Here is a 144179-nt window from a genome sequence, read left to right as displayed (position 1 = left end):
TGAGCGAATTGAGGCAAGTTGAAAGCCCTCAGTGCATCCGGGGGAGGAGGAGATGTAACCCCTGGGCAAGTTGAGGCATCAGGAAAAGTCCTTCTCACCCTGGAGTGAGTTCAGGCAAGATGAAACTGAAAAGTCAGGGGTGTTATCAATCTCAAGTATGGGAAAGGAGGGTTGGAGAAGAACTCTTTCCCCTTGAGTGAGACACCAATATTGACCTAGTAAGACCGGGTAAATCAGAAGTTAAGGGTGGTTGGGGAGGTTCGCAGAGGGCACCCCACCACCCAAATCATTGTTCTAAAGCTCAGGGAGGTAGAGAAAGATCCGAAAGGCGGCTCTACCCCCAGATGAGGGAACAATGATGTGAGTTATCCCAGGGTAAAGACTCGGGGGAGGTAGAGAGAGATCCGAAAGACAGCTCTCCTCCCAGATGAGCAAAGATGAAATCAGGAGATGGTCCCGCAGGGTACGTTCTCAGTTAAGAGGAAGATGACATCGCCAGAAGCCCATTGCATGAGATTGAAATAGAAAGAGAATCGCATGGCGAGGGCCGCGTCAGCAAAGTTCTGGGCGACGACGTAGAAATGCCTTTGGCCCTTGGTAGATCGGGCGAGAGAGGTTTCAGATACTAAGATCGACCTAAGCCCTTTTTGCCGAGTAAGTGATTTCGTATTAAACGTTATTGTTTCGAATTAACCGTTTGTTTAAGCTAAGGTGGTTTGCAGAGAGTTAAGTAACGGTTGGTACAAGGTACGTTGAGTTGAGAAAAAACCATCCAGTTAAACGAGTTGATTGCACGGCGGATAAATTAGAAGATTATATATATATATATATATATATGTGTGTGTGTGTGTGTGTGCACATGAGTATCGAACAGTTCGAACAGAATGAAAATTATTACATATAGACCAGGGCAAAACACAAGAAGTTTCAAGGCGATAAGTCAGTTGGGGGCACGATCTTGCCGTCCACCACCTCATTGTACACTGAGAGCTCCGAAAGGTCAAGATCGGGGAATTTACAGGCAAATTGCTCCAAAGCTGCTCCAAAGCCCGAAGTAAGAACTTGGGCAGCCTCAAGCTGAAGGTCGTTGATCTTCGCCTTGAACCCGTTGTTCTCTTCGCGAACCCGGGTGACTTCAAGTTCCAGTTCGTCGACTTTCTTCTTGAATCCGCTGTTCTCCTCGCAAGCTCGAGCAAGCTCTGTGGCCATTTTGCCCAGCTCTTTGGTTGCCTTATCTCGATCTTGTTCGACCTTACCCAGAAGAGTCTCCCTCTCGATTGACCTCTTCTCCAGGTTGGCCATCCTTTGGGCGTCAGTTTTCCTTGCCTCCTCCAGCGTGGCAATCTTCTCCCTCAGAGGGACGATTCTGTTCTCCAGCTCGACGACGTCCTGGAGTTTGTCATGAAGTTTCTTGCGCAGTTCTTTATTGTCCTTGCGCACGCTTTGAAGCTCGTCCTTGAGGGCATTTTTGACCCGCGAAAACTCCAAGCCTTCCATCATCATATCGCACTTGGTCTTCTCGGCTTCGGCTTTCGCGGTGCTCGCCACCTCCTGATTGATCCGATTATCGAGTTCGAACTTCTCTAAGGAGTCCCTTAGCCCTTCGCCAACGATTTGGGGAAGACAATCGTCAACCATGGCACTTAGGCGCACAGTGAAGGACTTCAAGGCTTCCTGAAGAGGGGCTGGGAGGCTTGAGGTTGCTGGAAGAGGCGGAGGTTGGTGCTCACCACCACCCTCACAAGGTTGGATGGAGGGGGGAGCTTTGAGGCGTGGTGGTGAGTCAGGAAGTTCTTCGGCGGCTTGGGAAGAGGCTTGCGTATCGGCAAGTTGCTCAGGAATGGCTTCAGCAACTGAGGCGTTTGAAGCGAGAACATCCCCAGCGGACTCGAATGGCGTGGAGGCGCTAGGGGGGTTCTCGACGTAGTTTGGGGCGGCGCTCTCAATTGCTGGGGGCTCGATCACAGCCCTCCTCTTCCTCTTGCAGATTAGCCCGTCCTTGGTGCTTTCGTCTTCATCTTCGTCTGACACTACCCTGGGGGCTTTCCTTTTAGCCTTCTTCAGGGGTAGTTTCTTGCGCTGGGGGGCTGGAAAAGCAGCAGCTGCGGGTGGACCGGCTGGCGGAGATTGGCCTTGGGCAGCGGCGATCTCCGCGACAAAGTTTGGGACCGTCTGGGAGCCCGCCGCAAGCTTGTGGGACTTGGCTATGGCGCGTAGCTCAGCCATCCTATCCTTCCCCAGCATCATATCTGCATCAGCGGCCCATAGTTACCAATCAGCACAAAATATCGGCAGTTAACAATGCACAGAAAGATAAGCAATATAAGACAATGCATGGGGAAAGTTAAAACCGCACACAAGTCAGAACAGCAACATCAAAGCAAAGACAGGGCGATGCAAGTATAAGCTAAGGGAACTCAAGGACTTAAGGACAAACCTATGTGAACGTCCAGTTGGCCTTCGAGAAACTCGTAGGCGATGATGGAGGAAGTGGGCAGAACCACGTTGGAGGAGGCAACTCTTTTCTAGAAACCGGACAAGTCCTTGTCGAGCTCTCCCATTTTTTCTGGCCCCCTGGCCTTCCTGAAGCTCGACTCCTTCTTTCCCTTGTTCACCCAAAACAAGGGGAACCCGTCGAGAAGGGAAGGGTCTTGGTCGCTGCAGCATACACACACGAATTTCCCCTTCCAATCCTTATAAGATTGCTGGAAGATGGAGAGAATGGACCTCCCAGCGACCCCATTGAGGCTAACCCATAGACGGTTGCCCGGGTTCTTCGCCTCGAACAAGTAGAGGAACACATCCACCGAGGCCGGATGTCCCAAGTGCGCGCAAATAATTTGGTAAGCCCGGACGAACGCCCAACTGTTGGGATGGAGCTGGGCGGGGGCTATGTCGAGCTCGGTCAGGAGCTTCCTCTCAAAGCGTGTGAAGGGAAACCGAAGCTTGACCTTCTTGAACATAGTGGTGTAAACGAAGCAGAAAGGGGCGTCGTCGCTCCCCTGATTGTCGGTGCAGATGGGCTCACTGGGAGGACAAGGGCGCACAGATACTATGTCATCGTGCTCTTTGCTGAAAGAGAGGTGATCCTGATCACCTTTCTTGAGACGAAGGATATTGCGATCAGAGTTGACAGATGAAGTCTCACCCAGCAGGGTTGTGGAGGCCCACGGATATAGTCGTTTGTAGTCTGGAAGAGGCTTCACCATCGCGTTGGTTTGGTTGTGGTTGGCTAGGTCGAGAGGACGCGGGTCTCGCGACTCGGTCGGAAGGGACGTTAGGATCCCTTGGAGGGTCGCGAGAAGAGGAGGGGTTCGCCCTACGGGTTTTCGTCGGAGGGTTGCGAGGAGATGGAGGAGGGTTTGGTGTGATTTTTGAACGAGCCATCGAGGAAGCTGCAAGAAGACTAAAAGGGAAGATTTGAGAGTTCGTAAATAGAGAGACTCGACAGAAGAGAAGGGGATGGAAGAACAAGGGGGGCTCGCAGAGAAAAGGTTCAGAAACCCTAAGCGTAGAAAAGAGAAAACAAAGCAGAGAAAACATCCCACAATGTATGCTCCAGACAGTTAATGGATGATGCAAACCGATTAAAATGCAGAAAATATCAGTAGAAGTGATAAAAAAGTTACCTTTAGATGATCAGAAGAGTATTCAGAAAGATGGTGGTTGGGGGAATCGGAGCGTTCGCTGGAGCGTTTCGAGAGTTCGAAGAGAGGTAGAAGATAATCAAACAGTGAAATAGCGCGAAGTGTTTAAGAGTTTCGATCGTTGCGAGAAGTGCAAACGACAATGAATAATGGCCGTTGATGAGTGCACGTGTCGAATGATCGAAGAAGTTGGTGAAGCGTCAAGTCAGTGAACAGTACGAGCGCCAACGCGCAAAGCCACGTAGGCCGCCGGATTTAAACCTTTTTAGTCTTCTCGCTGAACAAGTCGCAGATACTCGCCTTCTCGCTGAACATTTTGTTGCACCCGATACTCGCCTTGTCAAGTGGTGTTCTAGGGCATATTGCGTGCTAGCTTGCTCCTTGAGTAGAGGACTTAGCCGCGCAGCTGGCTACTACGCAGAAATAACGCTCAAGTTGCCACAAACCCAGATGGCGACACGTGTAGGGTTGGATGCGGTATGAGAATGACGCTCGAGTTACCCTATCTCAGATAATGACACGTGTAGGGTTGGGTGCTACCTGCTATCCCAGCCCAGATGGCGACACGTGCAGGGCTAGATGCGAGCCACGCGTCCAAAAGCATAACGGCCTGGAGAGAGAAGAAACCTAGCTATAAAGGTAAACTTAACAGAATTTGCAGAGGTACGTTTTTCATTACGGCTCATTTGCTAGGGTTGTGTGCCTTGAGTACGGTTCTACAGAGCATATTTTCTCTCAGTTTTTGGGTGTTCTTGTTACTGACTTGAGCGTCGAAGCGCCACCGGCCGCAGAGGTGCCACCTTGTGTTTTCATGTTCTCAGAGAGGCTTTCTGTGGCGTGGACTTGAAGGGCACGTGGAGTCAAGCTGGTGAGGTGTTCATGACGAGGCAACGCTCTAGCGCTAAGTCAACCGACAGGATCAGTAAGTGTCCAACAGTAAGGAATTAAACTTTTATAAATTTCATAGCTTAAGCACCTCTTTTTTTTTTTTTTTCAGCTACATGTTTAAGGAAAAGCATGGACACCTAAGAATCCTCACTTAAACATATATTCTAGGTCATTTTGAGTGACCTACTTAATAGAAAAATTATCATCTTGCTTAAGCAAACTTTATCTTGAACTTAATAATTGTTAGTATTTAAAAGAATTATCATCTTGCTTAAGATAAAGTTTGTTTAAGCAAGATGATAAAGAAAAAATAAATTGAAAACCATTTTTCCTTGAGCAATTTCTTTTTAGCTCACTCATCAGTGTCGTTTGGAGCAAAAATTATTTCACTTAACTTATACCACTTAAGTGACAACACTGTCGCTTTAAGCAAGCTCACAAACACAAATTTAACCATATAACAGTTTTTCCTTGCTCACTTGAAGCAAAAGTTTAACGACTTAAGTGATATATTTTTTCTATAGGAGACTTTTTCTATAGTAGCTACAATCACAAAATTGTCACGGATTGTTTTTCATACAATTTGTGATGCATTTTATGACGAATCTTGTTAAAGATAGATCTATCCGTCACAAGGTTTTTCCTTTAAAACACTTCAAATTCTTTTTGCGATGAATTTTGAGTGTAGTTAGCAAAGACATACTATCACCACAAAATTTGCCACAATTATGTATTAATCAACGTTTGTCACATACATTACAATTACATAATTTTTTTTGTCATGTTTGTAATTGATTGATTGTTTTTCCAAAAATTGTTGTTAAAATAAAAGGTTTTTCTAGTATTGTTATAACAAAGTAATATAACCATAGATACTATTACAACAAAAATTTTCACAATTAGGTATTCATCGATCCTTGTCACAAACACTATAATTACATAACAAAAATTTTCATGGTTTGTGATTGATTGTTCTCTAAAATTGTTGATACAATTTTTTTTTCTAATAATCTTGTAACAAAGTGATATAACCATAAAAACATTAAAAAAAAATCTCATGACATATATAATAATTGCAAATTCTATGAGATAGTGCATATAAAACCTGTCTATGAAAAAAATATACTACTATAAATTTATATTTGGGAAATGATCATAAAAGAAAAACTCATGGAAATAGATGCGTTATGTCATTGTTGAAATGGGGAAGCCCACAAAACTGACGAGGCTCCATGTTGTTTGTTGAAGGTGTTGTCTGCATTGCAAGATTATCAAAACCAGGGTTAAAGAAGCTCCTGTTCATCAAACTATTGGTAGAAGGAGTCAAATTGTTGGACTGTGTAGGTTGCATAACTACATTGATGTTTGGTTGTTGTTGGTATTGATATGTTCTCTGAAGAAGACTTTCATATAAATTTTTTGTGTTAATCAATTGATTTTGAACCACAACAAGTTCTCCTTGCAACATCGCCACCTGAATCATTAACTCAAAATGAATACCTTTTTATTCATGAATTATATTATTAACATGATATTTTCAAGAAAGTGAATATTTATATAAGAGTATTGATTAATTTTACTAGTGTTAATAGTCATAGAGAATTTATTTTTGGAAAAAGAACTACTTTACCCTTAGAGAAATTGTTTTAAGATTATTCAATAAGTATGTCTTTAACTATACAAATAGACATCATAAAAAAAAAAAAAATAGTTCACAATATTATAGTAAAAATTATTGAGAAACACACATATTTACTCATAATAACATGTTTCCTTAGTTTTCTCAGGAATAAGATTGAGATTATCACATTTTGTATTCAAAATTAGTTATATATAAAATCTTATTGATGTAAAAGAAAAACAATCAAAATTAAACATAAGAACATACAATATAGTTGAAGTATTACTTAACCTTGAATCTGGTGTTGTTTAATTTTTTATGCAATCATGAAATCTACCAATCATAATTGATGGATGAAGATAATGTGACTCAAGTAATACTTGTATGCTTTAAATGCTATTTATTAACATCAAATATGAGTCATGTAGTCATGAAACAATTTCAAATTACAAGTTGATATATAGAAAAAGCTTTACAAAAACTTTGAATCAAGGGTTACTCAATGTAACACAACTTCCTTTCAAAGATGATTTTGTGTGTTTACAATCTTGGATCCTATTTTAAATGTGAAAAATGGAAGTTATTCATGTATTTTAGCTTCAATGTGGATTATGGATCCATGTTTGACTTAATTTGAAGTAACATTAAAATGTCTTCTATGTGGCACAATTTTTTTATAAATTAATAAATGATTAGAATTTAAAAATGAATGAATGAATTAATCCCATTTTATTTAATATTTTTAACAAAATAAAAACAAATATAGTGTCTTAATGTTTTCATGTGATTTTTAACACAAACCTTTATTATGCTAGTTCTTGTAATACGACAAACATTTTATAAAATGGGAAAAGATAAATATTAACTATTTTGGAGTGTGTGAATTGATGGAAGAAATATGGATAAAAATTAAAAGGAAGAGAGAGAGTTGACTGTGTTTACAAATAATGTGATGATAAAAATGAAGATAGATAGGAAAAAAAATTTCAAGGGCAAGGGAACCAAAATAAACAACTTAATTTTTAATGTCTACTCTAAATAACTTCACTACAAGAAAATCATTAAATATAAACAAATTTAAGAGACTTACATTGACTAAATTAGATACTATTTTAGACACTAAAAAATTATTTGTATTTAAATTAGTTTTTATTATTGTTAAATAGTTTCTAAATTGGTATCTAATTAACTACAAATGTTTTAGCTACCAATTATACTTTCTAAATTAATCAAAATAACAACTAATTATTTTTTGTCTCTAAAATTAGTTTCTATTTAATAAGTTTCTAGTGTTTTGGTATTCCTATTTAATTGAGACCACACATATTTATTAAATTTTATTCATTCAATGTTAAAACGTTACGAATAAACACATTGTAAGGTTTTATGTCTCATGTGAGAGTCACGTTACTTGTTACTTAAATAAATCAATCAATAAATTAATTAATAATGAAGAATAAAACATTAATTGGGACAACGAAGAGTAGTTTCTTGATAATGACAGATATGAGATGGGCATAGGAGAATAATATCACTAAAACAGAGAGACAAGGTTCTCTTCTTGAAAAGTGCGTATGTTTCTTCATACTATATCAATAAAGAGATATAGCAGAGTTGAGAGTCAAAAGGAGTAAAACCTTGGATCGTCATTGATCTAGTTAGATCTCCACAATACTGAAGAATTGACTCTCGTAGAAAAAAGGACCAGAGAGTCATCTATCTGATCGAATCTCTAAAACACTAAAGGATAATCTCTCATGAAAAAAGATACACATTCTCTCTGTTTAATAGATGTGACAATCAAATAATTTTAAGAACCTATTATGATTTTCTATATTACGTAATTATTTGAAAACCGATAAATTTTTTTAATCATGTCTTTATACATGTGCAACAAACAAAAACCTCAAAATCACTTTTTCTAAAAGTGGAAAATGAATTGAGAACAAAAAATTGGGGTCATTCTCGGTGAACTCATGCTCCATCTCACAATCAATCATGTTTGCCAACCTTCTTACACAAGACCATGAGGGAGAGAAGGAGTTGAGATGTTTTAAAGCTTTAGTTAGGGAAGAAAGGGTTTTGTTTGGGGATTTTTAAAAATTGGGGATCTCAAAAAGTATTAGATAAACAAAATAAAATAGAATACAATAAAGGAAAAAACATGAGCTAGGTAGTAGAATGCACTATTATAAAATAAAACCATAATTTACTAAGTAGAATGTTTATGATGAGTTATAAACATGTGTAGTCCTAATTAGAGAGGGAAAAACAAAACAGGTTATCTAGAGAGGAAAGAGAAGGAATTACCAGAAAAATAACAATAAAGAAAAACACTAAAACATAAACAAAAAGGCAATAGCAAGAGTTTAAACATTGAGTAATCAAACAAACCTGTTGTTGTAAAGCAGAAATGGTGGAGACACAACCATGAACAGGATTGGCTAGCCTTGCTTGAGCCTCGTAGCACATGGAATTTATGACCTCATTACGATGAGCCACTTCAACTTCTAGCAATAGTTTTGACAAGTTGTTTGCACCAAACACCTTGTGCACTGCTTCAAACCTTGCTGAGCCCTGGCTAGAACCAAAATAAGGTGCAAAGATGCAGTCACTGCTGCACTTTTTCCTCATTTTCTTGCATGCTGCGCATGGAGGAGATGATGCTCGTGACCTGACACGCTTTGAGACCTTGCCTTTCTGCTTATTTGCTCTGCTGGAAGTGCCTTCATTAACATTCTCTTGTGCCGGATTAGTCATTCTAAGTTTCTGAATGCAAGAGTGAAAGTGATGGAAGTGATGGTGTTATTGTGAATATTTATTAATGGTTCTGAGAGTTGGAAAGGGAATGTAATAAGTTCTTTTTTTCTTCTTCAACAAAGTGAGAGACGTTACAATGTATATCGGTTTTTATCAGTTTTTTTAAGCTTTTATTATATATTAGAATTTATTAAATTAAAGTAATACTTATTTTAGGGATGTATTTAATGCAACATCTTCAAATAATCAGACTACTAGTTGTGTAAAACTATGGGCAAGATAACAAGCATTTTGCTTATTTTTTGGGGGAAGGAACCAAAGTATTTCAGCTAGAAATTAAGGATTAATTCTTTAAGGTACTAAAATCTATTTATGGGTTAACCTGTCATGGTAAATATTTTTCTATATGGATAGACTAAGAACCTAGTCACATGCTTAAGAAATAAGGTTATTTATCCATCATATCACATCAACTTGGTGTCTATATTGCTCTTTGTAGGATGATATAATGTTGATTGGTTCCATGCCTAAGTATTACTTTAATTTAATAAATTCTAATAAGTATTGCTAGAAGTTTAAAAATATATAAGCATTTTTTTTATTTTTAATAAAACTCATTCTAGGCCACATGTACAATCACATGAAAAATAACATAACATTAAATCAAAAAAAAGAAAACAAAAGCATGGTGGACTAGACCAAATCCATGTAGAAAAAACAAAAAACAAATAAACTCCTAGTTTAAGCAATTACATTCGAAATGAGAGTTATTGCATGTTGCTTGTATGGTTATAAAAGGGGTCTGAGACCCCAGATGAAGGTACACTGTTTTTGCAAATTAAACTGAGTTTTCTTGTTGCTTTGTGAGCCTTTATTGATTTGAGCGTCAGAGTGCCATCAACAGGTAGGGCGTCCTCTGTCACAACGGAGCCATACCCGAAGCAGCTAAGAGTCACATGACTCCAAACATAGAAGGAGGTGCGTTCATCCTAAGTCAACCGGTGAAGAAGTCAAGCGGTGAGAACATTTGGCGCCCACCGTGCGGCCTGCTAAACTTGATCCCATCCACATCCGTAGTTAAGTTCAAGTTTCCAGATGAAGATGAGAAATACGAGACAAGTACGAATGAGACATAATGGAGGTGAGGCTACCACACTGCAACAACTCATGGAGACCCTAAGGTCTCTCTAGGAGGCCAACGAGCAGTCGAGACAAGAGCAGGAGAGGCTACGAGAAGCCAATGAGCGGTCTGCGTTGGAGCAAGAAAGGTTGCGGGAAGAACTGCGCAAAACTCACGAGGAGTTGCGCAGGGATCTCCAGTAAAGTGACTGACGACCCCCAAGAGAACGGGAGGCGAGTTTATATGAAAGGGACAATGCTGAACCATTCTCTCGAGCTATCATGGACGAACCAGTGTCCGTGCACTACGTGGCCCACAAGATCACGTTCACAGGGATAGAGGATCCAGAGACCCATCTTACAACGTTTAATGCTCAAATGATCATCTCGGGATGATCAAACGCAATACGGTGTAAGATGTTCATGAGTACTTTTGCAGGTATGGAAATACAGTGGCTTAGTGGACTCCCAGATGGCCACATTACTTCGTTTGTGCAATTCGCCAAGCTGTTTAGAGAGCAATTTTATACCAATCTGGTGAAGCCCCCAGTGCTATACGATCTTTTTAGTGTGCGATAAAGAAAAGGGGAGTCATTGAAGGACTATCTGAATTGATTATGGGCTTTTACTGTGAATCTCCGAACTCACGACGAGAATGTCATGGTGTCTGCCTTTGAGCAAGGGGTTGGTTCTAGACTGTTCTGCGATTCTCTGATCAGGAACCCAGTAGACACCTTTTCCGAGATTAGGTGGAGAGAAGTCTCCCACATTAACGTCGAGGAAGCAGTGGCGGCCAGGAATAATGGCCCGCAACCTCGGGTGGCTAAGCCGAAAGAAACCAACAAGGCTTCTCGGCCCCTGAGGGTTCATGAGACCTCAACGGGGAAGAAAACAGACACTAGGCACGCGCCGTACAAGAAGGGCAAGGCCAAATCTAGGAGAAAGGAGGACGAGTTTCGTCCCAAGTTTCGGATATCGTACAAGGATCAGCATACTAGCCGTATCAGAAAAGTTGAGGTTCCCCTAGAAAACAGACAGGAATCTGGGGGGTCGAAAGGATGTGTGGTGCGAGTTCCATAAAGGAATCAGAAACGACATTAAGCGATGCATGGTGTTAGGTTATCAATTGGTCGAGCTCCTGAGGGACAACTTTCTGAGGGAGTACCTCGAGTCTGACCAAGGAGGACCTCAAGAGAAAAACGCCCCGAGAGACCAGACGCATGAAGTCCCCATCCATGCCGAGTTAAACACCATATCATGAGGTTTCTCTGGAGGAGGTAGCATGACCACCAAACGCAAGCGGTACGCGAGGGTTGTGATGTCGTTGGAAACAGGGGATCAGGATGACTCTCCTGAACCCGATCTCTACTTCAGAAAGGCTTATTTGGCAGACGTAGTTCCCCACGACAATGACTCAGTAGTGATATTGGTCATCATAGTAGGAAGGAGAGTACACCGAGTTCTCATCGATCAAGGGAGCTTGACCGTTGTAATGTTTTGGTCAACGTTCGTCAACCCGCGGTTGTCCCCCGACCAGTTGAGGCCCCATGATGGATGCCTAGTGGGCTTTGCAGGTGACCACGTGGAGGTGCGAGGGTATGTAGACCCGAGGACAACGTTCTCGGACAAGGAGGCTGCCAGGACCATTGTAATGAGGTATGTTGTGGTTAATACTCCTTCTGCCTATAACTTGCTTTTGAGGAGACCCTCTATAAGCAAGTTGGGTGTGGTAGCTTCAACAAAGCACATGAAGATGAGGATAGCCCAGAACATGAGCACATTCGCGTGGTCCTCAACAGATATGTCGGGGATAGATCCTGATTTTCTTTGTCACAGGTTGACCATGGACACGAGGGTCAGGCCTGTGCTTCAAAGGAGGAGGAAGTTTAATGAAGAAAGACGCCTGATCATAAGGGCAGAAACTCAAAATTTGATGAATGCTAACCACATTAGGGAAATCCAGTATCCTGAGTGGCTAGCAAATGTGGTGCTGGTACAGAAGTCCAATGGAAAGTGGAGTATGTGTGTCGATTTTACCGACCTAAACAAAGCCTGCCCAAAGGACTCCCACCCGTTGCCAAGTATCGACTCTTTGGTCGACAGTGCCTCGGGTTGTCACCTGCTGAGCTTTCTTGACACGTTCTCGGGTTACAACCAGATTCGAATGCATCCCAACGATGAAAGTAAGACCGCGTTCATGGCGGAATTTGCTAGTTACTGCTACAAGGCCATGCCTTTTGGCCTTAAGAATGTTGGTGCCACCTACCAACACTTGATGGATAGGATTCTCTCCCCCTACTCGACAAACAGTGCAAGCCTATGTAGATGGCATGGTCCTCACCCTTGTGGAGAAGGAATAGCACGTGATCGATCTGAAGAGTTGTTTGCAACCATTGCTAAGTATAACTTGAAGTTGAACCTCGAGAAGTGTGTGTTTGGGGGTAGAGGCTGGGAAGTTCCTCGGATTTTTGTTGACTAAGAGGGGCATAGAGGCCAACCCAGACAAATGTGCAACCATTATAGAGATGAGAAGCCCCGCCACAATAAAGGAGGTCCAATAGTTAACAGGACGTATGGCGGCCCTTCCACGTTTTCTATTTGCAAGCGGAGATAAGGGTTACCCGTATTTCAAGTGCCAGAAGAAAAATAATCGTTTCGTATGGACCTCCTAGTGCTAGGAGGCTTTTGTAAAGTAGAAGGAGTATCTGGTCAGCCCTCTTGTCCTCGGGAAGCCAGTAGCTGGTGTTCCCCTGCGCTTGTACTTCGCCATCATAGATCGAGCAATTAGCTCGGTAATAGTACAAGACCAGGAACAGGTCCAGACACAAATCTATTTTGTTAGCAAGGTGCTGCAGGGACCATAGGAGCGCTACCAAGAAATTGAGAAGGTCCCGTTGGCGGTAGTGTTCACAGCTCAGAGGTTGCGGCATTATTTTCAAAGTTTTATTGTTATAGTGATGACCGACCTCCCTATCCGTAAATTCTTGCAAAAACCTGACATTGCGGGTCGAATGGTGCGATGGTTAGTGGAACTGTCCGAGTTCAATATCTACTATGAGTCAAGAGGGCCGATAAAAGGGCAGATCTACGCAGATTTTGTGGTGGAATTGGTATCGGAGGATACTCATTCCGATCTAGGAGACTTCCAATGGAACTTGTCAGTAGACAAGTCCTCCAACCAACAGGGTAGCGGTGTTGGCGTCATTCTGGAGGGTCCCAGTGGATTATTGATTGAACAATCCTTGAAGTTTGCATTTAAGGCTAGCACTAACCAAGGCGAGTATGAGGTCCTGATAGCAGGAATGTTGTTAGCTTAGGAGTTGGGAGCTACAAGCTTACTGGTAAAGAACGATTCGTTACTTGTTACAAAACAGGTGACCAACAGGTACCAAGCCAAAGACCCGCAGTTGGCTGCATACCACCAGTATGTCATGATTCTGATGAAAGCTTTAACCCAATTTGAACTCGTCCATGTGCCAAGGGAGCAAAATTCTTGGGCTGATCTGTTGACCAAGTTCGCAAGCTCGGGAAAGTGAAATCGGAATAGGTCGGAGATACATGAGACTCTAAAGTCTCCGAGAACAGCAGGAGACAATCTCCCAAAGGCAGGCCAAGTGGAGATCTTGGAGATAGGGCCTAAGGACGGAAGAAGTCATCGGTCATTGACCTAGGAGACATTGAAGGTCCCCAGGGTAGCGACGTGCCAGGTACAGGAAGGTGAAGGAATGGCTACCTCACAGGGTGGCACAGCAGAGACTTGGATCACCCCGTACCAGCTGTATTTAGGAGATGGTTTACTGCTAGCCGAGCCCGCGAAAGCAAATATGGTTAAGAAGAATGCAGGGAAGTATACTTTGATTGACGGCATGCTTTTCCATCACGGATACGCTCATCCCGCCCTTGCTTGTATAAGTGGAGATCAATGTGTTCGTGTAATGGCAGAATTACATGAAGGTATCTGTGATAGTCACATAGGCGGTCGAGCACTCGCGTTAAAAGTCATTCGAGTTGGGTACTACTGGCCAACAGTTAAGGAAAACTGCAAGGTATGCCCAGCGATGTGAGCAATGCCAGAGGCATGCAGATTGGCACCATGCACCCGCAGAAGAGTTGCGATCGATTTACAGCCCGTGGCCGTTCCACACCTAGGGAATAGACATTTTGGGTCATTTCCCTTTGGCAACACGCCAAATGAAGTATCTCGTGGTAGCCATCAAATACTTAACAAAGTGGATCGAAGCCGAACATGTCGCATAGATCACCGCACACAAGGTACAACACTTTGTATGGAAGAACGTAGTGTGCCGCTTTGGAATCCCTAGACACTTGGTGTCCGACAATGGGACACAGCTCGCCAGTCAACAGTTAGGCAAGTTGTGTTTCGAGCTTGGGATAAAGCATATATTTGCCTCCGTGGAACATCCCCAAACAAATGACCAGGTGGAATTGGCCAATAGAGTTCTACTCAGGGAGTTAAAGAGAAGATCAGAGAAGGAAAAGGAAACGTGGATAGAAGAAGTTCCTCGAATTCTATGGGCCTACTATACTACACCGTAGTCGACTAATAAGGAGACCCCTTTTAGTCTGGTGTACGGATCGGATGCCATGATTTCGGTAGAAATCCAAGAGAACTCTCCCCGGTTCCAGAATTTCATTGCGGAAGAGTCGAATGAAGGAAGGAAAGTGAACTTATACTTGTTAGACGAAGTCCGAGAACAAGCCCGTGTTAAATCAGAAGCGCTGAAAAGGAGGGTCGAGCTGAAACAAAGGATAAAGATCAGGCTCAGGCAATTCCAGGTAGCTGACGTGGTAATGCAGAAAGCCCATCCTTACCAGCTGGAGAATAAGTTGTCTCCTAATTGGATAGGGTTGTTTCGCGTAGTTGAGGTGCTCAGGAATGGTGCGTGCAAGTTAGAAACCCTAGATGGGGGACCCATCCCAAGGACATGGAACGCTGCTAACCTCAAGTTTTACTTCAGTTGATGTATCTGATGTTTGTTGATGAACAATGTGATGATAAGGGGTGGCGCTCTTTTTCCCTAAAGAGGGTTCTTTTAATGAGGCCCCCCGATATAAATAGATGTTTATAATGCATTGTTGCTTATCTTATGTGTTGAATACGTTGTTAAGCAACCTTTCTTGGAGATTTTTCCAGGCAGAGGCCGTAGGTGTGGATAAATACCACTAGCAATTAAGTCGACCGAAGTCGCCCTGTAGGTAGAATGGGTGCCCCATCCTGACCAACACAGTCGGGTTAAGTCGGTGTGAGAGCGTTCACCCGAGCTTAAACGCTCTGTGGGATGAGTAATGGCGTGTAGATGTTTAAACATAGTTGGGTTAACTCGGTGTGATAGCGTTCACCCGAGCTTAAACGCTATGTGGGATGAGTAATGGCGCGTAGATGTTTAAACACAGTTGGTTTAACTCGGTGTGAGAGCATTCACCGAGCTTAAACACTTTGTGAGATGAATAGTAGCGCGTAGGTAATTCATCCGAATCAACATGGTTAGGTTAACTCGGCGCGAGAGTGTTCGCCCGAGCTTAAATGCACTATGGGATGAATACTAGTTACACAGATTGATCATCCAATGCAGTACAAAATAAGAAGGACTAATTTGATGTGAGAGTGTTCACCCAAGTCTAGACATTTTGTGCGGTCAAAGTTGTATGAGCAATTCACCCCGATCTAACCAATAATAAGTAAACTAAGTCGGCGTGAGAGTGTTCACCCGAGCTCAAATACTGGGTGGAGTAAGTGTGCAAGAAAGAGCGAGCTCACTCAAGATGGTGGGGTAGACTCGAATTAGACTTCTTGTAGAACGAAGTTATCCTGCCTAAATTTTTTCACTTGCATGAAGGGCGACAAAAGATTGTGACGACAAGGTCGTGTCCTTGATGATCGAAGAGGGCCAAGCACCAACCCAAAGGAGAGCCAAACATCAAGACATATTGGGCCAACTACAAGGGCCATGGCTAAGAGGCTTGATGAGGATTGGAACACTGCTACTGATGGCAGAGAAACTTACCTCTACATGTTCCAAGAAGTCCAAAATCAAGCGTAGCATAGTCTTTAATTTCTTGTCAAAGTAGCATAGGATTTTCCTTTGTAAAATTGTTTAAATTGTAATTAGGTTGAATGTTGGCTTCTAAAAACCAACCTAAGTTAGATTAGGGTTTCTAGAAACACCTAATCCAACTTTCATTTCATTAGGATTTGAATTTCCTACCAATTTGTCTTTTCATTTCCGGTCCTCCTTGGCTATAAAAGGAGGAGCCTACCTCATGTTTTTACAAGATTAATTCATTAGTGAAATGCTGGCAAATTTGTGCCATTCTCACTCTTTGCCTAAGACTTCTTAGGATTAGGCTTTTAATCTTCCGAAACTTTCACCTCCAAGAAGAGTAGGCCTCACCTCTCTCAAATCATACTTCTCATGCACCTCCAAGGCTATCACAACTCCTAGGAGAGCCTTGTTCCACCATCAAACCATGGACCTTCCGCAAATCCACTCAAAAACCGTAAAGAAGAAGACACAAATTCATCACTTGTTAGGAAGGGTCGTACTCGGTAAGTCGAGGTAGGTGATTTTCGCCTAGTACAATTGGGCATGCCAAGGTGAAGTGTTGTTCCGTGATGTTTAAACCTAGTTTGAGGTTAGTCCTTTGTTTAAGTTAAAGCTCTTTTACGTATATATGGTAGTCATTACGCTTGTGCATACCGATGCTAGCCAAAACTAGTATAGTTGCAATAAATAAGTTGTGCTATGGCAAGTATGCAAGGGGTAGGAAGACATAAATATATGAAGAGCAACAAAACAATAAAATTAAAAGCAAAATTCATAAAAATGAACAGTTGATAATTACTACTTATTGCCTAAACCAAGCTGGAAGAGGTCCACATCTGGGTAAAGGCTGGAGGTTGGCTCATTGGCTACCTCAAACCCCGTTAGTAAGGCTTTTGGGTCCAATACAGGGGAAACCTGTCAAGGGGGTCGGGGTGTTTTGCGCTCAGTAGTCTCTTCGCCTGATCAAGCTCAGCTCGAGCCTGGGGGACTTGTGTATTGTACAAAGCTCGACACTCTAGTATACGTGAATAGTAGCTTGGTGCTCGGAAAAGGTAAGAGGTCAGCTTGACTGTTGGGCCGAGCTAAGATTTATGTGACTGGCCCAATTTCGATGGAGGGCCCAAAGCGCATGGTAAGGTTGTCGTACCAGATACCCCTTATTTCCCCGCTAGTAGATATATATAATAGTAGTTATTATAATGTTGGTTATCATATTGGTTTATATATTGTTGTTGCATGTTTTCTACATGTAAATACCTGTTGATAGTTGTTGTTAACCCTAAAGAAGATAGGGACATGCATTTATAACAGAATGTTAGCCTGCGATTAGCACCTGAAGATGATTGGTGCACGTGGTAGGCCGTTTTTTCTGTTAGAGATAAAAGACAAATGTGCTTATTTTCACTTAAGATTTGCTTCTCTCATATGAGAGTTGTTGCATGTTGTTTGTACGGTTATAAAAGGGGCCTGAGACCCCAGATAAAGGTACGATGTTTTTGCACACTAAACTGAGTTTTATTGTTGCTTTGTGAGCCCTTACTGACTTGAGCGTCAGAGTGTCATCAACAGGTAGGGTGCCCTCTGTCACAATGGAACCATACTGGAAGCAGCTAAGAGAGACATAACTCCAAACCCAGAAGGAGGTGCGTTCATCCTAGGTCAACCGGCGAGAACAGGTAGGTTCAACTATATTTGTTGTCAAGATGGTCGGACATGATTCTTGAGTCTCTTGTTCATCACTTGAAAGAAATTCAAAACAATTTTGCAAGACTAAATCTTGAAAAACAAATTTAGAAGTAATCCATTTGATAACAACTAATTTAAGACTTGTTGTCTTAGTTGAAAAATTGAGATAAGATAATCCTTCTAAAAGAACATAACTTTCAAGAGGCAATGAGTCATTTTTTTCCTGAGATCCCATATCAATAAAAATATCACCCTGAGATCCTGAACCAACTCCTATATCTTCAACAAATTTCTTAAACTTTTGACCAACAAGAGATCCACCGTCCACCTGGTCAACAACATCTTCAACAAGGTTATCAAGATCAATAATAAATATCTAAAATTCCACAACCCCTGTCTTTCTAATAGGTACAATATATATTTGTACCTCTACCACAAAATTATGTTTCTCTATGACACCAAAAACTTTCTTGTGAGAGGCATCATTATTTTATTTTTTTGGTCTGGATAGTCACAAGTTTATATTGTACAACAAGTTTGGAAAAAGTAGTAGGCGATTTAGTTGTGTTACTGAGGTTATCAGGAAGTTACTGCATTTAGAAATATCATGCCCTATCATTTGCATGAAGAGCAAAATAGAGGCAACTTCTCAAATTCAATATTTGTAATAAAATTAAAACTAGGTCTTTCTACCAAAATTTGATTAGGCAAAATAGATAGCATATCAATATTAACTAGCACTCTAGCAAAAAAGCCTATAGATTTATTCATGGTGAAGTCATCAGAAGAAAGAGGGGTATCATTCCCTCTCGCTATAGAGAAATTTTCTTTTGGTTGACAATATTCCATAGGAAGACCGTGAATCCTAACCTAACATTGATTTTTGGTGAGCTTTATGGAAGATGACACAAAGTCTTTAGTCCAAGCAAATACTCTCAAGATACACAGATTGAGATTTCAAGACCCCACTGCTATGACTCTTCTCATGTATTCAAGGGAAGAAAAACCAATTTCATAAAATGCTTTTCCTAGAGGAATAACTTTTCAAGATCCCAAAGATTTCCCGGCAAGATCTAACTTTTTGCACACGTCCATATGAGTAAGAGGTTTGACACCTTTGGATAGCATTATTCTTTCATGAAGGTGATTTTTATAGTCTTCAAGACCTGCGAGATACACGTCTTCATCAATTTGAACAGATAGCAAATCTCCCTTTATTCAACGAGAAAGCAACAGTGAAAGAGAGATATCACAAACATTATTCAAGGCTTGTGTAAAAGTCTTCTTTTGTGCTTGAGCCACATAAGATGACTTGGCTTGTGAAGAGAAACATTGGTCCTACCACCAAGGAATTTGAAAACCAAAAGAATTTGTCCTCATCCCATCAAAGGGAACCAACATTCAAACGTGTGAAAAACTGAGCTTCTAGGAACAAAACACTAACCATCAACCAACAAGAAAGGTGGCAAACAAGACACTGGCCATTGACCAACAAAAAAGGCAGCAAACAAGATGTTGATTAGAGGACCAATGTTGCAAACCATACTACAACAAGAAACCGAGGAGAAAAATTAGCGCAACCGCGCCTCCAAAGAACTGCACCATCGAAGGAGGAGAATACCCTAATCATCAACCACCAATTACCCATCTCCAGAGAACAACGTAGGAGGAAAGAACCCTATCATTATGATTATAATAATAATAATTATATTATTATTATAAATTCTTTTTATAAAAGATTTCATGTTAGGCATCACTATGCAACTTGACATCTCAGCTAGGCTGACATCGACATCTCAAGTATCAAAAATTATCTGCCATCACATGAAAAAAATATTATTAAAAAAAGAAAGAAATTAAAAAAAATATGGGGGACTAGACCAAAACTCATATGTTAACAAAAATGATAAATAAATATATTATACCTATTCATAAAGAATTCTAAGAACAAACTAGATGGAATCCTATTATTATAATGCAATGATTCTCTATGAATAAATCATAAATTAACCAACTTATCAGCACATACATTCTCTTCACGAAAATCATGAGTAACCTTAAACTTGATTTTCCCACAGTAATTAAGACAAGTATTTCATCGATTATGAAGCATCCACGAAACATTAGTCCTAACAATAAATACAGCACAAACCAAGGCAAAATCACATTCAAGCCATACATTAGTAAGCCCCATCTTTTGAGCTTCCTTCAAAGCATGTATAACTCCATAAAACTATAATATTATTATTTATAATTAATATCAATATTATTAATAATATTCAATAATAATAATATTAAATATTAATAATAATATTTATAATAATAATAATATTGCAATTAATAATAATAATAATAATAATAAATTATTAATAATAATAATATTAATGTTGAGATTAATAATAATGATAATAATAATTTTAATAATATTAACATTAATAATATTATTAATGCTAATAAATAATAATACTATTATTATTAATGTCACATTTATTATTAATAATAATATTAATAATTAATAGTACTTTAATAATAATATTAATAATTAATAATATTTTAATATTAATATTAATAATATTATTATTAATACTATTATTAATATTTACGGATATAGATTCAGAGGAAAATTACCTTTAAATTTATATGTATGTATTTGTAGATAAATTATATCTATAAGTAAATTACCTATATAATTTAGTTATGGATATGTATGTCTTGGTAAACTAGTTACGGATTTATATTTGTAGATAAATTATCTACCAGTATCCAAGTATCCATCCGTAATAGTTCATATATAATTTTAAATTTATCTACGAATATGAATCTATATGTAATAATGTATAAGCAAATTTCTTATAATAAGTTAAATTGATGTATTAGCAGTTGAACATATATAAGATTTTGTATGTTTGAAAATACTTTCAAACAAAGTGATTTTTTTTTCATATTACGGTACGAACCCGTCCTTGGGCGTTGACCAAAGTCAACACTTGGTAGGACCCTTCAGAGGCGTGTCTAGGGAAGAAGGGAAACGGTCAGGCCTCGGGTGTTGACTGGACTCGGGCGTTGACTAGGGTCCGAGCCAAGGAGTACTTGCATCCGATGGGCGCCACCTCCCGATACCCACGGGTAGGAACGACCGTGGAGGAGGCGACACCATAGGGTACGCCCACAGATAGAAGGGGCCACCCCCCGATACTCACGGGTAGGGAAGACCGTGGAGGGGGCGGCATGGTAAGAGGCCACGGTAAGGGCGTGGAGGCCTCGGGCCTCGGTACCTCAGAAGAGTAATAAAGAGAAGAGAAAGGTGGCTTCAAGGCCATATTTCCAGTACCAGCAGGGAGTGACTTGACTCGAGAAGTACCCATGCGTGAGGTATAGAGACGCGACAGTGCACACCACCTTTGGAGAACCACTAGGATAGATACGACCCGGGAGAGGGCCACATCCCAGGGGGTAATCTACATGCATGGTGCGAGAGAAAGGTAGAGATACTCCCAGGACGAGTGACTAGAGGTTGGGGGCGCATGAGTTGGCACCCAGGTAGTCACCCCCTGCGCCGGATGCACTTCGAAGAAGGGAGACTTACGCGCTGGGATTTCCCTAATTTGGGTTACAGTGCTGTAAGGCCTTTCACGTGGAGGTGCGCTTAAGTCATAAGTGACACGTGGCTGTAGCACCGAAACCCAAGGTATATAAGCTTTTTTGAAAGCTTAGTGAGGTACGTTTTAATCATTTTGGGACATTTTTACACATTTGAATCAGTTGCAAGCTTACACACTGTATGCACGAGTGATTTGAGCACAAGAGAGAAGTTAGTTAGAAAACAGTTACGCACCTTCAGAACACTACAGTTACGGTGTTCCGATACGGAGGTGCACGGTGTTTACTGCCATACTGATTGAGCGTTGGAGTGCAAACGGCCGCGAGGGCGCCCTTTGTTCTCTCTGTTTCAGGTACTCACGACGGCGAAGGCTGGAGATTTGGAACAAAGACGAAGGAGTCCTTGATGCGCGAGTCTTAGCTACGCACGAAGCACGATCTGGTCAACCGGTAGAAACAATTACCATATTTTATTAATAAATTAAAAAATTACAATTTTAATATTTACTGTGTGTTTGGAATGGGAAGTGAATGTGTGTGGATTTGAGAAAGTGAATGTGTGAGGATTTAAGAGGAAAGTGATGTTATTTGGATTGTGGTATGTTAGAGTATATTTGTAAGAAAAGTTTATTAAAGTTTGTGAGTGATTTGATGATAGTGAGAGATTTTTATTTTTTTTAAAGATATAAAATGTAAGTTTATAAATTTGATAGATATAATAATTTAAAAATTATGAAATAATTTAATGTAAAAGAATTTAGAAATATAGATTAGAATTAAATTAAATTGAAATTAAAAAATTAATATTAAATATTAATAAAATGCATATTGATAATTAAAATTTAAACTAATCTTTTATTTATTTTTTTTCATTATTTATCTTATTATAATATAAAAATAAATATCAATAATTAATAAATAAATTATAAATCTTAAATCTTAAATATATATATATATATATATATATATATTAAAATATAATTTGTATATATAATGAAAATAATTTTTATATATTAAAATATATTTTTTTCTATATAATCAGTATGTAATTTATTAATTTTTATAAAAAAAATTGTATAATTAAACTTTTTTAATAAATCACTTCATAAATGCGAAGAAAGCTTTAAGTGATAAAACTATATTATTTGTTTGTGCTTTTTAATATTTAATTTATTGTTTTTTCAACTTTCATTGTCATATTTTCATTCTTACATATCCTTGTTTTCATAGAAATAGACTGAGGATGTTAAAGTAATTATTATTTAAATTATTATTACTAATATTTTCCTTTTTTATAAAAGATTTTATGTTAAATATCGCTAACTTGACATGATATATAAGTAACAACAATCGAAAATTATTATCAATTATATTGAATACTTACTTATTTATTATATATGTAAAGAGTAAAAATAATTTATTGAATACTTCCTTTCGAATTTTCTTTTAATTGTTTAATATATCATTACAATTCTTATTAATAATTGGGAAGTTTTTTAAAAAATTATAAAAATTACATTTTTAATATTTTAAATCATTATTGTTTACAATTATATATACACACGGAGAGAGTAATTACTGTTTGATTATGTATTCGAAGCAAAAATAGCCTGTTTTAAAATTTGGAAAAAATAAATATGTATCATATTTACATATTTATCTATGTTATATAAATAATAACCGCTTTAAATTCACTGTAAAAATATATAAATTAATGTTATTAAATTAAATATTTACTAAGTTTGATATTGTATAATCTCCACTTACCTTACTTAATCATTATATTATATAATTTAATATATATATATATATATATATAATTTATATATTCATAATATTATATTAATTGAATATGTAACTAGTATTTACTTTACTTTTTGATAAATGTTAAATTTACTTTTTAAAACACCAAGTTGCATAAATGGGATAAAATATTGGTCTTTAGAAAGTTGTAATCACTTTAAATTTACAAAATGATAAATTTTCATAAGAATTAATTCAATTTCATGGCTTATAAAAAAGAAACAAAAAGGTAGATGAGAAAAATGAAAAATGTTGTGCAAACGAATCGAGCCCAAGAAGATGGGGCTTGAGCTTAAGGAGATGCGCTAAGCGCAGTGTTAGTCCTGAGCGCAGGGTGTTAGTGTTGAGTACATGGTACTGGTGATGCAAATTGCGTTGAGTGAATTTGAGGTTAAGAGCACCCTAAAAACTATAACTTAAATTTTCTTAAGAGTAGGGAAATTGCATTGAGCGGATTTGAGGCAAAAAGCACCCAAAACTGTTTTCTCCTTTAAAATCCCAATTTGACATGTAAAAACCAAGACTTAACTTCAAAATACAAATCACAATCAATTAAAAATCATCAACCACTTATCCAATTGTTTAAAATTCCAACCTTTTTCATCAAATACTTGTTAAAATTGAAGACCTTAAACAAGAGGGGGTGAATTGTTTTCAAACGTTTTTCAGAAGTTTTGAAGATATGAAGAAAGTAAAAGAAGAATCACAGCCAAAGGAATCAAAGAACACAAGATAGAAAATAGTTTTAGTTGAATTCTAAAAACTCAACCCGTTGTTTCTGCGATTCAACCGGTTGTTTTTATCAGCAAAGTATAAAAATAATTAAACACAAATATAAAAGAGTTAAGAGAGAGAAAGAATCACACAAGCAATTTTATATTGGTTCACTCTTATACCAAGAGCTACATCTAGTTCCCAGAAATCACTGGGTATCCACTATGCAATCAAAAACCAGATTACAAACACAACCACCAAAGAAGTGATCTTGATCCCCTCAAGAACATACACTTCCTTTGGCACACAACAATCACACCATAGATCAAAACACCCTCTGACTCTGACTCTGTGAACACCAGTACTTACAAAATTACAAATGAAGAAGGAAATAGGATTGATCACACCTGGTACATATCAAATCAAAGTACACAACAAGTCCTACATCACTCTTAGAGAAATATCCAAAGCCTTAAGCAATCTTGGAGAAAAACTTGATTTCAAAAATTAATCTTGTAACCTTAATGCTAGGAGCGTATAACAAAACATTTATAATCCATTTCGCAGTTGAAAACATTTATTGTAACAGCCAAATCAGTTTAAAATCTACTTGTTTTATCAAAATAACCGATTGAATTGGTTTGATAGCAAAGTCAACCAAATTCAATTCTGCCAAAATCAGTTTCAAAAACCTTAAGTATGAAACAACCAATTGAAACGATAAAACAATTGGTTGTTTTTCTGCTTCTTCATAAAACACTCTTTTCAAAAAGATTTGAATTAAACCAACTTTGGATTCAAACTAAGAGTGAATTAACAAATTCAAACTACCTCAGAACACACCCAACTAAGCTACAATCAGCCTTCAAGCAATCCATGGAGATTTGGAGTCATCAAAGCTCTTCTTCAACAATCTCCCCCTATTTGATGAAGACAAATCCCTGGTTTGCTTTGTTGAGATCTGTTTGAATTTGAAGGTACCTTCAAAACAATCAAAACAGCAGTACCAGAGAGTAATACCTTCCAGAATCTCTTACTCTACTGAACCAATTTTCACTATGTGATTTCCACATAGAAAATCAACAAAATCTGTGTGAAAAACCAGTGTAAGTAAGAGAGAAAATCAGAGTTTCCTGCACAGCTATATATCAACACAAAAAACTAGTTTCAAGTAGCAATAAACAACAACTATATATTAGTACATGGGGATGCCAGAGACCCTGTGATGGTAATTATATCTACATGGCAGAGCCTAGCAAGATGATATCAATACAAACGTGTGACAAATCTAGTCTTTTGCTGAGTTTGTTACAGGGCACAGGGGGTTGCTTGGAGTAGTAGATGCCTAAACCATAGCAGATGAGTTATGCAGGGCGAAAGATGAGAGGGAGGAAGAATTGAAGTCACGAGTGAAGCTATTTGTATAAGGGATGGATGGTGCCTACACGGAGGGGAAGTTGAGATACTGATGTTATTGACAATTGAATGTAAGGGGGTAGGTTGTAAGGGGGAAGGGGTATGTCAGGTTCAGAGGATAAGTATAGAAAGGTAGACTTGGAATAAAAAACAAGGTATGAAAGTGGACAATGAGATGCCACGCTGATATGTTAGATGGAGTCGGTGAAAGGGGGAAGTGAGTAGATAACATTCAATGAGGTAGGGGAAGTTTTGTTTTCGGTGGCTTCTGCAACATAGGTTTGTATTAAAAAACTGCAGATTGGGTTTATTGTGACAACACATGCTGTAGTTTTATCTAGGTGTAGGTGCCTCTGTTTATCTAGGATACAAGCGATGCTCTTAAGCTGATGGTTTGTTAGCTAAACTTTGTATTGCTTTTTCTGTTGTTTTATTTTATGCTTTGTATCTTAGATGACTATCTTTGTATAAGGGTTGGGACTCCCCTGAAGTATCCCTTTTATTTCATTAATTCGTTGCTGATAAAAAAAAACTATATATCAGTACAAAAAACCAGTTTCAAACAGCAATAAACCAGCATATTCTCCCCCTATTTGTCTTCACAATAAAGTAATTGAATATAAAACAGTTTGACAATATAAAAATTGTTCACCAAAATAAGCCTAGCAAATATAAGATTGTTCATCATAAATCCAGCAAATACAAAAGACTTAAGACAAGAACAATTCTTCAATCATCTTTCCCATATTGGAGTTTAAAGAGCTGATTCTGGACAACTTCAATTTGCTCATCAAGATCCTGAAAGTGAGATACACATAATTCATGATGGCTCATCTGTTCATCCGCAAAGTTGTTCATTTTGCTCAACATTAACCTCTTAAAAGGTGACATGGATGTGATGCACCCATGTTTCCAACACTTTGTCCAACTTCATAACCACCAACATCATCTCCTCCGGCTTCCATATCAGCATCTCCTTCAGTAGAAGCGACAGCTGGTTGATCTTCATCTTCACCTTCAACATGTGCACCACTCGATGAGTCAGCATGATCACCACCTTTGCTTCTCCATCTTCCATTAACCTTGGTGAATCCCATCCTACTAAGGGATCCATTATTGAATTCACTTGTAGTCTTCACAAGTTCAGATTTTTCATCCTCCAAATCAACTTCAAAATAATGTAGAAATTTAGTAATCAAAATAGCATAAGGATAGTGATAATCACATAACCTCATAGATTTCAACATGTGTTCCTAAATGACATGAATCCAGTTGATTTTGATCTTGTTCATGATGCAATATATGAAGACAAGATCTTCTTCAGTCAATGTAGAATGGTTGCTTCCTCTAGGAGTCAGCATCCGTGTGACAATGAAGCCAATAAGCCTTTCATTCAGCTTTAGTCCCCCGACAGAAAAAATTTTCACTCTAGAATGAGGATCCTTCAAGCAGCTCTTGTAGAATTGCATTTTGTTAAATTCATTAACAGCACAAATGTTGCCCTTGTTGATCCTCAGTCCAGCATACTTCAATCCAGTTATTGCAGTTCATACCTCTTGGGTAATCTCCATATTTACTCCTTTCACATGAGAGCAAATATTGTTATCAACAACTTGGAGATTGGTGTAGGAAACTCTTACCAAATATGGGTATATGTTCCCAGTCATCTCAAGAAACCTCTTCAGCACTTGGTTTTTAAGAAGACTCCTCAATTCCAGAAGCTTTTGATCCTTAATCCAGTTGAAGGATATGATCTTTGGGGTGTTGATCAATTTTCTACTAGTTTCATGAAGATATTTGTCTATCTTCTCACTTTCACCTGAAAACCAACTCTCCAAACGTCCTCCTCTCTTTACACCCCTGGATTTCATCCTATTGGAAGAAGGAGGTGTAGAATCCATGGAAAAGATTAAAGGACAGATCACACAATAAAGATAACACACAAAAGAATAGAGGAAAACAATGGGTTCTTCTTGTGAGAAAGAACAAAATAAGTTGTTTATATAGAGATAAAAATAGTGCACAATTTTGCATTCAATGAGTTGTTTTGTTCTTTACAGAGAATATGTGCAGAGGATGATAACTTTATGACAGTCAAGGCACAAAAATCACATGGAGAGCACATGTAGACTTTGACTAGTCATAAAACCACTTAATTTTCCAAGAAGATATGGAATATATTCCATTGATGACCAATGTAACTTCCTTACAAAGCGAAAACAGACCCATGATAAATGCAATTTGACTTGTAACAACTTGAAGAAGGAATTTGCAATAGAAACAATGCATAGAGAAAAGAATCCCATTTAGTGCAATGCTGTCAAAGGGGAAACAATCAGTTGTTTTGTGAAAACAATCGGTTGTTTTTCTGTGACAACAATTATGAAATTTCATATTTAAAAAAAATGGCACAAGAGAAAAACATATGAGATTATTTAGAAAACAAGTGAAAGAGAATATTAAAAAGATCTTTCAATTTATGCAATGTTCAAAGTTAAAAGAATATGATTAAGAAAATCCCCTTTACTTTCACGTCACCAATGATTGTCATACATTAAAAGCTTTGAATCAAGGAAACCAAAGAAAGATACATCCCTTTATTGACTGATTTTAGATATGCAATAATGCATATTTGACCCATAATGAATTTTCCAAGAAAAGAAACAACTATAACCAAGCATAAGAGTTTATAACAGCTTTACCCAAATGTGCCAGAAGTAAAACAATTTGTTCTTTCGTGAAAACAATCAGTTGTTTTTCTGAGACAACAAGAAAATGTTTTTGTAGATGAATAATCTTTCAAGAGATAGAAAAAGCACAATACAATGCATCCATACGTTTTCCCAGAGACGCCCTCAACAAGTTTAATCAAGAGAAATAAGTTTGAATATTTATTTGATCATATGAGGTACATGCATAGGATGAGAATATACAATTTACATTATATGGATCAAGAATTTTTTATTTTGACAAGAATTTGAGTAAGATTCACACTTCTACCCATAAGAGCATATATCACCTTGATTGATCTTCACTACAACACATTTCTTTTAACCAAGCTTTTTCTTGATTCCCAAGAATGCCTTTGTTGTTGACCCCATAGGTTGCATGCACTTCAAGCTTCTTGGTTTTCTCCCTTGTTATATGCTTGTAGCAACCACATTCAAGAAATCACATGTGCTGTTTTTCCACCAAAGAATCCTGCATAAGACAAAAATCAAGCGGCAAGATTTGATCCCCTTACAAACTTGGGTCCATGAGCATTAATTGTATCAGTTGAAGCCTTAGGATTCTTAGGAATCCATTTCATAACACCTTTAGGAACATAAAATTTCCTAATTTTGCAGTACCTAACAGAATGGTCTCTTTTCATACAATAAAAACAAGTAACAACCGGTTGTTTCGATTTTTCAACCGGTTAAAATTTCCTAATAGTTGAATAAGGCTTTGAAACACCAATTCTTGCTTTGTGGATTAAATCCCCGTCCAGATTTCCCAAAAACACAATTTTGAGATGCTAGGACAGTTTCAAAATTTGATTTTCCTTTAGAAAGCTTTTCCACAGTTTTCACAAGATAGTGAATCTTCTTTTCAAGAGATTCACAATTTTCACAAACATTTGAGTCATTCTTGCAAGAAGATCTTTTGTAAGACTGTTTCAGATTTTCAAAATCATTTTTTAAGTTTTCCAGTTCTTCTTCCAAGACTTTGACTCTCTTTTCCAGCCAATTATTCAACCCTCTTAACCTATTAATTGAAAGAGCCATTTTGTTAGCTTCTTAATGTGTTTCTTTAAAAGCATTGAGAAGTTGACTATAATTTTCACTATCAATAGAAGAATTGGAACTTACATTACTTGTGTGACTTTCTTGCTTGGTCATAAAGCACAATTTTGCTTCTTCTTCTTCACTTGCAGATGAGCTTGAGGAAGAGACATCATTGTCATCCCAAGCAATGTAGGCTCTCTTTGATTTGCTCTTTTTGTCAATCTTCTTGTTAGATTTGTTTTCTTGACTTTCTTTATTAGGACACTCAGCTTTTATATGCCTTTATTCACCACACCCAAAGCATGTATATTCGTTAGAGTTAAACTTAGTAGATTTCTTATTGTCATACCTGTTGGATGAGTTATTTTTGTTGTTTCTCCTCTTGAGGAACTTGCTGAATTTCTTGGACAACAAGTTGAATGTTTCCTCTTCACTTTCATCATTTGAGTCTTGACATTTTTTGTTCCCAACAGCCTTCAATCCTCATTTTCTTGAAGATTCAGCCTATCCATCTCCAATTCGTGCTCCCTTAGCTTTCCATATAATGGAGGTGAGATCCTTTGATTCAGATATGGCAGTGACTTTGGGCTGTCATGACCAATCAAGACACTTGAGAACTTTGATGTTGAGTTCCTCTTTATCAAAAGTTTTTCCAAGACTCGTAAGATGATTTGCTATATGAGTAAACCATTTTTGTACTTCAACAATGCTTTCACCCTTCTGCATTCTAAACATCTCATACTCTTGTATGAGAGTATGCTTTCTTGCCCTTTTCACATCATTTTTCCCTTCATGAGTCACCTCAAGAGTGTCTCACATTTCCTTTGCAGATTCACATTGAGATATCCTGAAAAACTCATCAGAACTTAAGTAGATGTGATAATGTTCTTAGCAATGCAATAATATTGAGCTTTCTTACTTTCTTGCTCAGTCGATTGGGACTAAGGTTTTTTAGAAATAACTTTTTCATTTTCAACCATGGGAATAAAAGGTCCATTTTTAATTGCATTCCAAATACCTTTGTTAATAGATTCAACAAAGATTTTCATTCGTACCTTTCAAAACTGGTAGTTCACACAAAAAAACAGTGGTGGTCTATTTATAGAAGCACCTTCCCCAAAAGGTAGTTTATCATCCATCAATTTAGAATTTTTGATGAACTTGAATATCTTTCAAGAACCTACCTCTTGATACCAATTGTTAAAATTGAAGGCCTTAAACAAGAAGGGGGGGGGGTGAATTGTTTTCAAACTTTTTTTGGAAGTTTTGAAGGTATGAAGAGAGTCAAAGAAGAATCACAACCAAAGGAATTACAGAACACAAGATAGAAAACAGTTTTAGTTGAATTCCAGAAATTCAACCGGTTGTTTTTATCAGCAGAGTATAAAAACAACTAAAAATAGATATAAAAGAGTTAAGGGAGAGAAAGAATCACACAAGCAATTTTATACTGGTTCACTCTTATACCAAGAGCTACATCCAATTCCCAGAAACCACTGAGTATCCACTATGCAATCAAAAACCATATTAAAAACACACAACCACCAAAGAAGTGATCTTAATCCCCTCAAGAACACACTTCCTTTGGCACACTACAATCACACAACAGATCAAAACACCCTCTAACTCTGTGAACACCAGTACTTACAAAATTACAAATGAAGAAAGAAATAATAGGATTGATCACACCTGGTACAAATCAAATCAAAGTACACAACAAGTCATATTTCACTCTTAGAGAAATATCCAAAGCCTTAAGCAATCTTGGAGAAAAACTTGATTTCAAAAATTGATCTTGTAACCTTAATGTTAGGAGTGTATAACAGAACATTTATACTCCAATTAAAAGTTGAAAACATTTATTGTAAAAGCCAAATCAGTTTCAAATCATTTAAAGAAGATTTAACAAACTTAACAAAATTTTATTAAGACAGTTAAAAAAACAGTCAGTTGTTTTGTCAAAATAACCGATTGAATTGGTTTGACAGCAAAGTCAACCAAATTCAAATCTGCCAAAACTAGTTTCAAAATCCTTAAGTTTGAAACAACCGATTGAAACGATAAAACAACTGGTTGTTTTTTTGCTTCTTCATAAAACACTCTTTTCAAAAAGATTTGAATTAAACAAACTTTGGATTCAAACTAAGAGTGAATTAACAAATTCAAACTACCCCATAACACACCCAACTAAGCTAGAATCAACCTTCAAGCAATTCATGTAGATTTGGAGTCATCAAAGCTCTTCTTCAATAATAACATCTATTTCAATCAACAAAAGAAGTTATGCAATAAAATTTTGGAGTTTGTGACTATGTCACTTTCACAACCAGATCCTCTGGCCTAAAGTTCTATTGAAAGATAACATCCACTTTCCTTACCTGATTAGAAGAATGATCACTCAAAAAGAACTCAAACTTCTAAAGAAATTAGGCATAACATAACCTACACCATAGAGTCCTTCTCAATGATATGAACATATAATTAGGATCCTTAACTAACAGTGACTAATTCTGACGTCACAGATACTACATGCAAAGCATGTCTACCCAAGTGAACAAAGAAACAAAACTAACTCAAAGGAAGAAGGATAAGAAACAATTTACTCTAAATAGAAATCTAATTGACTAGCTTTGCTTTATTCACAACTAGGAGTCCAAAGATAGACTATGATCATCCATCTGATGAAAAATGAAGTTAAAAATCTAGTGAGAAAAAAAAGAAAAAAAAGAAAAGCTTTTATAAATAGACAATGATTATAAAAAAAAAGTAAACATAAATAACTATTTTTTTAATAAATGAGCTTCTAACTTTAATAATAAATTAATTATATCAATTTTACTCAAATTATTTCTTAGGTCCTTACAAATATAATATTACATATTTTTATTAATATTGAATAGATTTAAAAGAAATAATTTACAAAAAATATTTAAAGTAATTAGTATTAATAATCTTATTTATAATTTTATTTATAGAATAATTACTTATTTATTATATTATTATATATATACATATAAAGTAAAAATAATATTTCTAATTAATTTTTTTAAAATATATATATACTTAATCCGATTATTATGGAAACTTTTGGTGGTATAGGTGTGTGGTTTACACCTTTTTCAATGAGCTATCTTGTCTGAATAATGATACTTAACACCAATTATATTTACTTGACATCTAAAAGTTATTATTTTATTATAATATAATATTTTATTTTAAAAAATAGATGTAAAGTAGTTGTTTTTTACTATTTGCAATGTCAAACAAATTTTATTCTATTTCTCTCTCAAGTTGTTTAAAGTAAAGTGATTTAAATTTTTTGATACAAAATAATTTAATTTTGTAGAATCCCAATTTAAATATCATAAGTTTTATACCAAATTTAAATATCAACAGATTTTTATAGTTATTTAATAATAGTAGTATGACTTTCTTTCTAAACTTGAATATAAAAAATTAATATATTTACGCACAAACTAATTTTATTAATTTTATTTAATTATATTAATTTTAAGCAATTTTTCATTTAGAGATAAATTTATTTTAACGAACCCTTCTTTTTCACAATGTCAGGTTCTAAAGAAAATATTTTAAGTTTTTTCAAATCAAGAATAATGTAATTAAATACTTTAAACTAAATTTTTCATTAATAAAATTATTATTATTATTTACAAAATGAGTTAAGAGGAAATAAACATTTATGTTGTATTTGCATTGAGGAGTGAAAGTGTGAGAATTGAGGGAGTAGATGTGCGAGAATTTGAGAGAAAAGTGTGAAAAAAGCGGGTGAGTTTGGATTGAGATATGTAACTCTGAATTTGTAAGAAAAATTTATTGAAAGTTGTGAGTGTTCTGAGGGTATTTTTAATTTTTTTAAAGTGTAAACTACAAGATTACAAATTTACCCTTATCTTTAAAAAAATAGAATAATCAAATATTAGGTATTTTTGTCAAAATTTGAATGAATTGAAATTATTAGTAGTATAATCCGATATAGTTTAATAATTAATTTTGAAAAAAATACGAGTTACTTGACGAAAAATAATTTACATGTAAAATTTTGAATATATATAGAAATTGTAAATTGTTATATAGAAAAATAATTTAAATATTCATAAATTTAAAAATTCTAATTTAAAAATCTTTTTTTGTTAAATGTAAATATTATTATATTTATAATAATAATTATTATCATTATATAATTTTTTTATTATAAATAACTATATATTTTTGCATTAAAATTTTATTTTATTATTAATTATTATTATTTCACTTTATTAAAAATTTGTGTTAGTTAAATTTATTTAATAATTAATATTTATAATGAAGTCTATTTTTTATTAATGAAAAGTTAAGAAAAATGTGAAATTCCTAAAATAAAAAAAGGTAAATTTGGAAAGAAAAAAAAATCATTGTTGAGTTGACGTTCTCTCTGGTTCTCTTGATTTTAAGAGGAAAGATATTTACACTTCCTGGTTATATCATTTTCTTCTCTTCTAAATCCTGGATCAAAATAAAGGATATACCCTCACATCTTTGCCGTGAATCCAAATAAGGGATATACTTTCACATCTTTACTTGTGAAGAGTGCATCATACAAACAAGCATACTCTTAAATATGATATTTAAGGATCGACAGGGTTTAATATAATTCATGGTTAAATGTACAATATTTAAACATGAATATATGTTTAATAAGAATATAATATATTTAATTAGATGTCAATAAATGCTAAAATATAAATAATAATAATATAATATTTTTTAATAGAGGTCATAAATGATATATATATATATATATATAAATACGTAACTTTTAAATAACAATAAATACTAGTATAAATTTTTATATTAAATAATACAAAAATTTAGTTTAACAATGAGAAGGTCGCACTTGATCTAATTGCCTTTCTACGAGAGAGTAAGACACTATGAAATTTTCATTTCGGACAGGTTTTCTAGGGGAGGCAGTACGGCCACCAAGCGCAAGAGGTACGCAAGGCAGTGATGTTGTTGGAAGAGATCATGATGATATGCCAGAGCTAGATCTCTACTTCATGAAGGCAGACTCGATAGATGTAGTCCCTCACAACAACGACCCGGTAGTGATATCCGTTGTTATGGTGGGAAGAAAGGTGCATCGAATTCTCATTAACCAGGAAAGCTCAACAGATGTGTTGTTTTGGTCCACGTTTGTCAATTTGTGGCTATCCTCTTATCAGCTGAGGTTGAATGACGAGTGCTTAGTTGGTTTCGCTGGGGACCAAGTGGAGGTTCGGGGCTATATTGATTTGAGGATGACCTTTTGAGATGAGGAAGCGGCCATAACTATCATCATCAGGTATGTTGTGGTTAACACTCCCTCTCCTTATAACCTACTGTTAGGAAGACCCTCGTTGAACAGGTTAAAATCGGTGGCTTCTACGAAGCACATGAAAATGAAGCTACCATCCCTCAAGGAAATGTGATTACGATAAAGTATAACCAGAAGGCGGCTCCGAAGTGTTATGAGAGTAGCCTGAAGAATAAAAGGAGTTTCAACTCTGCCACCATTTCTCATGAGGGAAAGGTGGCTGAGGTCCTAGAAGTCGAAATAGACCATAAACAACGACCGGGACCAGTTGGTGATGTTCAGGAATGAGAAATTGAAGGAAAGTTGTTCAAGCTCGATGCCTCGTTAAGTCGAGAGTTGCAGAACCAGATATGTCTGAGATAGATCCTGACTTCCTATGATGATAGCTAGGCACCTGGATGTGTTCGCATGGTCCTCCGCTGACATGCATGGGATAGATCCTGACTTCCTATGCCACAGGCTCACCATGGATAGCAAGGTTCGACCAGTAGTGCATATGAGGAGGAAATTTAATGAAGAAAGACGTCTAATCATCAAGACAGAGACCCAGAAGTTGTTGAATGCCGACCATATCAGGGAAATCCAGTACCCTAAATGATTGGCAAACGTGGTGCTAGTTCAGAAGGCCAACGGAAAATGGAGGATGTGCGTCGAATTCACGAACCTGAACAAAGCATGTCTGAAAGATTCTTACCCACTCCCGAGCATCAATTTTTTTTGTGGACAGCGCCCCAGGTTACCGACTATTGAGTTTCTTGGATGCCTTATCGGGGTACAATCAGATCCGGATGCACCCCAATGATGAGAACAAGACTGCTTTCATGACAAAGCTCACTAGTTATTGCTACAAGGTCATCTTTGGCATAAAAAATGTTGATGCTACTTACCAACGATTAATGGACAGGATTCGCCCTCTTGTTCGGGACAAATGTGTAAGCGTACGTAGACGACATGATTGTTACCTCCAAGGAGAAAGAGCAGCATGTGACAGATCTTGAGGAGCTATTCGCGACCATAGCCAAGTATAACCAGAAGTTAAACCCCGAAAAATTTGTGTTTGGGGTGGAAGCAGCGAAGTTCCTCGGATTTCTGTTAACCGAGAGAGGCATAGAAGCTAACCCTGACAAGTGTGCCACCATCATCCAAATGAGGAGCCTTTTCACCATAAAAGAAGTCCAATAGCTGACTGGATGGATGGCAGCTCTTTCTCGTTTCCTGTCAGCCAGTGGAGACAAGGGTTATCCGTATTTCCAGTACCTAAAGAAGACCAAGTGGAGATTACGACACTATTTTCACAGTTTTACTTTGACAGTGATGACTGGCCTGTAGAACATGGGAGCTTTTGATGTTTCAAATCCATGATGAAGGTTGAAGTTGTGCTGCTTTTAGTTTGGGTTTAGTCTAGAATGTTTAGAATCTTTGTAAGATCTTTCCTAGTCCCTTGCACAAAGCTTTCCCAATCTGTTTTAAAAAGAGAAAAGTTTTTTTCTAAGCAAAGAGAAAAACAACCGGTTGAATTATCAAAATAATCGGTTGTTTGTCACTTAGCTTGTTTAAGGGATTCAAAACTGTTTTTGACTTTGTTAAGTAACTGCCTAACCAATTCAACCGGTTAAAACGACTTTTCAATGGGTTGATTGTGACATTTCATAATAGCTTTTTGAAAACATGTTAATCTGTTTTGGATGTGAATAAAAACTGTTTTGGCTAATAAATGCTGCCTAGAACGACTAGTTTTGTGTGCTATAAATATAGCCTTTTTTTCAAAACAGAATACAGAAGTTTTATATCAAACACAGTGAGATTGAGATTGATTTGAAAGAAGTTTTTCAAAAGGTTTGCAAGATTGTTGTATAGTTGTGCACTGGTTCAAGGTTTGAACATAAGAGCTTTCTGATTTCTGTAAACTCAGGTGTATTTTGTTGCTTTCATAATTCTTGTATTTGATCTTTCATAAACTTGTAAGTGTGTGTGAAATCCTGTAAATTCAGAGGTTGTTATGGCTAGAGGTGTGCGTTTGCAAAGAGGGTGAGTGGTTCTTGTGGTTTCAAGATCACCTCTTTGTGGTTGTGTAAGTTGTAATCTGTGAGTGATTACTAGTGGAACCTAGTGGTTGTTCTGGGAACTGGATGTAGCTCAAGGTTGAGTGAACCAATATAAAATTAGCTTTGTAAATCTCTCTCTCTCTCTCACTCCTTATAATTGTTTGTGTTTAATTTTTCTTTTGTTGTTGTTATAAACAACCGGTTAAAACGAAGTTTCAACCGATTGATATTCTGCAAACAGTTTCTTAATCATTGTTTGATTGCTTTCCTTGATTGCTCTATCTGTGAATTGTTTTAAAGCTTCATTCCTATTCAATATTTGCAAAAATCTTTGATAAACAATTCACCCCCCCCCCCTCTTGTTTAAGCCATTAATTCTTACAATTGGCATCAAGAGCTAGGTTCTTGAAAAATATTCAAGTTGTATTTTTTTAAAAATTGTTTTACATGCCTGACAAGTTGCCTTTTGGGGAATTTGCTTCCATAAACAAACCACCATTGTTTTGTGGTGTAAATTACAAGTTTTGGAAGGTAAGGATGAAGATCTTTATGCATTCCACTGACAAAGGTAATTGGGAAACAATTGAAAATGGCCCCTTTATACCTCAAGTTAAAAGAGATGAGGTTTTAATTGATAAACCTTTATCTGAATGGACTGAGGCTGAAAGCAAGAAAGCAAAGTTTGACTGGATTGCTAAAAATATAATAACCTCTGCTTTGAGTTGTGATGAATTTTTCAGGGTATCACAATGTAGTTCAGCAAAGGAGATGTGAGACATTCTTGAAGTCACACATGAAGGGACAAAATGATGTCAAGAGGGCCAGAAAGCATGCTCTTACCCAACTCTTACCCAAGAGTATGAGCTATTTAAAATGCAGAAAGGGGGGACCATATGTGATGTGCAGAAACGATTCTCCCATATAGTAAATTACTTGATGAGCCTTGGGAAGTCTTTTGATAAAGAGGAGCTAAACATCAAGATCTTGAAGTGTCTTGATAGAACATGGCAGCCAAAGGTCACTACCATTTCAGAATCAAAGGACTTGACATCAATGACAGTTGCTTCCTTGTTTGGTAAGTTAAGGGAGCATGAGCTTGAGATGAATAGGTTGGTTGTCCAAGAGAGTGAAGACAAACACAACAAAGGCATTGCACTCAAAGCTTGCAATCATAAAAAGCAACAAGACTCAAGTGAGAGTGATGAAGATACCATGAGTTTGTTGTCAATAAAGTTTAGCAAGTTCTTGAAGAAGAATAAAAGTCAAGCTTAAAAACGGTACAACTCTAAAAAGACTAATGATTTTAACCTTAACAAGTATACTTGCTTTGGCTATGGTGAACAGGGTCATATCAAAGCATAATGCCCCAACAATGAAAGCAAGGATAAAGCATATTTCATAAGCGAGAAAAGGGGAAAAGCCAAGAAGGCATATGTTGCATGGGATAATAATGAGGTATCCTCCTCTATGTCTTCTAATGATGAAGAAGCAAACCTGTGCCTGAAAGCATCTGTATCCAACAACATGAGTTATTCCTCTTCAATCAACGGTAACAATTAATACCAATTACTTGAACTTTCAATGAAACTCATGAATAAGCTAACCGATTAGCTCTTTCTCACAACCGGTTGAAAGGTTTAAACAACTGTCTTGAAAATAGAGTCAAGTCACTGGAAGAAGAGTTGGAAAAAACAAAGGATGATTTTGAAAACCTTGATTTGATTTACAAGAACTCTACTTGCAGTTGTGACTCAAAGTTTTGTGAAAATTGTGAAAATCTTGAAAGAAAGATTCATTATCTTTGGAAAACCATGGATAAACTTACAATTGGAAAATCCAACTTTGAAGATGTTCTTGCATCTCAAAATTGTGTTTTTGGAAAAGTTGGTGTAGGTTTTTATCCATAAAGGAAATGGAATTTCAAAACCTTTTTCTTCAGTGCCAGAAAAACATCGATTAAAAGATCGATTCAACCGGTTGTTACATGTTTCTACTACATGAAGAGAGGTCATTCTGTCAGATTATGCAAGCTTCGAAAGTCTCTTGTTCCTAAATGAATCTTTAAATGGATTCCAAGATGTTTTGATGGTTCCAAGGATAAGTCTAACACAAAAGGTCTCAAGTTCTTTAAGGGATCAAATCTTGTGATTTAACAAGCTTTGTTTTGCATATTTTTTATTCCACTTGAAGGATCAGTAAAGATTAAGATCTCAAGAAGATTTATTATGCAAGAAACTGCCTTGTCCTGATGTAATGTATTGCTTACATATGTGTACTTTAAATTTGAAGAATAACTCTTTGTTTTTCTCATTGTTGAACATTTGTTTCTAAATCCAATTCTGAATTTTCACTATGCCTGTACTTGGATTATGTTTAGCTTGTATTCCATCTGTTTTTATACAAATCTATGTGCCTTATAAACCTGAATGTTTGCTTATACCATGGTTGTTAAAAGAATCTGTTTTTCTCAAACTTTTTCATTAGTGCAGAAATTTGGTATTCAACCGATTGTTTCTTCGAAACAACTGTTTATTTTCACTCTGTCAGCACTAGTCAAATTTGTTTTGATTCAAAGTGCTTCAATCTGTTTTTTTTTTTCAAACCCAGTGATGTTTATGGTCAACAATGTCTTAATTACATCTTTGAATACAAAATATCTCTATAATAACTGCTCTTTATGAATCAGATTCCTCTTAATCTTGGAAATTAAAACTGCTTTTAAAGTTTGGTCAAATTAGCATGTGATTGTCTGTACTTTCTATTTTGACTGACAAAAACAGCTTTATGGTTAAGATTTGATTCTCTTTTCTGTTTTGAAAACAACCCATTAATGCCATCTTAACCAAAGGTTATGGTTATATATGTGATGCAATTAAGTTGTTGTTTTCACACAAAACAATTTGTTGTTCTTCATTTTTTTTCTCTGGTCTAAGTCTTTCTCTGCAGTGTGCTAGTTTTTCTCTTGATCTGAGCTATGACAAATCCTCAATTTGCTAGGAGAATGAAAACAATAGCTGTAAGGAGTGGTGGAAAACTGGAAAGTTGGTTCTCAGGAGAATCAGAACTCATTGACAAGTACCTACATGAAACAAGTAGAAAGATTTCCAACACACCCAAGCTTGTCTCCTTTACATTGATGAAGCAACAAAACTTGACTGCTGTGAGAAGCCTTCTAAAGGAACAAAGGCTGAAAATATTTATTGAGCTCTCTGGAAACATTTATCCAGACTTGGTGAAGGTATTTTATACTAACCTTCAATTCAATGGTGACTCTCTTGTCTCTCATGTGAAGGGTGTAAACATGGTTATCACCAATGATGTATGGGCTGTTGTAACTGGGATGAAGTTCTCTGGAGTAAGAATTAACAGAGGCAAGATGCAATTTTACAAGAATTGTCTCAATAATCCCCTCTCCAAAGTAAGAAATTTTTTAGTTGGAGGGTTAAAACTTGATGAAAGGCTCATAGCCTTCATTGTGTCATGGATCATCACACCAAGGGGGAGCAATCACTCCACTCTCTCTGAGGAAGACCTATTGTTGATCTACTGCATTATGAATAAAGTAAAGATCAACTGGATCCACACCATCAAGGATCATATCCAGAAAGCTATAAGGTTAAGTGACTTCCACTATCCCTATGCAATTTCAGTCTCTAAATTTCTACACTATTTTGAAGTCGATATTGAAGAGGAGCTGGCTGAAATTATCAAGCCTTCAAGTGAGATTAATAGTGGATCCCTAAGCAAAATGGGATTTAGTAAGATTGGTGGGAGATGGGTTAGCAAAGATGGTGACCAAGCTGGGCCTAGTGGAACCAATGATGGTGATGCACCTGAAGATGCAGCAACTCAAGAGGAACCTGCTGTTGAGACTCATGAGGTTGGTCCTAGTGATGGTTACATGGGAGAAAGAATGACTTCAATGTCTCCTTTTTAAAGGTTAATGATAAACCGCATGGACACATTTGCTGAAAATTAGAGGAATCTCCATGATTTGTGTGAGTCAAGGTTCAACCATATGAATTCACGTTTCTCAAACCTGGATGAACAGATAGAAGAGGTTCAAAATCAACTTTTGGAGCTACAATTTGATAGGGATAACAGTCCTTCATTTTAAATTGTTGGTTTAAGTTTCTGAACAATTTCTCTTTTCTTTTTTATGCTGTTTTTTATCCTTCCTTTTGTCTATTTGTGAAGACAAATAGGGGGAGAAGTGTTTGGGATATGTAATGTTCTTATTATCTACACTTATTTTTTCTTTTGAACATTGCTATAATTTCTATAACTAGTTTAAATTTGAAATTTGAAACTCTGATAGAACTCTGATACAAAATTTCAACTGGTTATTCTTGCGAAATAACTGATTTTTTATCTGTATTGCACCTTTGTATGTTTGACTGGTTTCTCACACTGATTTGGTTGATGTTTCTCTCTGGAAATCACATAGTGGGAACTGGTTTGTGGTGCTTGTTTGATTGGAATAGATTATCTTGTATGTCAATGTTTGCTTATGAATGCAGGTTATACAGATTCTAAACAAGAACATTCCAAAAAGCATCCCAAGGATTTGTCCCCATCAAATAGGGGGAGATTGAAGAACATGGGAGCTTTTGATGTTTCAAATCCATGATGAAAGTTGAAGTTGTGCTGCTTTTGGTTTGGGTTTAGTCTAGAATGTTTAGAATCTTCGTAAGATCTTTCCTAGTCCCTTGCATAAAGCTTGCCCAATCTGTTTTGAAAAGAGAAAAGTGTTTTTCTAAGCAAAGAGAAAAACAACTGGTTAAGTTATCGAAATAATCAGGTGTTTGTCACTTGGCTTGTTTAAAGGTTTTAAAATTGTTTTTGACTTGGTTAAGTAACTACCTAGCCAATTCAACCGGTTAAAACGACTTTTCAACAGGTTGATTATGACATTTCATATCAATTTTTTGAAAACATGTTAATTTGTTTTGGATGTGAATCAAAATTGTTTTGGCTAATAAATGTTGCCTAGAACGGCTAGTTTTGTGTGCTATAAATATAACCTTTCTTTCAAAACAAAATACAGAAGTTTTATATCAAACAGAGTGAGATTGAGATTGATTTGAAAGAAGTTTTTCAAAAGTTTTACAAGATTTTTATTTAATTGTGCACTGGTTCAAGGTCTGATCATAGGAGCTTTTTGATTCTTGTAAACTCATGTGTATTTTGTTCCTTTCATGATTCTTGTATTTGATCTTTCATAAACTTATAAGTGTGTGTGAAATCCTGTAAATTCAGAGGTTGTTCTGGCTAGAGGTGTGTGTTTGCAAAGAGGGTGAGTGGTTCTTGTGGTTTCAAGATCACCTCTTTGTGGTTGTGTAAGTTGTAATTTGTGAATGATTACTAGTGGAACCCAGTGGTTGTTATGGGAACTGGATGTAACTCAAGGTTGAGTGAACCAGTATAAAATTGGCTGAGTAAATCTCTCTCTCTCTCACTCCTTATAACTATTTATTTTAATTCTGCTTTTGTTGTTGCTATAAACAACCAGTTAAAACGAAGTTTCAACCGATTGAAATTCTGCAAACAGTTTCTTAATCATTGTTTGATTGCTTTCCTTGATTGCTCTCTCTATGAATTATGTTAAAGCTTCATTCCTATTCAATCTTTGTGAAAATATTTTATAAACAATTCACCCCCCATCTTGTTTAAGCCATTAATTCTTACATGACCTACCCATCCATAAGGTTTTACAGAAGCCTGACATAGCAGGGCGCATGGTGCAGTGGTCGGTAGAGCTGTCCGAGTTTGACATCCACTATGAACCCAGAGGGCCGATTAAAGGACATTTATATGCTGATTTCGTTGTCAAATTGATGTCTGGGGGCCCTCACCCATATCCCAGGGATTTTCAGTGGATATTGTCGATAGATGGTTCTTCCAATCAGCAGGGCAGCGGAGCCGAGGTTATCTTAGAAGGGCCCAGTGGCTTGTTGATCGAGTAGTCTTTGAAGTTCGCATTTAAGGCTGGCAACAATCAAGCCGAGTATGAAGCATTGATAGTTGGGATACTGTTATCCCAGGAGCTGGGAGCTCAGAATCTACTGGTGAAGAGCGATGCATTACTTGTTACCAAACAGGTAACAGGCAGATATTTGGACAAGGACCCGCAATTGGTTGCATATCTCAAATTTCACTGAGTTTGAACTTGTTCATGTGCCAAGGGAACAAAATTCCCGGGCCGACCTCTTGGCCAAACTGGCTAGCTTGGGAAAGGGAAACCGACAAAGGTCGGTGATGTGAGTTGATTTTATGATTGATCATTTTTATGGTGACAAGTTAGATTTGAATTTTAGACAAGTATAGGTGATAGCCTAAGGAAAATTCCCACTGGACATTAACTTAACCAAGCGGTTAAGTAGATGTGAAGTCTCATTTCCATAAGGCAAAGAGAAAAACACAATTGAAAGGTGATTATGATGACAAATATGGGCGGGAAATGAACAAGAAATACAAGAACAAAAGGATGGACCGAATTGGAAAACAAAGAAACAAAACTAAGAACAAGAATAGGAAAACTGAATTGACACAAACATAATAAGAATGGAATAATGGAAGAGATGATGAAAGAAAAACTTAGGAATGGTGAATCTAGGAGGAATCACGCCACTTGATGGGGTGGAATCACCAAGATTAGTGAAAGGAGGTCGCCACTTGAGAGCTTCATATCTCACAAGATAAGACCAATTTAGGAAGAGAACACTCACTCACAACTCACACAAAAATTGTGCATATTTCTTTACTATAATTTCAACTTGTGTTTACAAAGGGGGAGGCCTCCTATTTATAGATTTAGGAGCCTTGGAAAAGAAGAAAAGAGGGTAGAAGGGGAATAACAAAAGTGGTGCGGGTAGGGTGTTTGACTTTGGTCAAAACCGCACCCTTCCACCTATTCTAGAAGGTAAGGTTTCCTTCCTACCCTAATGGACATCTCATAGGCCCATTCTTATGTCTTCACCTCTTAAATATGCTATATAAACCTACTCTACGGAAATTATAAAGAGAGAGACCAATTAATGCTCAACACCCAGAGTATGTGCTCTGCTCCTAGTAATCCTCTGAGGTATGGGTGTTAAGGTCATGGGTTGGGTTTGATCTTCATCATGGGTAGGCGCCCTCTCCCCTTGGGTCTCATCAGCCGGTGATCCAGGAAACCTTGAAGGCCCCTAGAACTATGGAAGAGAACCCCCCTAAGGAGGTCTTAGCGGTAAGTGTACGGGGAGGAAGGAGTCATTGGTGGTTGACCCAAGAAACACTGAAAGTTCCCCAAGTAGTGGCATGTGAGATGCTGAAGGAGGAAATAATTGTCATCTCCCAAGGTAGCATGGCAGATACCTGGATCACTCCTTACCAGCGTTACCTAGCCGACGGACTGCTTCCCAGTGAGCCCGCAAAGGCGAAAGCGATAAAGAGAAATTCAGGAAAGTATACGATGATTGATGGCAAGATGTTTCATCATGGATATGCTCACCCCGCCCTTATTTGAATAAGTGGGGACCAGTGTGTTCATGTAATGACCGAGTTGCACGAAGGCATCTGCGAAAGTCATATTAGAGGCCAGGCACTAGTGTTGAGGGTCATCCGAGCTGGATACTATTGGCCGACGATGAAAGAAGACTGTGGAAGGTACGCTCAGCGATGTGAGCAGTGCCAGAAACATGCTGATTGGCATCACGCACCTGCAGAGGAGTTGCAGTCGATCTACAGTCCATGGCCATTTCACACCTGGGGAATAGAAATTTTAGGTCATTTCCCTTTGGCGATACGCCAGATGAAGTACCTTGGGGTACCCATCGAATACTTCACCAAGTGGGTTGAAGCTGAGCCAGTTACACAGATCACTGCCCACAAGGTGCAACACTTTGTATGGAAGCACATAGTATGCCGCTTCGGGGTTCCCAGACATCTGGTGTCGGATAACGGAACACAATTCTCCAGTTAGCAATTATGCAACTTATGTTCGGAGCTCGGAATAAAATAGATATTTGCCTCTGTGGAGCACCCTCAAACGAATGGCCAAGTGGAATCGACCAATAGGGTTTTGCTCAGAGGCTTGAAGAGAAGGTTAGAGAAAGCCAAAGGAACATGGGCAGAGGAGGTTCCCCGAATCCTGTGGGCTTACCACACCACGCCCTAGTCCACCACCAAAGAAACGTTGTTCAGTTTAGTGTATGGGACAGACGCATGATTCCCGTAGAAATCCAGGAGAACTCTTCTCGTTTTCAGAATTTCGTTGCTGAAGAGTCCAATGAGGGGAGGAAGGTGAATTTGGACCTATTAGATGAGGTACGTGAGCAAGAACGTGTTAAGTCTGAGGCACTGGAAAGAAGGGTTGAGTTGAAACAAAAAACCAAGGTCAGACCTAGGCAGTTCCAGGTGGCCGACTTGTTGATGCGGAAAGCTCATCCTTACTAGTTGGAGAATAAGTTATCTCCAAAGTGGAAAGGACCGTTTCGCGTTGTTGAGGTGCACAGAAATGGTGCGTACAGGTTAGAAACCTTTGAGGGAGGACCTATTCCTCGGACATGGAACGCTGCTAACCTCAAGTTTTATTTCAGTTAATTTATTTGATATTTGTTGTTGAACAATACGATGCTAAAGGGTGACGCTCTTTGTCCCTAGAAAAGGGTTTTTTAACGAGGTCACCTAATAAATAAGTTGTCTATGACGCACTGGTGCTTTTTTTGTCTTTGTCGTTTGATTGTGATGCATGGTGCGATGACCTTTCTCGGAGAGGTTCTTTGAGAAAGGGTCGTGTGAGCGATTAATAACCATTGGCAGATAAATCGACCTTCCCCGTAAAGTCACACTGTGAATAAAGTTGCATGGATGCCTCATCCAAACCAGCACATAATAAGTTGGGCTAACTCGGTGCGAAAGTAATCACTCGAGTCTAGGCACTTTGTGGGATGAGTAAAGTTGCATAAATGCCTCATGCAGACCAACACTGAATAAGTTGGGCTAACTCAGTGTAAAAGTGATCACTCGAGTTTAGGCGCTTTATGGGATGAGTAAAGTTGTACCAATAAATCACTTAACCCAGTACAGGGTAAGTCGGGCTAGCTCGGTGTGAAAGTAATCACCTGAGTCTAGGCGCTCTGTGGAGTAAGTGAAGTTGCATAGATAGGTCATCCAGTTGGCACATGGTGAGTTGAGCTAGCTCGGTTTGTGAGAAACACCCAAGTATAGACGCTGTGTGGGATGAGCCAGTTGCGCAGATAAATCTTCTGATTGGTGTAGGACAACTCAGGTGTTGCCACTCATGCATAGCTTAGTCGTCCAAGCATGTGCCATGCATGGAGGTAGCTGTTGGATTCGAGGTAAGATACCTCTGAACACACCACTTTGAGCGTTGGCCTGTAGAGGCTATGGTGAATGGTCCAGCAAATGTTAGTTTCGTTAAACTTTGATTATATTTATTATCCCATGGTGGGAAGGGTTAGCACCAAAGACGAGTTGGTTGATTGATATACTTAGACGCGTACGCATTATCATGAGCTACTTGAACTAGTCGAGGTTAATCATGGCATGTGTGTGCAAGGATTTAAGGCATTATTATGCGACAAATGATTCTGGTAAAGTAAGGCAGGTTAATAATAAAATAAAATACGAAAGTGCCAATAGGTACATAGTTACACCATGTTTAATTTTCTACAATTTTTCCGTCTATGACCCTTTTGCATGGTCCCAGTAGAGAGAAGTCCAAGCTCGGATGGAGGTTGGAGGCTTGTTCGACGACAACCTCGAATCCCACCAAGAGGGCTTGGGCAGCTTCACCTTTATAGACCTCGACCTCGTCAGCAAAGAACTTGTCCTTCTGGACAAGCTCTTGTTGCAAGTTGGACAGTCGGTCGTACTGCTCTACCAGATGAGTTGCTTGTTCGGAGGCTTCTTTGGTCTTGGCCGCTAAGAGCTGCTCGGTTTGCTGGTGGAGGGCGCGAAGGCTTTGAAATTCTTGTTGCAAGCTCACCATCTTCTGTTGAGCATCTTGTTTCTCCTGTTCTGTGGCAGTTTCTTGACTCCGTAGTTTCTTTGCGGCCAAGCAGCTTGTGGCCAAGGCTTGCCCAAACTTCTTCATAGCCTCTTGCAACAGATAGTGACCCTCGTGAACCACCATCCTCTCCTCATCCTTAGGGCGCAACAGGGAGTCTTCCAGGTAGGAGGTGATGTCGACGTCAGGATCCCATAAGCCTTTCCTCTTTAAGCTCTCTACACCCCCTTCAAGATAGCACGGTGTTGCTGGAAGGACGTTGGAGGGTTGCGGAGGAGGAGCAGCGTTCGAAGCCGCTGGCCCCGGGAAGGAGAAAGCATCGGGCTGATGGCACGATTTCTCCCTCTTTCCTAGTGAAGATGAAGCTCGAGGCAGTGTCCTCGTCTTCTTCAGAAGAAGTTGGGGCGACCACCGCCTTCAGTGGCATTTGGCTCGCCACCTTCGCCTCTGAGGCCAGTTTCAACAAGTCTTCCTTGTTGAAGCGTGCCAACATTCTATCTGCAAAAAAGACACAAAAAGAATCGCTTACATTTCATAAGTAAAACTCTTACTCTCTAAGGATAGAGGAAAAAAGTGTATCAGTATAACTCTTTAAAGAGTCTGGGTCATTGGCCAGGAGGTAAGCGGTATCAAAGGCAATTGGGAGGCTTGAGAAAAATTTGCAAACCTCCTGGTCAGCAGGAGCTAAGTTGTCTAAGCGTCGAGCAACTTTGAAGTTAGGTTTTGGAGTCCAGTACAGGTGAAACCCATCTAGAAGGTCGGGATGCTTCTTATTGGCTCGGACCTTGAGAAAATGGCCCTTGAAATTTTTATAAGACGATTGGAAAAGGGTAAGAATTCTCCTTCCAGAAACGCTATTTACAGAGACCCATAGTTGACGACCTAGTTTCTTCACAGGTAAAGGAACACGTCAAAAAAGGGTGGGATGTCGAGTTGGTCATAGAGAATGGACAAGGCTCAGACGAATGCCCAGCTATTAGGATGTAGCTGGGCAGGGGCCACGTTGAGCTCAGTTAAAAGCTCTTTTTCAAAAAATGATAAAGGGAGGCAAAGAAGGATTCTTTTAAAAACAGTGGCGTAGAAGTATCAAAAGGGTATGTTAGGGGATATGGATTCATCACAACACACGGGCTCGTCTACCTCACAAGGGTCTAAGAAAATCCAATTGTCTTCCTTACCGAAGTGGCATTTATTCCTTCTAAGGGTTACTATTTTCTCGTGGGGGGTATAGGAAGAGGTTTCAGTTGGGAGGTTTGGCGGTGCCCAAGGGTACAAGGATTTATAATCCATGGCTGGTTGCATCTAAACACAATCACACGCAAAAAGCGAAAAACAACTCAGACCCAGCACAACAAAGAAACAAGCAAGGCGAGCATAAATTTAGGAATTCATACAATAGAAGAACAAAAGAACAAAAACTAACATGCATTTCGGAATTCATACGACAACCTATGAACGATCAACATCAAGCATGTATATGAAAAGACAAAAGCATAAAACGATCCCAGGCAGAGCATGCAATCGTAAAGATGAATAATCGGGGTTGAGGAAAAGGAATACCTTTTGTGATTAGAAGAAAAGAAGTTTCGATAAATGCGTGAAGAACTCTGAGTAATGAGTAAGGAGAGTGTAAGTTTTCGAAGGTTTAGAGAACTGAACGTTCTGGACGAAGTTTAAGAGGAAAAGAGAATTAGAAACGATGGAGTTTCTACTGCCAATAATATCAGGACATTGTACGTGTGGGGTCACATACAATATAATGTCACTTCAAAGACGCTTTGTGCGCCGCGCCTCACCTACCCCTGAGAAACAGTCACGTCATTTGTCAGTCAGGAGACTCTTTGCTTAGCCAAAGCTCAGCTCGAGCCTGGGGGGCTTGTGTGTTGGTCATAGCTCGGTTCTTGGTAGCAATTTTGGGACGACTTGGTTCTTAAGTAGAGCGGGGGGACAACTCGGTTGTTGGGCCTGGGTGAAATTCGCGTAAATGGCATTTTTCAAGGATGGGCCCAAAGCGCGCAGGAGGGCTGTTGCGTAAATAAATCGATATCCACGTGCTTATAGATACATTGGGGGGGGGGGGGGCGATATAATATTATTTATTCCTGTGTATTTGTTATTATTGTGCATATTTATCGTTATTGTATATTTGATATTATTGTGTACTTGTTATTATTACATGTTGCATGTTTGTTGCACGTGGCTAAAGTAACCCTAAGTAGATAGGGAGACGCATTGGTAACAAAAAATGGGCCTACAAATAGTTCCCGAAGATCATTGGTGCCCGTCGCAGGTGGTTTTCTGTTAGAGATAAAAGTTTAATATGATTATTTTTCAGTTAAGATTTGCTTATCTCCAGGAAGAGTTGTTGCATGTTGCATGTCCGGTGATAAAAGGAGAGTAAGTCTCCAAGTAAAAGTACGTTGTTTTTGCACACTAGACTAAAAACTGTTTACTTTTGGTGAACCCTAGCTGACTTGATTGTCGGAGTGTAATCAACAGGTAGGGTGTCTTCTGTCCCAACAGAGCCTTATTCTAGCATCAAGAAGGAAACATGGGTCTGATTCTAGAAGGAGGCGTTCAACCGGCGAGAAAAAGTAATATTTAACTTTATTATGTATTCTTTCTTTTCTTGGGAATCAATTTCTTTATTGTAGGTGAAAATATTTTTATAGTTACACTTATGGACGGTTAGAATATAAGAAGAATATGTAATTGTATTTGTCCTGCTTCATTTCCTCATTTTGGTACTTCCAGATAGCGAGTGTGTAGAGATCACGAAAGCTTCCAAGACTGACTATAGGCCGCAGACTTAATGTAGCAGAGCAGAATTTAAAATATCTGAGGCTACATATGATAGTATGCTACATCTATTCTACCACCACGACAATTCATCATAAACCAAGCACGTGGCATAATAATCTCCAAACTTTTTTTGTTGATTTTTGCTTCTAGACATTGCATGATATGCTGCTTCCATTCAAACTTGTTCACCCAGATTCCACCCACAGCAGATAGAATCTTAGTCATGGCTTACATTGCTCCTGCTTTATGGATTACTTACTTAGTGTCCACTAGATATTTGATGGTAGGACTCACATATAATAAAAATCAAAAGACATCATAAATTGTGTAAGTGTGAACTAAAAGAAAGTTGAATATATTTTTCCAGTGATTTCTAATCCAAACTTTAAATCTTCTATGTATTTGTAGTAAGAAATTATATAATAGATCCTTACAAATTCTTTTTCCTCATCAAATTTTGGGGGCAAAGGAGTTACAATATAAGAACTTATACTATTCTGATGCTGCTGTATCTGCAACCATGAACCTTATAGGCTTATAGTGAAATGTACAAAAAAAAAGTGGAAACCTTTGGATTGAAACTAATGAAAGGGAAGTCCTCCAGATTCTGAGCCTGGTGACCCTTCACTACTTTGTGAATCCCCTCTCCATGCATCCTGCACTTGAGATGCAAACTGCAAGTTCCACAAAACATCTTCTATGGAGGGCCTATCTTCTGCCTCTTTAACCAGACACCTCACACATATCTCCATCATTGTCTTCAATGATTGATCCAAGCATGCCTTACGAATTGCTGTATCAACCACATTCCTCCTACCCTCTTCATCAGCTCCTAAGCTTGCTTGCAACTGCCTCATAATGCAATTAAAAGAAGCAGGGTCAAAGAATTGTAGATGGTTTCTATTGAATGTGGATTATGAAAACTAACACTATCTTGCAAGTTAATAAGTTAGGAGACAGTGTGACATTACATGTCTATGATCCCAGCTAATATCTACTATACCCCTGTTAAAGTTTTTCAATTTATAAGAAAGAATTGTGACACTTAACTGTATGTCAAGTGGAAATTAATAATTGGGACTCCAATGATTTCTCAATCATATAGGCATTTATTCTGATACCCTTTAGCATGACAATATATGGATATATTTTCTTCTAATCCTATCGTATATTTTCCTGCTTGGAGTACGTGGAAAAGTTTTTGACATTTAACAATTGAACTAATCTCTTAAGGTGAGGCAATATGTCCATATATATAATGAATTCAAACCAAATTTTATACAATATGAACGTATGGATTTGATGATCACACAGCTAATAAAGAGGAAAACTACTGGTTTCTGTAGTCTAACACTACTAGTTATTTATACTTACCCGAAAATGAGACTCTAGTTTCTATCACAATTAATCAAATAAAACAGGCCATTGAGTCTTTGATATTTCACTCCTATGAAAGAGTTAGACTCTGATTTAAGCATCAACTGTTCTCTAGTTGGATCACACAAAAACTCTCTATTAATTTAACAAATTATAAAATTGAAAGACAAAGAAAGCAGAAAAAAGAAAATGGCACATTGGAAATGAGTCAGAGTCCCTGTATTTACCAGATCCCTAAAAGCGTCTGCATCATTCGCTGTCCTTATTTGCCTTCCTAGAATGAGTTCGAGTAGTATCACTCCAAGGTCGTATATATCAGACTTATCTCCATGCTTGACACTACGAAACAGCAGAAATCATTAAAAACCAAGCTTTCTTACTTACATATACATACACATCTGTGTAAACAGAATCCAAAGTATTTTTTCTACACTGAGACATGTCAAATTATATCTATGGTATTGAGTTCTATTTTTCTATGTTACACAACCTGATTAACTTTCTATCATCACCTTTTATTGTTGCTAGAATGTTTTAATCCACTTGAAGAATTTCCATGTCGAACCTGGAAGAATAAGTTAAGGTGATTAAGTACCAACTGAGGCATTTTTTTTCATCAAGGGAGATAAAAGATGAAACTTAGTAATGATATTTTTCCTCATTAAAAAACTGTAAAATGTCAAAATTGTTTTCTTCTTACCTTCCCCATGTTAGATAACAAAGGCAGGTGATAACTGCTGATTTTCGCAACAAGATTCTGATCCAATAAAACATCTTCTATCTTGAGATCGTTGGAATATACACCAGGGACAATCCCTGTGTGCAAAAACTGGATTCCCTTTGCCACTCCAATTGCAGCTCCAATGCGTTGGGTCCAATTCAAGCATTTTCTTGCATTCTCATCTGCCAAAGTTATGAGGCATCAATACCATAATTCTGAAGAGGATGGAGGTTAACAAAAATGACATTACTGTCACAATGTTACATTACACCATGACACTGAAATTACTATTCAAAGAGAATATATCATTGATGAGTAAATAGTCTGTGTCATGATCATATAAAATGTTTTTATAGTGTTATACTTATCTAATCACAGATTGTAATGCAAGATAAGTTTGTTGACCTCTAAAATAACTACTTTAAAAATCATACATATCATGATATCTTATTAGTAGACTCACATTTCACTGTAATATTGCTTGTAAATTAAACTCAATTTCGTCTACCTCAAGTGCAAATTTTCAACTTCGAGGAAGTTACCAATAGAGATCACTTAAGGTAAGAGATAAATGAATTTGTAACTACTACTAATGGAATCCCCTCTAGCGAACTTTCCCTATCCTTCTTTGTCATGTCGAATAATACAATTTTTAAAACCTGCAACCTGAGAAAAAAGCTGTTGTTTGAGCAATTACCACAGATCCAATTCCTGAGCGTGCCGTTTGGTACGTATTCAAAGACAAGAAACACTTTGTTGACACTCGAATCATCCAAAGAACATTCAAAGCAGTGTCCAATAGCACTGACTAAGTGACGATGCCTGAGTTTTGATATCAGCTCTATGTGGTTCACAAAGTTTTGAGTGCTGTATTTCTTTTTCATTTCTACACATCGAATAGCAACGACCGAACCATTCTTCAGCTGACCTCTGTACATCTAATACATCAAAACACACTATTTCAAAATGAAACACTCATCACATAAATGTTTAAAGAGTTGCAATTTAATTGTAACTAACAACTTCATGCTACATAGTTAAGTGAATCATGACTGCATGGCCAAATTATTTTGTGATGTTGGCTAGTGTACCACGGTCAATGAAAGGAAATAAAACCACTGATTTTGTATGAATATAGTTCAAAGGAAATGTTTCTATATATGCAAAATAATTTGAGACATTGTAGCATACCTTTCCATAGGAATCTTCACCCATTAAAGAAACTGTGTCAAAGTAGTTTGTAGCTGCCTCAATCTCTTCCAATGAGAAACTTCTATAAGTTGGTAGGCCAACTGCTCCCAACTTCTTTGTTTGAGATATATACCCTTTTAAGTACAGAAAAAATACATGTTTGTCAATCTATCCTTAGTATGGAACACAAAGAACTGTATATTCTTTCATATCAAACTCTCAAGAAACATTTTCTAATTAAGTGGACATCACTGATAAAGAACTAGTGTTATCACTAGTTTAGCTGCAAAAAAAATGTTTTTTATTAAATTTAAACATGTATTAACCAACATATGTTAATACTAGATTTTAATATATAAAACCATTTTTTTGTCAATCAAGGTACAGGACTGCTTTAGCAAGAATTCTGTTTTTTAATCCTATTCAATAAGTTTTTTTTTCTTTCCCGTTCCTATTCTTGATTCCTAACAACTGGTGCCTCCTTTGTAGCACTGTTTGTTCAGATGGGTGGTGAAATATATACAAAGGAACTGATGTTGGAGCCGACCTTGTTGGGAAAGTAGAACAGGGAATACTTGAAGATGACTAAAGATAGAGAGTGCAAACATATAATTCCAAGAAAGAAAGATCCTACTAATTTTCCTCTAAGTAACAGTTTAGGTATTGTATATGGGTACCTCCGATAATTTAACTTCTTGTTTTAGTGACCTTTGTTTTTTTTTTGGATAAGCTTGTTTGAGTGATCATCTAACTTCAGTATTTAATTTTTCTATGACAGCAAAAGAATCTTATTCTTATTTATTAGTGATAAAAATGGCTACACATTAGACTAGCAAATATCTGAGTTTTCTAAATTTTCTGCATGTGGATGAAAAATGTATAAAGAGAGAGAGAGAGAGAGAGAGAGAGAGAGATTTACTTGCATCAGAAAGCAACTTAGAAGTGTAACCAGAAGCAGCATTTTCTGATATTAATCTTGTTGGAGGATTCTTCATTTTGGTTCTAGCATTTCCTCTTCTAACAATAAAGAAAATTAGCAAAACAAGTGCTACTCCTCCAAGAGTCCCACCTACTATGCCTAGGGAAAGAACTACCTTAGATACTTTTCTGTGCTTCTTTCTCTCAGGTAATATTCCCACGGCTAAGGCCTCAGTGTGGCAAAAAGGTTGCGGCTGCTGATTTTGATTCGCAGTGTCCAGACAATTTCTAGCATAATGGAAAGTCCTATCACTGGAATTTGACACTAAACATTTAGGTAAGCTCCCAGTCAAAAGATTTGAGGATAAATCAACCACATCAAGCTCTGAATTGCAGGACAGATTCTCAAAAAGCATCCCAGTTAATTTGTTACCAGAAATATTCAGATAAGTAATAGAAGGAAGTGACAACAATCCTGGCTGAAATGGCCCCACCAATGCATTTGATGATATATCCAAACGTTCAAGCTGATAGTATGAGCTCAATTCAGCAGGAATACCATCTCTGAACCTATTGTGTCTTAGAACTAGTGTAACCAACTTGTTACCAAGTTGAGGAAACTCAGGTCCAAAGGCATTATCATCCAATTCAAGCACTTGAAGATTCGTCAAACGACTAAAGTCAGGTACCACCCCATAAAAGTGATTATGAGAAAGTGAAAGAGCTCTCAAATTCTCCACATTACCAAGAGAATTCGGTAGAGATCCATTGAACAAATTATTCTTCAAACTTAGCACAGTTAAGGCTGGAAGTGAATCAAGCCAAGGAGGAAATGTTTCAGCCAGCATGTTGTTGTCAAATATGAGTGTTTGGAGTTTTGTCAGTGAAGAAAGTTCCTGAGGAATGGGACCATAGAGAAAATTGGAACTCATGTTAACTATTTCCAGGGATGACAAACGAGCTATCTTACCAGGCAAAGGACCCCAAATACCCAGAGAAACCAATGTGAGGACTTTCAAACTGGGAAGCCTTACTAGTGTTGTGACAAAGGAATTTATTGAGAAATTTCTAGGGAGAGGTGAATCTCTTCTTTCACCTATTATGTGAAGCTGTGTTATGGTGTCTTCATAGCACACTACAGAGAGGGAAGAGTTTGAATCTGTGTTGCAAAAATCTGTGTCGTTGCTCCAGCTGCTCAAAGCAGCAGGAAAGTTCAATAGCTGCTGAATTCTGAGAAGAGTCTGAGAGTGAGAAGATTGTAATTGCTCTGAGTAATAGATAGAAAGCAAAAAAGTAACTAACACCAAAAACACTGAGGGATGCTGTCTATTTGCCATTAGACACAACTCATGCAGAATGAGAGAGTTTTGGTTATATTCTCAAAAGGATAGAAATTCTCTCAAAATTGAAGCTTCGGGGGTACATGCCTCAGCCCTGCAATTACAAGAAGGTGTGTTAATTTAAATAGACAAAAAAATGCAAGAATCTACTGAATTAAAATAATCAATTTTACTATCTATTGAATGCATGATCTCTAAGTTTCAAGTATATCCGAAGGTAAATTCTCAAAGAAGATCATTGTTTCACGCAAACTCAAAAAGTATAACCACTTGAGAAAAGTTTAGACATAATTCAACATGCAGAAAAAGAACACAGTACACATCAATGACTCCTTACCAAAAACCAAAATACTTGAAACAGAGAGAGGGAGAGAGAAAAGTTGGGAAGAGGGGGGAGAAATCAAAAACTAGCATGCCTTCAGAAGTTGCAGAGGCCACCCAATTGAACAAAATCCAAAACTTTTTCAACCATGCATTTCAGAAGTGAGTCTAGTAAAGCCTGGAAACCATTTCTCAAGGGGTCAGCTTTTCTCTTCTCAAACCAAGACAAAGCAGTAGTGATAAGAATTGAAACTAGAAAACAAATGAAAAAAAAAACAAAACTCACTGTGCTCTCTCACAAGGTGGCATTTCATGGTTATCAGTCATAATAAATGAACTGACAATTTTATTTCCTCTATTTGTTATGGTTTAGAGAAAATGGTTTTTTTATTTTTTCCTTCTGTTTTCTTTCTGTGTAGCAAAAGAAAGATTCTTGCATATGAGGGAAGCCTTTATTCTTAACTATGATATGATTCTTTAACCTTTTAAGGCTTTAACCTCAGCATGTGGTGTCCAGCAGATTTGCTTGAAGGAGCTAGTTTTGTACTTTTCTCATAATTATGAGTGGGAAATTGGCTGAAGGGTAAGCTTTGGTTTTGGCTCAGAGTTCAGTAACGTAAGCTGTTACTTTCAGAGAGGGGTAAGCCTTTGCTTTCTCTCTCCAACTTTATGACATGGTCCCCCCCTATTTATATCTGTTGTTGCTTTTGCCTTTTGGTTCCTATCTCTTTCTCTCTCTCACCAACCTCTACCTTCATTTATGTGTCAATGGTTGGAACTTGGATCCATGAAACCTTCCTAGTAAGAGTCTCATCTGAAAAGTTGGCAAATCTATGTCACCAAAGGATGCAAGATCTTGAAGGAAAAGGAAGGAACCACACACTATTTTACATGGATGATCTAAACCAATGTCACCTAAATACTGTGTGATTGTTCTTTGTTAACAAACCACTTTAGTCTTTAGAATATCTTGTAAAAAGATACGCTTGCTCTTTTTGGGTACTTAAAAAACATGGCTTGGGTATATAAACTGTGTTTTCTATGCTTTGCATGATGAAAAGAAAAATAATACAGATCTAATAAATGATTAATCAAAATAATAAATTCTAACTTTTTCCTTAAAGTATGTTTGCATTACACCCTCTTTTCTTTATCTATTAAAAGTATATATATATATATATATATATATATATATTTGTGACTTTAAAATATAAAATAAATATCTTAGAAAAAAAGGTTAAAACTAATAACACTGTATTTCAAATACTAAAATAATAATTTATTATATGTTTAAAATTAGTTGGTAACGACAGCATTAGATGTAAATCAAAAAGATATTTGTGTATATTAAAAAGTATTTAAATATAATCCATTTTCATATTTAGGAAAAACTAACGGAATATTTTGAAAAAATAAAATAAATAAGATAATTTAAGTATTATCATGACTCATGATAAAGAAGAATGATTCAATTTAACAAAAAGGTGATGACTCTTCTCGCCAGTTGACTTTAAAGACATTACTCCTCCTATCTCCTGGTGGTTTACACTCTCTCCTTGGGTGGCTGAGAGTGGCTCCATTGAAACTGACGGGGCCCTACCTGTTGATTGCACTCCGACGATCAAGTCAGTATTGGGCTAGAAACAATAGTATGTGAAGCAGTTTCAGTCTTAGAAACGACACCTTTTTTAGGGTTCTTACCACCCTTTATATAGGTTGGATTAGGTCAACTTCCCTATCCCTCAAGGTTCTTTCCTTAAGTGGAATTAGGGTTCACTGGTGAGGCATCCTGTGACACGTCGCACAGGCTTAGCACAGCCGAGGTGCCTCTTCTGGAGTGCAATCTTTCTAACAGCATAGCCGTCAGGGTACCTACTCATGTACCAGCGCTGCGGCATCATCTGTTATGTAGGTGCCCTAAGTATTCACGTGTCATGCATGCAGTCTTTACCTGGAAACCCTATAACCCTAACGGGCCTTAGTGCCTCCAAGGAACACTTGTTTGTGTCATATCCGAATGTACTATACACACCTCATGCATGATCCTCCCGTGACTTAGGTCTTTTTCGTATCTGAGTGTCAACTCATGTTAACTCATATGGTTTGTGGGGCCCACCTTACGTGGCCCATTATTACTGTTGGACCACCGAGGTCTGATGTCGACCTCTTCAGCCGAGGTCTGAGATCTGGCCTGTACACAAACCCCCTAGGCTCGAGTTGTAACTTGTTTCAGCGAAGAGGCTAAGTGATCATCTGTGGCGACCTACGTGGCACTGGGTGATAGGACGTGAACAATGTACCGAAGTGACGTTTCACCATACTTTTTTTTATCAGCGTACACGTGGCAAGATCAACGACTAAGGCTTGTTGCCACTTGCGCTTCTTCATATACGTTTAAACCCTTCAACCCTCCTACACTCTTTCACTGTTTCATTACTTAGCATTTCTCAAACATTTCTTATTCTCGAAACGCTCTCTCTTCTTCTTCAAACACTTCAATCTTTGAACCCTAAATTGCTCAAAGGTATGCTCTTTACTTCATTATTGCCCCTGCTTTATGATTTCGATGCTTATAACATGGTATAACTGTTCTGGGACTGTTTATGTTTTTTGCACTTTACATTTCGCGTTCTTCGTTTTCGCGTCTCTTTGCTTTTCTGGATTCCTGAGTCACACCATCTTCCTCCTCTAAACCTTTGTTTTTTCTTCTTTTTCTCCTTTTCTTCCTTAGCTTTTTCTTTTAAGATGGCTCAAACCAAAACTACACCAAACCCTCCACCTTCCATTGACTACAAGTCACTCTATCGTTGGGCTCCCGATAGCCTTATGGCAGAAACCTATCAAATAACCTCTTTTAAGGACATGGAAGCGTACAAAGCAGGCGAGTCCGAAGAGAAGTACTGCATCTTTGGGAGGGAGCACGATATGTATGTGAAGGTTTGGCCTTGTAGGGAAGGTGAACCCGTTTGCGTTGATGACCACGCAGACCCCGAAGACCCCTTTTTCTTCATGTATGCAACCACCTTTAAGCGGTTCAAGCTTCGCCTTCCATTCACGGGGTTCAAACGTGCACTTCTGAATGAGGTCAATGTGGCCCCTGCCCAGCTGCATCCCAACAGTTGGGCCTTTGCCTTCCTCTGCAACCACTATGGCCATACGCCATCAGTGGACATCTTCCTTTACTTCTTCAAAGCGAAAGAATCCTAGAAAGAAGTTGTGGATGAGCTTCAATGGAGTTGTTGGGAGAGTTCTCCTAACTCTCTTCCAGGAGTCTTACAAGGGCTTCAAGGGGAAGTTCTTCAAGATAGGGTGCAATAAGTTCGATCCCACCCTGCTGGATGGGTTCCCACTCTACTGGGTGGAGAAACCAGGGCTCAAGAAGCCTTGAGGACTTGGCTCCGCCCGATCGTAAAGTGTGCGAGTTCCTTTCCAGTTTGGGAGTGGTGTTCAGCACCGTTGAACTGATCAAGCTTGAGTACAGCCCCAAGGCTCCCAAGTCTTATATTGGTACTTGTCTTCCTTTGCTCTACCTTTACTTGTTTCTACTTGTACACTATGTTGGTTTATATTCTCATGTGTTGTTGTTTTCTTACGTAGACATGGTGCTCACTATTGAAAAGAGGAGGCATCTAGCCGAGGTAGCCCTCCAACGCAAAGTTGCGCCTGGCCCATCTGTCGTTGATGCCTTGGCTTTTGCGAACGCCCCTCCTACGGCCACCTCTGCCCCCAAGCACTTTTGCTCCAGCCCTTGTGGATCATAGGCAGAAAGGGGTAGTAGAGGCCACTGCCTCTGAGGACGAGGACACCTGTTCAGGCCTCGTCTTCAAGAGGAAGAGAACAATTGATGTCGTGACTCCAGCAAACTCAGCTTCGGACGAGCGCGCCCCTTCCTTTATGGAAAACCCTCCAAGTGCCTCTTCTCCTCGTGACATTGTGGTACACGAACGCGGGGGGGAGAGCGCCTCTGGAGGTGATCATGGCGTGCCTCCTGCTACTGACCAGCCTGTCTTCCTCCAACAGGCCCTTCAATCCTTCCAAGAGCGGGAGAGGATGGAGAGCTTAAGCGAAGACCCCTTGCAAGAGCATGTAGCCAAATGCCTTGGGGACTTCCTCATCGATTCCAGTCTTGCCATGACCCAAGTGCATGAACTAAGGACTGAGATGCAGAAACTGAAGGAGGCAGCAAGTCAAGATGCCCTCCAGATCAAGAAGCTCACACAACGTGAAACCACATTGTATCTGGAGGTGTTTAATCTTCGCCAAACTGACAAGGAGACCAAAAAGCTTCTATTTGAGAAGTCCTAGAAAACCTTAAGCGCTCACTCGAAGATGTTGACTCTTCGAACTGAGATTGTTGACTTGTAGGAGAAGGCGGAAGATTCGCGGGCTAAGATGGCCAGGCTCGAGGATAGGGCCACTCAACAGGAGGTACACTTGGTTAGTTAGAGGAAGAGCTTGTCCGCAAGGACGAACTCTTCAAACAGACCAAGGAGGAGTTCACCAACGATGTTGTTGACGTCTATGCCGCTAGGTTTGAGGATGTCATGGCCCAGGTTGCCTACGAGCACCCTGGGTGGATCTTTCCCAAACTGGCTTGTCAAAGAAGGTCGTTGATGGGCAGCTGATCAATGCCAAGGAGTGACTTCTTCTTGTTGTAATTATTCAGCTATCTAATGCACAATTTAATAACTTGTACATATGCCTTTTATTTATAAAATTTGCTTTTTGTTTGATCTCGCTTTTCCTCTTGTTGTTAACTGCTTTGCCTGACTTGCTTAGTCTAACAACACTTTAGGGCCTTTCTGACTTAGGTAGCACGCTTCTTTACCGCTCGCTTGACTTTAATCTTTCTTCGTCGTCTTAGGGTAGAGGTAGTGCATTCAATAATTCTTACTTTGCCCTATCCTTTGCCAAACAAAGGTAAGGGAGATGTTGCTCTCAACCTTGACTCATAGGTCAAGGGAGATGTATAACTGGAAACCATGCTAACCTTGCCTTACGATACAAGGAAGAGGTCTTTCTTTCTAACCTCGCCCTAGCTGCATAGAGGCAGGGGAGGATTTTAACTAGTGATTGTTCTGTTCTCGACCTTGACGTTCCCACGCAAAAGGGAGGCTCACTAAGAATCATGCTATTCCCCGTCTTGGTGTTTCTAACCCAAGGGAGATGTTACTTTGCTTACTGACCTCACCTTTGTCGTATAGAGGCAGAGGAGGATTTTAACTGGGGAACCATACTGTCTCGACCTTGGCATTCCCACGCAAGAGGGAGGCTCACTAAGAACCATGTTATTCCCAGTCTTGGAGTTTCTAACCCAAGGGAGAGGTTTATTAACTGACCTCGTCCTCGCCATCTAGGGCAAGAGAGGATTTCAACTGAAAACCTTTTGTCTCGACCTTAGCACGCAAGAGGGAGGCTCACTTAGGAACCATACTATTCCCGATCTTGGTGTTTCTAACCCAAGGGAGAGGTTCTCTTACTGCATTGTACAAAATACTTACAAGTATATATCTTTCACTAAATAACAGAAATTTTATTGGGTGACCTCGTTAAAAAACCCTTATAAGGGAAAAAGAGTGTCCCCTAAAACTGTGTACAATGCAATAACTTAACTGAAATAAAACATAAGGTTGGTTGCGTTCCACGTACGAGGGATTGCTCCATCTTCTAAAGTCTTGAGCCTGTATGCTCCGTTCCCAAGGGCCTCTGTCACACGGAAGGGACCAGTCCACTTGGGAGACAACTTGTTTTCTAACTAGTATGGGTGGGCTTTTCGCATCACCAGGTCGGCGACCTGGAACTACCAAGGTCTCAGCTTGGAGTTGTACCTGTACTCCATCTTTCTCTTCAAGGCTTCAGCCTTGATCCTTGCTTCTTCACTGACTTCATCCAGTAGATTCAAGTTCACCTTTCTTTCTTCGTTGGATTCTTCAACCACAAAGTTCTGGAAACGTGGTGAGCTCTCCTGGATTTCTACATGAATCATCTCGTCCGAATCATACACCAAGCTAAAGGGTGTTTCTTTGGTAGTGGATTGGAGAGTGGTGTGGTAAGCCCACACAATTCTAAGAACTTCTTCTGCCCAGGTTCCCTTGGCTTTCTCCAGCCTTCTCTTCAGACCTCTGAGCAGAACTCGGTTGGCAGACTCGACCAGCCCGTTTGTCTGGGGGTGTTCGATTGATACAAACACCTGCTTTATTCCTAGCTCTGTACACAACTTGCCCAACTGATGGCTTGCAAACTGGGTGCCATTATCGGACACCAACCGTTTTGGGACCCCGAAGCGGCATACTATGTTCTTCCACACAAAGTGTTGGACCTTGTGGGTTGTGATATGCGCTACTGGATCAACCTCTATCCACTTTGTGAAGTACTCAATGGCAACCACAAGGTACTTCATATGTCACACTGCTATAGGAAATGGCCCCAGAATGTCGATTCCCTAGGTATGAAACGACCATGGGCTATAAATCTATCTCAGCTCTTCTGAGGGAGCCTTGTGCCAGTCAGCATGTTGTTGACACTGCTTGCACCGTTGTGCATACCTCGTGCAGTCTTCCTTCATAGTTGGCCAGTAATATCCTGCGCGAACAGCCTTCGACGAGAGAGCTTAGCCACCGATGTGACTCCCGCATATCCCTTCGTGAAGTTCTGCCATAATGCGCGTGCATTGCTCACCATGTACACATATCAGGGTAGGGTGAATATACCCGTGTCTGAACAAATTTCCATCGATCAGGGTGTATTTGCTTGAATTCTTTTTGACTACTCTGGCCTCTATGGGTTCCAGCGGGAGTATCCCATCATCCAAGTAGCATTGTTAGGGTGTCATCCAGGTTTCGCCTCCTTCAACTAGGCAGACTTGCATTGACTCTTCTCCTGGTAATGCGTATGTGCTTATTTTGGACATTTTCAGGGTTTCCATAGCCAACGACCGGTGACTTCTCTTAACACCTTTTGGGGTGCTTATCTGTTGGACTTTCGCTGTGAAGTTTGTGGTGGTTCGAGGTGTCCTCATGGTCTCTTGTATGATTGTCCTCTGCCTGCCCCCCTTGCCTGAACTGGCGAGCTTTGCCAGCAAGTCAGCTCGGGCATTCTGTTCTCGAGGGACATATACTAACTCGAACACCGCGAAAGTCTCCTTCAAAATCTGAACAGACTGTAGGTATGCGTCCATCTGGGGTCCTTGTCCTGGTACTCTCTTGTAACCTGCCCTGTTACTAGCAAGGAGTCACTCTTCGCCCCCAGCTCTTTAGCTAGCAGCATTCCAACTATCAGGGTCCCGTATTCCGCCTGATTGTTACTGGCCTTGAAAGCAAACTACAAGATCTGCTCAATCAGCAACCCATTTGGTCCTTCCAAGATGACACCAGCTCCGCTGCCCTGTTGGTTAGAGGATCCATCCATGGCCTATGAAATCTTAAAGTAGTTTATACATTTATTTTAAACTAAAGTTTGGAACTAAAAGGATATGACTTGTCTCTACTAAAACCAACTAAGTTTGAGTCTTCTTGTAGTCTTATGACCAAGGCTCTAGTTGATATGAATCCACTAGCAAAGAAGAGATTATTCTTTGACATTCTATGGACTCAACTTGAGTTGGAGATAGCTTAGGCACTTATAATAAAATTGGATCAAGGTTCTATGTTTCAAGAACTCACCAAGACTTGCACCAAACACCAAACTCATATGGAAGAGCCATCTATTGCCAATTGAACCGAACAAATTGTGTAAAAAGGCAAAAGCACTGATTAAAAAGATCAAGAACAGAAATGCACCGAACAATTAAGCTAGAATTGAAGAAGAAACAACTATAAACAGCCAATGAACTAAGGACTGAAGCAAAGCTGGAAAATAGACTGAAATGCCGAACCAAAAAGGAAGCTAAACATGTTTTAGGAATTTCATATGAATATGGAGATGAAAGAAAGAAGAACTTATGGAGATGGATGCTTTGGTTTGATGATCACGCCACTTAGAGGATGAAGACTCCAAGATGAGTGAGCTAGTGCCGCCACTTGAGAGAACCAAATGCACTCAAGATAAGACAAGGAGAAGGAGAAGCAAGCTCTCATAAATTCTCTCTCAAATTGAGTAGAGTTTCTCTATTGCTAATTTCCAGTCTGAATTTTACAAGGCAAGCACCTTTATTTATAGCCTAAGAGGTGCTGAAATTAAAAGCTAATTAAATTCAAAATTCCCCCCAAATGACATAAAAGTGGCGCCAATCCTAGAGCATGAGGAAGGTGTGACTTCCTCTCTTAGTTTGGCACCTCCCTATTACGCCTACACCCCTCTACTAAGCTCACACCCCCTAAGCTTCCTACTATTTTCCTAAACTAAAGACCTAAAGATGCTTTTACAAAAGAGGTTTCTTATGTTTCCCTCTAAGCACCTTCTAACAAAGATATTACAAAAAGAGAAAACAACCTTCCATTATTTCCTAATGCTTTGAATTGACTTCTTGTAAGCCTTTGAGGTGGGCTACCAACTCCTTGAGCGTCTAGCACTTGAGCCTCTTCCTCTTCTTGTCCTTGAGTATTGGCCTCCATTTGGTCTTGAACTTGATCTCCATCACTAGTATTCTTTCATTGTATGGAGATATCTTTAAAATACTTTGTATAAACCTTCATTCTAGAGTTGTTATCTTCATTGGGCCTTCAAAAGATAGACGAAAATTCTATTAGTCTCATATGTGCTAATAAGTCCCTGAACAAAGCTTTAGATTTTCATTCTCCTTATTTTATGGATGTTGTGGCTGGAGGAGTTTCCATCACACCACTACAACAAATATGACAACATTTTTTATCGTAAACTTACGCAACGGTTTTTGAACTATTGGATTTACGTTTAGTCCACATTTATTTAATTGTGGCGATTGTATTTCTTATTATCATCATCATCATCATTATTAACAATTTTCTTATTATTTTAATGTTATTATTATTAACAATTTTTTATTATAGAGAATCGAACTCAAGTCCCATGAGTAAACGTGATTTTTGGTAGTCCTTAAACCTCACTTGTAAAATTGTTGTCTTTTATATGTTTAGGCAACAATTATATAAGTGTGACATAATTCAGTGTTGTCTAAAGTCAAAAATGGTTTAGTGCACCATTTATCAGAATAACTCGATTATATGATCCTAACTAAATAAAGTTGATAATAGACTTACCTATATTCGAATAACTCACATAAGGAACCAATAGTATGATTAGTTAATCATAACTAGCAATTAATGAGTATTGGACTAAAATATATGAAATAATATTAAAGCACTTTGATAACTAAATATATCTTGATTACTTAGTCTTCCTTCTTAAACCCAAAAACCTATAAATACATGGTAATATAATACAAAGTCCTCGTTAATTTTTTTCACTAAATACACTTATACATTTTTCAATTTGTTACAAAAATTCTTACTCACTTTAACCTTAGAAAATCTTTACTAGATTAATCTTTCTCTGACTTTCAACATATCTTGAAAAATTGAAGTCATTTTTTCAAAATGTACAATACTTTAAAGTCAAACTTATAACACTTGTGTTCAGTAAAATATTTTAGATGTTGTAGTAAATCCACTACTAAAAAATCATTAAATAGAAATCAATTTCAGAGACAAAAAATAATTTGTTATTATATTGACTAAATTAGATACTATTTTAGAAACTAAAAGGATTATTAGTATCTAAATTACTTTTTATTATTGATAAATAGTTTCTAAATTGATATCAAATTAGCTACCAATTATTTAGATTATACAGTTGGTAGCTAAAACCATAATTGCTAATTAAATACTAATTTAAAAATTGTTTATTAATAATAGAAATTAATATAGATATCAATAATTGTTTTAATTTCTAAAAATAGTATCTAATTTAGTTAATATAATAATTAATTATTTTTAATCTTTAAAATTAGATTTTATTTAATGAATTTCTTATAGTGATCATTTAATTTTATTAAAACAATTTAAATATAATTAATGAACATGCTCGTAATTCCTTCATATGTTTGCATCTATTGGAATTGATAGATGAAATATATATATTTTCGTCATTTTATCAAATTTATTTGTTCTTTTCATATTATTAAATTATTTTTTCAATGACCAAATGTTGTTGTATAATTTAAAAATTTTACAGGTATAATGTATTTTCAAAACCCAGATTACTCATGCAGACTAAAAACCACCAAAGTGAGTTTATGTGTAACACCCCAGAAAAATAATATCTAACTGTTACAATATAAGTTCTACTAGTTTCTATACAAACTTAGAGTATTTCAAAACATTCCTATTAGAAGATTACGGCTTATAGAAATATAGAAACATATACAATATAAATTTTAAAACATCATAAAGCCTTCCAGGACCTCCTACATTTGCGTGATCATCTGCTCGTGTACATAGTACGGTCATCGCAGTTCAAACACAACAAGAAAAGCAAGGGTAAGCTAGTGAAAATGAAATTTTATATATGCGCAATATTAAATCAAAAAAGAAAACCAAACTACATGAATCAATTTCAAAATTTTCCAATCTTCTTCAAATCCCAACATAAAACAATCACATAGATCTCACAAGGATCTACACATCCAGGATATTCAACAAACATAATAACATTTGACACCTTCCGGAAGACCCATATTAAGTAAGTCCTACCAGAGACTAACACCTGATCCAAAGATTACCAGTGAATCCAATAGAAAGGATCAGGGTAAGTTCAATACAACCCAAGTCGTGCATCTCATATGTCATGATGTGCATGAACTCCCCCATCAGCTTCTCGCCATCTGATATCTTAGTCTATGTTGTTGAAGATGGGAAGCTTTGATGTATCAAATCCTCATGGAACCTGAAGTTGTGCTTCTTTATAGGTTTGGGTTTAGATAAGGGTGTTTAGAATTTTTGTAAGATCAGTTCTTGATTCCTAAACAAAGCTTGATCAATCAGTTTTAAAGAACTAAGTGTTTTTCCATGCAAAGGGAAAACAACCGGTTGAATTGTTGAGACAATCGGTTGTTTGTCACTGAGTTGGCAATGAAGTTTTAAAATTGTTTTTTGAATCAGTTGTGTAACAGCTGGAATCATTCAACCGGTTAAATCGGGGTTTCAATCGGTTAAATGTGTGTTTTCATAACAGTATTTTGAAAACTTGTTTTAACTGATTCAGTTGTTCAAATATGCCTTAAACGGTAGCTATTCAAAGGTTATAAATATAGCTTCAATTTCAAATCATAAAACACGAGAAATACAACAAGTATTGATTCAGATTTGAGAAAGAGATTTGATTTTAAAGGATTTTAAAAAGCAAGATTGTTGTCAAGCTTTGTTGTGTGATAACTAGTGTTGATCATAGGATCTCTGATTCTGTAAATCCAGGTGCTTTCTATCCTGTTTAGTATCTTGTAATTGTTCATATTACATACTGTTTGTATTTGAAAACCTATAAAGAAAGAGGGTGTTCTGTCTAGAGGTGTGGTGTATGCAAAGGGGGTGAGTAGGCTTTGTGGGATTCAAAGTCACCTCTTTGTGGTGTGGTTTTTGTAATCTTTGATTGATTACATAGTGGAATACTCAGTGGTTTGACTGAGGACTGGATGTAGCTCAGGGTTGAGTGAAGCAGTATAAACTTATGTGTGTAAATCTCTCTTTCTCTCAAACTCTCTAACTGTTTGATATTTCGCTGCCATAAAAAACCGATTAAATCGTGACTTTAATCGGTTGAAATTTGATAACAGTTTCTGTTAGATTGTTTGATTGCACTTCTTAAAGTTGTGATGAGTTTTTCAAGGTTTAACAATGCAGCTCTGCTAAAGAAATGTGGGACATATTGAAGGTCACACATGAAGGCACAACTGATGTGAAGAGAGCTAGGAAGCATGCTCTGATTCAAGAGTATGAACTCTTCAGAATGCAAAAGGGAGAATCCATTTGTGATGTGCAGAAGAGGTTTTCTCATATTGTGAATCATCTTATGAGTCTTGGTAAGAAGTTTGATGAAGAGGAGCTTAACATCAAAGTACTGAAGTGTCTTGATAGAACATGGCAGTCAAAGGTCACTGCCATCTCTGAATCAAAGGATCTCACCTCAATAACTGTGGCATCTCTTTTTGGTAAACTCAGAGAGCATGAAATTGAGATTCATAGGCTTGTTGTCCAAGAAAGTGAAGACAAGCATAACAAGATCATAGCACTTAAAGCTAGTAAGCAACAACCAGATTCCATTGAAAGTGAAGAAGAGAACATAAGTTTGTTATCAAGAAAATTCAGCAAATTCTTGAGAAAAAGACAAGCTTCTAAAAGGTATGATTCAAAGAAACCTAGTGAATTCAATTCTAATAAGTATACTTGTTGTGGATGTGGAGAACAGGGTCATATTAAGGTTGAATGTCCAAATAATGAAGTTAAAGAAAAGAAAGACTTCAAAAAGGAGAAAAAGGGAAAAGCTAAGAAAGCATATATAGCATGGGATGACAATGATCGATGTCTCATCCTCAAGTTCTTCAGATGATGAGGAAACTAATCTTTGTCTTCTAGCTTTAGTAACAAGTAGTGTGAGTTCTACTTCATCAAGTAAAGGTACCACCTACTATCAATTGCATAATTTTTTTATGAAACTCATGATGAAGCCAACCGATTGGCACTTTCTCTCAACCGGTTGAAAGGACTAAATAACTGGTTGGAAAATAGAGTTAAGTCTCTAGAGGAAGAACTAAGCAAAACAAAAGAATATTTTGAAAATCTGGATTTAATTTACAAAAATTCTTCTTGCATTTGTGAGAAAAAATTTTGTGAAAATTGTGAACTTCTTGAAAATAAGATTTACAACCTTTTGAAAACCTTGGACAAACTTACAACTGAAAATTCCAATTTTGAAGATGTTTTAGCATCTCAGAAATGCGTTTTTGCAAAGAAAATAAAATTATAAAACCTTTTTCAAATATTCCAGAAAAACAATCGATTAAAAAATCGTTTCAACCAGTTGTTACATGCTTTTGTTGCATGAAGAAAGGCCATTCTGTCAGGTATTGCAGGTTTCATAAATCTCTTATACCTAAGGGTATCTATAAGTGGACTCCTAGATGTATTGCTAGTTCAAAAGATAAATCTAACACTGAAGGTCCCAAATTCTTCAAGGGATCAAATCTTAAAATTTGACAAAGTTCTGTTTTGCATATTTCTGATTTTGAAAGGTTCAGCAAGGACTGGATTTTTGGACATGCTAACATGCCAAAGTCTAATGTTGATCTCTTGAACTTTCTGTAATTAGGAAATCTGAAATCTGAGAATAAAATTCTCATTCTTTGTTGAGAACAATTGTTGCTTAAATTCAATTTAGTATTTTACTCTATGTTGCAATATGTAATTGTTGTGTGCTTTTTCTGTTCCTCGTACATTTAATATCTTGCAAACATGGTAAGCAATAATGATTGTATGCAATATATGTTTTTGAAAAAAAAATTCAGAACAGAAATTCAACCGATTGTTTTGTCGAAACAACCGATTGTTTTCTATCTGACAAACTTTGGGCAAATCTGTTTTTAAATTTTAAATTATGGTTTGTAATTTTGTTGAACCTAGTGATGTGTATGGTCAAAATTGTATTAATTGAATGTTTGAATACAGTTCAACTATGTTGCATCTGCTTTTAATAGATCAGATTCCTTCAAATCTTGAAAATCAAAACTGCTTTTAATGTTTGGTCAAAATCACATGTGAATATGTACCTTACTGGTTTAACTGACGATGTCAGCTTTATGGTTCAGATTTGATTCAGTTTTTGTGTTGGATACAATCAGCTTTGACCAGGTTTTCTCTGCTATAAAACCCAGTGCATTTAACTGTAATTTCACACACAAATAACCGGTTATTACAACTGTTATTACAGTTTCTACTTCTTTCTAAAGTCTTCTTTGCATAAACTGTTTTTGAATTGAGCAATGGCTGGCACTCCTCCCTCAACAAAAAGGATGAAATCGAGGGGTGTTAAAGGCTCTGGAAAGCTTGAAGGATGGTTTTCGGGTGATGCTACTCTCATCAATAAGTATCTACTTGAGACAAGTAGAAAGAATGTGAACACACCAAAAGTGGTCTCCTTCACATGGATGAAACAACAGAAGTTGGATTCTCTGAGAAGTATCCTCAAGGAACAAAGATTGAAAAGATTCCTAGAGCTCACTAGAAACATATATCCAGATTTGGTGAAGGTATTTACACTAACCTTCATTTTGATGGTGACTCACTTGTTTCACATGTCAAAGGTATAGATATGGTCATCACAAGTGATGTATGGTCTGTTGTGACTGGTTGAAATCCTTTGGATTGAGGATCAATAGGGGAAACCTTAGAGTAGTGGAAGATTTCAACAAAATCTAATTTTACAAAGGTCGTCTCAAGAATCCCCACTCCAAAGTGAGGAATTTTTCAGTTGGTGGATTAAAGCTTGATGAAAGGCTTGTGGTTTTCATAGTTTCATGGATTCTCACACCTAGGGGGAGCAACCATTCAACTCTATCTGAAGAAGATCTCCTTTTGATCTATTGTATCGTGAACAAAGTAAAGATCAACTGGATTCACACAATCAAAGAGCACATGCAAAAAGCCAAGAGGTTATGTGACTTTCATTATCCCTATGCCATTTTGATTTCTAAGTTTCTTCATTATTTTAAAGTGGACATAGAAGGAGATCTAGCTAAGGTAATCAAGCTCTCCAATGAAATCAACAGTGGATCCCTTAGTAAGATGGGATTTACTAAGATTGGTGGAAGGTGGGTAAGCAAGGATGGTGATCAAGTTGGTCCGAGTGGAACTAATGAAGGTGATGAACCTGAAGAGGTAGCAATGCAAGATGAACCGGCTGCTGAAACTCAAGAAGGTGAACATCATGACATCAATATGGATGAAAGGATGCCTACCATGTCATCTTTTGAAAGATTGATGATCAATTGTATGGATACCTTTGCTGAAAATCAAAGGAACCTCTATGACATGTGTGAGTCAAAGTTCAACAACATAGACACTCGTTTCTCTACACTGGATGAGCAAATTGAAGAAGTCCAGAGACACATTCTGGAACTACAGTTCGAAAGGGAAGACAGTCCTTCATTTTGAAATTTCTGGTTTATGACTTTAAACCGTTGGTTTTGTTTTTATGTTGTTTTTAATCCTACCATTTGTCTATTTGATGAGACAAATAGGGGGAGAAGTGTTGTTGGGATTTGTAATGTTCTTAATTGTGCTTTTACTGCTTTTGAACATTGCTATTATAAACTACTTTAACTGGTTTAAATTTGAAGTATGTTAAACTGTTATTTCTGGTTTACAGAATTTTAACCAGTTATCTCTGTGAAATAACCGACTATTCTTATGCATTCTTGTATTATTGCTGGTTTCTCATCTGATTGTGGTTGATGTTCCTTCTGGAAATCACCTAGTGAGAACTAGTATATGGTGTACCTCTGTTTTGGATTGGATTACCCTGTATTTGTTCAAATGAATGCAGGATTCAACAGATTCTAAACAAGAACATTCCTAAAAGCATCCCAAGGATTTGTCTCCATCAAATAGAGGGAGATTGTTGAAGATGGGAAGCTTTGATGTATCAAATCCTCATGGAACTTGAAGTTGTGCTGCTTTTTAGGTTTGGGTTTAGTTATGGGGTTTAGAATCTTTGTAATATCAGTTATTTGATTCCTACACAAAGTTTGTTTCAATCTATTTTAAAGAACTAAGTGTTTTTCCATGCAAAGGAAAAAACAACTGATTAAAGTTTTGAGACAAACGGTTGTTTGTCACTTAGCTAGCAAAGGAGTTTTTGAAATTGTTTTTTGAATCAGTTGTGTAACTGCTGAAACCATTTAACCGGTTAAATCGTGGTTTCAAACGATTAAATGTGAGTTTTCATAACAGTATTTTGAAAACTTGTTTTAACTGATTCAGTTGTTCAAATTCGTCTTAAACGGTAGTTTTTCAAAAGGTTATAAATATAGCCTTCTTTCAAAAGTTTCATATAGAAGTTTTACACTCTGACTTGAGATCAAAAAGAGAGATTACAATTTGTTTGTGAAAAATAGTTTTTCAAAGTTTAGCAAGATTGCTTTTGAGCTTTGCTGTGATTCAAGATCTAATCATAGGGCTACTGGTATACTATAATTCCAGGTGTTTTCTATCCTTTCTTAGTTTCTTGTAATTGTTCATATTACTTTTTGTAAACGTGTTTGTAAAATCTTGTAAAGTCAGTGTTGTTAGAATATATGGCCTTAAACGAGAGGGGGGGTAAATTGTTTAAGAAGGATTTTTGAAAACTTTTAAACTTAGAATGAAAATTCTTTGATAGAACCTTGATTAAGGATTCAGTTTTTCCAAAACAAACAGCAAAAGCACAAAGCTGGAAAAACAATCGGTTGTTTTAACGAAACAATCGGTTGTTTATAGCAGTCTCAAAATGACAAAACTGGATTTAAAGAGATAGGGATAGAGAAATTGTACACAGTTGTTTATACTGGTTCACTCCAAAACAAGAGCTACATCCAGTCTTCTCAGAACCCTGAGGAAATCCACTAAGTAATCACCCCTTGATCACTTACACAACAACCAAGAGAATGACCTTGAAAACCTCAAGAAACACACTCTCCTTGGCACACACTAAGATTGTTGATCTTGAACACCTCAAGAACACACAGCCAATCTCAGCAAAAACACACAAACGAATTGTTCAGCAGTTTACAAAGATTACACTTGTTACAGATGAATATCTGAAATCAATACAAGTAGAATCTTATTCCAACACCTTGATCAATCTCTCAACTCTTTAGCAATCTCAGAATACTTTGAAAAACTCTTAGTTCTTAACTTTGTCTCAAGATTCTTGATCCTTAAAAATAGTTTTTCAGAATATATTCAAGGATATAGTTTGTTATCAAATCTTAACAAACTCTTAATTGCATTTAAAATAGATTGGTCAAAGCATTTAATGACTGGAGCGTATTCAGTTAAAGCATTTAAAGCTCAGTCAAAGAAAACAGTTTTTCTGTTATGGTTTCAAAACAAACAATCGATTGTTTCCTCGAATCAATCGGTTGTTTTGTTACTTAACAGATTTCACCATTCAAAAACAGTTTTCAAACTTTCTCAAAACACCTAAGTGTAAACAATCGGTTGTTTCGACAAAACAATCGGTTGTTTCAACTTAGTTTGAAAAACATTTTACTTTGATAAAGATTGAGACGCTAATTGCTTGAGATTTAATCAAAGGGTGGATTACAACATTAAACTACCCCAGAACAAAGCTTAAACCAGCTCAGCAACATCAAGCAAAGCAGAGGCTTCAACATCCTTCAAAGGATTTGGATTCTTCAAAACATTGAACACCACTTGGTTCAACAATCTCCCCCTATTTGATGAAGACAAATCCCTGGTGCTTGTGTTGTACTGATTAAATCTGAAGCAGTTCCTGCAGAGAAAGCATTTATACTATCCAAAGCTTCTTACAGCAGCAAGTTAGATTATAACTCTTTTAACATAATAAACAATCGGTTGTTTACACGAAACAATCGGTTGTTTCTATCAGCAGCAGCAGAAAACACTTTTATACTCAGAGATTTAAACATTTTATGCATATAAGACACAGATATACAAGAACCAATAATTCCCCCCCTATTTGTCTTCACAAATAGACTTTAACATGTACCAAAGACAGATTTAAGAGAGATTATTAAGATCAAGAATACCTAACTCATTTCTTAAGAAGAAAAACCACTCTTTTGGCAAAGGCTTTGTGAAGATGTCAGCTAGCTGCAGTTTGGTCTCCACAAACTTCACTTCACAGTTCCCATTTTGCACATGATCTCTGATGAAATGATGTCTTATTTCAATATGTTTGGTCCTTGAGTGTTGGATTTGATTTTTGGTAAGATTGATTGCACTTATGTTATCACACATCAAAGGAACTTTGCTGATTTGTAAACCAAAATCTGCAAGTTGTTGTTTGAGCCATAGGATCTGTGCACAGCAGCTACCAGCAGCTATATATTCTGCCTCAGCAGTAGAGAGAGCAACATATGCTTGCTTCTTGCTATGCCATGATATTAGGCTTGAGCCAAGAAGGTGACAAGTGCCACTTGTGCTCTTTCTATCGAGCTTGCAACCTGCAAAGTAAGAATCTAAATAACCAATTAAATGTATTGGAGAATAAGAAGGATACCATAGTCCTACAGATGATGTTCCTTTGAGATATTTCATAATCCTTTTTGCAGCTTTGAAGTGTGACTCTTTAGGATTTGCTTGATATCTTGCACATAGACACACCGCAAACATGATGTTTGGCCTACTTGCTGTTAGATAAAGCAATGATCCAATCAAACCTCTATATTTTGTTTGATCTATACTCTTTCCAGCAGCATCCGCATCCATGTAACAGCTTGATGGCATTGGAGTGCTTGCCTCTTTACAATTCTCCATTTCAAAATTTTCGAGAATCTCCTTGCAATACTTTGATTGACTTAGGAAGATCCCATCCTTTGTTTGTTTAACCTGCAATCCAAGAAAGAAGGATAATTCTCCCATCATAGACATTTCAAACTCACCTTTCATTGCAGCCACAAATTCTTCACACAACCTATCTTGTGTAGCACCAAAGATGATGTCATCAACATAGATTTGCACAAGAATTATTTCTACATTTGACTTCTTGATGAAGATAGTCTTGTCTACCATTCCTCTTTCATAACCATGTGATAGCAGAAAGTTGCTAAGCCTCTCACACCACTGCCTTGGAGCTTGTTTCATTCCATACAAGGCTTTCTTCAACTTGAAGACATGGTTGGGATTCTTGTGATCTTCAAAACCCAGTGGTTGATCTACATAGACTTCCTCATTGATGTAGCCATTCAAGAAGGCACTCTTTACATCCATTTGGAAGAGTTTAAAACCACTCATACATGCAAAAGCCAGCAGCAGCCTCACAGCCTCCAATCTAGCCACAGGAGCAAAGGTTTCACCATAGTTTATGCCTTCTTCTTGATTGTAGCCTTTGGCAACTAGCCTTTGGCAACTAGCCTTGCTTTGTTTCTAGTGATCACTCCATCCTCATCTAGCTTGTTCCTGAAAACCCATTTTGAACCAATAATATTCATTTCATTAGTTTTAGGGACAAGAAACCATACCTCATTTCTTTCAAATTGGTTTAGCTCTTCATGCATAGCTTCAACCCATGAGAGCTTCCTCAATTGACTTTGGTTCAATTTGAGAAACAAAAGTTGTGTGCCTGCAGTAGTTTGAGATGGAGCTACGTGTGGAGACACCTTCCTTTATCTGCCCTATGATGTTATCCACTGACAGATCTCTAGGAATCCTCCATTCTTTGGGCAGCTCACTCTGTTGCAGAATTTCAATCGGTTGTTTCTGCGAATCAACCGGTTGTTTTTCTGCACAGATATCTAGCTTCTCCAAACTGATGCTCTGTTCATCTTCCTTTGTTGTTGTCTCCATAGGTGACATGACCCTCTTGCTTGAAGGATATTCTCAGGAACTTTGATTTGTCCCCTGTCATATGCTTGGAGCATCCACTGTCCAAGTACCAAAGTTGCTTTCTTTCCTCCAAGATTTCCTACAAAAAAGATTTTCAAGTACATAGGTTTGGTCCCCTTATGAATGTGGGTCCATCTGGTTTATACTCATCAATACAAGCTTTATTTTTCTTGGGAATCCACTTCATAAGCCCTTTAGGAACAGCATGTTTTCTGATTTTACAGAATCGCACAGAATGACCTCTTTTCATGCAATAGAAGCATGTAACAATCGATTGTTTCGATGGTCCAATCGATTGTTTTTCTGGCATTTTCGAAAATGATTTTGAAAATCTATTTTGCTTGTTTTGTGGATTAAAACCCAATCCAAATTTTCCAAAAACACAATTTTGAGATGCTAGCACATTCTCAAAGTTAGATTGGCCTTTAGAAAGCTTATCCACTGTTTTAACAAGATAGTGGACCTTCTTTTCAAGATTTTCGCAATTTTCACAAACTAGAGTATCACACTTGCAAGAGGAGTTTTTGTAAATGATTTCCAGATTTTCAAAATCCATTTTTGAATTTTCTAAATCCTCTTCCAGTGCCTTTACTCTGTTTTCAAGCCAGCTATTCTTTTCTTTCAACCGATTGTTCAAGAGAGCCAATCGATTGGCTTCTTCATGTGTTTCTTCAAAAGGCTTGAAGCAATTGACCATAATTTTCAGAGTTTGATGAACTTACACTACATGAGTCATCCTCCCTTCTGGCCATTAAGCAAATATTGAGGCTTTTCTTATTTTGCCTTTTCTTCCTTCTTGCTTGACTCTTTGTTATTGCTTCCTTTGGTTCATGAGCAGCCTTGAGTGTCTCCCACATTTCCTTAGCAGTTTTGCACTTTGATATCCTGAAAAAAATCATTAGTATCTAGTGCAGAAGCTATAATGTTTTGAGCAGACCTATCAAGCTGAGCCATCTTACATTCATCATTTGTCCATTTGGACAAAGGTTTTGCAATAAAAGAATTATCCTTTTTGAATTTTGGAATGTAAGGACCATTCTCAATTGAGTCCCAAATTCTTTGATCAATAGATTCAATAAAGATTTTCATTCTTGCTTCCCAAAACTTATAATTCAATCCACAGAATAAAGGTGGTTTGTAGATTGAAGCACCCTCCTCAAAAGATAGTTTTCCAGCCATAGAAAAAAGATTTTTAGATCAACTTGAATAACTTTCAAGAACCAAGCTCTTGATGCCAATTGTTAGAATATATGGCCTTAAACGAGAGGGGGGTGAATTGTTTAAGAAGGATTTTTGAAAACTTTTAAACTTAGAATGAAAATTCTTTGATAGAACCTTGATTAAGGATTCAGTTTTTCCAAAACAAAAAGCAAAAGCACAAAGCTGGAAAAACAATCGGTTGTTTTAACGAAACAATCGGTTGTTTTAACGAAACAATCGGTTGTTTTAACGAAACAATCGGTTGTTTATACCAGTCCCAAAATGACAAAACTGAATTTAAAGAGATAGGGATAGAAAAATTGTACACAGTTGTTTATATTGGTTCACTCCAAACCCAGAGCTACATCCAGTCTTCTCAGAACCCTGAGGAAACCCACTAAGTAATCACCCATTGATCACTTACACAACAACCAAGAGAATGACCTTGAAAACCTCAAGAAACACACTCTCCTTGGCACACACTAAGATTGCTGATCTTGAACACCTCAAGAACACACAGCCAATCTCAGCAAAAACACACAAATGAATTGTTCAGCAGTTTACAAAGATTACACTTGTTACAGATGAATATCTGAAATCAATACAAGTAGAATCCTATTCCAACACCTTGATCAATCTCTCAACTCTTTAGCAATCTCAGAATTCTTTGAAAAACTCTTAGTTCTTAACTTTGTCTCAAGATTCTTTATCCTTAAAAATAGTTTTTCAGAATATATTCAAGGATATAGTTTGTTATCAAATCTTAACAAACTCTTAATTGCATTTAAAATAGATTGGTCAAAGCATTTAATGACTGGAGCGTATTCAGTTAAAGCATTTAAAGCTCAGTCAAAGAAAACAGTTTTTCTGTTATGGTTTCAAAACAAACAATCGATTGTTTCCTCGAATCAATCGGTTGTTTTGTTACTTAACAGATTTCACCATTCAAAAACAGTTTTCAAACTTTCTCAAAACACCTAAGTGTAAACAATCGGTTGTTTCGACAAAACAATCGGTTGTTTCAACTTAGTTTGAAAAACATTTTACTTTGATAAAGATTGAGATGTTAATTGCTTGAGATTTAATCAAAGGGTGGATTACAACATTAAACTACCCCAGAACAAAGCTTAAACCAGCTCAGCAACATCAAGCAAAGCAGAGGCTTCAACATCCTTCAAAGGATTTGGATTCTTCAAAACATTGAACACCACTTTGTTAAACAAGTGTGACTCTGGCTTAAGGTGTGTGCTGTGTGCAAAGAGGGTGAGTAGGTCTTGTGGTTTCAAGATCACCTCTTTGTGGGTGTTTGTAATCTGTGATTGGTTACATAGTGGAATACTCAGTAGTTTGACTGAGGACTGGATGTAGCTCAGGGATTGAGTGAACCAGTATAAACCTTGTGTGTAAATCTCTCTTTCTCTCAACTCTCTATCTGTTTGATATTTTCGCTGCCATAAACAACCGATTCAATCGTGCTTTTAACCGGTTGAATTTCTGATATCTGTTTCTGTGAGTTTGTTTGATTGACTTTCTGAAATCCTTATCTGAGTTGATTGTTAAGAGTTCATTCTAAAGAAAGTATTTCTGAAAATCTTTTATAAACAATTCACCCCCCCCCCCTCTTGTTTAAGCCATCAATTCTAACAAAAATAACAACACTTAAATACTAAACCATCAAAATCTAATTTTTTACAAGTTTAAATAATATATAAACAAACAACACAATATATAAACACACAACATCACTGCAAGAGAAATTGAATTGTGGAACCACATCCCTTCCACATTCAGATCTTCTATCCTAGGGTGCTATTAAAAATTAAATTTAGCTTTCCAAACAACTTCTAGAATTTTATTCCCTATAGTCTAGATAAGCTTCAAGTTTATGGGCCTAATACAAGTTATCCAAACATAACAAAAAATCATTATATAGTAGAATAAGTTGAGAGAAATAATCTTTTCAACTGACCCCACCAATATTGATGACTAAATCCTAAGGAAAGAAAGAGAATAAAGGGTCTTTAAACCAAAAATGAACTTACTCTTTTTGAAAATTTGATCGAGTAGAAATGTTCTTTAACTCGCCAGCTACAACGTGGTCCAATCAGATTCTAAAATAGATGAAGATTTGGAGAGAAGGGAGAGAGTTGGAGAGAGGGAGAGGGAAAAAAGAAGATGTGTAGGGGGAAGGAATCTACTAGGATTTTAAAATAACATTGTTATAATATGTCATGGTCGGTGTAATTCAGTTCTCGACTAAATTGTACTTAAAGAGTGTTTGATCGAATATTGAAATAATAATTACTTCCCAATTACTGGGTGTTTAAGAAAAAAAAAGGAAAAATCATTGAAATAAATGTTAGTTCAATATGTTGATTTGTTAATTGAATGTGAGTTTAAATAAATACATAACAATGATTCAAGCTAACATTTGCAACCTAATTCTTTGTTTAGTGTAATGAGATTTACTCTCTCAAATATGCATAGAAATTTTTTCATACAAAATTTAAATTTAAAATCTCTTTTATTAGACCATATATGCTTTAAGAATTAATTTTTTGTTTTTTTTTTTCTTAGAGTTGCGAGATACAATTTGTTTGAAGAACAAATATGCAATTATAAAGAAAAATAGAGTAAATGTTAGGTGTCCAAAAGCTATTACTTTTTTTAAATTTATCTCCAACCGAGTGAGATTCAGCAACAATTCTTGATGTCCCAGCAAAAATAAGCCAAATTTATGCAATTGCAAGAACCTTAACCTCTACAATAATTGTGACATATTTTTGTGGATAAAGATAACTTTGTTTAGGGTTTGCTTAGGAATAAACTCTACCAAACCCATAATTCAACGAGACTTTAAAGAATGGCATGGCTAGTCTCTCCAATTTGGTAATTATTATTGAATAAATATAAAAGTCCACCATTTTATAAGAATATAAGTTAAGTTTAAATTCATTCTCTAATTATTTATTCTAAATTTATTACAAATTTACTTATTGTTTTATTAATGTATAAAGTTCAATAATACTAGGCATGAGTAAATATATTAAAAAAATAATCTCACATTCATTAAAAATAATGTTAAACATTCTCATCTTAAGTTGGAATTAAATTACTTTATCATAATTAATGGAAGTGATATCAATTGGTACTTAATGAGGGTTAATGTGGTGCCATTAAGACTACAATGTTGGACCATATAACTTTGAAATTTGATGTGGGAGGGAGAAACAAAATCTGACATAATTTAACCAAATAATGTTAACCATATAGCAAAAATGCATTATGATTATCACATTCACATGTACAATAATACCACCTAACTCATAAATGTTTAAAAAACAAGACATACTTCTGACAATTACATGTACTTGCCATTTGCATTGTACTTTAAGTGTGTTGAGTTATATATATTAGAGACATTAGTGGTTACAGCATGTTCTAGAGTTTTACATAAATAATAAAAATGAAAGAAGAAAGTATTGTAAAAGAATATTAGCACATGCATTAAATAAGGTATTATATTTTCTTGTGTCAACAGCCATACTTGTCTGCCCCAACTGCATATTCTTTTTCAGTTGTGTTTGACTTGTAAAAATAACTTTTTTTTTTCCTTCTATGTTGGAATTTTGAGTTAGATTTTTGTCAGGAAATGATTGTCTAATGAAAATACAGCTTGCCAGCACTCAAGACAAGTCCTTTGTTAATAATTTGTGAAAACTTTTTTTCCTATCTTCAAAATATTTTAGAACCAATTAAATAGATGTTAAGGAGGAAACTACTGTTCATGGAGTAATTATTTATTGTGGAACTAAAATTGACCAAAAATAATTGAGAAAGAAGGAAAAATAGATGAAGTCTTTTAAAACAATAATGTTCCAATTATTTTTGTCGGTGTTTGGTGGAAAAGAATGTGGGACACATAGCAACAATGAGAATAGAAGTTGAACAGAAAAAGCATTTTAGGTGAAATTAATTGTTGGAGGAAAGTGTGGTTTGAAGGGTTGAGTTGATGACCAGAAGAAGCGACAGAATCAAGCAACAAAGAGGCAACCCACTTGCTCCAACATCATTTTCTCATTCTCTTCCTTTTTCATCCTTTTACCTTTTGCTTTCAAAAAAGATACACCATCATTTTCCCATGAATATAAGAGGATCAATGTTCAATTCAGAAATTGAAAAATAATACATATTTGCTAATCTTTAATGCACCCAAAAGATGGATAGGGTCATAAATCTCATAACATTAGCATTAGGTTAATGTGGGTCCTAAACATTTAAATAAGAAAAATAAGAGAGGAAAAAAATTAAATTATGCAGCCACTTTGTTGTTAATTTTGGAGTTGGTTAATTGTATTTTTAATTATTCGTTTCTTATATAAATATTTTTACTCTTTTTTTTTCTTAATTCTTTCTATCACTTTTTTTACTTCTTTCATATTTAGTACAGTAGATTGATTTCTTTCATCTATTTTTGTATTTTCTTAAATGTTCTTACATTTTTACCTCTACAATCAATCAATACACATGGATAAAATAATTATGTTACTGGATTGTTCAAAGGACTCAATGATCTACATGTCAATATTACATCTCAAAATCATGTTAATGAAACCCTTACCCTTTCAAAATAAAGTGTTTGCTTTGTCAATAAGATAACTACAATCAAACTCATCCTATGTCTGGCAGCTGCTAAATAGTGGCACCTTAAATATTTGAATGTCAACACATTCTTTTTACACAATGACTTTGATGAACAAGTTTACATGAGGCTTAATGGGTTCTCCAAATTTTGCATGTGCTAAACCTTCTACTACAACTAATGTTATTCTTTATTACTTTTACAATAAATAAATAAATATATAACATAGGAGGATTTTAACTAAATTAATGTTTTTAGTTAAATATACTTAAATTATTATAGAGAATGTATACCTAACATGTGTGATTTGGATGGTTTGTTGACTTTGTTTATGTTTTTTAAGGCCCACTAAACTCTCCTTTATCTGTACACTAAATCTATATTTTTAAAGAGAGACGTCGTAGGGTTAACTAATAAATCTTAAAATCGCATTACAGTAAAGTGAACATACTCCGAATCATAAGGACGCAAATTGGGTCCAGTGACGTATTTTCTATATCATCAGCTTGAACAATGTGATTTGGAAGATTCTCTTCTGTACCACTTCTTTCTCTTTACACCTTCCAACTACTCTTTTTTTTTTAAGAATATCCTTTCACAAAAATAGTTTCTAGAAGGTATTCTTCAGAAAACTTGAAGATCTGAATTTTTTAAAATATATTTTCAAAATAATTTTTAAGATGCAGAGGGAGTTTAAATAAATAGAAAAAAAAAATACATGGTACACAAAGAGAGACATAATTATAGTTAAAATATTTACTCCAAAAATGTGTCATTGTACCCCATACCATAAATTTGATAATATTAAGAAATAAATTTTAAACTTAACTTTAACTTTATGTTGTATCTAGTCATATATTGCACAAAGAAAGAACTGAGTAGGAAAGATAGTGAGAAATAAGCTCGTTCCATTATTTTAGCAAAAGGAGCAAGTGTAGAGGAAAAAGGTGGAGAAATAACTTGAGCCGTTCTAAGATTAACAAACAAAATGCGACTAGCAATTGCTAACCACTGGTGTTAAAGCAACTACAAAGATTACACTTTGTTGAAATTATAACGACATAACTAAAGTTTGATAAAACTACATTACCTCCGTGTAACCTTCCACACAGCTAAAAAAATGCATAGTACAATGTAATTCTTTAAATTAAAAGTGTGGCACGAAAATCTAATTTTGGGAATGGTAAACATAATTTCCCAACTCTTTATACACCAAGTCATTAACATAACCTAAATGAGTGAAATCTCATTCCATCTATTCACCAAGCTATTTCAGTGTAACTGTCTTTGTTTTGGGTTTAGAAAAAGCGAATCAATTTTGTATTTAAAAAATAAAACATTCTACATAAGCTAGTAAAGTGCACAGTAACTGAACCACCCCTAGAACAACAGTCATTTCAGAGTATTTTCAGAAAGTATAGATATACTCAGGATTTCCGAGCCAATAATTCACAGGTTACTACATCGTCCATGGATGAGGCAGACTTCCCAGCACCTATGACAGGAACTATGTTGAAGATTGGCTCCTCACCATTTTTAAATCTCTTCTGACTCATTTCCGAAAGTTCAAAAAGTGCATTGCAGAACATAGGTTGTAATAGCTGCACTGACATTTGAAGGCTTTCCGGGATGTAGAACCTCAAACTCTGCATAAGATGAAACGAAAATTTGAAAGTGCAAGAGATTGATCAAGCTGACAAAAGAACACAAAGAGGGTGTGGAATGAAGTGGATCGCTGGCCTTTTTTATTTTTCGCTTTAGATAATTTTTGTTTCTGGTAACCTTTTGTTATATCACCTACACTAGGCTCCACTAGGCTCTACTGTCCCTTAATTCCAAGAGGAGACAGACCCCAAAAATGCGTAGATACCTTTTAGCACAAATGAACATTATGGGCAAGGAGATGCATAAAATATCTGGATCTAGAAAGAGTGCAAATTAAAGAAAGCAAGGTACTTAAAATATTGTCCTTCATCTCCCTTCCCCAAAGTTTTGACAAAACCAGGACAATCCAGGGTGGAAGTTATTGATTAAAATTGCAAAGAAAACAAGAAATGGGTTTCTACAGACTGCATAACTAAATTAAAATCCAGACAAACGAAGAATAAACTTGATCTTGTATAATATTTTAAGAAATATACTAACCATTATATCTTCCCAGGCAAAGTCATTATCAGTTATAACTTTGTCAAGAAGATAAATGCAGAACTTCGATATCTTCTCCATATATGCCTTAGGAAGAGAACATTGACCATTATTCACATTATCAGCAGGCTGCGAGTCAAAACATATCTTTGTGGCCAGCTCACTTGTAATATACAGTATAATGGCACATATCTTTCCAGAAACCACACATTTCTGAATGCAAGAATCATGCCAATTTTCGGGCTTGAAACCCCAATAATATAATGGTGTCTCTGATCTAGATCTTCCTGTTATGGCCTCAGGTACTGTATCTGTTCCATCCTCAACAAAAAGAATAGGCTTTACTTCTACACACGCTCTGGAAAGTACAAAATGCAGATGCCCATGGACATAAATATTGTGAGGATTTATAATAATACTAACAATAATAGTTAAAAAGAAACAAGGATTCAGTAAAATCCCTTCTAAATCCCAAAAACCACAAAAGATAATCCAAATGAAAGATAAGACAATGTTCCATGTTCAGAGGAACCAAGACTCTACCATTCTGTGCAAGTGCAACTGTGTTGTGGTTATGTAGAAAAGAATAAGTTACCAAAGACTGTATCCTTTCTTATAAAAGATTTTAAATCTAAGTCAATCTCACAAAACTAGCTTTGTAAGGTAAGATTTCAACTACTTGTATACTATAATATGAATCTCTAAACACATCCTCACTCACCGAGTATTGGACATCTTGAGGATTAGATTAGATATTAGTGAATGCTACGGTAGCAACACAATAGTAGGTGACACAATAGAACCAACAAATTTAGCTAAGATAGGAGTTGGTACCATTGTAGAAAGTATATTTTAAGCCTACTTTAACCTTATAAAATCGGTTTGTAAAGTAAAGTTTACACCCGCTTGTATAATATAATTTAGCCATAATCGATGTGAAATCTTTAACCTCATTAAAACAATGAAACCTAATATAAACAACAGCATGAGAAACTTTTTTAACAAAAAAGGAAAAAGAATAGCAAATGTTGCTTCTAAATATATAAATGGTTGTCATTCTATAGTTGCATATCCATGAAAGCAGAAAGGTTTATTGCTTAAACAAGCACAGTTAAGAAAAAAATGAGTTATGGTATACACTACAGTACCTTTTAGGTAGATCAGGAACAAGAACATAAAGGAACAAGGGATCCAACCCTTTGTAGGTGTCTGCTTCTTGCAGATGGGAGACCCTCATCTGCCTAAGGATTATTTCTTGTTTCTCCTGAATATCGAGTCTATCTGATGATGAAATACGTTTAGAACAATAAATAACAAAAACAATTGCAGATGTCGATATTGAACAATTATAGCATTTTGCCACCGCTTCACTGTTTTTTAGTGCCTGTTCCAGTTCAACACCAGGGCCTCCCTGGCAAAGATTCATTGTAGGAGGATCAAGCCCTAATTGACCAGCCATGTAAAGTATACCCTCATGCAAGGTTGCCTGAAAGCAAAAGTATTAGAAAGAACAGAAGAGCCACTAGATAACATTTGAAATGTGATCATCGAATAATGTGCAAAACTAAATGTTAAATATATGAAGAACCCTGTACGAGGTAAGTAAACTAGCAAAACTAGCATTATTCAATTACATGATTACCATGTACTTGATCCCTTTTTAATAAGGGTACCCAGAAATGAATCCCAACTCTCAAGTCAAGACACAATTAATGAAGTAGAAATTAAGTTCAAGCAACTAAAGTATTAGCCAGATTTTGAATCAGTTAATTTTGTGCTCAAAACAGTTTACAGTTATTAATCAGAGACTACAACTAAAAAACAAAGGTATTGGTCCAAATATTTAGGTACCAAGTAAAATTAGTTAAAAAAATCAAGATAAAGCTATTTTTAACTTAGGAAACTTTAAGAACAAGCTTATAGAATTAAGACAGAAGATCTGAAATTGTTATTTATATATATAAAAGAATAAATGCATTCCACAATAATAATAGTGGAATTAAATCTTTTTTCTATACTCTTAATCTTTCCAATTAAAAATTAACTCGCTTCAGCGGCCCAAATAACTTGGTACGAAAACAGCATGATACTCTTGAGCCAATAGCAGAATGTTTGACATTAATTTTAACAAAACTAATTGCCCAATTCTCTAAAGAAAGAAGAGCACTAAAATTCCAAAGAATAATAAGTTTCTGTTTGAATTTTGTCATATTAAACATACACTAAAATCACTTTAATCTAAAACAAGCAGCATTCAGCTTCAAAATCAACTGCTTTCAGTTGTTTCACATCCCAGGTCAACTTCCATAAACAGGACAGGATACAGATAACGTGCAAACTACTTGTTCTGAAGATAAATAATTGGCTGCTGCTGAAATCAATGGGGTTTACCTGGCTGTATGGCCCAATGCAACTAGGTGCCCAACAGGAAATACTCTGCACATGCAAAACCTTTTTATTTTTATTGTTTGCTACCAAAACTTCTATGTATGCGCTGCTGAAACCTGATTCTATAAGAGGCAATTCAACAGTACTACGAGACGGGACACCAAATGGACATTTCTCCTGTCTTATACACTTTACATACGTCTCATTTGCCTCGGAGAACTTATTCATGTCATCAATGTAAAGGTGAATATAGAGGACATTCTCCCATCCAAAACCAAGGCCCAGTAACTGTGATTCAATTTTCCCCAAGACAATCCTCAAGTCTTCCTGAAAACCTGCACTAAGGAAATAAAACAAAGTTAAATCAAAGAGCAAGATATTGTGAAAGAGGTAAAACAAAACGATTTAAAAACAAAACAAAAAAAGTAAAGAACAATTATGACCATTGTGTGAATCTTGCAACCAGAAATTCAACGAGAATGTGCCCTTGTTATTTGTTCTTGAAATGTTAAATTTATGTTCTATGCCATCCATTGTGTCAGCTCTATAATCCACAGGCTTGTCCGTGGTGGCCTCACATCCTTCTATACTGTCGGGTACTTCATACACAGATCCCAGTTTCTGTGTACAAATTTCATGTATGTTGTCTTGTGATTTTAGATACTGAAGATCAGCTTTATTTTCCAAATGAAATGCCAAGGGATGAAGGATTCCAACAGGAGCTATGGCATCTGAAGAGTGCATCACAACTTGATGTTCATCGAGCACAATGCGAGCATTCTGAAAAATGTAATGAATATAGATAACAGAAAAAAATGAAAGAAAAATATTGATAATAAATTGAGACCAGTATTTGGTAGAACCATATAACTGACATCAAATGAATGAAGGAAAATTGAATTTACAAGATTGAATTCTCCAGATCAATATTTGGTAGAACCACAAAATTGAAACCAAAATGTATGAGTGCAAATTGAACCAGTTTTATGGGTGATAAATAAAGATCAAATGAACAATGGCCAATTCAAAAGTTGGTGTGTAAATTAAAGCGGGAAACCAAATAAAGAAGTGATAAACCCCCCAAAAGGTGGCTGTATGAACTTACAGAGAAGAGAGGACAATCAAGAGTTAATGTTTCATATTCCCCTCCTTCACCACAAACATTGATTCCATATAATCTGCAAAAAGGAGTTACAATAAAGGATAGGGTGAAATAAATATATGACAAGACTGTAGAGTTATTTACTCTAGAAACTTTAAAGAATTTACACAGATAATACAAAAAGAAAAAGGAGGGACTTCTGACATACTCTTTCAATTTATGTAAATAAGCATTTAAGAAGGCTAATTCTTTACCCAAGTGCTTTGCAGGATCCAAACCCATGGCAGCTACCTTCAAACATAGATGAAGCATTAAATTCAAAACTATCAATTATTCAAGTACATAGCAAAAAACAAGTTTAACATATTTCTTGGGTAGAAGAGAATGGTATCAGATGTAAAACTATTCATTTTTGGAAACACATAACTCACCACAATATATTCAAACAAACCTCACGTTTTTTTAAGATTACATGAAATCATTACATTAGCATTAATGTCACCAATTGATATCAGAATGACAAGATGCTCAATATTATCAAAGCACAATTTGATCACTCTGCACAAATGGTAAGTAGAAACGCACAGGAGTAAGAACAAAGGAATTTCCTACCATTTTACAAATAAAAAAGAAAAACCACAAAAAGCAATAAGCATTAGAAACAACGTTAAACAAGTTATACCTTCACGGTTACAGCTACAATTCCATTTGCAATCTGGTCAAGACCAAATTGGAGTTAGAATTATATGAACAATGGAAAAAATTTAAATCCTACTACACAATCGCAAACGTGTATGCTATCAATTATGGTGACAATAGTCCAAAACACTGTTTACCATTTCCTGGAGAAGCAATGACTGATCTTGTTTCCATAAGTATGCCAAAGAAACAAGTCCTAACCTTGAACAAACACTTTCCACCCGCAATCTCTGATAGTCAGATGCAATGGCTCCAGAAGACACTGCAGTAACGGAGGGTATCTTCCTTTTCACTTCACGTAACAAAATGAACAGGTCTTCAACTTCATCACCTTGAGTTGCTTTATAACCAAGCTCCTGATGCCTATTAAGAAATTATCACATAAAGGTTTAAACCAAACATTACAAGTTAAGATGGTTTAACAATGTTATAGGTCATAGCTCAAAAGGGCCAGAGATAACAATGCAATCATGATCACCAGCACCATCACTGTGGTACTTGTCAGCTCAGTGGTGTTTGGTTTGATGACTAAGCCACTCATAAGGCTTTTACTGCCTCATACTCCACATCCTAAAGAATTAAACATCATGATAGCCACAGATCCATCTACTCCAAAATCAGCCACTGTCCCACTTCTTGGGAGTGCCCAGGACTCAGAAGTCGATATTGATTCAATCCATCGTCCAAGCAGCATCCGCGCATTGCTTAGAACTCCAACACACACTGTTCATCGTGTGTGGCGTAAGTTTGATGATGCATTCATGCGTCCTGTTTTTGGTGGAAGGGGTTTTGTTCCTGTAGAACCTGGCTCTCCAACTGAACGTAATGGCCAACAATGGCGTTGAGGAAAAAGCCAAGAAATATGTAATTTGTGTTGTAAAACTGCATAAATTTTTGTGGAGGTCAAGCAATGCGTGTATAAGAATCCCGTACTGAGATTTTGTTGGCTCTTTGGGTAGTGGAAGTGAGAAGTGAGAACTAAGAAGGCTATGCAGTGCAGCATATGTCATCTCAACTCATCTCAGCGTCTTCCGTAAAGTGTAATATTTCATTATTAGAATTCGTTGACCATTGTATCATTGTATTGTATTTAAAGTTTGAATAGCTAAATCTAAATATTTGTCAAGTTTTTTTTATTGTTTTTTTTGTTTGCAAAAAAAAAATAGTCTTTAGAAAACATAACTGTTGAGGAGACTAATTGAGACAGAGAAAAGGGCCAGAGAGTGGGGAACTATTCTAGCAGACAATCAAGAACCTACGCTCTGTCTCATGTTCTTGTGCTAAATTTCATAACTTTTTTAAAGGCCTGGAATACTTCACCTATACATATCAGGGAGGTATTCAAATATCTAAGAGTGTTGGTATCGGATATAAATATGTAAAACAAATTAAAGTATTTGTTGTCAACAATGCCTTATAGTGGCAGAGTAGCCTCGGGCCATTATTCCAAACTTGTAGCAGAGCATTTGTGGCAGCTATCCAGGAAACCACAGTCATCTCAGCGAGTATGGTGGATAGAGGGAAATCCCTTCTTTACCCCTGTGTATGTGTGATGCTGAACCGTTTTTAGAGGGATTTTTTCAGATTTCAGTCTACATTTGAAGCATAGGGTATTAGGGTTCATCAAAGCTCTCTTTCTCAGAGGCTTAAAAGTTTTTTTATTCCATGACTTCTGTTATTTTTTTATGTATGTATAGCTTCAAACTAAGACTTTCAGTTATTAATTATGATTATGTTTCTCCTTTGGGGTACCTTTTAGTTTTGAGCATTTATGTATTTATAGTTCAAATTATTTAGTATTTATCTCGAAACTTCCAAATAGCACCATGCCTAGTACTTGTATCTCGCTGTAGCAGATTTGGGATCAGCAGCCCCACGCAGCTATTTGTCATTGATAACTATGGAATGTCAATAGGAGTTTAATTACCTTTAATTAACTAAGCTAACGTAACCTACTGATTTCCCTTGAAATAATTGGCTTTAACAAAAGATTTATGATTATAAGGCTTGCCTTGGGGAGCCTTGTATTCGCCTCCTGAACAATGGCAATCCCATGCATTCAGCATACTTGACAATAATTTGATGTCCAACCTGTGGAAAACATTGAGCAGTCCATTTTCATTTTGTACATGGATGGAAAAAACACTTTCCAGTAAATAATTAAATATAAGCAGAGGTCTAAGATGGGATTCCCTAACAATTAAGTTCATTACCTCACATTTTTTTTTAAAAAACCATATATTACCAAAGGGAGAAGAAATAACAAAAAATTACGAGGAAGGTAGCTCCAAACAACAGCTTCAATTCCAAAGAGACAAATGAAATTTTAAATTCCTATACAATGAAAAATACTAAAATTCCTATCTCATTTATCTTGCTTAGTTTAAGACAACACTGATGTAACAGCAATGCTAATACTTCAGCTATTTCATTGTTTCTTCAGTTACAAAACACACATAAAATGAAGCCCGCTTTCTTTTCAAATTTCACCCAAAATAAAAGTTACAAGAAAGTTAAAAATCTGAGCAATGGAAATAGCAAAACGGGAAAATGGAAAAGAAACATACAGTTTGGTACATGTAACTATCGAGCTCGTCCACAGAATCATCAAGCGGCATCAAATTGGCCAATGCAACAATCTATTGCAACACCAAATTAGAATTGGTAATAAATTAAATAGGATAAAAATGAAAAATGATTTCAGGAAAATAGAAAAGAAAAACCTCGTGGCCATATTGAATAGCCTTCATCATGGCATAGCAACTGTCTTTGCCGCCGCTAACGAGCGCCACCACCTTCATCGTCGTCGTCGCCGCTTACACCACTGAATAGTGTGTCGTTTTAGGGCTCTACTGAACGAACAGAGCAGCAGTAAAACGCTGCGTTTGGCTTTTTCTGTTTCCTCATATTGCATAGTTTATTTAAACTTGAAAACAAATTACTTTTAAAAAAAACGACAATAGTTCTTATAAAATAAATTACCTAAACTTAATTATAGTTATAATAAGGATTTTTTTAATTAAAAAGTTTTTTTCCATCTTTTTGAAAACAGCTTACGTATCAATTTTTTTTTTCTAAATAATTTATCAAAATAAGCTGTCTATAGTTTATTTTTTGTTTGTGCCTTTCAAAATAATACATATTAAATAGTTTTTCTGTTAAATAGTTTTTTTTTAAAGAAAAACTTAAAATAACTCCATGCAATTGCAATCTCTCGATTTGAGTATTTCCGTTTTTTCTTTAAACAAAAAATACATAAATAAATTACTCCTTTGAAAGTAGTAGTTTATATGTTTTATTAAAATAATATTTTTTAAAGAGAATTGAGAATATATATATATATATATATTTATATATATATATATATATATTTCCTGCTTTCGTCTTCCTCCTTCCTTCGGGCAGGTTGTTAGGGCTTCATTGGGATCCTTCTTTTCTTCATGTTACTCCTTCGGTCCTCGGTCTCGGATGAATACCAAATGGGGGAGGTATTGCATAAGGCCCTCTGACGCTCAAGTCAGTAAAGGGTGTTCGGTATTCGGGTAGGTGTACAGTAATAATGACGTACATTGCTCTTTGGAATGTGTGCTATTTATATTATTTTAATGGACTTACCTCATTGTGCCTATTAGTAGAATGGATCACACTTATGGTTGCATTACCTAATTCTTAATGATAATTTAGCTTCACTGATCTTGGTTTGAGCATTAATGGTTATAATGTGTCGATTGGTCCACCTGTTCGTCTGTGTCTCAGTCAACTCAATCAGGGAGACCGAGTCACATCAATATGTCAGTCGATCATACCAGTATATATATATATATATATATATATATATATATATATATATTAGAAAATGACTCATAGAAAAACTATTCTCTCACAAACCTAAGTTTACTACAATTAGTAAGTCTGGTTGTAACAAACTTTTAATGGGGCTTTCGTTTTATATTTAAAAAATAGTGAATAGCAACATCAACATAGTCAAGTCAAAAAAGAACAAATTTCAAAGAAATTAAATAAAGAGAATGTTCCATAATATCAATTATTCATGGTTGGGATTGTTAGTAAAAGACATCAGATTTTGGACTATACAAATTTTTTAAATGTAAATATCTTTGAAATCTTGATTTGAAATATAGAGTGTGGAGCTTGGTTTTGAAAATCGATTTCTAGAAATTTATTTTGAAATAAATAATTTGAAAGTACTTGTGTGTATTTTACTTTTTGAAAATAGAATTCTGGAAGTGATTTTGAAATGGAAAACATATTTTAAAAAGCAAAAATCATAATATTAGTTATGAATTCTAAAATATAAAATTTCTGGAAGAAGAAATTTTGCTTACGAATTTAAAAAAATTGAGAGTAATTGTGTTATTTTACCTCTATAATATAATATATGTTCCAAAATGATATATTGAATGAGGTAAGTGAGTTTTCTTTATGTCAACGGATTGGGTATTTTGTTTTTTAGGCGGATTAGGAAATTCGCAGTAGAAATGGGATGGTTCCGGTATGCGGTTTGCTATCTTTGTAATATTGATGTTTATATTTTATGCATTGCCTTGGTTGGATTTAAATTACATATTCTTTTTTCTTTTTTTAGTTTAGAATATTGTGAGAATATTGGATTTTTGAGACAATTGTAGATCCTCAAAAACAATTATAGAATATTGTGTGCAACAGATACATTTGGAAAACAAACTATTTAACAAACAAAACAACACACCTGATTTTCCAAATCTTACAACTTCAAGTATTTAATTTAACCCAACATTTCAAATTAATATTATATATCTTGCTGATAAAAAAAAAATTATATATATAATATAGGCAAATATATGTTATTTATATAACAATAATAATGTTATATAGTATTGGAGATTGGGTTATGATCAAGACGATGATGATATATCCACGAATAAAGAGTATAAAGTAGTTTATAATCAACCTTTATTTTAATTGATTATATCTTTGTGATGGTCCTTTTTGAACAAATAATATTTTATTATTATTATTATACCCTAAATTTTAATTGATATACTTTTCTACTTGTTAGTATGTTTAAGGAAGGAGAACATAGATGCAATTTATATATAGAAACAAAAATGGTTAGTTTTAATTGTTTGAGTAATTTAAGTTTAAATAATTTAGTTGGTCGGAATTAAGAATAATCTATTTCTATTCTCTTATGAAAAAAAAATATGTTGAAATCATAAATAAGAAAAAGAAAATGAGGAAAAGTGTTAAAATCAAAGAAAATGGTGAATTAGATAGTAAATATGTATTGCAATAGGAATGTAGGTATGTTCTTCTTTTTAGTATGCATTTTGTTATATGAAAAACTAATATTTTTGGAAGCTCGAAGAAGACCTTAAAATTAATGTTTCTAAATGTGATTGTGATATGAAGATGAAATGAAAAGCAACTGTGATTTGTTAGGATTTAGTGGAAATAGAGAGAAACACTTACCTGTAAGAATATAAGAAGAAATTCTTTGATAAACTGTCATTTCATTGTTTCAATTGTTATCCTAGAAGTTGATACTATCTATATCTTGCTATAGTTAAAGATGGAAGTACCATAAGTTTCTAATTTAATTTGTTATTTAATAAATAGAGCTATTTTGATATTTGAACATAAAAATGATTTATTTATTTTGCTTGAGGACAACCAAAATTCTAGGTTGGAGAAAGTTGATAATTGTCATAATTGAGTAATATTTCGTACAAAAAAATAGGCACTTATGGACTTTATTTGATAAAAATGTTATAATTCAGTCCCTAATTTAGGAATTTGAACATTTTTACATATTTTTGGGTTATAAGATGAATGTGATTTATTCCCGAATTTGTGTTAATTTCAGGATTCTTGGGGGAAATGGAGATAAAAGGGCTAAAGAAAAAATGAACAAGTTAAAGACAAGATGAAAAGACAAAGTTGGGACATTGAAAACTTGCCCAAACTTGCCCAAGTAAGATCACTCCACAAGAACTCGCCCAAGACTCGCTTAAGCGAGTTCACTCCAATGAAGTTGGGTTTTTCTCATCAAACTCGCTTAAGCAAACAATATCTCACTTGAGCAAGATGTCACTTAACCCAAGCCCATTTAGGTTAAATAAAAGGCGTGAGACATGACCCTAGACATCATTGGAAGGATATTGAGAGATAGAAAACCCTAAAGGAGACAACTGTCAAGGAGAAACACCCTTGATCTTCTTTCCTTGCTTTCCATGTTATGAGTGGTTAATTATTTCCTTTGGGATTTGGAGTAATATGTTCAAACTTTTATGTATTGAGGTGATATTTATTTATAATATTTTGTTCTTGATTAATGATTGGTGTTGTCATTTTATTATTAAAGTTTGAATCTTTATTCATGATTTTGATCCATAGATTTGACTGAAAAGTACTTCTAAGCATCTGACCTAAATGATAATGTTTAATATATTTGAATGTTAGGAATAGATTTGAAATGTTAATTGCTTTATAACATTTATTCATAATGATAAGGGTTTTTTATAAATATTCGAAGAATCGATATTTATGAGACATTTTTAATAATTTTGTATGAGAGGAATCAATATGAATAATTTTTATATTTGCATCATTTTCAATCAAGATGGAATGTTATATGTTTTTATTCATTGAAAATACAAATGAGTGAGAAGGATGAACCCCAATCCTAATTTTTCCAATTGACTCATCCAAATCATTTACTTTTCTTTTATTTAATTTCTTACAAATTCATGATACAAACAATCTTTCAAACAAACTTTGACACATTTTTTCATATTTAGTGAATATTATACTTGAGATTTTAGAATTGTTCCTTGTGGGTTTGATATTCGTCCTTAGGGACAATTTATTACTTCTGACATGGTACAATTGTCGTAAAATAGTCATTAATGGAGAGTGATAGGTTAGGCCTAATCACTTTTAGAAAATGAGAGAGAGATCAAAAAAGGTGTCTACCCTAAAGAGAGGAGACCAGGAGAGTTTCGCTAGCAATTTCAGCACCATAACTCAAGTATATTTTATCTAATTTTTATGAGTCAAACACAAGCAAAATAGGTAAAGGGTTCGACCAAATTACAAGCAAAATAGTGGGAGTTTTGAATTCAAAAATAGGCACCTAAAGCTAGCCACACTTGCCATTTGAAGATCTGTGATTCGTGTGACTAATTAGGATTTATCTAACCGCCTTAGGGTTTAGTGTGGGCCTATCTCGCAGGGACTGAATTTAGACTTCCTCTTAGTATGAAATCTATCTTTTCTTAGGTGAAGTCAAATTCAATCTTCTTCATTAAAAACTACCTCTCTTTTCCCCTTATTGTTATGTCTAATATATTTCACTATTTGCTTTTGTATTTGAGTTATAATCCTCTCATGCAATTCCTTTACAAATTCAGCTTTTGTTACCCTTTCCTTATGCACAAATTCATGTGGATTAATTTGTTGTGTCATCACACTGTTACATACCGAGTTGTTGATTCTTAAATCATTTAAGGTGTGGGTTTCAAGATAATTTTTTTATAGTTGGTAGTAATAGGTTGAAGCTCACTATTTGGGACACAGGTAACAAATCTCTAATTTTTAATCATATTTTCTGTTACTTATTTGTTTTTTCTTAAGGATTTTATCATACATATTTATGAAGTTAAATAATTTTCCTTTTACTACCTCAATTTTCTACTCACTAGGAACATTGTTTATTGATAATATTGCTTACCATGTGATTAAGAATTAGATCCTCAATTTTGTGAGTATGGAGCAATATTTGTTGAGAGAGGCTAGCTCCTTAATTAAATAAATTTCAGTATTTTGAGAGATTAATCTTATACTTTTGGCTCACGGGGTACACTAGTTCATAAAAGAAATATTGTCTTTTCATATATAAACTGATATTTCTTTTAGGTGAAGTTTTTAGGATCTCATTCTGTCATTAGTTAGGACTTAAAAAAGAATGAACATGATGATGTTAGAACAACATTAGTTATTTACCAAGATAGTTATTGAAAGATGGGGAAAACATGAAAATAACTTACATGAAGATATAGTAAGTGGGAATGTATTCTCTTTCTTGGATCTTAGTTTCCACAAACTTTTTCTCAACTTTTGAATTATATTCACCAAATTCGAGCATTTAAAAAGGCTTATAAGCTCTACCTTAAGAAAATACGTGTTGTCTATTCTTCCTTAAAGTTAACTTGCATGGAATTTTGACTTTAAGATGCATTATGTTTGATGGCAAAGGATAAAGAGCATGCAATGAAACAATTGCAAAAGCAATATAGAAATAGACACCATCATTTGTATCAAATATATATCCAAAACAAAGGTAGCCACATGATGTACTACCTAAAGATTGGAATTGGTTAATACATAACAAATGGAATGATTCTAAATTTAAGGTAAGGTTACTTTCTTTGCATATCTATATCTTAAATTTTATTTTTTTTATGTATTATAATATTAAATTGTTTCTACATTTATAGGAAAATAGCTTGAAAAATAAAGCTAGTCGAAGTAAACAAGGAATAAAATCAATATTGGCTCAAAATCAATTGTCCAAAAGGCATTTGAAATGGTAATGTTATTTTTATGTTTCATCTATACAAATTTGTGCAAATTTTATATAGGTTTTATATGATTTCTTTATGTTTCACATATAAAAGTTTGTTTTTTTTTCTTTTATTTAATGTATCATTATATTACCTTATTTATTTGTTTTTAATATGAAAAATAATTAAAAAGTGAGGAATGGTCGAATGCAATGGAAGTATGGAATATAAGATCTGATGGCATTTGGTGTATTCCTAATGGAGAAGAAATTATGGTAAGTAAAAAAGTAGTGTAATGATTTAATGCAATGTTAGTTGCCAATGTTAATTATTTTGTGTTAACAGTGTAGGAAAAATTGAAAATGTGAGTGAAGTGTATGGAGAAGAAATTTCAAAAGCACCTGGGCCATTGGTTAAACATTTTGCATATACTAGGAACAAAACCTAATCACTCACAAGGTATAAGAAGTGTATCCATGAAAAAAAAAAAGAAATGTAGAGAGATAATTTGTTCAAAGTCAAATGGAGAATGAACAAAAAAGAGAAAATGATTTAGAGTTAGAAGTGCAAAATTTGACTAGCATAATCCAACAACAAACTAACATTTAACTTCAAAGTGAATTGCAATCTCAATGTCAATTAATTGAAGATCAAAACCTTTATATGAAAACTCAACATAACCAAATGAAACAAGGAATTGAAAGAGAGATGAAACGTCAAATGGCTACTTTATTAGGAGCTTTATCATTTAACAATTCAAATGTTCCTTCAAATACAATAAGTTGTGTTAAGTTGTTCCAGTACTATGTCTATAATTACATTTTACATGTCTAAAATATATTAATTAATTTTTATTGATATTAGTGATTTATTTTATTTATTTTGCAGGATCAAAATCCTTGAAGATATTAAAGACCATTTATTATTATTTTTCAAATACTTCTGTAGTTTAAATGTTCTGAAGTAGAATTAAGCCGCATATCATATATGCATGTTTGAATTTATTGTTGGATATTTTAGTTTTTGTCATTTTGAATGTAATGGATATTTTATATTTTATTTTGAAATTTTAAATATAATTTGTCTATTAATTGTGATATCATATTTATTTGTGACAACTACACACTATCAAAATACCTTTTTGCACATTTCACATACTCTTGATTGGTGCCTTTGTTCCCAAATGTGTATCAAAACTTAGCTAGGTAGTATCTTATTATTTAGTGTTGTGTATGTGATTATTTGTTTGTGTATTGTTGTATTCTGCTATTGATTTATTATGCAGGATCTAGCCAGCCTAACAATGAATATGTTCCTAGATGTGCCAAACAACTAGTCTTGGAGGACATTTCTTATGCACATTTTGATGCACATGTATTATCATTTGTTCGTGTATGTAGTACAATCATCGCAGTTCACAACACAACAAGAAAAGCAAGGGTAAGCTAATGAAAAGAAATTCCATAACATATTTAATTCATGAAAAAAGAATCAATCAAACTAATCATTTATAAACATTTCTTTAAATGTTGTCATATAAAATTTCAATATCAATTTCATCATTCATATAGACCACACATGGATCTATTTTCAATCACAATCATTGGATTTCATTTCAATCCCACTGACTACACATGAATCCATTGTCTTCCAGAAGACTCATTACGTATGCCCTTACTAGAGACTAACACCTAATCCAAAGATTACCAATGAATCCAAGAGAAAGGATCAGGGTAAGTTCAAACACCCAATACCGAGTGTGTGGGAATCGATAAACAACCTCTAGGTCTTTATCCTCCTTATTATGTGGTTGTGTGTGGCTGGAGGCTCTGCCATCATTCGGTGTGTATGAACTCCCTCTCAACTTTTCATATTTTATGCCTTCAAACAACTACTCATACATTTACCCCAAATGTATGACATCAATTTCATACAATTTTCACCATTCATATATAATCATGGTTATCAAACTCGCGAGTCAACTCGTTGACTCGTCCGAGTTTACGTGCCCACTTTGCCTTACCGAGTTAACTCGGTAGTAAACTCGTTTTTGGGGTAAACTCGGTGGACTCGGCGCGGACTCGGTGAAATCGCAGTGGACTCGCGACTCTAGTCCGAGTTGGCGAGTCCAAAGGGTTTTTTTTAAACCCAAAACAGTGTCGTTTGTGTTTGCGTATGGACTGCGTCTTCTTCGTGTTCTTCTGTGGAGTGCGGCGGTAATCGAGCGGAGCGTGCGATGGTCGCGGGTTGCAGGTGGTGGCGTCACGGTGGTCGCGGGTTGCAGGTGGTGGCGTTGCGGTGGTCGCAGATTGCTGCTTGAGATGGGTGGTGTGAAATTAGGGTAGGGAAGGGATTAGGGTTCTATTTTTTTTATTGGGCTGCTGCAGAATGAAGTGGGCTTGCTGCACATTAGTTTTTTTTTGGACAGAAGTTGAATTTGGAGGAGCAGTATATTTTTTAAGGAAGGTCTGGGAGGGTGTGGATCAAATTCAAGTGAGGTCAATAGAACTGCATCTTCTAATAAAAGTAAAAATGCTCTAAAAAACTATTAATTTTTTTATTAATTTTTTTTAATAGGAAAGTAGACTCTTACGAGTTTACGAGTCGAGTCTGCGAGTCGAGTCTACGGAGCTCCCACAAGTCTACGTAGACTCGCGAGTTTGACAACCTTGTATATAATACATATCATCAATCACATAACATTTAAAAATCCATACCATTCAAGAACTTTTCCAACATAAAAAACAATATTTAACTTTTAAACTATCAAAATATAATATTTATACATGTTCACATAACATAAAATCAAACAATTTTTGTAAGAATTGATAGCTTAAACAAGAGGGAGAGTGAATTGTTTATCAAAGATTTTCGCAAAGATTGATTAAGAATGAACCTTTATCAAACAATCACAAATAAGAAACTGGTCCAACTTCATCCGCACTTAAGTAACAATTTGTTGACATAGGAGTTGTTGCAGCTTTACAGCTCTCCATTTCAAACCTTTTGAATATGTCATTACAATACTTGGATTGACACACAAAGATGCCTTCTTTGGATTGTTTGATTTGCAACCCAAGAAAGAAGGAAAGCTCCCCCATCATAGACATCTCAAATTCTCCCTGCATAGCTTTTACAAAATCTTCACACAATTTTTCATTAGAAGATCCCAATATATAATGTCATCAACATATATTTGAACTAAGATTACAACAGAATCAAATTTCGTAATGAAAAGAGTTTTATCAATCTTCCCTATTTCATATTGATGAGATAGAATAAAACAACTTAACCTTTCATATCATTGCCTTGGAGCTTGCTTAAGGCCATACAACCAATGTAATATCTATACCAGAAATTGCAAATATGCCACCGCGTTATGCTTTACATCGGTTTTCATTTAACCAATTAAATAGCTTGATGTAATTAATATATGTATTTTGCACTAGTGTTTAAAGAGTTTCTTTCATTTATTTGGGCTTTCAAGATTTGATAATAAAAAAATTGTGTTGTTGAATCATGTATATGCTTCTGTTGTGAATTAAGATTGGTAAAATCTTTCTTATTGTTTATGTTGGACTGTTCCAGTATTGTTTTGTAATTGTTGTTTTTGATGGAAATGTTTCCAACGTTGTTATTCTTGGTGAACACGAGTTTATAAGGTTGGGAAATCCTTTTAAGGTTGGTCAAGAGTTTAGAGGCATATATCTTAAGGATGAAAATGCGGGTTGACCCACCCCGCATTGGCCCACAAAATGCGGATCCGGTTGGCCCATCCCACTTAAGTAAATGTGAGCTTAATTAATTGGTCCACCCCGTCTAAGTAAATGCGAGCTCAATTAATTGGTCCACCCCGCAAAAGGGATTGCTTGCGGACCTACAAGCCAGTTTGTATAAAAAATTAAAATTTTATTCAAAAATATTAATTTACTTGTAATACATATAGAAAACAAAAGTTGGAGGAGACAATTTTTGTATATTTTATTAGGGTGTTTCTTCCTGCACCTCATCAATTTCAAAATTTAGAAGAGAGAAAAAATATTCTAAACAAACATTTTCAAAACAACTATTTTACCTTCCAAAATCTAGAATAATTATTTTGACTTTTGGAATTCGATTTTTGGAGTTGATGGGGTGCATGAAGAAATTTGAGGGGGTGTAAAAAGAATCATCCTATTTATTATTATTCAGGCTTATGGGTTGGCATGCCCCGTCTTTGGCTCGCACAGGTTGCAAGTATGTGAGGCGAGCCTAAGCGAGTCAGTGACCCAAAATTGTGAATCAGCCCCACGTTTTCATAGCAGGTTGTGGGTCGACCCACATGGTCCGCCCCATATTGTCACCCTTAATATATCCTGTTTGTGATCAAGAGTTGTTAGTGATTGATATCCTCTTAAAGTTGTTTGAGAGTTGATAGTGGTTGATATCCTCTTAAAGTTGTTTTAGAGTTGATAGTGGTTTATATCCTCTTAAAGTTGTTTAAGAGTTGATTCTTGTTTGTATTAACTTTAAAAGTTAGTGAAACTAACAATTCTGAGGTTGAATTAATGAGACTAAATGTAAGATCTTATTACTTTGAACCAGTATAAAAATTCTTGTGCAATTTTTATTTTCCTTTCTCTTTATATTTGTGCTACAAGCAATCAATCTTGCTTCCACTTATAATTGCATTCAAATTTTATATCTTAAAGAAGTTTTAAAAGAAATTCCAAGAAAGTAAGATTTTTAGAAAGAGATTTGAAAATCAATTCACCTTGTCCCCCTCCCCACCTCTTGGTTTAATAAAATCATTCTCTTTTCCTAACAATTGACCTCAAATATGATTTTTGAAATTTTCTCAAAACAAAGATCCTATTTTTTTTAATGGTTTTGTATAATCAAGTTTTGAGGAAGGTTTTGGTATGAACATGCCTTCACTAATTTGTGGTAGAAATTATCCTTTTTAAAAAATAAAAATGCAAATATTCTTAGAATTAGTTGATAGAGGATATGTTATGTTGTGATGAATGATCCATGCCATTAACATTATGCAGGTCGAGAAAGATTTCAAAATAGCAAAGTGCAACACAATGCTAGAGAAAAATACTTCATAGCTTGTGTACTCAATCTTGAATAAGTTTTCAAAGTCTAAGAATGAAAAAGAAATGTCAAAAACCTTAGAAGATCAAGAAAGCATTAAAGAATCGGCACACAACATCTTAGGTAGTAGCTACAAGAATAAAGATATCAACACATGTTTTATGATTGATGTAGAGTCTCAAGAAAACAAGGTAACTAGTTCTAGTTCTCATATTCAAACAAAGTATGATGAAGTTCTTATGCTTTTAAAAAAATGTATGAAGAGGCAAATAGACTTACTTGTTTAAAAAAAAAACTCAAAATTGATTATAAAGGGTTAGAAAACAAATTGTAAAGATTGCAAGAAATTTAAAAACAAAGTTGAATATATTGAGAACAATAGAAAAATCTTTCTTAATTCCCAAAAGTGTGTAAATGGATAGAGTTGGAATTGGAAGTTCCTTTAAAAAAACAAAAAGCTTTCAAAAGCTTTTTTCTTTTTAAAAATCCACCCACTACACCTTTTTGTAACTTGCTTTTATTGTTTTAGAGGTCATATCAAATCCTGTTATTTTAAAAAATTTGGTGTTCCAAGTGGAAAGTATTCTTGGAAACCCAAAAGCTACATCAATGTTGCCAACATGGTACCAGTTGAATTTTCTGTTTTGCAAATTAGGAGAAAAATGAAATTTGAAATCAAGAGATGCTAATATCCAGGTGAAATGCTTCTTTCATGTGTAAAAATTGTTGTTTGAATCATTGGATGAATTGTTGGATGTTTAAATACTGCTAATATATCTGATGTGATAAATATGTAATTTGAAAATACTTGCAGTGCAATAATATTGCACTGTTATGTTTATATATGTATAAATATGAAGAGAATAAAGAAAACACCTAGAAAAACTAGTTGAACCCCAAGTAAAATATTAATGATTCGATATGAGAGGAATTAAGTATACCCATTATAAAAAAACGAAAATATATATAAAGTTTTACAAATAGATCTTTTAAAACAACATAAAAAACAAAAACAGTAGTAGTAATAATAATAATAATAATAAAATTACTTGAGACAACTCCTAAGTATTCTGGAACCTTAGGTATGCTCTCACAGAGTCATAACACATGTCAAAATAGTATCAGTTGCGAGATGAAAACATGGAAACAAGTTTATTGTCGACACCTAAAGGCATATATCTATCCAAACTAATTTTCCAGAACTCCGTTACCTTTTCTTTTCAAAAGACACTTCAAAATATTAAATTCACGTTATTCTTTTTAAAAGAAACTTTAGAAAATTGAATTAAGGACTTTGACTCCTAGACAAGACCATTTAACATATATTATGATTGTTGTTTTTTAATTTTCCACAAATATGTGGTGAAAAACATAAATTTTCATTTTCATAAAAAGTGAGTCAACCTTATAATCAGCACTTGGTGAATAAAGTTGTGAGTGTGTGTGGACACCTTGCAAACAACTAAGTAAAAAAACCTAATTAACGAAATCACGATTAACAGGTAAACAACCTAAGCCCATGGTTTTCTATATAAGATGACAATAGGTCCCACACGATGTTATAAATAGCAAAACAAAAGCTAACACACATATTCATTCATTGAATATGGACAGAAAGGGAAAGTGATACGAGAGTTTTGCATTGTTGTGCTATGGATCCATAGCATTAGGAGTAGTACACAGTGAGATGTTACTACTAAAAGGTTATGTTTGTTTGAGAATACTACATAGAGTAAAACTAGAAGGGTGTTGGACCCAGGTACTCAATGCCATCCATTTCTGAGTTCTCTGGCATTTCAATTTCTTCCAACCAAGCGTAACTATCCTTCTCATTTTCCTCTTTCACCTCACCGATCCTTTCTTCTGCAGGTTAAACCATTCATTAATGCTCAGTCACATGAAAATAATAATGTATATATAATTCTACATGCTCAGACACTGCAATGAAGTGTATTAATCAGGCTCAAATATGAACACACAACCTCATACTAATTAACAACATCAAGAAACTAAAACAAACTTTGCAAAAGATACTCTCCCAGAAGAGATATTGCTTTCAATGTTCAAAAAACAAGAGTTTATATAATTTCATGAAATCATAGATGTACTTAATGTAATGCACTCATTTTCATGAGGACAACTATTAAAAGCACACTGAAATGTAATTATAATTTTATGTCATCAATACAAGATGAAATCCAATTACAATGAGAAAATAACATGAAAGAAGTATATAAGTTTTGTCATTTCTTGAAGTGTTTAGAGAGAGAGAGTTACTTACTTGGAGAAGAAGTACAAGGGTGATCTTTGTAGTAGGAACAGTCACGGTCATCTTTTTTGGAATAAGGAGGGCCAATGACATCAAAAACAGCACATGGGGTTATGGCTGAGAATTCATGGATGTTGCCTCCTGTGGTTGGATACAGCACAGAAGTGTCGCATGATGTTGTGTACATCTTATCAGCTTTCAACTTTGCCAATCTCACTGCTGCAAAAACAGCATCTGTAAGGGTCAGTTTTCAAAAACTAATTGCACACTCCATTAATTCATGGTCACTAAAAGATGATAATTAATAGAGAGAACCCACATTGAGATGGTTGTTCCAACAGGTTGTCTTTAGAGACCTCAGGTTCAACCCAATCATAGGACTTGATGTGCATTAGTCCTATGAGAAGCTTGCTCAAAACAGTCATGCCTGGGTGGTTATGGAGAGGAATGATTCCTCCTTCAGGTATGAAAAAGATGCAGAGCTGCACATAAGGATAATGTTACCATCATTCTTTAAGCACACAAGCTAGCTAAAAGCAATTTCTGCTGTGAGGGTTGGCGATTAGGGAGCAATGAGAATGAAACACTTACTGAGAAATTGTCACACTTGAACACTGTTGTATAAGTGACCCTTTGGTTCTCAATTATATTTCCAGGCTTGAAGAACTGCAGATCTCTATTCAGTCCAACATCTTCTGCCTTCATGTTATCTGAAAGATATTAAACAATCAGAAAACATCTCAAAATGAATGTACACTCAGGAAGTAGTGATAGAAACAATGCCTAAATTCTAAAAGAGAATAATTGCAAATCCACAATTCATACAATCACTATCTACATAGAAAAAAGTTGATGCATGTTATAGTTTTCTTCATCTCTATATAGACACTAAAAAACTGAAGCTGTATAATATTTTTTGAGTTGGAATGAAACAAAAATAAAGTTAAATAAGTCAGACCAAGAACACAAAATAAAATAAAATAAAATAAAATTCTCCAGTCTCAAGAAAATGTATCTGTTAATTGAGTGCAGAAAACAACTTGAAGCAGTATTATTCTTGTTTGTAATTTAATGTAATTAGAGAAACAAAAGCAAAAATCAGACAGACCCCAAAAACATGAGAACATGTGTAAAAATAGATGAATAGATAGAACAAAGTTTCATGTTCAACCCTAACAAGTTGTATTTTGAGTAACATCATACCAAGTATGTGACGCAATCTCTGAACATCTTGTGGTGAAGGAACAGTGTCAGGACCTTTGAAAGTTTCAGTGCATGAATGAAACAGCTGCCGAAGTGTGTTTGAAGCACCCAACTCGGGCCTCCTAACCCTGCGAGCAAGTTGTTGTTTCTTCTTCTTGCCAATGTCCCTTCTCACATAACCAACCTTGTTCACACGTCCAACCCTCTCTCTATCCACCATACTTGTCTCCATCACCACACAACCAGTAAATATGAAAAACCAACTCTTCTATGAAAGCAAACCTCACCACTCTCTCACTCCACACCAACACAAGACTCACAACTCTTCTCACAGATTCTCAAGAATGACCTGAAAAAGTTACATGGTTTGACTTTGACACCAAATAGTCGATGTGTTAAGAGTGCAAAAGTGCATGAAGAAGAGAAGGTGAGGATGAAAAGTTAATATAGTTAGTATGTGATAAGGAGAGAGAATATCCAAGTTTGAAAACTAGGGGCACATGACATGGTATTGTGCTACTGTTTTGTTTCTAACAGTGGTGCAAGCAAGTTATAAAACAAAGAAAAAAAAAAGAAGCAAAACCGGTGTTGTTGGTGCATAGATTGTTTCGAAACTGGCGGTTAAAGCGACCCCTGTTTTGTAGGTCACTGCGGTGATTACCAATTTACAATAATTTCCATATAAATCTTATATTTATTTTTTAACAAACCTTGTTTTGTACATTTATCTTCTTCACAATCAAATTTATTTTGTTTTCTCAGTTTCCTTATCAAATAGTTACAATAATAAGTGATAATTAATAATGGAAATTTCACTACAAATATTTTGTTAGACCTGTATTTATTACACTCAACACGTATACTCTTCAAAATAAATGTAGAAGAGACGTTTTCAAGATAAATAAGTGAAGGGTATGCGTTATGAAGGTAAATGGTAAGAGGAGTAAATGAATCATTGATGTGCACGAGAAGAAAATGCATTTGGGATATTGAGAAAGAAAAAGAAAAGTAGAAATAAGTCAGAAGTGTCACAGAGATTATTTCATGAAACATGGATAATTACGTGTACTCTTATTAAGAGTACACAGATATAGATGACTGTAGATACTTTGTAGGGTATGTTTTACTACTTAAGCTTAGTAAAGAAAATCTAAGAATACCCAATTGTTATAATTAATTAACATTTAATAAAAGTTGTAAAATTGAAAATGAAATTATTTATAGATAAAATTTGATAACTAGACGACAATGAAAAGTGAGAAGGTTATCTCTTTACATTTATTTCGTCTGCCATGTTTTAGAATACCGAAGCTAGTGTGACAGACCTTGAATTTGGAAATTGGAAGTATGATACGTGTAAGCTAGTTTTTCGTTTTGCCTGTTGTAGTTGTAAATTTGTCATGAGAAAGTTTAAATAAAAACAAATATGTACAGTCAAAATCAGATGATAGAATGACAAATTTTATCTTCTTCTCGGTGGATGATGAAGACTTTGAAACTTATGATCAAACATGAAAATGGTTAAACAAAATATCCTACTAGTGGAATCAAAGTCATTCCTTCTTTTCCTTCAAAATTTAAATTTAAATTATACAACAAGTTTTTTTATAAGAGTATTTAAAAAAAAATTAAAAAAAAATATTTTTATCTTTTTTTTTTCTGAAAACAGTATAGATTAAACATATAATATCCAATAAAAATACTAGTCATTGTATACAATCAAACACACTATGATAATAGATATTTGTATAGAAAATATAATTGGAAGAAATAGATAGCTCATCTAAGTTAAATTTATCTAATACTTTTTATTAAATTTCTAACAATAGAAAATCCACATTAAAAAATAATATCTCAATAACATTATAGCATTTATTTATACGAAAAATTATTAATAATGCATTTGATAATTCAATAAAATAATAATATAAATAAAATCAATTATTAATATGATCTCAACATTTGAAGTGAAAAAATAATATAAGTATATTCTTTTAAGAAAACAAAATATATATATATATATATAACTATTACTAAAAAAATATTTATTTTTAACCATTTTCTAATATTACATTTTATTACAGATTTTATTTAATTAAACATAATTTTTTTATTGGTTTTATTCTTTTTAAAATTATCTATAATAAATAAAAAACAATCTCAAATGTTATGTATTTTAAACATCATAAAATAATGAAAAATATTTATTTTGTAATTTTTTATATTATTTTTAATATTATAATACTTAGTTAATTTTTATTATTTTAAAAAAATATGAATATCCATATTTATTTTTCTTATTAGTACATATAATAAAAACAATAATTTTATCTTGTACATTTATTATACCATCAAATTTAGAATATTATTTACATTTTTAATCTAATAATTAAATAAATATTAACTTAAATAAATTTTAATTTTAATTGAGTAAATTAGGTTTGAAATATCGTAGCCTTAAAACTGAAATATACTTCATTTCTCACTCTTCGACCTATGGTAATATCAACCAGATAAGAATTATAAATAAAGTGCACCACCGTACAATATTTTAATATTATAATCAACACATTATGAATAGAAAATAAACTTTTATATATTTTTTAAAATATTAACATAAATGGTTACAGTAAAACACTATAAGTAATTATATAAATATTACCCCATTTGTTGATTTGTTATATATAATTATTTTTAAGATTTTGAATATTATTCTTTTTTAATTTTAATATAAAAATTAAAATTATATAAAATTTAATACTTAATATTTTTTTATACATACTTATAGATGTATAAGAGTCAACTGTTTCAATTTTAATTTAAATTGTAAAATTTCAATAATTGAAGCTAACATTCATTTACATTTAATGTTTATAAATTGACTGTTTTTGTTTTTAAAACTTTATAGTATAAATACATTAGAAGCATGTTGAAATAAAAAATTGTTTAACAAAATATATATAAATTTAACATTTATAAAAAATAATAAATAAATCCAAATATTTTTTATATATTATCATTAATTTTATATGCATAAATTAATATTTCAGTGTAAAGTAAAAAAATATTTAAATTACTTTGATCTTAAGATGATAATTTTTTAGTAATATTGCTTTGATAATTGCCTGACATTTGCCAAAAGGTGGACAATTAAGGGTGTGGTGTCACTATTAGCTACAACAGTTTGAAGCAAACTCAACATGAACCAAAAGACAGACATTAAATACTTAATTCTGCTAGTAAAATTAACTAAATTCAGATACATTAGCATAACTATATAAATTTTTAAGTGTTTCTTCTTATTCTTCACAAATAATTATGAGAATACTTTGGGAAGACAGAGGTGAAATATTTCTCAAATGATGCACCTTTGAAGCTGGTCAAATGATATGATTCTAGAAAAGATGCAGCCAAAAAGGTGATACATAATGACTATCTTCGAAGTTGTCTCTGCAAAAGCAAATATTAACTAAATGAAAACCCCATTTCCTTTGAATGAAGATAATGCTTGTGATATTCATTTTTTAATTCATATAATAAAAGGTTCACAGAAATTTCTATATCATCTTAAGCATAAACAAAACTTGAATAATGGATACAGGAAATATTTCCAAGTGTATATAATACTTACTCTAGGGGCATTGTTGACAACTTGGGGTCTCCTATCAGAAACTCTCTCAGGGTCTGGTATTAACTCTGGACTATCATGCTTATAAAATGCTTGTAAAGCTTTTCCAATAAATGGACGAACAATATTCACTTCCATTGCAGACAAATTTTTTATCTGCATTAGACAGATAATTATAAGTTGCATTTGTCAGCAAATACATAAATAGACATGTAATCAGACTAATAGCCTGTTTTCTCCAACCAGTTTTTATCTACCTTGGAAAAACAGTAAAAGTTTCAAAAAGACTGAACAATGGCATAGGCATCTAATTCTCAAAGCAATTATTAAAAATTGAGTGTAAGAAGTGGAACAACGCAAAACTTTCTCCACTCCCCATATTTCAATTTAATTGTATAATTACGGAGAGAATTATGAGCTCTACAGTAGAATACAGTATTTGGCATCAATTATGTCTAACAGTGATCTTCTATAAGGGGAAATTGTTATATTCACATCATTCACTTTTATTTCCTTAAATTTAGCTGTATGGAAACTCTTAAGAACATTGATAATGCACAGATGAAATAAGAAAAAAATAGTGTAACTTCTTGTTCAGTTACTTTTATACAGAGGATGGTTGTATTACCTTTCAACGATGACCAGAAACAAGTTTAAATGAAACAACAAATACATATATTGTATAAAATCCTAGATGTAAACAGAAAAGAAACAAATCACTGGAGCATCTGAATACACAACATAGTATGATAGTAGTGTCAAATTCTCAGTAGATAAGTACTTGCTAAAAACAACATGCATTTACTATAAATATTACCTTAACAGCAATTGTCCGACCATTAAATCCTTCCAAGTCTGTTTCAACTTTATGAAACCTTACATTTCTTATATCTTCAATTAGAGATCTCACCATATATAAATTGGGAATGTTATCACGTGCACTACAAATTTAACAAAAAGTTAGTATAGTAAAATAAGAGCATGGAACAAAACAAAATAAATATTAGTGTCCCTAAACTTACTGATCAAAAAGAAGTCTTGAAATTTCCACATAATGGAAAGGCAATTGATCTGACATCTCTTGAGAGTCTCGCTCTGTCTCCAAAACTTGACTCAACTTCTCTAGTCACAAACAAATGTATTGTATTGGAAAATATTAGGTCTTTATTTCTGGCATTGTTTACTGTTTAACCTGAACACAACTATAATATTCTCATGAATTTTCATCCATTCAACGATAAAAAAAAAAAAAGTATACTCTCATCTACATCAATTATCAACCCATATACGAAGGATAAAAAATCAAAAAGAAAGAAGTCATTCACATTGATGAAAGAATTAGTGACAAAACAAATGACGAAAGATGGTACGACTTTTGTTGTATAATAACATGAATATTCTTATTCATAATAAAGAAATAAAAAAATAAGAATCAGGAATTATAGCACTTTCTGATAAGATATGTATTGAGTCAAGCATGTTAAAAATGGTCAAAGGTCACCACGGTAGACGGAAAACAAAAAGTACTCAGGTTGTGGCTGTCGTTGGAAGAAAAAGTGCTTAGGGAGCATGGTCACTGTCAGAAAGCTAAAATCTTCATATATCAAGGCTGGCGAGAAAAAGCTCACCGGAAAAAAAAAAAAAAAAGAAACCCACTGGAAAATGTGGACACTAAACAATACTCATCAGAAAAAAATCCATGGTAACAGTTCTCACTGAAAAATGTTTATACCAAACAGTACTCGGAAGAAAAGCATCAGCAGACAATACTTGTCCAGAAAAAAGCACACACCGGCGGTGAAACAGTAACACCAATAGGTAAAAGCTTGTCAAAAAGTTGTTAGCGGTGAAAACAGTAATACAGGTGGTCAGCAGTGTATTCGGTGTGAACAGTGACAGCATAAAAATAAATAGAAATAGGAATCGAATAAACGTACACCATTTCCAAAAAAATTAATCCATGAGAAGTCCACAGAGAAAGCATATATTCATATTTGAGTTCCCTTCTAGCTTAATTGTGATACCATATTGAAAGAATAAGTGAACAAATGGATCACACATGATGGTAACATTCTAGAACCATGTTTACACACTAAGTATTGTTATTTATAATAAAAAATATAATAACAAGGAATAGAATAATATCTAATAATAAAAATGTTTGGTAAGATATTTCTTATCATTTTTTCTATTTGATGTTCAATTATATTTTTAAAATAATTAAATAATATCTTTAACCCATATAAACCAAGTTGAATATCAGGAGTTAAAAGGACCCAAAATGGCATGACAGACAGACTTCCTGTTTTGAAACATTCTAAGTGAAACAGGAAAAAAAAACTAGCATGAAGTTGTTCAAACCAAATCATAAATTATGAAATCGTTCTTCAAATTTCTTTCACAACAGCACCTCTAAAATATATGTCCACAGTTAAAATATTTTCATTTCCATTGTTAGATTATTAGGAGGGGGCTAGGGAGAAGAGAAGAGGAGGAGAAATAAGAAAGAAAGGAAGCTCACCAACAGACATCCACTGGGGAGGGTGAATGGAGCACTTGCCTCTCTTCTTGAGAGCAATGGCCAACCACAGCGGTACTTGAGTAACAATCTGTGGCGTAAATGGGCCAAAGTCTCCCTGTCATTGTTAATAAATAAGAAGGGTAATTTGTACGAATCTGCAAAATATAACCAGTTTTGGGGTGTTTGAATTCTTGCTTACAGAAATGAAATTGAGAGGTCCCATTTTGAGATTAGGCACAATGTCCACTATCTCATCCTCAGCAATGAACTCAAGCTGAGTGACAGGCAAAATCATAAGATATATATTAATAATTTTAAACAATTTCAATTATAGAAAGATTTTCCAATACAAATAGCATACCTCCTCTGCTGAAAACAGTGAAAGCTCATGGTTTGATTGCCCAGCCATCTTGTCTCTTTCAATTTGAACTCAACCTAATGGATCTAATCTGCCTCTTTTACTTGCATCCAGATGAAAATCTAGAGACAAAATATTCCTGTTAACAAATGCAGCGAACTGCAAAATCAACTTCAGTAGTATATCATTATCTACTGCAAAATTGAGCTGAAAAAAAAAAGAGGATCAAATAAAATCCGCCACTAACAACAGTTGCAAAAAGTACAAGAGAGGGAGAAAAGGCGGCAAAACAAGAAACAAAGCTTGAATTTGAGAAACAAAACTAAAGAACACAAAAGGCCAATAGCTGGCTTTTTGTATTTTACCAATCCCACCTAAATTTATTTTGTGGGCAGTTTGCAGGTTGAAGATCATTTTATTTAATTTTATTTTTTATTAAAGCCCAATCTTCGTTAATCTAAAAACACACATTGAGATTTCATTTCTCAGAAAATTTAGAATCTATTCAGTCGCATGAAGTATCTTCAATTTGGTCCAGGGAGAGACGTGGCGGAGCTCTAATTCAGGGACTAATTAGATGACAGTTTTGCATGATTTAAACACTAAAATGATGATACTTGGCATTATTGATTAAAAAGAAAATTGAAGAACACATACACATTACTGATCTCAGAAACTAAATAACTAAAAGAAATTGTAGACGGGTGATAACGCTTGCAACTTGCTTTTTTAAACTAGAGTCCATACCATATTTGTCCAACTAAAATCAAGACAGAAGATTGAAAAGTAAAAAGTGAACAGAAAATAAATTTGCAATGTATATAAATAGTAATAGAAGCAACAAAACACTTTGAAAAATAATACAATAGACAAGGTTATCAAATGAAATTACTATTTAAACACTAAACAGAAACCAGCAACTAATTCGTAAATCATCATAAAATTGCCATTTTTTAGAACAATAAGCAATTACTACATCCATTTTTATCCCGATACCCCACTTTATCTGTTACAATTTGCATTGTCGTTGAAATATTGTATAAAGACATCACCCCTTTTCTAATGCTATGAGCAATGTTGCCAAGATCGCGATCCGGCGATCGAAGGGCTGGATCGGACGATCCATGGGCCTCCTCAATCCATGACGCGGTCCAAAAACAAAAAAAAAAACCCTAAACCCAATAAAACCCTAACCTGTGCCTCTGTCGCGCCGTTTTTCCGCCGCTTGTGCTCGCCGTTTCGCCGCGCTGCCCGCGCTACGTATCGCCTCCGCTAGCGCTGCGTTTCGCCGCCGTCGCTTGCGTAATTCGCTGCCTCCGCCACTGCGCTCCACCGCACACGCTGCTCGCGCTGCCTTGCGCTACCTCTGCCACTGCACACGGCTGCGGAAAATGAAGAAGAGACGGCGCATGAAAAATATGATATAATTTGTTGAGCGAGCCAGCACAACCCGGTTCAATCTATGGTAAACTAGGAAATTTCCAACCTAACTCGACCCACATATTCATGAATGACTCACCAATTTTTTAAAAATATTGCCGAGTTTTTCTATTTCTTTTAAAAGTCACATAATAACCTTTTATATATATATATATATATATATATATATATAAAAGATGTTTCAAATGAGAACAACGATTAAGATGGGAAACAAATAACAAACAATTGTCACCCTTAGATTAAAAACAGAAGACAGAGATCATAACTCAACTAAAATTAAATCAAGTGACCTCTTTTCTCCCTCCCATATCATATTTTCACACACTATCTATCCTACAGGTCTTAAAGCAGAACCAAAACAAGAACAAGAGAACCCAACAAAATTATAATGCATTGGGTTATGATATCGGTAACTGAATATGAGAATGACTAAAATGGAGAAGAAAAAAAGCAGAAGGAATGAATGGGAAGAATGCATATGAAATTGTGAAAGAATTGAATCACTTTATTTTGTTGCAACCACATAAGAAAATTTGGGCAAATTTTTAATTGTTTGGTATCAATTGAATGAGAAGTGACTGAATAGATCGGAATAACAAGCGAACAAGAAGAAGACGTATGAAAGTGTGTGCAACCTTGAAAGGAGAGGGGAACGTAAAAGAGAGAAGAAATACACCATGCAAGAAAGATAATTGAATCACTTATTATATTATGCTGGCACCACATAAGAAAATTTAAACAAATTTTTAGTGTAAATTCCATGAGAACTGAATGAATTAACCTAAATAACAAACCAATAAAAAGAGTGAAACTTAATAATGAAGAAAGACACATGATTTAATTTTAATTGGATTTTACTTTAGTTATTTTTAGTTTAAGGATTAAAATGATTTGTTCTCATTTTTTCATTTAAGAGTTGTTGTCATTCAAAACCTTATATATTTACACACAGTATTTAAGTAGTTAGCCATTCAAATGGTTTAAAATCATAAAAATTATGTTTTGTCCCCAGTGAATTGTTCAAAGATCATGATCATACAAAGTAGAAGGGAAGTCTCATATAATATACTAATAGCACTATAATGCTATCATTTGTCAAATATTCCATACATCCAGTGCAGTTCTTCTTACTCTGTTTAATAGCTCATGCAGGTTATAATTTTGGTATTTACAATTCAAAACAATAAGGACAAAAAAATTCAGTCTAGGATCAGTTTGGCAAAATTGGATAAAAAGGTAAGATTAAAATTCATGTGTCAGTTTTATTGTACTGTACAATTAAAATATGAGAGACCATAACACATTATAAAACCAAAACATTAAATCACAAACTCACAACAATTAAACCTCTGAAAATAAAAATTATTTATTCTCATTACCATTAGCAAACAATGCCATGCTGTAGAGTTAGAGAAAAAGCAAGGAATCTACTAACCTCTGGGCTCTGATTCGCAAGACCGAGATGACGGCGCAACAAGACAACGGCGGCGACAGAGATGAAGCGGAGGCTGGGTTGAGAGTTAGGGTTGAAGAGAAAACGATGAAAAGAGAAAAAGGAATTGAGAGGGAATGGCTGAAATACGGTCATTCTATTTTGGAGGGAAAACAAAACATAATTTAGAGGAAGGAGGGAAAAGATTCATGAATCGCACCAATTTTTATTTCTGTTTCTTATTTTACTTTTGTTGCTTTGGTTCATATAAAATTTATTTAACTGAGTAGTTAATATATCAACATTTTTAAATATTAAATTATTTTGGTTTAAATAAATTTATAAATGTTAACCAAGAAATAAATATGAGTGTATATTCTTTTATTTATACTACTGAAAACATATTCAGTGTGTCATTTCTTTGATGATAATAAAAAATGATGTATTATATTTAAAAAAATTAATATTAAAATTATAAAAAATTGTATATATAAAAAATAGTAAAAAATAAATTTTTTAATTTTTTAAAATAATCTATACAAAATACCAATCCTGTCCTTCTCTGCACATTTTGTTTTATAAATTTTTATTCTTGTTGTTCATGTAACTATTTTATAGATAATTGTTTTCTTTTTCTGTATTAATCTATTTTAAAAATATTTATATTATTATATCTATAACAATGGATATTCTTTTCTTTTATGTGGACTTTTCATAAAAAATATATATTTAATCATATTTTAAATTTTTAAAAATAAAATAAATTATTTAACCATTTGTTCACATTACTACATTACAAGTTAACGTACAGGATAAAGATCCAACTTTAAATATAAATTTAAATTTAAATATAAATCAGGTATAACATATAATTTTTAAGTACAAAGACTTTACATGTTCCTAAGATGTAATATTGTTTAATGTTTATACGTTAATCAATAATTCTTTTCAATAAAGTTTGTAAGGTAAGCCACATTCATCAATATTAGTTGAAGTAGAAGCACAATAAAGACAAAGAGAGTGAACAATACATCTTCATATTACAATAACAGTAACAATGAGATGTGCAAAAGTCATGAATTTCTAAGAAATCTTTTATATAAGATTCTATGAACCAGGCAATTTATATTAGTTATTTTTGGACATGTGTTTAGAATAAAGTATATAGTTTGTCTGCTAGAGAACTTTAAGAGAGTGAACTTTTTTTTTTAAAGTATTTCATTTTGTAAGGTTTATTTTATTAGAATAAGGCATGCATATTTCTTATCCTCTTTTTTTACAGTGAACCTTGTAATCAACAACTCTTCTTTTGCATAGCATAAAGAAGATGTTTTGTGTATTTCGTTGGGAAAGACATTATATACTCGATGCTTAAACTTAGGGAGAGTTTAACAAATATCGTGGAGAACATTTGTATATTTATCCTAGAAAGACTTTGTATATTTAGCCTAATGAGACTTTGAGTACTCAGATAATGAAGAATGACTTTATGTATTCATTGTAAGGCAGCAGTGACAATTGAAATATTTGTAATTTTTATTGATTAGTGGAATCCTTAACAATTTCATAGAGAGAACTAGACATATTTCAAGTGTAGGGTGAACCAGTATAAAATTGTGTATTTTTTGGTATTATGCATTACACACTTGTATTTGCTATCGATGGTCTCTTTTAAATTATCTTGTGAAAATGCTTTGAACGTGTTTTACAAATCCTTAGAAGACTCCATTTACAATGTTTGATAGACCAATTGTGCAAAGTTTTTTAACCTTTATTCAAACCCACATGAGAGTTAACATTGCCTTTGAACATTAACAATTACAAATTACAAGAGAATATGTGTATTTTTTTAACCTTCTTCATGTGTTTAATTGTCTAATGGAATATCCATTATATTATCTTAACATTATGTAATCGATTGATGTCTCCATTAACTAAAATGGTCCAACTAGCTAAAGGCATATTATATTATTTCCATTAGTGAGGAATTAGTTATTATCTATTAGTTATCTCTTTGAACTCTTCATTATATATGGGTTCTTCTACTACTAATTAAGATATGTGGATGTTTGTAACTTTTAAAGTGCACGTTGTAATTCTTTAAGTGAAGTTTTCACTATTTGTATACTATTAACTGTGAGTTTTGTAGTCATCCAAAGATACTCATTCTTACTTTATGTCCTTTTCTCAATCTTTGATACTATATTTTTTAACAAATTGGTATTAGAACTTCAGTTCTGATTAATTCTACATAATCAAGTCTGTGACTTTGACTCTAATACCAATTTTTAAATAAAACTTTTACCATTATACCAAAAGATATAACTTATAATTAAGGTGTAAATTTTTCTACTCAATTATGATTTGTCCCATTTGATTTCTGCCATGAAACAATTGATACATCCTACGATGATCTCTTCCTCAACAATTGTTCTACTAGGAAACTTTTATTTCTTGACTTATCTAGCCTCCGTGTAACATCCTATCTTTGGAAGTGTAATATATGTATAAACATGTGGGTAGAAACTTTGTTTGAATTAGGAGAGCAATGTGTTTAATTCTTATATTATCTTGAAATTTCTAATTTTCTATTTTAGTTTAATTTAATATTCTTGGAAGACTAAGAAAAAATTTAATAAAATATTAATTTAAATATGAATAATATGATTTAATATTAATTAAGACACGATTCAGTTAAAAATTGAAAAAAAAAATCTTTTTGAGGCTTTTACTAATTAATTTTCAAGCAATATGAGTTATAAAAATGGTAAAAGACACTACAAGAAAAAAAGGTTTTAGTGGAGGTTATTTAGTGGAAGTTAACATAACCTTAGGAATTGATTTAATTAATGGAGGTTTTTTTCTAAAACCTCAACAAAATAACGGAGGTTTTTTAACCTTATTTAAATTCCAAAGGTTTATTATAAAACCTTGGCAAAATGACGGAGGTTTTTTTAACCTTCATTAATTTCCATAGGATTATTTCAAAACCTCCGCAAAATAACGGAGGTTTTTTAACCTTAGTTAATTTTCAAAGGTTTACTTTAAAACCTCTGCAAAATAGTTGAGGCTTTTTAACCTTTGTTAAGTTTCATTAATTTATTCTAAAATTTCATCAAAATAATGGAATTTTTTTAATTTTCATTAAGTTTGAAATGTTTATTGTAAAACATCAATAAAATATTTTAAATTTTCTCAAATTTCAATAAATAAATATAATTAAAATTAAAAAAAAAATAATTTAAAAAATAATTTTAATATATTTGATAACTAAATTCTTAAAGTTTTTGAAAATGTAAGTTTAAACATATAATTTTTTTTAAAAATATTCTTAATTTTAAATATTTATTTAATTAAAATTAATTAATTTTTATTTATTTTATATAAATATTTTTAATAAAAAAAATTATCTTTTTTTTTTAACTTTTCCAAAAGATGTATTTTCAAACCTCAGGAAAATTCTCACACTTTTTTCAATTTTGACTAAAAAGCTCATTCTCCTCTTCCACGGTAACTACTTCTCATCCATAGAGCTTCTCCTCCTCCACCACGCGGACCTAGTTCTCCTCCTCCACCGGACCTGCTTCTGCTGCTTCACCACGGTATTTGGTTTCTTCTTCTTCTTCTCAGTACATATTCTCTCTCTCACGCCCCTATATGCTCCACCATTGTTCTCTCCGGCGAACGCAACACCACCGTCATCACCATCGATTTTGCTCTTGTTTTCATTATCCTTTCTTTGTTTCCATTGTCGATTTCTTCAGTTGGCATTGATTTTCTGAGTTGCTTATTTGAATCAGTTGAAGCATAATCCCTAACGCTTTATCGAAATAAAAATGTTGAGGATTTTGTTAAATCTAGGGTCTAGTAACTTCGGAATAGATTGGAGGCTATTTTGGAATAGATTGGAGGTTCTGGTGGCTTGAAAGAGGGGAGTGCAGGGTTATGGTCCAGGGTGTTATGTAGGCTCCTTTTGATGGTCTTTGTTTGATCTATGGTTAGCTATGTGTACAAGGGTTGCTATAGGTTCATAGTTAAATCTGCTCCAGCTCAAAAAAAAAAAAAAGGATCCCAACCATTTGTTTTCATTCACTGTTTCTGATCCAGTTTTTCCAATCATTATGTTTTCACATTTGTTTTCAATTCTGCACTATTTGCTTATTCTGCACTATGTTTTTAAATAAACATCATAAGTATATGATGGTGGTCCTGAAATTTTGAAAACCTCTAGTAGGTTGCTTGGGCATATCTATGCTTGCAGTCCATGGATGCATAGATTCCAAGATAAAGACAAAGGCTTATTAAAGAAAGGACTAGTTCAAATCAAACTGGTCCTTGAATCTTGTTTTTTGTTGTTTGGTGATCCTGACGCTGATATGGCTTTTATTATTAGGACCTATCTTCTACCGTCTTACGTTAGCCAACTAACAAAAGTTTAAAGTCAATTTAGGAAATAAGATAGAAAGCAACACAAATACAAGTGTACTAAATTGTGAGTACTGGTTTTGGATGTTCTGGTTTTGTTGAGTATGCAGAATGGTTTAATTGGAAGGAGTGTCCAACTCTAGACACTAATGTCAGGCTTGTGTAAGTTGCTTGATGACCGATTGGTGGAGTATGGATGTACTCCTCCATGAAATAAATTTTAATTTTATGGAGGAGTTGAAGAAAAAGATTGGTTTAGATTACAACCGTCTGTCCCGGATGTCAATTGTTGAAGAAGGTGCTGTGAAGGTATTCTAGAACAACTTGTCAATGCTTAATCTGGTAAATTTGGTAGGCTACAATTTCTTTCTGCATGTGCTTATCTTTTCCACTCTAAAATATTTTAAGTTATTCAATTTAGCTATCAGATAATGTCTAGTGTAATGTATACTATTTTTATAATAAAGCTTAAGGAATGAGTGAAATCCAGTGGTACTGATATTTTGAATTCTGTCATTGCTACGTACAAAATATTTAAATATCCTTTCCAAAAGGCTTCATAATTCTTACCGATTTACACTTTTCTACATTCTTTGATTTGCTTTATTTCTTCTCTAAGAAAACTAGATTAAATTTGAGAAGGATAGTTATTATAAGAAAAAGAAGAAACACAAAGTGAACTTATAAGAACTATTGGTGATGGGATTCAACCATTGACTGTGATGGTGCTTTAGATGAGTATGTAATTATATGCATTTATATGGAATAAGCTTTTAGGAGAGCTGGTGTTTGTACTTTCTTGATGTTTAACCTAAGCAAGACGGTTATTAAGAGCATTATAATGTCTGTATCATGCATTAGTTTCTGACACTATAAAATTAATGAATGTAAGTTTCAGTCTCGAAAGATATAGTACCCTGTTTATATCATTAATTGTGTTTTTTTGTATCTTCAATATATGTAATATTTGTCCGTGATTGTTTACATTGAAACATGTAGTTCTTATAATATAATATAGACGCGTTTGTCATGTGATTTTGTTATTTTTTTTCCTGGTGTTGCATAATCTTATTTTCTTGACTGTTTAGGAGGCAATGTGCATGTTTGTGTATATTCTCCCTATGGTTTTGGCATTTGCTTACATTGTCACATTTGTCTTGTTGGCTTTAATTGAGACTTTGATGGTAACTTGCTACTTATGAAAATTGACATGAATTGGTTCTTTTGAATATGGTTTCTGTTGATGGCTTTTGAATTGTATGGTATGCTTGCTGGTAATGTCAGTCCGATGACTGGAGAGAATGTGAAGCCAGCTTATGGAGGTGAAGAAGAAGCATTTTTAAGGAAAGTTGTCACTCCTATCTACAATGTGATTGCTAAGGTTTTTCTTGCATTGATTACAGTCTGCTTGTCCTTTCCTTTTTTGTTTGTGGTCGTCCATCCATATAAACTTATTTCATTTATTTTTCACATTGATGAATAAATTGATATTTCCTTGCTCAAAAGGAAGCTGAACGCAGCAAAAAGGGAAGGTCAAAGCATTCACAGTGGAGGAACTATGATGATTTAAATGAATATTTCTGGTATGAGTTTATGCTTTAATTTTTCTCTGTATTGACTGTCATGCCTGTCAATTTTTTAATTTTTAACAACATACTTGTAGGTCTGCTGATTGTTTTCAGTTAGGTTAGCCAATGCGTGCTGATGCTGATTTCTTTTGCCTGCCTTCCGAAAACTCATTTTTTGATAAATCTAATGTAAGTATTGAATATTAATTTCTAATTTTCTCTGCGCATGATAACTATAAGCATGTACTTTTCTCTCAATTTTGTAAAAGGAGATTACTTTGTATTGTCATTAACTTTCCTGTTCATTGAAAATAGCTGCAAGGCTTCTTGTTTTATCATTCTGTTTGATTTTTTATATATCTCTAGATTCTTTTAGATACTTATTGTCATCTTTAGAGATAAAGTAAGAATTCATCGAGAAAGAGAAGTGGAACAAAATATTAATTTAAGTTTTTCTAATTGGGGTGTACTTAATAGTGCTCCCTATTTTTTTTTTTAATTTAAGTTTATCCAAGTATTCAATGTTTTTGATAAGAGTCTTGAAAAGAAAAATAAAAAATAATGAATTGCTGAATCGTGTAATATTTATCAGAGACCATCAGTGCTTTCAAGATTCAAAGTCATCTCTGATTCATCATAGGATACAAATTGACTGTTGGCCAAATCATATTAAATAAATCTTTAATTTGAATCAGGAATAATAAGATTTTTATAAGTAATTTTGATTTTCTATGTTAGCATTAGAAAAGAAAGGTGTGATGCAGTTTTACTTTGAAGACGTGTGAGAGGCAAATGTGTGTTATACTGTGAATGCTTTTCCATTGCGGCTGCAGCTGCTTTTCCAGTGAATCATATATCATATATTATCATATAATAAACATACAATGTACTCTAATATGTGAAAACATAGAAAAAAATTAATGCATAATTATATATTATATAATAGAGACAAATGTATAACATATAATAATATATAAATATAAACCATATATATATATATGAATAAAATTGTATTATGTTAATTTTATATTTTCATTTCTTATAACTTTATATTATGTTAGTTTATCATTATGGTTATTCATGTCAGATTTTTTTAAAATTATTTTAGTATATTTTGAAAACTTCGATTTTGATTATATAAGTGGGCCATAAGATTAATATAGTTTTTTTTTTTTTTTTTTTTTTTTTTTTTTTTTTTGCATATAATGAATATGAATTTTCTCATAAACCTTATATTTTATATTTTACGGAGGTTTTGAAACCCATGGTATTTTATGGAGGTTTTGAAACCCATGGTATTTTATGGAGGTTTTGAAACCCATGGTATTTTACGGAGGTTCTAAAACCCGTGGTATTTTACGGAGGTTCTAAAACCTGTGGTATTTTACGGAAGTTTTGAAACCTGTGGTATTTTACGGAGGTTTTGAAACCCATGGTATTTTACGGAGGTTCTTAAACCCATGGTATTTTACGGAGGTTTTGAAACCCATGGTATTTTATGGAGGTTTTGAAACCCATGGTATTTTACGGAGGTTCTAAAACCCGTGGTATTTTACGGAGGTTCTAAAACCTGTGGTATTTTACGGAAGTTTTGAAACCTGTGGTATTTTACGGAGGTTTTGAAACCCATGGTATTTTACGGAGGTTCTTAAACCCATGGTATTTTTGAAAGGCTTTTCCTGAGGTTTAAAAAAACCCTGGGGAACACATTCCCCAGAGATGGTTTAGCGGGGGAAACTACAACCCTGGGAAAATGACTTAATGGAGGTTTTAACCCTAGATAATGTAAAAATAAACCCTCGTTAAAACCATTTTTTCTTGTAGTGAGAGACCATGTGTTGTTGGGTTTGTTAGGCCAAACTACAAGTGCCATTAGCAAGAAAAAAAATCCAAACCCCGTCTTGTTGTACTAGATTTATGCCAAAGAGAGAGAGAAGGAGGAAAGATGAAAGTCAACATGTTTACTATATGTGTGACTTAAGGTATAAGAGTTAGCTTTATCTCTTTCCTCTCCCTTGTATGCATGCATGTGTATGGTTGTGAAGCTTTGTAGTAGCATTTTTCATTTGTTTTTTTGTCTCCCAACAACTCTTGTCCTTGAAAGGAGCCACACTTACCTTACCCACTCACTTGGCCATTTTCTCTTGTTTCTTCTATCTAGTTCACGATCAAGCATAGGGAGATCCAAGAGGTAAGTTTTTCTCTATTTTATTTTCCTTCTTTTCTTAGGGTTAGAGTATTATACTTGAAAATATGCTTCTTCTTCTTCTTCCTTCTTGAATTTTGTGATTGAGTTTCTCTCTTGTTGCATTTTCATGACTCTCACTTTCTTAGTGTGATCATCTTCTTCTTAACTTTGCTTTGTGTGTTGCTTCACTTAAAACTTAATTGAGGTAAGAGGAGCTTTCTTTCACCATTTAAACTTATAACTTAATATTTATACCACAAATTTTGAATCTTCCTTGCACATACAATGTCATATAATTATAATTGGGCAATTTAGATATTAGAAAAAAAAATATTTGGATATGAAAACCCAAGGATATACTAAAAAATAACTTAAAACAAAGTTGTATAACAAAAGTTACAAAATAAACCATTTTTTTGAATTTGGTTATGGTTTTGTTGGAAAAAATGAGGGCAATGTAAATGTGGGGTCTGCACCTATTCACTTTATATTGTTTTACATTATGACTTCTATTTCAACATAGGTGATGATAAGATTGATGGAAATTTACTAAACTATAGGTTAGAAGGCTTATGATTATGAAGTTATTCGGTGTTATGCATACAATTTTTGGATTGAGTTTAGAGGTGTCTGACTCTCGAGAATTATTTATTTTAGACTTATAATTGATTAGTTGAAGTTTGGATTTTGACTTTTGAAAATTTTAAAGAATGACAAGTTTTAGATTTACCCGCTCAACAAATTCCACTAAAAGAGCCAACATTAGTCTAAAACCTGAATTCATTCAACAAATTGCAACGTGCTCACCAATTTGAAATCCACTTAACAAATTTAGACCCAAGAGCAATTGGAGAAATATCTTTAAAATTTTGCTCAATGGATATAAAATTAATTCATTCATTTGTAACAAAAATTCTTATTGACTTGGTTTATTTAAATAACTTTGATATTCATGAATTTAATTTATTTTAATGAAAATATGATTATATTTTACATATCTTTTTTTTGATGCTTGAAATTTAATAACGGGTGAGGATTGATTGATGTCATGAATAAATATGATTTAAATGATGTATGATATGATGTAATAATAGCCTAAAAAATTATTTTAATTGACCTTATGTTGATTGAGACTGTTGACTTGAATATTTATAATAATATTCTCTCTGTTTCAATTTTTTGATATCCAATTTATACTTGTTATAATGTCAAATATTTGTTAAAGATGTAATATTATTTTTCAAATCCAAATGTATATGTGTGAAGTGATGTGCGTAATTATATATGTTTATTTAAGAGAGAAATTTATTGGAGTTAATAATTGTTCTGGAATTAAAATAGTGAATATATAATTGATTTGGGGGAACGAGTTAGTTGTTGTAAATTTTTAATGAGAGCAACTTTTTTGTCATTAGCAACTTTTTTTATCAAAACAGGAAACAAAAATATGAAATAAAAAATTAGGAAAATTAAATCTGCAAATATTTCATAAAAGAAATTGAATGCAAATTTTTACACGGATATTCTCTAAAAATCCTGCAATTAAAATTCCTCTTCCTTCAAAAATAGAGCAAATATACTTTGAAGATATTATTCAAGAAAATCTTCAACAATATCTATCACAGCAGTGTTGGAATGAATTACAATCAATGCACAAATCTGAAGAAAATTGGAAACAATATATGGAAGAGAAGCAAGAGTAAAATCTGAGATTGTTTGGGAATGAAAATATATGTTTAATAATTTAAAACAAAAAAGGAAGGACATGATAATTGTAAAACAATATCATAAGGTAGATTTTTAATCCTATTTTGTGCAAGGAAAAGAAGATTATAAAAGAGACTTCATAGGAAGGAAGAAGGAGCTTTTTGGATCGCGTTTGAGAGAAACAAACACATTCTATACCAAATTTTCTTTTCCATTTTGTATTATTCTTGTTTTGCCTCCGCATGGAAGGCTAAACCTTTTTTGTTGATTCCTTTGTAATTTTCTATTGAGTTATGAGGTTTAGATAAACAAAAGTTTCATTTTTTTTAATCCTCTAAAGCATTTGTTTTGTATTTTTTAAGGATTTTGCAGAGGAATTTTAATTGCAGAAGTTTTAGAGAATATTCTGGCAGAAATTTGCATTCAATTCCTTTTCTCGGATAGTTGCAAATTTAATTCTCTAATTCTTTATATCAGATCTTGTTTCCTGTTTTGATAAAAAAGAAGAAACTTAGGTTAAAAATACAAAATTAACAGAAATAATAATAAAGGCCCACATAAACTCAATTATATGAATCTGAATTAAAACAATGAATTTATTTATTATTATAGTCTAATAATATATGATTAAAGCTATTAAATGTGAATAAATATATGCTCATCAAATACCCCTACACTTATCCTTTTGCACTCCTGGAAAAAACACTCTAAGGACTCAAAGAAAAAATAAAAATAGTGCAAATAGAAAATTCTAAGAACACATAATGACAAACCTGATATAATTTCAAGAAATCAAAGAATTAAGATAAATGTGAATGAAAATTCCTATATCTTAATATACAAGCAGGTAATTGAAATCAAAGGTTGAATAGAAATGATAAAACTTCACTGGACACTCTCCAACTCTGAAGTGTTTAGGGTTTGTATTTACACTCAGCACTCATGCAAACAAATACTACCATATGCTTAACAAAACTCTAATATTCTCAACAATCGGAAAACATGCAATCAAAGATCAAGAGGACTTCGTAAGGGTTGTAATGAGGCTAAGGTAAAGGTAGGTAAAATGGGGAAAGGAGGCTTAAAAACCATAGAAAAACAAAGGAGCAATGGAGGATAGGTATAAAAACAAGTGTAAGTATCATGACAATTCAACTCTTCTTTTTATTTCAAGATATAGTAGACAACGAATCTAGTGTATTTAGAGGATATACTCTTATTTTCTTTATTTGCTTTTTCTTTTTCTGGTTGTACTCCCTTCTTCTTCTTCTTCTTTTTTTATTTGAAGAGGTAAACTATTAGAATGAGATACACCCCCACACTTATTCAAGATCCTATTCCCAAATAATTTCAAAGCTCCTTTATCTTCTAAGGTAGGGACAAACATGGTTTTTCTGTTTTAAGACTTGTAATGAGGATTAAAAATAAGAGAAAAAAAAAGGCTATAGGCTCAAGGGGCTAACAAATGAATTATCATGAAGGTAAGCTAATATGGCTAGTGGGTTAATTTAAACAAAGAATGCCTCTATCATTTCAGTTCATGCACATAAATCACGGTTGTAAAATAAAGAATCAAGATAAGTTTTAGAGTATAAGCAAACATGAGTAAAAACACACTACAGAGAGTATTAAGAGATATATCAATTACGACTCAAAAACTCACTATGGACAGTCTATCAAAAGATTCAACTTAAGAATTCTCATAACCAACTTATTTATCAATTTTTAAGAAAATCCAAACAACAAATATCAAGAAACCAAGATTTGCAAGAATTATGAAACATATCAGTCATTAGACGATCCTAAAAAGCTAATTTATTTAATTTAAACAGAAAATGAAACTCAAACAAAGCAAACAAAAACAAGAGACAAAAAAAATCCTAAACTATAATTCTCCTCCCCCACACTTAAATCAAACATTGTCCTTAATGTAAAAATAGTTAATAGATGTGTACGATAAAAGTAAGAGAAGGAATACTCCCTCTTCAAGCTTGAAGGTAATTGGGGGCTTGCAAGGTAATCTCTTCCACCGTCTCTTCTTGAGAAATCTCATGAAAGAGCTTTAGACGGTGTCCATTCACCTTAAATGTCTTTGTAGACGTTAGACTCTGCAATTCTACAGCACCATGAGGATGGACATGGGTAATAAAAAATGGACCAATCCATCTTGAGCGCAACTTTCCAGGCATAAGCTTTAATCTGGAGTTGAACATTAACACACTTGGCCTCCAACAAACTCCTTGCCAGTGATGAAGTGGTCATGGAGATGCTTGGTCCTCTCCTTGTAAAATTTTGAGTTCTCATATGCTTCCAAACGGATCTCATCCAGCTCTTGCAGCTGGAGTTTTTGCTGCTCTCCTGCCTAGTCATAATCCATGTTGCATGCCTTTATTGCCCAATAAGCTTTGTGCTCAATCTCCATAGGTAGATGACAAGATTTTCCAAAGACGACCCTAAGAGGAGACATCCCAATAGGTGCTTTATAGGCTGTACGATGGGCCCAAAGGGCATCGTCAAGACCATACATAAGCATCTTGAGGTGTTCCATATAGTGTGCACCACCATGAGCCCAACTGGGTATCAGAGGAGCCCATCAATCTCAAAGCGTTTCCTTTTTCACTCCAAGATGCAGCTAAAGATTGGCTTTACTATTTGTCGACAAGGTTAGTGACTAGTTGGGAAGAACTGGAGAAAATGTTCCTTAAAAAATTCTTCCTGACATCTAAAGTCACATCAATAAGAAAGGAAATATGCGGGATCAGACAACATGACAGGGAAAGTCTCTATGAATACTGGGAAAGATTCAAGAGGCCTTGTACAAGTTGTCCATACCATCATATTCACGAACAAGTTCTAATACAATACTTTTACGAGGGTATGATGGTTATTGATAGACAGATGATAAAGGATGCCAGTGGAAGAGCCTTGGTTGATAAGACGCCAGTTGCTGCAAGTCAATTGATTGAGATCATGGCTTCTAACAATCAACAATTCCATACACGTAGCAACTCTACAATACCTGTTTGTGGAGTTCATGAGATGACAACTAGATATGCAGTTGATAATGCTCAGATGAAGGAACAGTTAGACAACCATACATCCATGATGAAGCAGCTAATTATTCCTCAAACGGTTGCAAAGGTATGTGGAATCTGTACAGCTAACCATGCCATTGATACTTGCCCCACTCTTCAAGAAGTTGAAGGAGAAAATAATGTTGAATGTCCTCAAGCTTATGCTGCAAACATCTTTAATAGTGGAAGACAATGTACTGATTTTTCCTTCATTGATAGACTCTCTAACCCACCTTAGCAACCATTCAACCATGATTTTTCCACCAATAAGTATAATTCGGGTTGGAGGAATCATCCAAATCTTAGATGGGGTAACTCAAAACAACAACAACAACCATCTTCATTACTAGTTGTTGTATTAACAAAAGATGGATATTCTCTAGAGGATATAATGAAGCAAATGATTGAATTTAACATGAAGTTCCATTAGAAAGCAAATGAAATAGTACAAAAAAACAGATGAAAGAGTACAAAAAAACAAAGGCAAACATTCATGACTTGGAAAATAAGATTAGTCAGTTAGCCACTAGCGTGAATGAAATGAAATCAAAAGGGTTTGATAAGCTTCCCTCCCAAACGACCATCAATTCAAAGAATGTCATTGCTATCACTTGAGAAGTGGTACTCAGTTGCAAGCACCTGTGCAAAAATCCACCAAAGTAGACGATCAGTCGAGATCATCTAACACCTCCAACATAACTACTCCAGCAAATGATGATCAAAGAAGGGCCAACGCAAGCAATAATAACATGGACGCTCCTCCTATATCGTCTCATGAAGTTGATGTACAAGGAGAAAAATGGAAGAAGTTGACAAGGAGATTCTTGAGACATTCAGAAAGGTCGAGGTGAGCATTCCTCTGCTAGATGCTATTTAACAGATTCCTAGATATGCCAAATTTTTGAAGGATCTTTGCACACATAAAAGGCGTCTTAAAGGGAACGAAAAGGTAGACATAGGAAGAAATGTTTCTACTCTCATTGAAAAGCCTATGGTAGCAATACCTGAGAAATGCAAAGACCTAGGCACTTTCACCATTCCTTGCATAATTGGCAATAACCAATTTTAAAATGCGATGCTTGACTTGGGAGAATCTATAAATGTTATGCCTTTATCTGTGTTTACTTCTTTGTCTCTTGGTCCTCTTAAACCCACAAGTATAGTCGTTCAACTCGCTAATAGGAGAACAATTCAACTTGTAGGACTTCTTGAAGACGTCTTTATTAAAGTAAATAAACTTGTTTTCCTACAGATTTCTACATTTTGGACATGGGTGGAGAAGATTCACCTTTTGGTGCAACAACCATCATCTTCGCCGCACCAAGATTGAGGTTCATGCAGGCACACTGACTATGGAGTTTGGAGACATTCTAGTCTAGTTCAATATCCTACACACTATGAAACAAACGATTGAAGATCACTTTGTGATAATCTTGACATTTTGGATGATAATGTGTTAGATTTTTTAGAGGATTGTGATTTTTCTGATTTAATTGATCGGACAGACGCTGAGATATATGAGTTTATATAGTCTGATGTTCTAAACTATTCTAACTTTTGTGATGCTGGTTTTGCAATTGAAACAAATGTTGTTGATACAAACTTAGCAACATTAGACTATTCTAACCTTAATAAATTGCATGTTGTTGAAGTCTCTAGACATTAGACGCCCTCTTGTGCAACCACCACCACCTCCTGGCACACCTCTCGCTTCATCACCTACCTTAATTGCTTTATAACATTTGTTTGTAATGATAATGAGTTTTTATAAATATGCAAAAAATCAATATTTAGGAGATTCTCTTAATAATTTTGTAGTATGAGGAATCAATATAATGATTTTTATAGGTCCATCAATGTTAATAAAGATGGAATGTTATATGTTTTTATTCATTGAAACTAAGTAAGAATGATTAACCTCATCCCCAAGTTTCTCAATTGACTCATCCAAATAATTTAATTTATTTTTATTTAATTTTCATGCAAACTTATGTTAATAACTTTCAAATCAAATTACTCTACGTATTTTTATACTTAGTAAATGCTACGATTAAAATTTTAAATAATTGTTTCTTGTAGGTTTGATATCACATCCTTAAAGACAAATTATTACTTCTGACTCAGTACACTTGTCGTAAACGAGTAATCAAATGTGTCGTAAAAAAGTAATCAAATGTGACTTCACTTCACTTCACTCGCACCATGAAAAGTTATGTTAAGTTATTATAGGTTACACTTTCAAATCATTCTTGAACTCATAAGCTTTCCTGTCAAAAAGCCCTTACAACCTTTGAAATGGCTTCCATATCACCTACTCAACTTGGTATTCCATCGTTGTCCGTCAAAGATGACTAAACCAAACCTTTTATCTGTGCACATCAAACATTGGATCAATGTTGAAGAACTTTATTCTCACGGTTTGGGAATCACGATGACTCTTGGTCTTTATGGGATTTATAACTAGTTTTTGACAAAGAACATCAACATCTACCGTAAAATAGTATGGATGTTTTGATTGTAAGGAAAAGGGAAATCCAGTCCAATTTTCTTAACCACACAAGCCACTATACGTGAACCAGTAACAAACTGGTATTACAAAAATTGTGATAGAGACTACTACTTTAGATTTGAACTGTCAAATATTAATACATTTAGACGTTATTTGAGGATACTTGTGGTTATTGTATTAAGTTTCTTTAGTATTTTTTTTTTATCATAGAGACTACTTTTTTTTGTTCTTCTTCTACTTTTCAAAAATATCTTTTTTTGACTCAAACAAAACTGGATAAGTCAGAAGGCCCATATAGTGACGAGAATTGATTAAGCCTAAGTAATATTGGTCGGTCCAAGTTTAACAAGAGTGACATAAATTATTTAAGACATGGTAAAAACTTAAGTTTATTTACTTGGTACCAGATATATGTATGAAATATGGTAACACAATTTACATACATCGATGACTGATCTGGTTGTGATATAGATTGTACCCCATAACTACGGAATATTTTTCCACATAACTAACTTAAGATCAATATTGACAGAATCGTGCAAAGCAATTTGTGTTTGGTAACACCATCTTGCTAAGACTGATCACTACATTTAATAATATGAAAACCATTCTTGTATATCAACGTCTGTGTAGGTTTGCATTGATGTTAATACAATGTGGAGGCTACCAAAAGGTGTCTCCACCTTTGGTCATGCTTCAGGATCAATCATCGGTGCCAAAGTAGCGATCACCAAATTCGCCTAATCCTGGGATAACACGGTACTCTTCATTTAATTCAACATCAATCTCAGATGTGACAATCTTCAATGACGGAAACCTTTTACACACGCAATGGATTCCCTCAGGAGCCTGAATGCAAAAAGGCCCATAAGATCCGTGTATGTAAACAGTGTGAAATGATAATCAAATAACTGATTATATCAGCAGCAAAGAAGGCATCAGAATTAACTCACAGAAATGAGATTCAGGAATATAATGTGGTTTTCTGGTACTCCTTTCTGAATGAGTAACTCAATTGCTTGGTTGGCGGAGTTACCTAAAAATGGAAGTTATTGATTTTATCTATTTATCAACAACGAACACAGACGGTATTAACAGTATACGAGAAGTAGACTACTAGACTAGTACATGTGAGCCATCCCAAAATAGTAGTTAAGAAACAATTTAATGGGTCAGTACTTTCACATTCACTCTAATACAGTATCTATCAAAATACAATTACGTCTATTCTATAACAAATTCAATTATATTTATTTATATCATCATTAGGATATGCCTGACTCCCCTGCAAAACAGTATTTCTACATTAACAGATACCATTCATACCAGTAACATAATGTACAACTTAACGATTCTATCAACTCATTAACAGGGTTTCTTCCCATCAATTCAAAAAATGCAAATAAAATCGTGAGCATTAACTACCCCTACGAATTTCAAGAAAAAATGGCTATAGAAATATAAAATGGAAAAATAAATTGCGGGCAAAGATTCCAAGTCTTAACCTGTGGCCAGGACCGGGTCAAGAAGCAAAACATGCCGTTCTGAAATATCCTTGGGAAGCTTTTCATATATAAGCTGCTCAGAGAAGCAAAGGGTTTACCATTGAACACCAACAACATCAGTAAAGAACCTATATCTCTATGTCTAATTCCAAATAATTCATTTACCTGTTTTCCGTTGTCTCCATCCCGGTGAATCAGAATTTTACCAATTTTAATGCCTTTACAACATGCACGAAGTGCATTTTCCATGCTCTCACCACTAGAATCCAAAAACAATGAAGAACAATAAGCCCAAGAGACAGTCTAGAAGTGAATAGCTGCAGTTTTAGTACCAGAGATGCTTAACCATATACACACCCATATCAAAATTGAGATCGTTAATCAAATCAAACAAGGGAACTGTACTTAGTTCCATCATTGCATTTCTAAAAATACTCACCAAAATTAATACCTGGTTCAATGCTCACCTTCGAACAATTGAAACACCACACAACTTTTTGCAGAAATCAACACCAGTATAGACGGATCCTGCAATTTGAACCTCATTTCAGTTAATTATGGTTGTCAAAATAAGCTTTCATTAGTGAACTACTGTTGATCTGGCACTTCTTTATCAAACATGTTGCAGTTCACAGCACAAATCTTATTCTCCAAATAACAAGAGAAGGTGTAATGAACATAAATACTGAAAGGACTGAGGACAATGACAGCTGATGATTACCTGTGGGAGTAACCACTTGCTTTTCTGTGAAAGGCAGATGACCTAGACCATGCTCAACAACCTGATAACCAAAATCATGTCTCATAAACTAAGTACTGAAAACCCATGAATGGAAGAAATTCAGCAGAGCCGCAAATCATAAAGTACCAAGCGTATAAGTCGATCTGAATAAAACACAAAATCATGCTTTGAAATGTCTCGGTCCCGAATCAATGTATGCATCCCTCTTATCTGAAATGTATAACCATAGCCAACAAAGAACCACGCAAAATATTGAATTTTCAATTAAGGACTTATCATATTTAAAGAAACACAATCAAAGAAATGAACATCATAATTATTGAATAAAAGCAAAATACAAAAATAAGCAAATCTGGTCAAAATAAAATATTGGCCTCTAGTCTCACACCAACATCTCAAAGGCAATTAGACATATGTGCAATATACCCATAGATCTATAGAGTGGTCATCCGTCATACTTTTGCGGTGCAAGAGGTTTCATAAGTGGATCCACATCATTTTCAAGTATTGGTAATCAGCATGTCTTTTATTGAGCACAAATTTCCCATCTTTCTTGTCTCCTTGCATTTTTGCTGAGATGAAGTTGCATTTGTTTGTCCACTCTAATAACCAAGAAGATGGTCTCCCTTCCTAAAAATGGGCTCCTTTCCAAAACCTACAAGTATCCAATGATTACTCTATCCAACCTACACTTCTTACTACCTTCTAGTTTTTCCAATTCTTGGTTGTATCTGGTTCAAAATTTGTGGCTGCAACCTTGTTTCTTTCTGATGCCCAGACCACTTGATCTAGGTCATACTCTGGTTGGAAATTTTTAATCACAGCCTTCACAAAGTTCCACCATGTTGTATTCGGATTTTGCCATTTCCACCACCTAACCTAAGCCCATCAACTGAAAATACACTCTCTTAGAGCCTTCACAGTCTGTGATAGCTTCTCAACCTCTAGTGTTTTCACAGCAGTTAAGTGCCACTACACATACGCCTCTACATCTTTAAATTTCAAAATCATCTTTAAGATTCAATACCCAAAGCACTAAAACCAGAGCTCTGATTATTGAAAGAAAAAACAATGTTCACTGGAAAAGAATGAATACTAGTTTTCTCTTAGGATTTTGAGAGTCTAGGATCTCACTTGCCCTCAAAATTCAAATCTGATATTTACCAAAATTCAATCTCATAGTTTTCTCTTCTGTCAAGTTGTCAATCTGTTAGAATCCCCCTATTGAACAGAAACCACCCAATGGGGGCTTACCTCACATTATACCAACTTGTAGCTTGTCAATAGAAACCTATTTTTAAAACCGGACTGGTTATTGATTGAACCAGTGAAGGTACTCATTAAAGTTTCAACGGTTCAACCATGGTTGAACTAGGGTCAAAACGATATAAATAAAATTATTTTAGTAGATAAAATATATACAAATATTAAGAAAGTATAATATCATAATTTTAAGATGCTAAAAACAAAACTAAAATAAAACATAAATTTATAGGTTCTTCACTTTTAAATATATATATATATATATATATAAGTTTAAATAAAATGTTATCAAACTTAAACTAACATTTCAATAATATACATCAATATTTATTAATAATAAGTTTATGCGTAGAATAAAAAAGTAAATGAAAAATATTTTAGATTTTTTTTTACTTTTAAAAGAAAAAAGAGTTAAAATTGTGATTTATTAATATTTTTGGTTGGCCCTGGGACCCACTGGTTTGGTTTTTGAAACACAGATAAAGGAAAGGGCAGCAAGAATTACCAAAGTACAAAACAACCTATGTTACTTTCTATCTAAATGAATATTCCAGCCTCTTTAGTGCAGCCTATGCATTTGTATCATTTTGTACTGTATAAAAATCACAAGTTGTAGCCCTGAAATGTGATTGTTCTCAATTTCCAATTTCTGCTCCACTTTGATATATATCCCAATTTGAATTTGAATTCAACAAGAGCCTTATCCTACTAGGTGAGGTCAACTAGCTCCATGGATCAAATGGTGTCATTTGGCATGTATCCAAATTCAAATAAAAGCAAGAATACTCTTCATTGTATGTCTTTTCAAAATAATTCTTAGATCTTTCTTGGATATTCGTAATGAAACAAAGTACTTTGGTTACATTGAAATAATTTCTATGATCCAGAAAATGTAAAACTTGATAATTCTCCTTTTCAATTCCACCAACAATAAAAAACTATGACATCAAGGATTTGATAAGGTACATTAAGTAAAGTAACTAGTCTTTTTGTGTGACTAGTATGAATGTGTCATTGGATATCCCCAAATTTTACATCATTAGGATTGGAAAAATTAAAATTAAAATGACAAGCTATGTTTATGCATACCTGGAATGTAGACTGAATAACATAGACGTTTGGATATATTTTGCATAGATCATGTTGACCAAGCTTTGTACGGATATGTTGCACAATCAAATCAATGGCTACATGATTATCACCTCCACGAGGAATGATCACATCAGCATACTTTTTTGATGGTAGAACAAAATCATCAAATGCAGGCTTAACAAATTTTGCATACTACAAAACAACATTACAAGTAGTTATGGATAAATATGCAATGCTAGTGATCGCACAACATGAGGATTATGAAATTCTCTCTATGTTCAGACATGAAACTTTCTCAAAAATATAAATTCATAGGGGAAGTGCTGTCATTAGTAGTGTGGCTGCTTTAAAGCCATGCTTACAAATTAAACTGTTGGACATACCTGTTCAAGAACAGAGTTTATATCCCTGCCCCTCTCCACTGTGTCACGTCTAATTCTACGAGCAAGCCTCACATCAGCATCTGTAAGAAATTAATAACCATTGATGAAACATATAAGATACTAATATAATAGTGTGTAGTTTGTCCGTTTCAATGTTTACAATTTTATTCCAAGGAATGGGAACTTGGGAATGTAACATCCCATTCAAAGGTATTGTTCGTGCCAAAGAAAAGTAGTAATATCTTGTTTTTACTTTAATTTTACTCCTTTGAGAGGGAAGAGGGAAAGTCACATTTCCATAGGAATATGAAGTAAACAAAACAGTCTACTCTTCTATTCTACATATTGTCCAGGAAACCATCTATATAGTCCATCCAATAAAAAACAAAAAACACAATCCTTTGCTGTAATAATCAAACAGTAAACCTAATGGCCTGACCATTTCTACAGTCTCACAGCAATTATGCTGTGTATTAGTGGATTTTAGAACTTTCTTTCTTTCATATTCTTATGAAATGCCTACCAGTATTTACTTTACCAAGCATCCACAGAAATGCAACACAATTAATTAGTAACTATAGCTCCGCATTGTGTTTCATAAACAAGTTGTAAACTCCCATGTCAACTAAACACAGTCTACAACCGCAATTTGGCATTAAAATTAAGGTTTTCAGACTCTCTGCAACCACATGACGTCTACAATACAATTGCAGTAAATTTATCCACAATTTTCCACAAGAGCAAAGGTTGCATGACTGTGCCACAAACCTTTCATATGACACATCATTGTTGAAAGATTAAGATACAAACCTGTGTCTACAAAGATCTTCATGTTCATCAGATCCCGCACATGCTGATCGTGGAATACAAGAATCCCCTCCAGTATAATCACATCAGAGGCATTAACCTAAGCAAAAAGCACCACATCAACTAAAAAGAAATCCTAACAAACCAAAAACAAAATGACATCATTCTTTCGAGTTGAAACCTGGCGAAAACTATCAGAAGAACGCTGATGTTTCTTGAAGTCATAAATGGGAACATGCACGCCCTGGCCACTGATGAGTTTCCCCATGCATTCTAACAACTGCTCGGTGTCAAAAGCCTCTACAAGAAACGGAACCCACCGAGTGAACTAAACTCGCTCAAGTCAACCAGTGAGTTTAAACGGAAATGAAAATTACCAGGGTGATCAAAATTATACTCATGAACACGTTCCAACTCTTTGGGTGTCAGCCCACGATAAAACGAGTCCTATACACACAAATAAAAACACATAAATTAGTTTAGTGCCAGAAATTGGAATGGGTCTTGTACTAGTCTCTGAAATTTAAAAAAAATTGACAAATAAATTCCTGAAATTGAAAATTTAGTATTTACCACTAAAATATAATGATAATTTAGGAACTACTCGCTCTATTCCAAAACTATAGTTATTTTAGCTTAGTACAGTCGGGAAAACATAAACTATTACATTTGTAGACTAAACTATTTAATGTTTTACTAGATCTAACTGGAAAACACTACAAAAGTTACCTTAGATTTGCAAAACAACTATAGTCTAGGAACAAAACTAAATTGCTGAAATAGCCATTGTACAACACTGTTTTGGAACGGAGGAAGTATAACGAAAGTAAGTTGTATATCTTGAAAATTAAAAAAACAGTTATACAGAATGCAAGGATATTAGGAGACAGTCTCTCACAGTTCCAGAAACTAAAATAACAGTCCCTCTATTTCCTTTTATCGGTCTTTGATTTTTACATAAAGATCATTTAAAATTTCTTGATACGTGAAGTTTCCCATTTTACACTTATCATTTCTACATTATAACAAAATCAAAAGAAAGGTATGACACATCCCATTATCATTTGTCTACAAACATCATTTGGTCTTTAATTGATACTATTGTTGACTCCACGGTTTTAAACAAAAATATCAATTAAATAATTATTATTAATTTTAAATTAAAAAAAAAGATGGAGGGAGAGTGAAGGCGTGCCTGATTGACGAGGACGACGCGGTGATCGTGAAGCTGCTGAATGATCATGTCGCAGACGGTGGTTTTCCCGGAGGCAGTACCTCCGGAAACTCCTACACACACGTTAATCGCATTCGTTTAATTTTGAAATTGAAACATTGAAAGAAGGAAAAGTGCGGAGAAAAGGAAGAATAAAAACCTATAACGAAAGGCTGATTGGGGTGAGAATCCGATGCCAGGGTTGAATCGGGAGTGGCGGAGGCGGTGGCGGAGGAAGGTAGCCGGCCGTCGAGTCTGAGGCCGGAGAAGTGGGCCCCAGATGCGGCCTCCATGACGTAGTCAATCGATGTCGTTTCTTCGGGCATGGTGGCTTTTTCAGTGTAAGGTCCTTTTGTTGTTCCTTTTTATGTTGCAGCTTCTCTGTGTGAAAAAGACTTTATTTTTATTCTTCCATTTATCCTTTCTTCATCTTCTTAGGGTATGTTTTATCACTTTATCTTACTGAAAAATCTTATGAATACACAATATTTTTTAATATATTTGTTTAAAATTTATCAAAAAATATAAAAGGTAAAATACTATTTAACTAATTTGGAATTTCTCTGTAAAAAATTATGTTTAATTAAATTAGAAAATAGTTGACTTAAGTAAGTAATCGAGATTAAAGGATAAAAATTAAAGTGAATCGAAATTATAAGATAAGATTAAGGTAGAAAAAACAGCGAAGTTGATTTCATAAGATGGATATGTAAACATCCAACTATATGTTAATAAAAACAATTTTCTTTAAACAATCTTCTTTGGGTAAAGAGGTGCATATGTCTCGACATTATAAATTAACAAGTTGTTAAATATGTTTTTCTTTTTACTTTTAAGTGAAAGTGATTTTCGTCTTTTTTTTCAAACTTTTAATTTGAATATTTACAATAAGAAAATTAGGTAAAACAAAAAATTAAACTGTTAAGATATTTTGAAAAATATATTTGACCATTAAAAAATTTATCAATAGATGATTATGAAGGATGTAAATATATTATTGTCTAAATAAAAGAAATTCAGTGTAAGTTTCTCTATATTTTTAAAGATAAATATTTAAATTTAAATCCAATATATTTTGTGATTAATTTACTTGCGCATTATAATTATTTTTTTATAAGTTCCAATTAGATTCAGATTCAAAAACCATCTCTAGTATACACAAAACATTAGTCTTTTTAGTAGTTTTTATTTTTAAGTATATGTTTTTCATAATAATAACAACAGTGTAAATATCTAATAGCTTGTGCAAATTAATTAAATTGCTCCCATTCCTAGAAGACTCTTTGTAGTTTTTATTTAATAACTCTAATAACCGTTAAATATTTTTAAAAAATGGATTTTGTACCGTCCCGTCTCCGGGCATTGACCAAAGTCAAAGTTAAAGTCAACGTCAAGGTCAAAGTCAACATATGGTGGGACCACTCAAAGGGTCCAAGGAAGGAAGTCAACAGATTGACCGCTTGAGGCGTCGCCAAGTTGAGGCGTCGCCAAGACAAGGCGTCGTCAGGTTGAGGCGTCGCCAAGATGAGGCGTCGCCAAGATGGAGAGTCGTCAGGTTGAGGCGTCGCCAGAACAAGACATCAATGGTGTTACCCCCCGATATCCATGGGTAGGAAAGACCATGGAGGGAGCGACACCACCAGAGGCCAAGGTACGGGCGAGGAGGCCTCGGGCCCCGATACCTTAGAGCAGTAATAAAGAAGAGAGAAATGTGGCTTCCAGGCCATAGTACTAGTACCAGTAGGGAGTAACCTGACTCATGAAGTATTGATGACTTTTTACGGCTGTTAGAAAAGATGGCTTTAAACTAGAGGGGGGGGGGGTGAATTGTTTAAAGGGGTTTTCACAAACTTTTCAAAGCTAGAATGAACTTATTTCAGAAACCAATTGATTCAGCAATTCAGTTAGCCAAAACAGCAAGCAAAACTGTAATACTAAAAAAAAACAATCGGTTGTTTCTTCGAAACAATCGGTTGTTTATACCAGCAAACAACAAACAAACTGAAATTAAAGAGTTAGGGATAGAGAGATTGTACACAGTTGTTTATACTGGTTCACTCCAAACTAGAGCTACATCCAGTCTTCTCAGAAACCCTGAGGATATCCACACAACAACCAAGAGAAATGACCTTGAACACCTCAAGAAACACACTCTCCTTGGTCAAGACTAAGATTGCTGATCTTGAACACCTCAAGAACACACAACCAATCTCAGCAAAACACACACACGAATTGTTCAGCAGTTTTCAAAGATTACACTTGTTACAGATGAATATCTGAAATCAATACAAGTAGAATCGTATTCAGCACCTTGATCAATATCTCAACTCTTAAGCAATCTCAGAACTCTTTGAAAAAGTCTTAGATGAAAAACTTTGTTTCAAGATTCTTAAAACATAAAAACAGTTTTTCAGAATATATCTAAGAATATAGTTTGTTATCAAATCTTAACAAACTCTTAATTGCATTTAAAATAGATTGGTCAAAGCATTTAATGACTGGAGCGTATTCAGTTAAAGCATTTAAAGCTCAGTCAAAGAAAACAGTTTTTCTGTTATGGTTTCAAAACAAACAATCGATTGTTTCCTCGAATCAATCGGTTGTTTTCTTACTTAACAAAATTCACCATTCAAAAACAGTTTTCAAACTTTCTCAAAACACCTAAGTGTAAACAATCGGTTGTTTCGACAAAACAATCGGTTGTTTCAACTTAGTTTAAAAAACATTTTGCTTTGTTAAAATTGAGATGCTAATTGCTTTGCGATTTAATCTAAGGGTTGATTACAATATTTAAACTACCCCAGAACAAAGCTAAAACCAGCACAGCAGCATCAAGCAAAGCAGAGGCTTCATCATCCTTCAAAGGATTTGGATTCTTCAAAACATTGAACACCACTTGGTTCAACAATCTCCCCCTATTTGATGAAGACAAATCCCTGATGCTTGGGTTGTTCTTGATTAAATCTGAAGCAATTCCTGCAATAGAACTTTGAGCAATACATTGAACTTCTGATATTCTGTTAGTATACAGATAAACAATTAAAGCTTAAAACATCTAATATCAGAACCAAATAACATCACCCAAACTGTTTTTAACAAAAAAAAAAAAAAACAGAAACTTAAAACAAATTGGAAACACATCATATATCTCCCCCTATTTGTCTTCACAAATAGACAAAGATAAGAGATAAAATAAGATATTGTTCCCATTACATCAGAATAAACCAGCAACAACAGAAGGAAAGAAATTTAGAACCAGAAAAGATAACAACCAAAAACAATCGATTGTTTTGATGACCAATCGGTTGTTTTTCTTTCAATCTTCTTCATCAGCAAACTGAAGATCAAAGATTTGATTCTGGACAGCTTCAATCTGTTCGTCCAGAGTCATAAACCTTGCATCCATGTTGTCAAACCTGGTGTCAATCCTCTGAAAGTTACTAACACACATATCATGAAGGCTCCTTTGATTTTCAGCAAAGGTATCTAGCCTATTCACCATGAGTCTTTCAAAAGGAGACATGGTTTGCATTCTTTCTCCTTGATGTTCAACATCAGCACTAGGACCTGCATCTTGAAAATCTTCAGCTAGATCTTCATGTTGAACATCCATGTCAGCAGGTTCATCTTGTTCAAGATGAGCAGCACCACTAGAAGATGCACCATAATCACCATCCTTACTTATCCACTTTCCACCTACTTTTGTAAAGCCCATCTTGCTGAGTGATCCATTGTTCAACTCTTGAGTTGACTTGACCAGCTCAGAAGTTTCATCTTCAAGATTAACTTCAAAATAGAGTAGAAACTTAGATATTAAAACAACATAGAGATAGTGGTAATCGCCTAACCTCATGGATTTTTGCATATGTTCTTTGATTATGTGAATCCAATTGATCTTCACTTTCTTGGTGATGCAGAAGATATAAACCAGATCTTCTTCAGTCAACACAGAGTGGTTACTCCCCCTTGGAGTTAGAATCCAAGTTACAATGAGAGCAAGCAACCTCTCATCAAGCTTCAAACCTCCAACCGAGAATGTGCTAACTTGAGATTGATTGTTCTTCAAGCAACTTTTGTAGAACTGGATTTTGTTGAAATCTTCCACCACACCAAGGTTTCCTTTATTGATTCTTAATCCAGAGAACTTAAGCCCAGTAACAGCTGTCCTAACCTCATGGGTTATCTCCATCTCCACACCTTTCACATGAGAGACTAAGTTGTTTCCCTCAAACTTCAAGTTGGTGTAGAAAACCCTCACCAAATCTGGATATATGTTCCCTTTGAGCTCCAGAAACTTTCTGAGTGATTCGTCCTTGAGAAGCCTCCTCACATTGTCAAGCTTTTGACTTTTCAGCCAGTCAAAGCACACAACCTTGGGGTTGTTTATCTTCTTGACACTTGTTTCATATCTATCCTTCTCAATGAGATCGGTGTCACCAGAAAACCAACTTTCAAGCCTTCCTCCAGACCTTACAGCTCTTGTTTGGATTCTTTTAGAGGTGGGAGGGGTTGATTCCATGACAGCAGAGACGAAAATTCACTTCACAGAAATTTTGCAAGAGATGTTGCAAGAGATGTTGCAATTGGTTGTTCTTGATGAAAGAAATCTGCACCTAATTTTATAGTAGAAAGAGAATCAATTTGAATTTAATTTCATTCAATGGGTACCTGATTTTTCAGAGAGAGGACTTGACTCTGTTCTGCACTGAAAATGTCAGAAAAAGCTGAAAATCACATGGTCTTCACATGTGATCTTTGACTAGTCATTAAGGCTCTTGAATTTCCAAGATTTTGGAATATATTCCTTTATGACTGTTGTGACTTCTTTCTGAACGTGATCAGCTTTCAACACAGATCCTTTGACCAAGATTCTCCCTTTGAAAAATATCTGAAACGGCTAGAAATTAAAAAAGCAGTTAAATCAATTTCTTCACAGTGCTGTCAGGCTCAAAACAATCAGTTGTTTTTCTGCAGCAATTAAAAAAAAAACTTGATTTTGTAATTTTTAACCATAAACAGAAATAGATTAAAGCACATGGCATTGATTGAAAGACAATTAATCATAAGAAAGAACTTTGAAACAGAATTTGAGAACAAATAAAAGGAAGGTCTTATCCTTGTGTTGTTTCTTCAATGAGCCAATTGCTTGTTGATCAAGAAAGCTTCTTTTCACTATTTTGACCTTTTGCATAGCATTGATTCAGCTTCAATGACTGCCTTTTTCTTCAACAACTTGATCAGAAGGCTCAATTCTTCCTTTTCTCTTCATTTTTCCTGCATAAACAAATTCAAGTTGCAAGATTTGGTCCCCTTACAAATTTGGGTCCATTTGGCTTTTCTTTGCTGTTAGAAACATCACATCCCTTAGGAATCCATTTCATAAAACCTTTAGGAACATAATATTTTCTAATTTTGCAGAATCTAACAGAGTGACCTTTCTTCATGCAGTAAAAGCATGTAACAACCGGTTGTTTCGTCTTAACAATCGGTTGTTTTTCAGATTTTCTTAAAAAGCTTTTTGAAAACCTATCTTGCTTGTTCTGTGGATTGAAGCCTAAACCAGCCTTTCCAAAAACACAGCTTTGAGATGCTAGGACATTCTCAAAGTTTGACTTCCCTTTTGAAAGCTTGTCCACAGTTTCAACAAGATAGTGAACCTTTTTCTCAAGATTTTCACAATTTGTGCAATTGAGAGTATCACACTTGCAAGAGGCATTTTTGAAATGATTTTCCAATTTTTCAAAATCACTTTTTGCTTTTCTCAGTTCCTCTTCAAGTGATGTAACTTTCTTTTCAAGCCCATTGTTAAGATCTTTCAATCGGTTGTTTGAAAGAACCAATCTATTAGCTTCATCATGTGTTTCTTGAAAAGCTTCAAGCAATTCACTATAGTTTTGTTCATTTAAGGAAGCACATGAACTTACCTCACTTGAACTGCAAGAATCATCATCATCATCCTCAGCAACTAAGCATATGTTGGCTTTTTCATCTTCACTTGATGAAGAACTTGATGATGACACCTCATTTTCATCCCAAGCTATGTAGGCTCTTTTTGTCTTGCCTTTCTTCTCCTTGTAGCTTGTCTTTTTCTCTTTGCTCTTGTTGGGACAATCTGCCTTGATGTGACCTTGCTCACCACAACCAAAACAAGTATAGTTATTTGAATTAAATTCATTGGGTTTCTTGTTTCCATACCTATCCTTGTTGTTGTCTTTGTTGCGGTTTCTCTTTAGGAATTTGCTGAATTTTCTTGACAGCAAACTAAGATTTTCCTCATCACTATCATCACTTCAATCTTGCTTTCCCTTATGTTTGGATGCTTTCAAGGCTATGCTCCTTGTGTGCTTATCTTCACTCTCTTGAACATTGAGTCTATTAATCTCTAGCTCATGTTCCCTAAGCTTTCCAAACAAAGAGGCAACACTTAATGATGTTAGATCTTTAGATTCGGAAATAGCAGTTACCTTTGGTTGCCATGCTCTATCAAGACATTTCAAGATCTTGATGTTCAGCTCTTCTTTATCAAACGTCTTGTCTAGGCTCATAAGGTAATTGATGATGTGTGTAAACCTTTTCTGCACTTCAGCTATGGTTTCACCTTTAAGCATTCTAAACATTTCATACTCTTGGATGAGAGCATGCTTTCTAGCTCTTTTCACCTCATTTGTTCCTTCATGAGTGACTTCCAAAGTATCCCACATTTCTTTTGATGATTTACATTGTGAGACCCTGAAAAACTCATCAGAATTTAAAGCAGAGGTTATAATATTTTTTGCAATGCAATCGAATTTGGCCTTTTTACTTTCTGCATCAGTCCATTGAGACCATAGCTTCTCAGTGACAGAACCATCCTTTTCAAACTTTGGGATAAAAGGGCCATTTTCAATTGCATCCCAAATTCCTTTGTCAAAAGATTCCATAAATATTTTCATTATAACTTTCCAAAACTGGTAATTCAAACCACAAAACAAGGGTGGTCTGTTTATTGAGGCACATTCCCCAAACGGTAGTCTATAAGCCATTTTGAAAGATTTTAGGATCAACTTGAATGACTTTCAAGAACCAAGCTCTTGATGCCAATTGTTAGAAAAGATGGTTTTAAACTAGAGGGGGGGTGAATTGTTTAAAGGGGTTTTCACAAACTTTTCAAAGCTAGAATGAACTTATTTCAGAAACCAATTGATTCAGCAATTCAGTTAGCCAAAACAGCAAGCAAAACTGTATTACTAGAAAAAAAACAATCGGTTGTTTATACCAGCAAACAACAAACAAACTGAAATTAAAGAGTTAGGGATAGAGAGATTGTACACAGCTGTTTATACTGGTTCACTCCAAACTAGAGCTACATCCAGTCTTCTCAGAAACCCTGAGGATATCCACTAAGCAACCACACCTTGATCACTTACATGACAACCAAGAGAATGACCTTGAACACCTCAAGAAACACACTCTCCTTGGCCAACACTAAGATTGCTGATCTTGAACACCTCAAGAACACACAACCAATCTCAGCAAAACACACACACAAATTGTTCAACAGTTTTCAAAGATTACACTTGTTACAGATGAATATCTGAAATCAATACAAGTAGAATCGTATTCAGCACCTTGATCAATCTCTCAACTCTTAAGCAATCTCAGAACTCTTTGAAAAAGTCTTAGATGAAAAACTTTGTTTCAAGATTCTTAAAACATAAAAACAGTTTTTCAGAATATATCTAAGAATATAGTTTGTTATCAAATCTTAACAAACTCTTAATTGCATTTAAAATAGATTGGTCAAAGCATTTAATGACTGGAGCGTATTCAGTTAAAGCATTTAAAGCTCAGTCAAAGAAAACAGTTTTTCTGTTATGGTTTCAAAACAAACAATCGATTGTTTCCTCGAATCAATCGGTTGTTTTCTTACTTAAGAAAATTCACCATTCAAAAACAGTTTTCAAACTTTCTCAAAACACCTAAGTGTAAACAATCGGTTGTTTCGACAAAACAATCGGTTGTTTCAACTTAGTTTAAAAAACATTTTGCTTTGTTAAAATTGAGATGCTAATTGCTTTGAGATTTAATCTAAGGGTTGATTACAATATTTAAACTACCCCAGAACAAAGCTAAAACCAGCACAGCAGCATCAAGCAAAGCAGAGGCTTCATCATCCTTCAAAGGATTTGGATTCTTCAAAACATTGAACACCACTTCTGCTATCTTATGGTTATGAAAGAGGAATGGTAGACAAGACTCTCTTCATCAAGAAGTCAAATGCAGAAATAATTCTTGTGCAAATCTATGTTGATGACATCATATTTGGTGCTACACAAGATAGGTTGTGTGAAGA

At 34.9% G+C, this 144179-nt stretch overlaps 9 protein-coding genes and 2 pseudogenes across 42 annotated transcripts; 5 read left to right on the top strand and 6 right to left on the bottom strand.

The window, feature by feature from the left end:
- Nucleotides 1-5702: 5702 nt before the first annotated feature.
- LOC137815838 (LOB domain-containing protein 4) lies at nt 5703-8916 on the bottom strand. Its single transcript, XM_068618949.2, has 2 exons — nt 8551-8916; nt 5703-6009 (listed from the first exon to the last, which is right to left on the bottom strand). Exons 1-2 carry the CDS (start codon nt 8914-8916, stop codon nt 5704-5706), a joined length of 672 nt encoding a protein of 223 aa, XP_068475050.1. The 3' UTR covers nt 5703.
- A 2401-nt stretch (nt 8917-11317) lies between these two features.
- On the top strand, nt 11318-12514 carry LOC150029598 (uncharacterized). The gene has a single exon (XM_090296282.1). It carries the CDS (start codon nt 11318-11320, stop codon nt 12512-12514), a length of 1197 nt encoding a protein of 398 aa, XP_090152408.1.
- A 478-nt stretch (nt 12515-12992) lies between these two features.
- LOC137815836 (uncharacterized) lies at nt 12993-13571 on the top strand. The gene is made up of 2 exons (XM_068618948.1): nt 12993-13322; nt 13410-13571. The coding sequence occupies exons 1-2, from the start codon at nt 12993-12995 to the stop codon at nt 13569-13571; spliced, it is 492 nt and encodes a 163-aa protein (XP_068475049.1).
- Nucleotides 13572-49668: 36097 nt separating this feature from the next.
- LOC137813866 (putative inactive leucine-rich repeat receptor-like protein kinase At3g03770) lies at nt 49669-56057 on the bottom strand. Of its 5 annotated transcripts, none has more exons than XM_068616323.1 (9): nt 55453-56057; nt 55183-55344; nt 53507-54939; nt 52588-52721; nt 52094-52334; nt 51376-51578; nt 51188-51240; nt 50903-51014; nt 49669-50146 (listed from the first exon to the last, which is right to left on the bottom strand). In XM_068616323.1, the coding sequence occupies exons 3-9, from the start codon at nt 54840-54842 to the stop codon at nt 49880-49882; spliced, it is 2346 nt and encodes a 781-aa protein (XP_068472424.1). In that variant the 5' UTR covers nt 54843-54939; nt 55183-55344; nt 55453-56057; the 3' UTR covers nt 49669-49879. The 5 variants fall into 5 exon arrangements, with proteins under 5 accessions (XP_068472424.1, XP_068472425.1, XP_090157982.1 ...); XM_068616324.1 differs by having other exon boundaries at nt 55262-55344; nt 55453-55694; XM_090301856.1 differs by lacking the exon at nt 55183-55344 and having other exon boundaries at nt 55649-55832.
- A 25611-nt stretch (nt 56058-81668) lies between these two features.
- Nucleotides 81669-89819, bottom strand: LOC137813865 (endoribonuclease). 4 transcript variants are annotated; one of them, XM_068616322.2, is made up of 12 exons: nt 89601-89819; nt 89445-89516; nt 88889-88968; nt 87015-87240; nt 86861-86893; nt 86387-86469; nt 86182-86254; nt 85520-85856; nt 85080-85411; nt 83837-84174; nt 82689-83046; nt 81669-82189 (listed from the first exon to the last, which is right to left on the bottom strand). In XM_068616322.2, the coding sequence occupies exons 1-12, from the start codon at nt 89676-89678 to the stop codon at nt 81971-81973; spliced, it is 2229 nt and encodes a 742-aa protein (XP_068472423.1). In that variant the 5' UTR covers nt 89679-89819; the 3' UTR covers nt 81669-81970. The 4 variants fall into 4 exon arrangements, with proteins under 4 accessions (XP_068472423.1, XP_090157967.1, XP_090157970.1 ...); XM_090301841.1 differs by having other exon boundaries at nt 86433-86469; nt 89601-89784; XM_090301844.1 differs by having other exon boundaries at nt 87079-87240; nt 89601-89784.
- LOC150029596 (uncharacterized) lies at nt 85802-99173 on the top strand (annotated as a pseudogene).
- Nucleotides 87348-87722, top strand: LOC150029597 (sodium/hydrogen exchanger 1 pseudogene; annotated as a pseudogene).
- Nucleotides 99174-102096: 2923 nt separating the features above from the next.
- On the bottom strand, nt 102097-104407 carry LOC137813863 (plant cysteine oxidase 2). 2 transcript variants are annotated; one of them, XM_068616320.1, is made up of 5 exons: nt 103993-104407; nt 103381-103499; nt 103109-103271; nt 102802-103008; nt 102097-102383 (listed from the first exon to the last, which is right to left on the bottom strand). In XM_068616320.1, exons 1-5 carry the CDS (start codon nt 104222-104224, stop codon nt 102259-102261), a joined length of 846 nt encoding a protein of 281 aa, XP_068472421.1. In that variant the 5' UTR covers nt 104225-104407; the 3' UTR covers nt 102097-102258. The 2 variants fall into 2 exon arrangements, with proteins under 2 accessions (XP_068472421.1, XP_068472422.1); XM_068616321.2 differs by having other exon boundaries at nt 102802-103005; nt 103993-104355.
- Nucleotides 104408-107193: 2786 nt separating this feature from the next.
- On the bottom strand, nt 107194-113530 carry LOC137813862 (DNA replication complex GINS protein PSF2). 19 transcript variants are annotated; one of them, XM_068616315.2, is made up of 9 exons: nt 113375-113530; nt 111694-111881; nt 110503-110638; nt 110341-110415; nt 110142-110256; nt 108643-108742; nt 108438-108561; nt 107624-107776; nt 107194-107442 (listed from the first exon to the last, which is right to left on the bottom strand). In XM_068616315.2, exons 3-9 carry the CDS (start codon nt 110548-110550, stop codon nt 107425-107427), a joined length of 633 nt encoding a protein of 210 aa, XP_068472416.1. In that variant the 5' UTR covers nt 110551-110638; nt 111694-111881; nt 113375-113530; the 3' UTR covers nt 107194-107424. The 19 variants fall into 19 exon arrangements, with proteins under 19 accessions (XP_068472416.1, XP_068472419.1, XP_068472413.1 ...); XM_068616318.1 differs by having other exon boundaries at nt 110503-110621; XM_068616312.1 differs by having other exon boundaries at nt 110503-110658; nt 113375-113525.
- A 3262-nt stretch (nt 113531-116792) lies between these two features.
- LOC137813861 (callose synthase 3-like) lies at nt 116793-127707 on the top strand. 7 transcript variants are annotated; one of them, XR_016520623.1, is made up of 6 exons: nt 116793-116973; nt 117907-118105; nt 119081-119177; nt 119303-119379; nt 119460-119553; nt 121526-122853. XR_016520623.1 is itself a non-coding variant. In XM_068616309.2 (3 exons), exons 1-3 carry the CDS (start codon nt 119040-119042, stop codon nt 119485-119487), a joined length of 243 nt encoding a protein of 80 aa, XP_068472410.1. In that variant the 5' UTR covers nt 118892-119039; the 3' UTR covers nt 119488-119906. The 7 variants fall into 7 exon arrangements, 1 of the variants encoding a protein (XP_068472410.1); XR_016520618.1 differs by lacking the exon at nt 121526-122853 and having other exon boundaries at nt 119460-119906; XR_011081517.2 differs by lacking the exons at nt 116793-116973; nt 117907-118105 and adding an exon at nt 127586-127707 and having other exon boundaries at nt 118892-119177; nt 121526-121555.
- A 1499-nt stretch (nt 127708-129206) lies between these two features.
- Nucleotides 129207-136290, bottom strand: LOC137813859 (uridine/cytidine kinase UKL1, chloroplastic). Of its 2 annotated transcripts, none has more exons than XR_016520612.1 (14): nt 136008-136245; nt 135830-135921; nt 135012-135081; nt 134816-134934; nt 134638-134734; nt 133828-133907; nt 133442-133636; nt 131216-131299; nt 131069-131129; nt 130799-130875; nt 130513-130606; nt 130348-130420; nt 129796-129878; nt 129207-129691 (listed from the first exon to the last, which is right to left on the bottom strand). XR_016520612.1 is itself a non-coding variant. In XM_068616308.2 (14 exons), the coding sequence occupies exons 1-14, from the start codon at nt 136171-136173 to the stop codon at nt 129545-129547; spliced, it is 1422 nt and encodes a 473-aa protein (XP_068472409.1). In that variant the 5' UTR covers nt 136174-136290; the 3' UTR covers nt 129207-129544. The 2 variants fall into 2 exon arrangements, 1 of the variants encoding a protein (XP_068472409.1); XM_068616308.2 differs by having other exon boundaries at nt 130815-130875; nt 136008-136290.
- Between the last annotated feature and the right edge of the window lie 7889 nt (nt 136291-144179).

This window comes from Phaseolus vulgaris, chromosome 1 (genome assembly GCF_051622355.1).
Source record: "Phaseolus vulgaris cultivar YP4 chromosome 1, ASM5162235v1, whole genome shotgun sequence".
In the NCBI taxonomy this organism is placed as follows: Eukaryota; Viridiplantae; Streptophyta; class Magnoliopsida; order Fabales; family Fabaceae; genus Phaseolus; species Phaseolus vulgaris.
The sequence above is the reverse complement of the archived record's forward strand: the minus strand, read 5'-3'. Positions and strand labels throughout refer to the sequence as shown.

Excerpts from the sequence above, each read along its gene's own strand:
- LOC137815838 (XM_068618949.2), bottom strand. The coding sequence starts at position 8,916 with ATGACTAATCCGGCACAAGAGAATGTTAATGAAGGCACTTCCAGCAGA. Across the intron at positions 6,010-8,550 it reads TTTCTGCTTTACAACAACAG|GTGGCGATGTTGCAAGGAGA; the intron begins GTTTGTTTGATT and ends TTAATGATTCAG.
- LOC150029598 (XM_090296282.1), top strand. The coding sequence starts at position 11,318 with ATGACCACCAAACGCAAGCGGTACGCGAGGGTTGTGATGTCGTTGGAA.
- LOC137815836 (XM_068618948.1), top strand. The coding sequence starts at position 12,993 with ATGACCGACCTCCCTATCCGTAAATTCTTGCAAAAACCTGACATTGCG. Across the intron at positions 13,323-13,409 it reads CTAACCAAGGCGAGTATGAG|GTGACCAACAGGTACCAAGC; the intron begins GTCCTGATAGCA and ends GTTACAAAACAG.
- LOC137813866 (XM_068616323.1), bottom strand. The coding sequence starts at position 54,842 with ATGGCAAATAGACAGCATCCCTCAGTGTTTTTGGTGTTAGTTACTTTT. Across the intron at positions 52,722-53,506 it reads TAAGTTGCTTTCTGATGCAA|GGTATATATCTCAAACAAAG; the intron begins GTAAATCTCTCT and ends TGTACTTAAAAG. Across the intron at positions 50,147-50,902 it reads CAGACGCTTTTAGGGATCTG|TTGCAAGCAAGCTTAGGAGC; the intron begins GTAAATACAGGG and ends ATTATGAGGCAG.
- LOC137813865 (XM_068616322.2), bottom strand. The coding sequence starts at position 89,678 with ATGAAGGTGGTGGCGCTCGTTAGCGGCGGCAAAGACAGTTGCTATGCC. Across the intron at positions 89,517-89,600 it reads CTATTCAATATGGCCACGAG|ATTGTTGCATTGGCCAATTT; the intron begins GTTTTTCTTTTC and ends GTGTTGCAATAG. Across the intron at positions 82,190-82,688 it reads TTGCCTGGGAAGATATAATG|AGTTTGAGGTTCTACATCCC; the intron begins GTTAGTATATTT and ends CATCTTATGCAG.
- LOC137813863 (XM_068616320.1), bottom strand. The coding sequence starts at position 104,224 with ATGGAGACAAGTATGGTGGATAGAGAGAGGGTTGGACGTGTGAACAAG. Across the intron at positions 103,272-103,380 it reads TCAAGTGTGACAATTTCTCA|CTCTGCATCTTTTTCATACC; the intron begins GTAAGTGTTTCA and ends CCTTATGTGCAG. Across the intron at positions 102,384-102,801 it reads CCCTTGTACTTCTTCTCCAA|AAGAAAGGATCGGTGAGGTG; the intron begins GTAAGTAACTCT and ends TTTAACCTGCAG.
- LOC137813862 (XM_068616315.2), bottom strand. The coding sequence starts at position 110,550 with ATGGCTGGGCAATCAAACCATGAGCTTTCACTGTTTTCAGCAGAGGAG. Across the intron at positions 110,257-110,340 it reads GACCTCTCAATTTCATTTCT|GGAGACTTTGGCCCATTTAC; the intron begins GTAAGCAAGAAT and ends TAACAATGACAG. Across the intron at positions 108,743-110,141 it reads TCCCCAGTGGATGTCTGTTG|AGAAGTTGAGTCAAGTTTTG; the intron begins GTGAGCTTCCTT and ends GTTTGTGACTAG.
- LOC137813861 (XM_068616309.2), top strand. The coding sequence starts at position 119,040 with ATGGCTTTTGAATTGTATGGTATGCTTGCTGGTAATGTCAGTCCGATG. Across the intron at positions 119,178-119,302 it reads TCTACAATGTGATTGCTAAG|GAAGCTGAACGCAGCAAAAA; the intron begins GTTTTTCTTGCA and ends CTTGCTCAAAAG. Across the intron at positions 119,380-119,459 it reads GATTTAAATGAATATTTCTG|GTCTGCTGATTGTTTTCAGT; the intron begins GTATGAGTTTAT and ends ACATACTTGTAG.
- LOC137813859 (XM_068616308.2), bottom strand. The coding sequence starts at position 136,173 with ATGCCCGAAGAAACGACATCGATTGACTACGTCATGGAGGCCGCATCT. Across the intron at positions 131,130-131,215 it reads CAGATCGACTTATACGCTTG|GTTGTTGAGCATGGTCTAGG; the intron begins GTACTTTATGAT and ends TTTGGTTATCAG. Across the intron at positions 129,879-130,347 it reads TGACCCGGTCCTGGCCACAG|GTAACTCCGCCAACCAAGCA; the intron begins GTTAAGACTTGG and ends TTCCATTTTTAG.